The sequence below is a fragment of the Pistacia vera genome, unplaced genomic scaffold (assembly GCF_008641045.1).
Source record: "Pistacia vera cultivar Batoury unplaced genomic scaffold, PisVer_v2 Contig487, whole genome shotgun sequence".
NCBI lineage: Eukaryota > Viridiplantae > Streptophyta > Magnoliopsida > Sapindales > Anacardiaceae > Pistacia > Pistacia vera.
Window position 1 is genome coordinate 711,332 of NW_022196320.1, and position 144,179 is coordinate 855,510.

At 35.8% G+C, this 144,179-nt stretch overlaps 11 protein-coding genes and 2 pseudogenes across 11 annotated transcripts; 5 read left to right on the forward strand and 8 right to left on the reverse strand.

Annotated features, from left to right (window-relative positions):
• Positions 1 to 13,180: 13,180 nt before the first annotated feature.
• Positions 13,181 to 15,468, reverse strand: LOC116104857 (geraniol 8-hydroxylase-like). Its single transcript, XM_031391287.1, has 2 exons — positions 14,547 to 15,468; positions 13,181 to 14,253 (listed from the first exon to the last, which is right to left on the reverse strand). Exons 1-2 carry the CDS (start codon positions 15,441 to 15,443, stop codon positions 13,645 to 13,647), a joined length of 1,506 nt encoding a protein of 501 aa, XP_031247147.1. The 5' UTR covers positions 15,444 to 15,468; the 3' UTR covers positions 13,181 to 13,644.
• A 26,227-nt stretch (positions 15,469 to 41,695) lies between these two features.
• On the forward strand, positions 41,696 to 43,816 carry LOC116104820 (cysteine-rich receptor-like protein kinase 6). Its single transcript, XM_031391252.1, is given in 8 exon segments — positions 41,696 to 41,948; positions 42,219 to 42,326; positions 42,395 to 42,588; positions 42,667 to 42,877; positions 42,964 to 43,051; positions 43,053 to 43,199; positions 43,282 to 43,432; positions 43,514 to 43,816. Coding segments are annotated over 8 exon segments (1,455 nt in total).
• A 4,587-nt stretch (positions 43,817 to 48,403) lies between these two features.
• Positions 48,404 to 51,762, forward strand: LOC116104879. The gene is made up of 2 exons (XM_031391315.1): positions 48,404 to 48,741; positions 51,362 to 51,762. Exon 2 carries the CDS (start codon positions 51,406 to 51,408, stop codon positions 51,706 to 51,708), a length of 303 nt encoding a protein of 100 aa, XP_031247175.1. The 5' UTR covers positions 48,404 to 48,741; positions 51,362 to 51,405; the 3' UTR covers positions 51,709 to 51,762.
• Positions 51,763 to 52,640: 878 nt separating this feature from the next.
• Positions 52,641 to 55,074, forward strand: LOC116104886 (probable arabinosyltransferase ARAD1). The gene is made up of 3 exons (XM_031391326.1): positions 52,641 to 53,312; positions 53,984 to 54,237; positions 54,387 to 55,074. Exons 1-3 carry the CDS (start codon positions 52,697 to 52,699, stop codon positions 54,936 to 54,938), a joined length of 1,422 nt encoding a protein of 473 aa, XP_031247186.1. The 5' UTR covers positions 52,641 to 52,696; the 3' UTR covers positions 54,939 to 55,074.
• Positions 55,075 to 55,297: 223 nt separating this feature from the next.
• Positions 55,298 to 55,939, reverse strand: LOC116104821 (protein DMP2-like). The gene has a single exon (XM_031391253.1). The coding sequence runs from the start codon at positions 55,937 to 55,939 to the stop codon at positions 55,298 to 55,300; it is 642 nt and encodes a 213-aa protein (XP_031247113.1).
• An 806-nt stretch (positions 55,940 to 56,745) lies between these two features.
• LOC116104884 (putative 1-phosphatidylinositol-3-phosphate 5-kinase FAB1D) lies at positions 56,746 to 69,291 on the reverse strand. Its single transcript, XM_031391324.1, has 13 exons — positions 69,092 to 69,291; positions 67,634 to 67,929; positions 67,497 to 67,530; positions 66,718 to 67,407; positions 66,104 to 66,248; positions 65,687 to 66,028; positions 64,089 to 64,961; positions 63,451 to 63,785; positions 62,960 to 63,086; positions 62,667 to 62,822; positions 60,697 to 62,208; positions 60,335 to 60,601; positions 56,746 to 57,368 (listed from the first exon to the last, which is right to left on the reverse strand). The coding sequence occupies exons 2-13, from the start codon at positions 67,872 to 67,874 to the stop codon at positions 57,066 to 57,068; spliced, it is 5,025 nt and encodes a 1,674-aa protein (XP_031247184.1). The 5' UTR covers positions 67,875 to 67,929; positions 69,092 to 69,291; the 3' UTR covers positions 56,746 to 57,065.
• A 12,152-nt stretch (positions 69,292 to 81,443) lies between these two features.
• Positions 81,444 to 83,062, reverse strand: LOC116104822. The gene is made up of 3 exons (XM_031391255.1): positions 82,735 to 83,062; positions 82,478 to 82,570; positions 81,444 to 81,979 (listed from the first exon to the last, which is right to left on the reverse strand). The coding sequence occupies exons 1-3, from the start codon at positions 83,060 to 83,062 to the stop codon at positions 81,444 to 81,446; spliced, it is 957 nt and encodes a 318-aa protein (XP_031247115.1).
• A 7,092-nt stretch (positions 83,063 to 90,154) lies between these two features.
• Positions 90,155 to 91,570, reverse strand: LOC116147004 (protein EPIDERMAL PATTERNING FACTOR 2). The gene is made up of 3 exons (XM_031432430.1): positions 91,368 to 91,570; positions 90,588 to 90,661; positions 90,155 to 90,465 (listed from the first exon to the last, which is right to left on the reverse strand). The coding sequence occupies exons 1-3, from the start codon at positions 91,468 to 91,470 to the stop codon at positions 90,271 to 90,273; spliced, it is 372 nt and encodes a 123-aa protein (XP_031288290.1). The 5' UTR covers positions 91,471 to 91,570; the 3' UTR covers positions 90,155 to 90,270.
• A 2,973-nt stretch (positions 91,571 to 94,543) lies between these two features.
• On the reverse strand, positions 94,544 to 95,401 carry LOC116104823. The gene has a single exon (XM_031391256.1). The coding sequence runs from the start codon at positions 95,399 to 95,401 to the stop codon at positions 94,544 to 94,546; it is 858 nt and encodes a 285-aa protein (XP_031247116.1).
• A 4,719-nt stretch (positions 95,402 to 100,120) lies between these two features.
• LOC116104862 (transcription termination factor MTERF4, chloroplastic) lies at positions 100,121 to 101,930 on the forward strand. The gene has a single exon (XM_031391294.1). The coding sequence runs from the start codon at positions 100,361 to 100,363 to the stop codon at positions 101,861 to 101,863; it is 1,503 nt and encodes a 500-aa protein (XP_031247154.1). The 5' UTR covers positions 100,121 to 100,360; the 3' UTR covers positions 101,864 to 101,930.
• A 1,529-nt stretch (positions 101,931 to 103,459) lies between these two features.
• On the forward strand, positions 103,460 to 104,011 carry LOC116104824 (geraniol 8-hydroxylase-like). The gene is made up of 2 exons (XM_031391257.1): positions 103,460 to 103,526; positions 103,596 to 104,011. The coding sequence occupies exons 1-2, from the start codon at positions 103,460 to 103,462 to the stop codon at positions 104,009 to 104,011; spliced, it is 483 nt and encodes a 160-aa protein (XP_031247117.1).
• Positions 104,012 to 114,383: 10,372 nt separating this feature from the next.
• Positions 114,384 to 117,141, reverse strand: LOC116104825 (annotated as a pseudogene).
• A 6,924-nt stretch (positions 117,142 to 124,065) lies between these two features.
• Positions 124,066 to 127,185, reverse strand: LOC116104826 (annotated as a pseudogene).
• Between the last annotated feature and the right edge of the window lie 16,994 nt (positions 127,186 to 144,179).

The window sequence follows — 144,179 nt, forward strand, 5'->3', positions numbered from 1 at the left end:
ACACAATAATAACCAACAATGGAAATCAGTTTGATAATGAAGATTTCAGAACTTTCTGTGAACGGCTTGATATCAAGAAGAGCTTCATCACTGTTTACTGGCCTTAAGCTAATGGTCAAGTAGAGGCTATGAACGAACTAATCAAGCACACCATTAAGAAGAAGCTCGATGCTCTACAAGGAAGATGGGTCGAGGAATTGCCCAAGGCCTTATGGTTTTATTGAACGACAGTCAGGAGCTCGACAGAAGAAACTTTGTTCTCTCAATCATAGAAGTGTGCAGCAATGGCCCCAGTTGAAGTGGGGATTAGTTTATTCTGGAGAGAAGTCCTCAACGAAGAAACAAACAAAGATCTTCTCCACCTAAGGCTAGATCTAATCGAAGAACATCGAGTCAAGTCTCAACTAAGGCTCGCCTCTTACCAATAGCAAGCCAGATGATACTTTAACTCCAAAGTCAAAAATAAGGACTTTGAAGTGGGTGACCTAGTCCTCAGAAAGTTTATCCAGGGTACACAAAACCCGAATCTGGGGCACTTGGGCCAAAATGAGAAGGACCATTCAGGATCTCCAAAAAGCTCGCACCAAGAACCTTTCACCTGGAATGCCTCAATGGCAAAGCCATACTACGAGCTTGGAACGCCGAGCATCAGCAAAGGTATTACCAATGAGCAGCTCGAGTTCCAATCATGTTTTATTTTCTCGCAAATATTTATTATAAGGTTGTTTATGGCCAAAAGACTCTATCAGTAAAAAGAGGTATTATTCACAAACTTTTCTTTGTTCGTCATTTTTTTTTATTTACTTATTGTTTACCATTTATCATCTATTGCTTCAAAAATCATGACCTACGCGATCGTATCTAAAAACTCATTGTCAATAGTTTGGAAAAAGACAGCTTAACTCGATAAGCCATGCCAAATCAAACTCATTAAGGGTGAAATTTCCCGAATCGACGAAGTTACACTTGGAAAAATTCAAGTAAAACTCGTCAAAGGAAAATTGATCATAAGCCAGCAGCTAAAACTCAAGATGGGCAATTAGTCCAAACTCAAAGTTGTCACACAAGATTTTCTTATATGCATTCGAAAAGTTCCTCAAAAAAGCAAGCTACGTGTAACTTGCAGCAAATTCAAATTGTTCATTATAAGTCTGATTAGGGCGACCAAAGAGATTCTACAGAAACTAAAAATTGCTTGACAGATATATGCAAAAAATGTCTTTCATTAATTAAAAAAGTTTAGTTACAAACTAAACTAAAGGAAAAAAAAAAATAGAGATACAAAAAGAAAAATATTTCTAAGCAGTTTGAGGATCATGAGGCTCGTCGCCAACAGGGACAGATGGTTCCTCGACAACAGGAGTCACGAGATCCTCTTCAGGGGTGGGAGCTGACATATCTTGCGGAGGCTCAGCCAAAGGAAAGTCAACAGCAATAGGCGAAAGCGTAGCAAGATGAGCTGGATCCTCGATTTCCTGCTTCACGCTACATCTTCCTCACCCTCCTCGACTTCCTCTTGGCCTTTGCTGTTAGGCTCATAATCATCTGAGTAAACATAGGTCATCCCTTGAGCCTTGGTCCTCATCTGGTTGACCTCCTTCTGATAAGCCTGCGGAAGGAAGGAGAAATCGATCGAGGGATGAGCTTCCCAAAACTTCTGCACAAGGAAGACCGATGTCTCTCAAGCTCGGTTCGTGATAGCCTCGTTCAGCTCTCCAATTTTAAGCCTAAGCTTCTCAGTTTCAACCTCGGCTTTTTGTCGACCTTCCACCTCCTGGGCAAGATCAAGTGAGATTTGCTTGAACTTTGCCTCCCAATCTGAGGTAGTTTTCTAAGCCGAGGTGAGCTCAGAGTTCAATTTATTATTGACACCTCGCTGCTGTGCCAAACTCATCTCAGCCTCAATTGCTTTGGCCTCAACCTTTGCCTGAGTAGCCTTACTCACCTTAATTTTGCTCCCTTTTATTGACCTCGAAGGTCACCATTTCTTCCTTAAGCCACTCAAGCTCGGCCTGTTTCGAGTCCTTCTCCTTCTCTGCTACCTTGGGCCTAGCCAAGACATCCTCGTTGAGCGTTTCCGCTTCCTACCATCCTTTATGAGTTCTCTCCAATGTAGGGTAGCACTTATCATAGGGAAGCATGCTTGCCGCGTAGGCCTAAAAAAGGAAAAAATAAAAGTCAGCAAGGAATAACGAAAAGCATATATAAAAAAGGGAGAAGGGGCGAACTATTGATAACTTTGTCATATAGCTGCATACCCAAGCTAACAGTTGTGGAGGAGACGAATCCCTAATGCTCGCAAAAGTTTGCAGGGTGATGACATTTCTGGTCGTCGCAGCCCTGACACTGATATGCTTAGGGAGTTGATCGATTATTGCATCGACCACAGCTCGAGCTACCTCATCCGTCACTTTGCCTCCCTGTTGAGGTGAGGCTGATTTACTTCCCATGGGAAGGACAGCTTTACCCATGGGAACAGATTTCTTCTTGGCCATAGACTTCTTTGGGCCGCCAGCCTGCCCTTAGGCCCCCTTGCCCAAGCCATTTTGCTGCTCAGTGACCTTTGTTTTCCCGAGCCACCCTACGGCTCAGTCGAATTTTTCTTACCCGAGCTATCGTGCTCCACAAGCACATTTTGTTTCCCCGAGCCTCCAAATGGCTCGAAAGTCTTCTTTGCCAACCCCTTTTGGGGCTCGAGGGCACATTTCCCACCGACTGCCTTGGAGGCAATCGTGGGCTTCTTCGCACTTGGGTCTTCCCCAAGCTCGCCCCTGCTTTGCTTAAGGGTCGGATGCAAGGCACCCTGCCTAATCGTTCTAGTAGCATCGTAGGTTACTTCTTCGTTGGAGCAACCAGTGCCTTCTTGGCAGCCTCGGAAGCTGCCGCCTTCTTTTTCAAGCCTTTCAATTTCTCGGCCCACATTTCTACGAAAGGAGAAGCAAACAATCAGCAACCTACACAAAGAAAAAAAGCCTTGTGAAGATGAAGGAGTAGCGACTAAATATGTAAAATTTTGCAAAATGTGAAGGCTTTCTGACGAGTTCGCCCGCTTATATAGTGGTTTGCATGAGAGAAGAAATGGCGGGGCTCAATCATAGCCATCAATCTATAGTGAATCTCAACCCTCCATTCGTCAAGCAATCTTGACACTGGACGTGGCCATGTGTCAATCATCCGCGAGGGGTGATCAACTGTCAGACTATAATAATTATAACCGTCTTCGTACATCACCTCAACTTCACGCATGGACAGTTGTACTACTACATTTAATGTGACATGACCGCATGAAATTTACACAAATACCCTTTCTTTTCAAATTTCAAGTTTGTCAACAATGTCACAGAAGAGAAAAGGTTAAGTGTTGAGTACGTCAACTAGGGATGAGTCTGACTCACGAAGCTTGACCGAATCTGCATTCAGTGCCTTATCGGTGAATACCGAGCTTGATATCAAATCGAGCAATAGTCTTTGAAGCTCGAAACAAGCACCGAACACTAGGGGTAGATGTTGTGTGTGATTTTTTTCTTCAAGCTCGAAGAATTACGAGATTATAGCTCGACCCAAAATCAGTTTGACTCTACCAATTGTCCGACCCAGCATAAGCTTGTCGAGTTGTAGCTCAACCAAGCATAAACTAGTCGTGAGCAATCCTTACAGCTGTTCAACCAATTCACAGATAACTTTAGATCTTGAGTATCTTGGAAAAGATCAGATCGATAGTAGTCTTTGCGCAATCATAGTGCCCAATCACGAGAATATCAGAGTTGCATTTTAAACTTATTTGTAATCCCTTTATTTTAGCTCTTTCCTTTGTACAAAATCTGTATATAAACCCCCTCCAACAATAAGAAAGGGGTTAGCAAATTATTCTAGGACTGTCATTGTAAGCTTTTATAGCAATACAAAAACAGTAGACGTAGGCTTAAGAGTGCAACTTGCCGAACCACTTTAAAAACTTTCTTGCCATTTATTTTACTGCATTTTCCATTTACATATTGCTGGTTACCCGTAATCATACACACATCAATTCTGATCCTAACAAAAATTGATCGGATCACTCAAGTTGAAGTATTTTTGCATCAACAGCTATGACATATAGCTTAATATAATTCGTCTTTCAATATTTTTTTGGTATTAATAACATATATTAATAACCTTAATCATTGAAGCTTGATTAATCATGTATGTCTTTATTAATTTAAAAGGCAAACTTCACATTCACATTAAATATTTTCATTTAGATAAACGGAAATTTATATAAACCTAAAATGTTTTATACCTGAAATTCATTTGATAATGATGTGAAGAATTACAAATATTAAAGTAAATATGAACAGTTTGATTCACATTCCCTTCCATTAATATTTTTATAACTAATAAATAAATGTTGCAGTTAATATGCACGTTATATGAAATGTTTTTTTCACCTTCTTGAATAAATTTACTTATTTATTAAACTTGATTGTTCGAATACCAACTGTTAACTTTTCATTGTGGTAAAATTCATTCTTCAACCTGCCAGTGAACAATTCAATAACCTAAAAATTTGTGCAATATATTTAATGCATTCACATACACATAAAAACAAACACTTCACATTCAAATTAAAAATGTGTAAATGTTTATTAACACATTCATATCAATATGTTTCATAAATATATATCAATATTTACATTTAATATATAATTATCACCGTTTACTACACGCTATACGAACGGTTTATTAATTTGATTTGATAACTATGCGTGCCAAACAATTGAATCTGTTTCATTGCACATTATTTGAACAATTATTTTGATCTACTGCCATAACTATTTTTACCAAACCTTTTAATAATAATAATTAAACTACTAAATAAAAATTATTACCATTTCATTGCACAATATTGAACAGTGTTTTGTATCTTCTTTAATCCCTATGATTATTTTTTAACATATGTCTTTTTGTTTTCTATTCATTCAATTTGTATTGCCATTAAAACCGACTCTTGATATTTATCTATTTATAAGGTTAAGAAAATTTGTACTCGTAATGCATTTACAAAGTACTGAATTTTTATTAATGCTTTTTGCTTCTACTGTTTACTTTGCAATGCCAGACAAAACATCAGATTTAAAGAACTTTGAAAGCGGTACCAGATATTTTACTCATTTTGTTATATATTTTTATATACATAAACTCTATAATTGTTTGGTTTTATAAACTATTTTTTCATTTTTTCAACAGTTGAATCAACAATACCTAATAGTCAGTGCGAATTAAGACAGATTATAGAAAATGTTGGCACCAATATAGAGAATATAAATACCGAAAGACAGAAAGCGAAACATCTTATTGACAGGTTGGTGGATATTATGCATTCAACAATCATTATTATTTCTAATATTGGAGTTACAGATTGCTACAAACGAAATGGAACTAGCAAATCATCAGGATAAGAAATGAAGAATCCCAATGTACACATTTCTTTTATAATTAATAGATAATAAATAAAATAACAATATATTGAATTCCAAAGTACAATATCAATAGCTTCTGTTCTCATTAACTTACAATATTCAAATTTTCCAACATCGTCTTAAGTTTTTTACTCTTTTTTGTTAACAACCCATATTCTGAACAATAATATGTTACAAATGTGTCATACAATAATTTTAGTAACACGTTAATAAGTATTAATACGAAATATATAGCAATGAAAAATAACATATACATAACATTAACCCAAAAAAAATCAAAATATATACTTGCTTAATCTTAAAATCATTTTTATAACCTAAAATAAATTACGATAACAAATAACCCAACTATTAATTAATTTTAGGCATGATAAATTATAATTGGACAATGAACAAGAAAAATTCATAATTGTACAAATGTAAATATGATATTCAACACTATATGTTATAAAAAACAAAAGAGTATCACAAAACTAATTACATATAACTTATATATACAATTCCTTTAGCCGGATAGTTGAATTTTTGGGTTTGTGACCATGCTTTTTCCCCGATTTTGATTGACAAGGTATATCTACTGCCTTTTCAACAGATTTTGAAACATTTGAACTCAAAAACATATCCTTCCATTTCTCCACAGATCCAAAATATGATTCAACATGTTTCTCATTCTACAATAAAATCAAATATTTGTAAGTTATTTGTCAAAAAATATAAAAAAATTTATTAGAATAAAATACTTCTATAATATAAACAAACACATATATGTTATGCAAAAGAACATATATTCAAAACACCTTCCAAACAACACTAATTAAAAAACATGAATCCTAAATAAAAACAATTCACTAAATCAGAAAAATATAAAAGCCATAACAAACATGCCACTTCAAGTTTACCAAGCAAATTTTCTAGCTTTAAAGCAAGTTTATGGTTCACGTGAGTTAAAATTTCAATCTGTTTAACAAAACAACACCAAAAAATAAAATAAAAAATCAAACAATTAAATCAATACAACAATTAAAATCAATATAAAAAACAATACTTTTACAACTATGCTGATAATACCTCTTTTTGCGAACTAAAATATAAACTTACGTATTTGAATTGACAGGTACAAGAATTATCATGAGAAGTAAGCTTGCTTTGTTTACTTTTAATTAGTTGAATCAAGTAATCAATTTTTTGTTCCAGAGTTTTCTTTTCCTAATAGATTGAGAACTCCCCGTAATCACATATCCTGGTCGTTGATCTTCTTCTTCGCTTTCACTATAAACAACAAAATCAATCAAACGTTGAATATCTTTATTTCGCTTTTCAAGATCTGTTTCTTGAAAATGAACAGAGCATCTAACATTAACATTAACAAGACTCTTTGCTTTCTTCAACGCTTGATTTGAGGTTGACATGCTATCAACAATATCAGAACAAAAACACAAGCCAAATACATTCACAATCAAATTTGAAAAAACAAACACTTACAAAAAAAAAAAAAAAAATCAAGAAAATTAAAAAAAATACATACCTATGCTCTCACTTCATAAGAAAAAACATAAAAAAAAAAAAATCAATCTTGCAAAACTATAAAAGCCCAAACACATACTTAATCATCACTCTCATGATCCGATGCATATCGAACAAAGGTTCACAATATAATATGAACAATAGTATAATAACTCAAACAATAAAAAAAACCAAATAAAGCTTCACTTACTTCAACCCTTTATTTCAGGTCTCCATGCTACAATCAAATTTCAAAAATCAATCTTGCAAAACTATAAAAGCCCAAACACATACTTAATCCTCACTGTCATTATCTGATGTATACCAAACAAAGCTACACAATATAATATAAACCACAGATAAACAAATCAAACAATGAAAAAAAAAGACTTGCAAACAATAAAAGAAAAAGAGACGAAATAAATATTACTTACATTCTTACAAAATATTGTTTAGATACTGCAGAAACTTTAAACAAACCAAAAGCAGTAGTTGAAGAAACTGGAGAAAAAACAAAAACAGATACAAAACGACGAGGTAGAGACAACGACAATGTACTGAAAAATGCCCTAATTAAATAGTAAACAAATTCGAAATAAAGGCCAAACAATTCATACGGCAGTAACCAATTTGAAATAAAGCCTGGCCCAATAACTGATGGAGCATTAACTATCCGGTCCAAAAAACTAACAAGTTAAAATTAATCCAAAAGTGTCCAATTCAAAAAACACTATAATTAATATTAACATTTTGAATTAAATATATTTGACAATATATATCCACTATAATTAATTTTAGCAAATTGGATTAAATAAGTATTTATAAATGTGTAATAATGAAAAAATTACTATTACTAATTCTTATATCCAAAATACCTGCAATAAATATTGCTTTTTCACTTAAAGCAATTAAAATAAAATATTATTCATTAATGGAATATTAAATTCTTTTATCCAATGTATCAAAAAATACCTGTAATAAAATATGCTTTTTCACATAAAATTAATATGCAATTAATATAAAATATTATTCATTAATGGAACATTAAATAATGTCAAAATAAAATTCATAACTAAATAAACAAGATCCAAAAGATAAACAATATGTCCTAATCCAATTTCAAAAGCAACCCGCGCAACGTGCAGGCCTTAAACTAGTTTATATTATATTCTTTGAAAGTCAAAAAAATTAAAAAGGTTTTACTCAAGGTTTACTTAACACATTTATTCAAAAAATTTCTTCTCATGAATTTATTCAAGTAGGAAAGTATTATGTTATTTTATTCTTTTCTCTTAAGTTTTTGATATTGTATTATTTTCTTTGCTTAAAGTTTTGTGATTTTTTTTAAGTTTTCACTAGTTGTTTGACAAACAATGATGAAACTGCGGAGGCCTCCCCCCTGACAAAAATCCTAGATCTGCCACTGCTTATATAAGCTCTATTATAATAAGTTTTTCTTTCATAAGCTCTACTCAAAGGAGTCATACCGAACCCTAAGTTAAATAAAAAACAAAGTGAATTTTTATTAAATAAATAAAGGATAAATTTGAGCTCTAAGAAGCATGTATAATAAAACTTTATTTTATAAAATTATGACACAGGTGTTCAAAGCAGAATTTTGATTATTATAAAAAGGAACAATTATGGTTGTGTTCGTTTATGAGCTAAGCATTTTGTTTCTATTTTTTGTTCCTTAGAATTTGTATAATATCTGTTAGTTTACTATTCTTAAAGTTTTGATGGAAAAAAAAAATTGAAAAGGGCAGGCAAAGAAAAGGCTATGAACCACCATTTTTATATATATAAAAAAAAAATTAACATTTTAATAAAAAGTTATATATTTTCTTGTTTTTTATTATTTTTTTCCTTCTCTCTTTTAAAACAACAATTTTCGTTTCAAATGAGGATTTTTTTGTACAAATTTGCAAACAGAAATCAACTGTTGACGTATTTAAAACAAACTCTTCAAGCTAAACAAAATAAATAGTATTTTGAATAAGTTTAATCAGTTGTGGAGATGATTAATTTTGCATTTTTCATTCTTTTCTCTGTGACTTCAAATAAACATTCCAAACACATTTTCAAAGAACACGTTTTTATTCTCCCTTTTTCAAGCATTTTCCAAAAAACCGGATACCCAAAATTCCTCGGAAGACACACCCTATATTTTCATGTAATTTCAATCTTCGGAAGGGAAAGAAATTACAGTGAGAGAAAATTTTGTAGTGTATTTAAAAGGTGAACAAATTAAATCCAACTAAAGTGTCTTTAGCCCAAGGATAGGCCCAATAGAGGGTTCATTCTATCTTCACTTATTTCGGCTCATTCTATCCAACTAATTTTTCTACATTCAATTTTAGTTATTAAATTCGTACATGCAAAATGGGATTCAGTATTTACTCAAACAAAGGTATCCTCGAAAATCATTTTTGTATTATTGTACAGATTTTTAAAATGAATCGCTAAATTTTTTTCATAGAAAATTCTTTCTCCTAGAAGTTTACATATAAAACTAAAAAATGTTCACATTATATTTTAATGTCTCGGTATCGATAAATAACTTTTTGTTATTTTTGACACTTTGAAACATTTTTTTTTATTCAATTAAATCTTAAAGAGGGTCGATATCATTATAGTAAAACATCTTTATAGTGATACCTTATATAGAGATAAACTCTACATAGTCATAAAAAATTATAATTCCAATTTAGGATAGTTATAAATAAGAATAAACTTCACATTGTAATAAATTATCATTTTTCAAATTTATGCCTTAAGGAAAGTTATATTTATATAGTAATAATTATCTGCATATTATAAATAAATATATGTTATGTTACATTAAAGGTTTAAGATGAAATAAAATATTTATCTAAAATTGTTTGGGACAATGATTTATGTTTTAGAGTTGTTACCATATCTTTTATCTTATGAGTACGTAATACCTCAATAGATTGGACACCTTCTTATTGAAGCAAAAATATTTTTAGCTTCTCAAGCATGTTTAAAGCTTCATAGTAAGAAACTTTTTGTATTTCCGTACTATAATCCTTAGGATTATTTTATTTTTTTTCTTGTATAATTGCGTAATAATTTCTTCTTTGGTTAAAGTATATATGATTTGTTATTTATTTGGATAATTGAGGAAGACATTAATATTTATTTGATTAGTGTAGTCAGTAGCGGATCCAGAAATTTCTTTTAGGGTGAGCCAAAATAAAAATTTATTATACATTACTATTTTTGTCCATTAATATTTTTATTAGGGTGGGCCAAAATATATAAATTATATATATTAATATTAAAAAAAAAAAATTGAGGGTGGACCAAAAGTGGCTGGATCCACCATTGAGTGTAGTGAAGATGTTAAATCTAATCCATCAATTCTGCAATGATTCTTTTATTCTCCTCATCCACTTTATTAGTAATTTGCAATTCATCGACACTAGGGGTCCTAATTTTGCAGTGCTTAAAACCATTGGTAATTTTCTATGGCTTCACATCAATTGACCATGCATCAACAGCATTTACAGTTTCATCAATGACGCTTATTTTTGCTGGTTCCAAGACACGATCTTTTATCTATTTCAAAAGTAAGCAATTTAAAGATTGAATTGAAATCCTAATACTATTAAAATATGAATTGAAATCTTAATACTATACTACTAAAATATGAATAATAAAATAAGAAATCAAAATAATAATTTTTGTAACTATACCTCCATTAAGTTATAACCTCCTTTAAGTTATAACCTCCTCATAGTAATAAAATTAGTTAGTCCCACCATTATGACTATAGAGGGGTTTTACTGTAATTAACTCTTTGATAATAGTAAAAAAACATAAAAAGGCAGTGATTAGAAACCCGACACTTGCAGTGATCCGGCCAGGCCAACAGGTTACGGGTCGAGTGGTTGGGTCAAACCGATGTCTAAAGGTTTGAAATTTAACAAAACCACCCTTGAAAATTATCTAAGTCCCCATAGGTTTAAAATCTTATAAAAACACCCCAAACACCATCGTTGGCATCGACAAATAGGGCATGTTTCCAGGGACGACAACACTCCCCATCACCACGAGAATACCCCCCTCAGCCTCCTGACCAAAACTCATCTCACATCTCCCCCGTTCGCCTCCTCAATCGCTGACGACAACAGGCTTTATTTTGCGATTTCTGACGATATTGTTTTATGATTTTCGGTCGATTCACTCATCGAAAATCAACGTCGTTACCACTATTCTACTCATCGATCATTCCTCTTCAAAAGCACTAACATTCCAGCTTTTAATTGTTCATAAATTGATGTTCTAATTTTTAGGGTTTTGAATAAATAGAACATTTTAAATTCGACCCAATAAAGGCGGCAAGTCACCGTTGAATCGACCAAGCCGGCCGAGTTCCTAGTCACTGCAAAAAGGTTAATTATTAGCTTATTGATCAAATAGGGCTTGTCATCATTACATTATTAAAAAAATAATTAATAAAAAAAAACCGCAAAAAATCTATAATGCAATGGGGTATAATTACCATCCTCCAAATCCAATGAATTGATGCTACTTATGAATTTCTTTTCTCTTGAATCCTTAAATTAATTGTTATAATAATACCATGTTAGTAATTCTTGTGCTAACATAAACCTGAAGGAGCCCAAAATTTTCCTTAAAAACATGATTAAAAGATAAGGTGCAGGGTTGACTTAGGTGAAAGGGAATGCACATTTTCCTAAATCCTGATAATAATAAAAAAGAAATAAATAAAATCATTCTTTTACCTATTTTAATCCTCATTTTTCAACTCAAAGAAGGCTGGTGGTAGTGGATCACTTAATTAAGGGAGAACAACTTTTTCCCACCCAAAGTTTAGCAAAACAACATTTTATCACCTATCAAGTTTCAAAGTAACACTTTCTCACCCTTTATTAGGTTCTGTTATATTTTTTGTTAATATTTTACTGAAAAGATGAAAATATCCTTAAATATTTGACTTTATAAATTTTTATTATTTTTTAATTAGCCAAAAAGTCAAATATTAAAAAGTCAAAATAGAAAAAATAGTTAACCCCATCTAAAAAGTTAGGAGTAATGCTATAGAATTATTTAAAGTTAAATGATTTTAATATTTATTTATTTATTTATAATGTCATCAATATCCCATCACTATTATTCAATAATCTACTAAATTTATAATGTTTTTCATTTTTATTAATTAACATAGAAAATCAATATTCCTAATTAATTAAATAAACAAAAGAAAAAATGTTATCTTTACACTTGAACTAATAAATAATCGAGTAAACACTTTCACTTAACAAAATTTTAATTTATAATAAACGAATTAAGAAATAAACTTTTTAAGGTTATTTTTGTCTTTTCAGTCAAATATTAATAGAAAATACTAACAGAACCTGATGAAGGGTGAGAAAGTGTCATTTTGAAACTTGTGGGTGGTAAAGTGTTGTTTCGCCAAACCTTGGGTGTTCTCCCCTTAATTAAACATTAAAAAAGTTATTTGTAAATTTGTCTCCATCTTTCTTCCGTGAAGTAATGGAATTTGGGTAAGCAAGTTATGTGAAGTAATAAATTAGAGTAAGAGAGTTGGTGAGGTTTGGTATTTAGATGACCTAGCCCATAAGCTAAACTTCGACGTTCTATCGATATTTTCAATTTCTTAATCACTGCATTTGCTTACCAAAGTTAGTTAGAATACATATCATCTGAAAAAAAGATTTATGCGTTTGTTTAACTGGATGATTAACCTAAATAATACTGCACTAATATTCTAATCTTAAAACCCCACCTACCCAAGGCCAAGTATTACCGGACTCAGGCCCCCACCACCACAAATGTTCTTGAATATGCATTCCTGCTGACTATTCATCTGCATCTGATAATTAATTAAATCGAATTTGTATTATTATGACATATTCTTGATAATTACTACTTCATTGAATCAAATCGTAATCTAAAGGCAAAACAAATGAAATTTGATGTACATATCAATTATATATTGTTGTATTAATGCTCAATATCATATATATTGTACATAACAAGACACATATGCCTATATTTGTTTTTTGTTTGGGTAAACAGGACAAGTATGAAGTATCTCACTCTTTAACAAAATATACATATAAATTTAAGTGGTCGACATCATAAGATGTAGACAATTTGGCTTAATTTATTTGATCAACTTATTATTGGATAGTAAGGAAAGAGACATTCTGAAAGGGACATTTAAATTTAAGTGGGGAGGCTGATTAGCATCACTGATGTAACAAATATGGAATTTTCTTCCAAATCAGCTGATCAGCATCGTTGATGTACCCTTTATGGGATTTGAAATCACTTTATTAAACATTAAAAATATAAAGATAATTCATACACTCACAAGGCAAACTTATTATATTTGCACGCAACTGGGACAGCACGAAGCGGCTGCGTTTTCTGTACTGTGATGCCGAACTTGTCTTCCATGTCCATCCTCTCAAGCGTAACGCCATCTTCAAGGAGTTTACGGAGTGCCAAAAGATCTACTCTTTGTCAAAATATCCTCATTTAAGTGGGATTAGCATCACTGTTGTACCATTTATGGGATTGTATTCCAAATCAAGAAGTTTTGAAATCACTTTATTAAACATTAAAAATATAAAGATAATTCACACGCTGACAAGTCAAACTTGTTCTATTCCCACGCAACTGGGACAGCAAGAAGCGGCTGCGCTTTCTGTACAGTGATGCCGAACTTGTCTTCCATGTCCATCTTCTCAGGCGTAACGCCATCTTCAAGCTTCCAATCAAAGCCGTGAAGAAGCGAACCCAACATCAAATGCATCATTCTCGTCGCCAGTGGCAAACCGGGGCAGATTCGCCGCCCCCCACCAAACGGAATGAGCTCGAAGTTTCTGCCTTTCACATCAACATCCGACCCCAAGAATCTTTCGGGGAGAAAAGTGTTGGGGTTGTTCCATGTGTTTGCGTCTCTGCCAATCGCCCATGCGTTGACTAGAATTTGTGAGTGCTTCGGGATTGTGAAGCCGTTGATTTCCATGTCTGTCGAGGGTTTGCGGGGAAGTAAAAAGGGAACTGGAGGATGCAATCTGAAAGTTTCTTTGATGATTGCTTGTAAGTAAGGTAACTGAGTGATGTTTGATTCCTCAACTAGGTTCCCTTTGCCTATGGTTTGCTCCAGCTCCAATCGGGCTTTTGATAAAGCTTCAGGATTATGGAGGAGTTCCGCCATTGCCCATTCCAGTGTGCTGGAAGTTGTGTCAGTACCGGCAGCAAATAAATCCTGTTACCCATGAAATTTATTAACAAAGAAAGAATATGAAACACCCTTGCCAACTGTGAACATATTGTCTGAATTGTCTCTTACGCACATCAAATAGTAGGATTAAGAATACATTCTCTTGATTTGAACCTTTGATTCATTTTCAAAGATGAAAGTCCTTAATGGTGACGCGTTCTATTGAGTCCCAATATTTGAAGTGAATAAGAGAAAATCCAACCATATCTTCACAGGGAGCTGGGTGTTCAGGATATGTAATTAAGCTTCAACCAATACAAGTTAAAATAAATACAAACCAAAAATAAGTGTTTGATATAATTTCTGTCGATAGCTTCAGTTTTGTCTTCCATAATGTTGAGTAGAATTTCCAGCATGTCATTGGTTTTAACATAACCAGGCTCTTCTCTCAGCTTCAAGCGTTGATCGATCATGCGATCAAAGAGGTCCAACATCTTCCCAAAATGAATCGTCAGGCGGCGCCTTATCCCTTGGGGGTCAATTTTTTTAAGCACAGGAAAATAATCGGCCACGTTAGGCTTTCCAGCTTCCACCATAATACTCCACACGAGCTCCCGAAACTCTCTGGAAAACTCTGATTTGGGATCAGCCAAATCAACGGAGAATATAGTGTTTGATATCAAATTAAGAGTAGCAGTGAAAGCTGCTCGGCCAATATCTATGGCTCTACTGGCATCGCAACTTTCTTGAACATAAGAAATGAGTTGTAGGACTTTCTTGCGCCGGAGGTCTTGATTAGCATCCAGTTTTTGAGTAGTGAAAATATTCGAGTTGCTGATTTTCCTGAGAGTTCTCCACTCAGTGGAGGCTGGTAGCCAAGCCATGCTGAAGTCATCATGCCGGTGGGCGAGGAGGGCGTCGGGGACGGATCGATTACAGAAAGATGAATCGTGGATTTGAAGAACTTGTTTGGCCATGGATTCGGAAGAAATGACTATGGTGGTCACCTGGCCAAGTTTAAGACTCATTATGGAGCCATAAATCTTGGCGAGCTTGGCTAAAGACCTGTGAGGTTTTTCACCAAGAGCTAAGAGGTTCCCGATGATCGGAAATTTTGTCGGTCCGGGAGGAAGCTTTCTGGAAGTTGGATTGCTTCCTCTGAAAATGGAGTTGAAGGCTAATATTGAAACCCATGTGAAGAGAAGCCACAGTATAAAGCTAAATAAGAGATCCATTTTCTTTCTTGTTTAGAGAAATACTAACTCAGGTGTTTCAGGTTTTTCAATTTATTGCAATGAAAAGAAGATGACTATCATGATTGGTAAAAAAAAAAATACTGATAATATATAAAATTGTGTATTGAATTCCTTTTCTTCACGTAATTTTGTTCGTTTAACCTATCACATTAAGGTATATGTTATACATAATTTTAACACCAACGACTCGCACTTGCAAAATACTAAGAGAGTTTTAATACAAGTAATGGATTTATGAGATTTAAATATAGTGTTGAGATTATATATATTTGCAAAAAACATAAATAAAAGATTGGCAAGAGAGATTTTTAAAGTGATTCGGATGCTTAAAGCGAATCCTACATCTACTGTTATTTTACTATTCTTTGGCTATTTTTATGATATTGCCCGTAAGACATATAAAGATGGAGAAAAACCTTGTTTACAGAGAAAGATAATAAAGCTCAAATCTATGTCTAGCTCTCATCTGCCCATCCCCCATTTTTCATGAAGAGGGGTGCCCATTTATACACCTATGAGGTCATGTAATGAGTGTTTTGTAAGTTGCCTTGACACATGGAGAGCTCTCGTTCGTCCATCTCTTAAAATGAGATAGGGTTGGTATAAATATCTTTGAGGCGGTATGGGCTTGGCAGCTAGTACACTTTGTCTTTTAAACACTTGTTGAGCTGACATCAACGTGACTTTCTAGGCATAACAGAACCTTCCCAGTTTTTGGAGTCCGTAATTGCACTTCAAAAACTCATGTCTTAGATTTGAATGGCTGTCGCACTATAGGCTGCAGTCTCGAACTAAAGAGCTTGAACTATGCTTGGCGCGATCGGGTGCTGAGAGCTAGCTAGGATTGTGATCTGAGAGCTTGGAACGATCCGAAGTTGAGCACGATCTGATAACTGACATGAAATGTCCAGTAGATAAATTCCTGGAGGGAGCTAACATCAGAAGCCGAAACGCACGGCTTAGAGGCCTTAAACGAATAAGCCAACTTAAAACAGCCATAACTTTTGATCCGGGAGGAGTTTTGGAGCCCGTAAGATATCCACGGAAAGCTTATTCTAAGCTCTACGTCGTGGCAATGGGGGAACCTTATAGGGGCCATTTTCGGGACCAAAATCCACCGTTTCAGCATGTTTCGGGACTATTTTGAGTTTTCTACGCGTTTTTTCTGACGCTGGCAGCTAGCCGCGATCTGAGAATTGAGAACTAATTGTGATTTAAGAGTTGAGAACACGACCTGAGGTTGTTCGAAATATCAGAGCTAAGAGCTGGTCGCGATTTGAGAGCTATGAATTGATCGTGATCTAAGAGCTAGGAGCTGATCGCGATCTGATAGGAGCTCGACCTGAGAGTTTGAGGCATGCGATCTGAACGATATGATGCACACGATCTCAAGTAAACAAGCGAGCTTATGAGCTCAATTAGAGAACAGAAGGAATTCGATCAGAAAGCGCAAAGCCTGATTTGAGAACAAGAAGTTTGATCAAAAAGCGTAGAGCTTGATCTGAGAACTCGAGATCATCGATCTAAGCACTCGAAAGCATGATCTGGCCGCTCAGAAGCACAATCTAAATTATTTGAACGTGTAATCTCAACGATCTTGAATGCGCGATCTAGATGTTCTGAGCGTGCGATCTAGATGTTCTGAGCGTGCGATCTGAACCCGTGATCTCAACGATCTTGAACATGCGATTCGGATGATCTGAGCGTGCAATCTGCGACCTAGCCACGTGATATGGGTGATCTGAGCATGCGATCTGCAATTTGACCACGCGATCGGAGAACTCTGATGCATGCGATCTGTGATCTAATCACGCGATCTGAGGGTTCTAATGCGTCGGTCTGCGATCTGGCCACGCAATCGAAGAACTCTGATGCGTGCGATCTTTGATCTAGCCACGCGATTTGAGGGCTCTGAAGCTTGCGATCTGCGATCTGGCCACGCAATTGAGAACTAATGCGTGCAATCTGCGATTTGACCACACGATCAGAGAACTCTAATGTGTCCGATTTGCAATCTGAATGCATGATCTCAACTATCTTGAACGCGCGATCTGGATGATCTGAGCGTGCGATTTATAATCTGGCCATGTGATCTGAGGTTGCGATTTGCGATCTGACCACGCGATTAGAGAACTCTGATGCGTGTGATCTGCGATCTGACCATGCGAATTGAGGGCTCTAATGCGTGTGATCTACGATCGGGCCACGCGATCTAAGAGCTCTGATGCATGCGATCTGTGATCTGGCCACGCAATCTGAGGGCTCTAATGCATGCGATCTACGATCTGACCACGTGATCGGAGAACTCTGATGCGTGCGATCTGGCCACGTGATCTGAGGGCTCTATTGCATGCGATCTACGATCTGACCACGTGATCGGAGAACTTTGATGCATGCAATCTGCGATCTGGCCATGTGATCGGAGGGCTCTGATGTGTGCGATCGATAATCTAGCCACGCGATCTGAGGGCTCGATGCGTGCAATTTGGGATATGGCCACGCGATCTGAGGGCTCTAATGTGTGCGATCTGTGATCTAAGGGCTCTGATGCATGCGATCTGGTCACGCGATCTAAGTGCTCTGAAGCGTGCGATCTACAATCTAACCACACGATCGAAAAATTTGGACGCAGGTTCGAGACCTATATGGGCCACCAAACTGTTGATGCTTGATTTTGATACCAATGATTCATACGTGTAAAATGCTAAGAAAGTTTTAAAAATTACATGTGATGGATTATCTTAATTTTTTGCATATATAACAGTAAGTAATGAGTTACCCTTAATTCTTACGAAGGAATCATTTTATATATCCAGTACGTGCATTAATTGCTGTACAAAGTTGAATAGACAGGTTAATTAAATTCGGTGTCCAGAAAGGAGGGTGAATCTGATCAACGAGGTTCTGATAAAGATGAGAATTTGTCAAGAATATTATTTTGAATGGAGAATCTTCCGAACCTTTTGCGGCTTCGACTACTACTGAGCTGGATGGCAGTTCAAACAACCTGGAAAGAACAGCAACTTAATGAGGGTCTGTACTTTGGTCTAGTTGTACCTGAGGCTAATCTATGATATATCAATAATTTGGCTATGGTGTTTGTGAATGGCTAGATAAAACTCATTCATGGTTTAGAGGATAATTGTCAAGTATCTCGTTTTTCTTTTAAACACAGTTCGTTTTCATCTGATCGTCATCTCATAAATTATTTTGAGCTATTCTGAGCTAAAACTCGCTCCAAACTATTACTTGCTTCAAACTGGCTGCACATTATTGCACAACAAATATAAATATATAAAAATGTAATTTCACATATTACAAATATTATATTTATATCGTATAAAGTATATATAGTAACCAAACCACAGAGATTCTTCCATCATTCAATATCATAACTTTATATTGTTTTATGAATAGACGGTATGGTCACTGAAACCAACATGTATTATGGAACTTCAAATATTTGGAATTATATTGAACAGATTAAAGAAACATGCAGATAAAGTTATCCAAATGCAATCCAATTTGAACCAATAAAAGTTGAATGTCGGTTTCTTTCCTTGTTTTCTGCAGCTGGAGGTGCCATTAAGGAAGAAGCTGCCAATTGATTCCCCATGACATTGTTTCTTGGAAATAATGAAGAAATCAAGAAATAAAGAGTGCTTTTGACTGTCAACTGAACGGGCACCCACATGATGTAGTTTCCTGAATCACTCCGAATCTTTGTTTATTGCCTTCAGGTTAAAATTTTGACTTAGCAGAGACAGCCTTCGGTAAATTTCCTGCCAAAAATATAGCATATAGACAAAGGTAGAGTGGTCAAAGTTAAAAAAATAACACAAGTTTAAATTAATATAAGCAGAAGCACGAATTTTGTATTTATAGAATTTTCATTAACTAATATATTTATAATTTATAAAGTAATAAAAATTAAATTAAAATAAATCTTAATATAATATTTTTTTAAATAGATTTTACATTATATATGTTCACTAAAATTGAATTGATATGTATAAAAACTCTATTCAAATAACCAAACATTTGTATAATTAAATTCACTTTTTCATAACACTTGTAAAATAATTAATATTAACACTTTTTTATAACAAATATATAAATGGGTAAAACAATATATTCCTAAGAACCCATCTTCTCCATAATTAAAAAAAAAAAAAAACATAAAATCAGCCAATACATGTTAGTGGTCTCAAGGCCAACTCCAAAATAACTTTAAGGGGGCGTTTGGTTGGAGTGTGTATGAGATTACCAGAGTAATGTTATCTTATATTACTTACATTACCATGTTTGGTTGTCAAGTAATATAACAATCGGGTAATCTTCCAAAACCAATAGTAATTATTGTTGGTTATATAGGTGATAAACTGAATATCACCATTTTCTTAGGTATTTTAAGATTACTTGGTAATCTTAATTTTGTTACAATTTTACACTTAACTATTAAAATTTTTGGACAATAATGCATTTGTTTTGAAAACAATTTACAAAAATATTTATGGACTATTTTGTCCTTATATACAATATTTTTAGGACATAAATACTCTTGAACTTGAAAACAATAACCGCCGGCCACCACCGCCATAACGACGCTTGACCGGCTCAATCTAACCGGTCATGCGTCGATCTAGCAGTGGATGGTCGTGGATTTGGCCGAAAACGGCCAGCTCTATTTTGGCAGTTTTCGGCCAAATCAACACATGGTTGGCCAGATTCGGCCGATCGTGTGCCGTTGGCTAACACTGGTGGTCGGCGACCGACAATGACTTGGGTGGCTAGGGTGTTTTTATTAATTTTTTAACTTTTATTGTAAGGGTGTTTTAGCTAAATTCTCAAATATAAGGGATTAAAAAATAATAATATTATTAAAAAAAGAAGGGCAATTCAGTAATCTATATAACATACCCACCAATTTATTCTTCCCAACCAAACATATCAATATGACATACTCATCAATTTATTCTAGTCTAACCAAACACATTTAATATAACATTTCTAGTCATCTTTAGGGTGTGTTTGATTGAGGGTTATCCCTCATTAATGAGGTAATGACATCTTAAATTACTTATATTACCATATTTGATTTTCAAGCAATATAAGATTTCGGTAATCTTCTAAAACCAATAATAATTACTATTGATTATATAGGTGGTAATATGAATACCACTCTTTTCTTAGGTATTCTGAGATTACTTGGTAATCTTATTTTTGTTACAATTTTACCCCTTATTAATAAAATTTTAGGACAATAATGCCTTTATTTTGAAATTAATTTACATGAACCTACCATTACAATTTTACCCCTAATTAATTAAGTTTTTGGATAATAATATCCTTCTATTTAAAACAAATTGTAGGCAACCTAAGACTGTTGCCGCCCGCCAGCCACTACCGTCATCTATTGGCCACCACCGCCTACCGATGTCTTTGGAATGGTGCAAAACTGGCCAACTGTACACCGATCTGGAAGTTTTCGACCAGATTAATGGTCATAGATCTGGTCGAAAACGGCTAGAACGGCCAAAATGGATGTGGATGTTTCTAGCCATATCCATGGCCGTTAACAACTTTCGATCTAGCCAGAAACAGCCAGATCTATAGCCATCTAACTGTTTCTGACCATGATCTGGCCGAAAACGGCACGATCGATGCATAGTCGGCCATATCCGACTGGGCATGCGCAGTTCTGACCACTGCCAGTGGTGGTGGCTGGTAGTGGCTTGGGGTGGGTGATTTTGTTAGAAATTAAACTTTTATGTAGCTAGTGTGTTTTAGCAAAATCTCAAATGTAGGAGGTTAAAAAAATAAGTCAAAAAATAACATTATCTTAACATTTAAAAATGAAGGCAATTTAGTAATCTATATAACATACCCCACTAATTCATTCCTCCCAACTAAACATATCAGTATAATATACCCACCAATTTATTACAGTCTGACTAAACACATTTCCCTAAACATTCTCAGTAATCTTCAAGGTAATCTATCTTTCCATTAATATAATATTCCTAATAATACAATATTTCCTGAACCAAACGCACCCTTAAGGTAATTTATCTTCCCCTTAGGGTGCGTTTGGATTGGGGGCATATAAGATAACGGGGTAATCTTCGTTTATTTTGCAAGATTCTGGTGTTTGGTTTGCAAGTAATAAAATATTACGGAAATCTTTTATTACAAATAGTGTTTGCTGTTGGTAATGTGGGGGGTAATCGGATACCCTCCCCCACCCTTGGGATTAAAACATTATAGGGGTAATCTGATTTTTATACCCATTTTGCCCCTAATTAAAAACCATTTCAGACAAAATTGCTCTCAAATGTCTACCAATTAACAATTATCTATCCCCCCGCATTTAAGAAATTACTAAAACACCCTAGCCACAAAAAAGTTTAAAAGTTAACAAAATAACCCCTAGCCACCCAAGACCACCGTCGGTCGTTACTCATCACTGTTGGCTGCTGGCGTCAGTTGCCGTAATGGTGCATGACTGGCGGGATCTGGCCAATCATGTGCCGGTAAGGCCTTTTCCCGACCATTTCTACAAAGTTTCACAACCAAAGATGCGGCCGTGAAACAACCACAGATCCAGTCGTTTCACGGCCAAAGATGTGGCCATGAAATGGCCATAGATCTGGCCGTGAAACAACCATGGATTTGTGATCCATGGCCGAAAATGGCTTTGTCGACGCACGGCTGGCCATATACTTCCACTCATCTACCATTTCGTTGATCTCCGACGATGGTCAGTGGTGGTGGTTGGCTGTCGGCAATGGCTTGGGGTGGGTGGGTGTGATTTTACTACAAATTAAAGTTTTATATGGTTGCGATGTTTTAGCAAAATTTCAAATTTAGAGGGTTAAAAGAAACGATTAAAAAAATAATAATGAAAATAACTATAAAAAACAATATTATACTAATATTTAAAAATGAGGGTAATTTAATAATCTACATAACATATCCACACATTTATCCTTCCAACCAAACATATTATTCACCAATTTATTTGAACCAACCAAACACATTTTTTAAACATTTTCAGTAATCTTCAAGATGATCTATCTTTCTGTTAATATAACATCCTTCTATAGTAAAACATTATATGATCCAAACACCCCTTTAATATAACATTCATAATAATTCAACATTCTTTAAACCAAACGCACCCTATAAAAATATCTTCTTACTTCCTCTAGCTTCAATAAAACATCACAAATAAAAAAATAAAAAAATAAAAAAAGAATGGGTACAATTTGTAGTCCTAATGGCAAATTCATCCTCCTAAATCCTAATCTATATTTAGCCTTAAACTTTCAAAGTAAAAAAACACAAATATAAAGTAAAATGTATTAGTATTAGTATTACCTGACAAAATGAAGAAAAAAGGGGTTTGCCAGCTTGATAGGTTGGAGAAAACTATATTTGTGTTGATAAAGAACTAGAAATTAAAAAAAAAAAAAAAAAAAATTGGAACCGAGGTTGTTGAATCAGTTATGGGCAATAGAGAAAAAACAAGTATGGGAAGTAGAGAAAGAGGGATTTAGTTTAGTTTTGACAGCCCAAAAAGAAAAATGAGAGTTTAACTTATTTGATGGATTGAATTTTTTTGTAATTTACTTTTCATTTAGGGGCAAATTTGTAAAATTTGTCAAAAAAAGAAAAAAAAAAAAAAAACTTAATGGAGGGTCACTTAAGAACCCCCTCCCCACATACATTAAGGCATGTCTCTCTTTTGTGGAGAAAGGAGCAGGTAATTTAATATTATTAGGGGTGAAATTTTGTACTACGATATAGGGGTGAGCAGTTCCGGGTATCCTCTATTTTTCGGGGGAACCAGAATTGGAACCACACAGTACAAGTTCTTCAATTCAAGGAACCAAAACCTAAAATACAGGTTCCGGTTCCTTTCCGGGGTACCCTATAAAAAATCAATTACCCCCCTATTAGTTTAAAAAATGACAAAAATACCTTAAAAGTTTACAAATACACCCCTAACAAATATACTATTTGGGTTTAGAGTTTAATTATAATGTAATATTATAATTAATTAAATTTTTAATCATTTAATTAAGTATTGTAATATTGTTTATAATAGAATGTTATAATTAATTAAATAATCATACCATAAATTTATAATATAATGTTATAATTAATAAAATTATAATAATTCGATTAAATATTGTGCAAATTAGTAAATTACTAATGTTTATAATATAATGTCATAATCAATTAAGTAATCATTTAATTATGTAATGTTATATTAATTATATGATCATACTATAATAGTATAATGTAATGTTATAATGAATTAAGTAATCATACTACAAATCTATAATTTAATATTATAATTAATTAAATTTCAAATCATTTAATTAATATACTAATGTTTATAATGGAATGTTATAATTGATTAAGTAATCATATTACAAATATATAAAGTAATGTTATAATTAATTAAATTTTTAATCGTTTAATTAAGTAATGTAATAGTATAGTAAATTACTAATGTTTATAATGTAATGTTATAAATTCATAACTAATTAAGTAATTATGTAATCATTTAACTATATAATGCTATAATTAAGTAAGTGATCATAATATAATGTAATATAATAATATTATAATTTAATTGAGTAATTATTTAACTATAATGTAATGCTTAATTAATGTTTATAAGGTAATGTTATAATTAATTAAATTTCTTATCATTTAATTAAGTATTGTGCTAATGTTTATGTAGTAAATTAGTAATTACTAATGTTTAAAATATAATATCATAACTCATAATCAATTAAGTAATTATTTAATTATGTAATGTTATAATTAATTATATAATCATACTATAATGTAATGTTATAGTGAATTAACTATTAAATAATCATACTATAAATTTTTAATGTAATATTATAATTAATTAAATTTTTAATCATTTAATTAAGTTTGTACTAATGTTTATATAAAAGTCAATTAATTAAGTAGTAATCAATTAATGTAATGCTATAATTAATTATACTATAAATCAATTAAGTAATGTTATAAAATTATAATTAATTAAGTAATCATTTAACTATAATGTAATGTTATAATTGATTAAGTATGATATTTAACTAGTAATTAAATTTATTAATGTTTATCAATTTATCATATATAATTAATTAATTACTAATTTATTATAGATATACTTAGAACTTGATAATTGAAGTAAATAACTAAATATATTATTACTCAATCAAATATACTATTTTATTCAAAAATAATTCTTTTAATAACATTAAAAATGTAAAACACTTTTAATTGGATCATAATTCCAATTATTCACTTAATTAATCAAAACTTTAATATTAATGTATTATAATATATTAAAGCTTTTAATATGGTGTAATTTATATGTAATAAGTATAATTGTATTCGTATATTTATTTAATTAGGTTATTCTAAAAATTTAACTTTTTCTATTTTAAATTTTTTTATATGTAAAATAATAGAAACCTTCCATTATTCACATTTCACAAATATTTCATTGTAGTCCAGGTTCCAAACAGGTTCCAAAACAGGTTTCAAACAGGTTCCAAAAATCGGTTCCAAACTAGGTACCCCCTACAGGTTCCAAACAGGATACCCTTTTTACAGGTTCTGGTTTCGGTTCTGGTTCCTTCATACACAAGAACCGGAACTGGAACTGTACAGTATCGGTTCCAAAAAATTGGAACCGGAACCTACCCGCATAGTACCAGTTCCGGGTAGATTTCGGTTTTAGTTTCGGTTTTATCCCCCGATTCGGGTTTTACCCGCTACCCGTACTCACCCCTACTGCGATAGAGTTAACTGGTTAAGATTGACTGAAAATGAGCTGACGTGATTGTAATATGAAATTATTTATCCTATTTGATGCTTCGGTTTTGAGTCCCTTTTAACTAATAAACTCGATTAATGACGCATTTAATTGACTATATCATTTTATTACTTCATTTAATAATCCAATCCGTATACCAGGTATTTAGTGTAATAATAATAACAATGATAATTACTAATTAGCGCCGACATAGCCTCAGGCTCACTGTTTAGTTTCATCATATATATAAAACAAATGGATTATCAAATGATAATACATAAATATAATTGATGAATGTCATTCATTAACCATTAGTTATTTTATTTGTCAGTAGACACTTCAATCAATTTAAGTGGAATAAAGGATTAATAAGTTCATCAAACTTTAAGGGGTGTGCATGGTATTAGCCTTATGAACTCTTATGAAATTCTTAAAATTTATTATCAACCAGTATATTTTTATATTAAAACAACCCTCTAAGGGAGGTTCTTAATAATTTTTAGGACATTTTTTTATTTTTTTAAATCTGTTTAGAAAAGTCTTTAATAATTTCCCGGAGTATTTGCTCATGGCAAAATTTAAAAATCTCTTGTATGTCAATATAATTGCAATTCTTATTTAAAAGAAAAAAAAAATGAATAAGTGTGTGCATGCGTGCGTGACAGAATTCATGTATACAATATTTTTAATCTTGCATTTATATTTTCAAGTAGAACTTTAAGCATTGAAAGATAATGATCATAAATTAGTGTCACGTATTGAAGACAAATAATTAAGTTGATAATAGTTAGGGCCAAAAATCGTCCTTGGCCCAAATAGAAAAACGGTCCTGACAGTGAAGGAGAAGCCAAGCCCTATCCCGATGTGACCCAATCCGGATTAGGCCCATTTGATACAAGATACAGCCGGCCCAAATCACCTGGGCACGAGCCTCCTAATCCCAGTCCATTCTCTAGGTCCATGGACGAGTCCAGAGCCCACGGCCCCCTTAGAATATTTTCCTATTCCTGAACAATCTCCTATTCGAGGTCACCTTCCTGTTCAAAACACTTTCCTACTCGAAGTTACTTTCCTAATTAGGATCACCTTCCTATTCGGACACTGGTAAGACAGCTTACCACAACCCTAATTCTTCTAGGGTTTGCATCAGAGTCACACTAGGACTCCTACTCCCACCAGGATTGGGAGACCGGACAGTCGCTATATAAACAGAGGCCAACCCTCTCACAAAGGAGACTACATTACACCTTCACACCCGAAGCTCCTACTTGAGAGCTTCACATCACTGCCGTAGTCACAGTCTCCGACTAGACTTCCGGTAACCTCTCTACTCCCTAGCCCTCACTATACTAGCCTCTTTCAGCCTAGCTGACTTGAGCGTCGGAGTGCCTACAGCAAACACCACCTCGGTGTTTCCCATTCGCTTCACGCGTTTGTTTCTCTACGTGTGTAAGTGCAGCGGATCGCTAGTGGCCTCGACCTCACAAGATCAGACCCCCCTTTCGTACAGGTAGATTTTTACGTCTACAGTTTGGCACCCACCGTGGGGCCTCTAGCAATCATTCGACTCGACGAACCTTGCTACGTAGAGGAACTTTCCATGGCTGACAACTCCGACAATGCTAATCCCGGCCTCAAGGCCAAACTGGAGGCTCTGACTGCTCTCATACAACAGAACTCGGACAAGGTAGCCGCACTGGAAGCCGAGAACAATGCAATCCGGACCGAAAACACATCCATCAGGGCAGAAAACCAGTCTCTTAAGGAGAATGTGAGTCAATTCTATGATCTAGAGTTCCTGCCTGGCCAGGCACCCCTCAATCGATTCCGCGCCCCGGTTCCATCCATGCAACCTCTTCATACACTAGAGCACCGAGCCTCGGTCTCCGACAAAAGGCCTCGTCCGTTAAACTCATCGGCGGTAGACGATTCTGTCTTGACACATGGAGGTAAAGATACGCCAACAGAACACCATTCAACCGACCCATCCCAGCCTCAAGATCAAGACAGTCCAGTGACAGAAAGCCCGAACCCGCAAGACCAACCCATTCTTACCGTCCCACCTTACCTCCACTCAACCTTCCCAACACAAACCCCATTCGGCTCAGCTCACCCCCACGGGTTGAACAGCCAAACCCAACAAACCACAGCACTCGAGCCCATCTATCCTGACGGACCGAGTGACTGCCAGATGACTCCACTGACTATTCATGTAGGGCGAAACACTAAAACTATTACCATAGGAGTCATCCAACCAGAAGGAATGAATGAAGATCCAGGCTACCAAGGTGTGCACAAAGCAATGAATCACCAAATCACACCACGCGGGACAGTCCAACGGAATGTGCCGAAGACAATTGCAAAGGCCGACGTGGTCAAGCGGGATGACCTAGTGGCGTCCCCTTCTCCTATGGAACAGGTATTAGCCAAGAGATTGGCCGATGTGGAAGAAGTGATGAGACGCATCCTAGGAATGCCGGTCCCAACCAAGAAGAGCAGACCCCACTATTACGCGGATTCACCCTTTGTGGATTAGATCGCCCTAGCCTACATGCCTCAGAAGTTTACCATCCCAAACATGAAACTGTACGACGGCACAACCGACCTGGACGATCACATAGCCTCGTACAAGCAGCGGATGTTCACCGTCTCAATACCCCGACCGCTGAGGGAAGCCTGCATATGCAAAAGTTTCGATTCGAGCTTATCCGGCTGGGCACTCCAATGGTACACGAATCTCCCGAACGGATCCATCGACTCATTCGCCCAACTCACAGACACCTTTGTGGAACAGTTCGGCAGCAGCAAGAAACTCGAGAAGCTGTTGGCCGACCTATACAGAGTTTACCAGAGAAGAGGTGAGCCACTGAGAGAGTATATCAGCAGGTTCAACAAAGAGAAGATCTTCATCCCTGCATGTAATCCTGAGACAGCCGTGGATGCCTTCAGGAAGAGTCTCCTCTCGGACGGAAAACTATGCAAAGAGCTTACAAAGCTGGGTTGCACCACAATGGAAGACGCCCTGGCCCGGGCAGTGATCCAGATAAGGTGGGAGGAGGATGAGATAAACCGGACGATTCACTCTAGATACGATTCAAGACGGAATGACAGGAAGCCAGAGCACAAGCCAGCGGAGCACCGCTACCAACCCCCAACACATAATTCGAGCAGAGTCAGGAAACCGTATGATCGCCAGCCAACTAGTACTGAGAGCAGACAGTTCGGATCGAACCGGTACAAAATATCGGAATACAGCCTCAATGTCAAACCAACCCAGGTTGTTGCGATTACGAAGGGAATGGGATCCACTGTTAAGTGGCCAGGCAAGCTCAATCCCGAGGCAAAGAGAGACAAGACCAAATGGCGCGAGTTCCACGGCGATCATAGGCACAACACCGCAGACTGCATCACCTTGCGGCTAGAGGTCGCTGCACTTCTAAAGAAGGGACATCTTCAGGATCTGCTAACCGATAAGGGGAAAAACACCATTAGCCATAAAAGTTCAAAAGAACCATCACCACCTCCGCGAGAACCTACACCAAAAGGACTCTGTTCACTCATCTCCGGAGGATCAGAGATCAGTGGGGTAAGTTACTCATTAGCCAAGCGATATGCCAGAGCCAACCACCACCATGAAGTCCAGTCCATCCATCCGGTCTCATGGTCACACACGCATCAGGTAATTCAATTTGAAGATGACGAGCCGGTCACCTTGGCTGCTCCTCATCACGATGCTCTAGTCATCTCCTTGCAAATCGCCAACATCCTAGTGAAAAGAGTATTCGTAGATGGAGGCTCTTCAGCAAACATCCTATTCCTCGAAGCAGTGAAGGCTATGGGACTGGAAAAGGCAAACATCAACGGGCGGCCGACGCTGCTAGTTGGTTTCAGCTCTAAGCAGAAGTATACTATCGGGGAGATCATCCTCCCTATCTACGCTGGCGAAGTGAACAAACAGACCGTTTTTCTGGTAATCGACTACCCCTCACCATACAACGTCATCTTGGACCGACCTTGGATCCATGATATGCGGGCAGTCTCATCTACCTTCCACCAGACGATCAGGTTTCCAACCAAGTGGAGGGTACGAGAGATCAAGGGCAACCCCAAAACTTCCAAAGATTGCTACAAGAATGCCTTCAAAGGCAAGGCTAACTCTTCATAGCAATTACAGTCTCATCTAACCCCACCGACCGAGCCGGATCAACCATCTATGGAAGATTTGGATGAAGTATAGATACATCCGGATGACCCCGAGAGAAAGACACACATAGGGTCCCGCCTCAAGCCCGAGACAAGAGAGAAGCTGATAGAATTCCTCAAACAGAACCAAGACTGTTTCGCCTGGTCCCATGCCGACATGATCGGAGTCAGTCTGGAAGCAATGGTCCACCAGCTCAAGGTAGACCTAGATCACCCACTAGTGAAACAGAAGAGAAGGAAATTCGCACCAGAGCGTAACCGAATTGTCAACGAAGAGGTTGAGAAGCTCCTAAGCAATGGTATGATCAAAGATGTCTACTACCCCGAATGGCTGGCGAATGTCGTGGTCGTAAAGAAAAAGAATGGGAAATAGAGAGTGTGTATCGACTTCACGGATTTAAACAAAGCCTGCCCCAAGGATTCCTTCCCACTCCCACATATCGACATGATGGTCGATGCGACCGCAGGTCACGAGCTCTTTAGTTTCATGGACGCTTTCTTAGGGTACAACCAGATTTTGATACACCCAGATGACCAAGAGAAGACGGCCTTCATCATGGAAAGGGGAACCTATTGCTATAAGGTAATGTCATTCGGCCTGAAGAACGTCGGGGCCACCTATCAGCGGCTGGTAAACAAGATGTTCGTCGAGTACCTCGGAGACACCATAGAGGTATACATCGATGACATGCTCGTCAAGTCACTGATGGTCGAACAGCACCTCGACCACCTCAGCCAAGTATTTGCCGCCCTCAAGAAGTACAACATGAAGCTAAATCCAGCCAAGTGCTCATTTGGGGTCTTGTTAGGTAAGTTCTTGGGCTACATGGTGACTCAGCGAGGGATAGAAGCCAACCCCGACCAAATCAGAGCAATCCTTAGTATACTGTCTCCAACTTGCATCAAAGACATCCAGCGCCTTGTAGGATGGGTAGCCGCCTTGAGCCGCTTCATTTCCAGATTAGCCGACAAGTGCCATCTCTTCTTCCATGCACTTAAGAAGTCCAAGAAGTTCGAGTGGACCGCCTCCTGCGAAGAAGCCTTGCGACAGCTGAAGAGGTACCTAACCTCCCCTCCGCTCCTCTCTAAACCTGTGGACGGGGAGAAGCTCTACTCTTACCTAGCGGTCTCAAAGACAGTCATCTCAGCAGTACTAGTTCGGGAAGAAGAAACGAAGCAGTTGCCGGTCTATTATGTAAGCAAGTCACTCCTTGACGCGGAAACACGGTACAGTCAGTTGGAAAAATTAGCCCTCACCCTCATCCATGCATCCAAGAAGCTTAGGCCGTACTTTCAATGCCACTCAATAGTTGTACTCACCTCCTTCCCACTCAAGAAGATACTACACAAACCAGAGCTATCAAGCTGACTCTTGTAGTGGACAGTAGGGCTCAGTGAGTTCCACATATCATACCAGCCTCGCACCGCCGTCAAGTCCCAGGCCTTAGCTGACTTCATTGCTGATTTCACCTCGAATACCACTACCCAAGCAGAAAGTGAATTGTTATGCATGAACAGCGGATCACCCTCCAAGTGGACTCTCTTAGTGGATGGCTCGAGTAACATAAATGGAAGCAAACTTGGAGTGGTATTAGTTGCACCAGAAGGAGACATCATCCAGCGGGCAATACGATGTGGGTTCAAGTGCACTAACAACGAAGCCGAATATGAGGCCCTCATAGCTGGACTTTCCTTAGCCAAAGAAATTGGAGCAAAGAAACTAGAGGTGAAGTCTGATTCCCAGCTCGTGGTTAATCAACTATAAGGCACGTATCAAGTACGCGACTCAAAGATGACATCCTACTTGAGCATGTTCAAGGAGCTGCAGGCCTAATTCGATGAGTTCTCCATCGTCCAAATCCCCAGAGTGGAGAACTCCCACGTTGATGCCGTTGCCAATCTCGGCTCAGCCCTCAAATGCTCTTCCCAGTCATCCATCCCTCTATTATTCATGCAGTAGCCCGCCAACTGGAAGAGACAACAACCAAACAAGCCGCCCGAGGAAGCCATGGGTGTTGAACTAGCCGACTGTTGGATGACTCTAATAGTGAGATACTTGGAACACGACGAACTCCCAGCTGACAAGAACAAGGCACGACGACTAAAAGCAAGAGCCGCCAGATTCACCATACATGAGGGCCAACTCCTTAGAAAATCATTCTCGGGCCCCTACCTCAAGTGCACAAGCCCAGAGGAGGCTCAACGTGTCCTTGCCGAGCTACATGAAGGCGAATGTGGAAACCATGCTGGGGGACGTAGCCTTGCACACCGGGTGATCACTGCTGGATATTACTAGCCGACCATACGCACCGATTCGGTTGCCTATGTGAAGAAGTGCGACAGTTTTCAGAGGTTTGCTCATGTCTCACACCTCCCACCAGAGCGACTCAATTCCATCCTCACACCCTGACCCTTTATGAAGTAGGGAATAGACATCGTGGGAAAACTACCGACTGCACCCAGATAGCGAGTCTTCATGTTAGCTGTGACAGACTACTTTACCAAGTGGATTGAAGCCGAAGCCTTCGCACAAGTCAGAGACAAAGAGGTAAAAGCCTTCATCTGGAAGAATGTCATCTACAGGTTCGGGATACCAAAAGAGATCGTCACCGACAACGGATCCCAGTTCATCAGTTCAGGCTTCAGGGATTTCTGTGACATGTGGGGAATAAAATTGAGCTTCTCAACCCCCCGCAACCCCCAGTCTAACGGTCAGGCTGAGTCGTCAAACAAGACCATCATTTAGACACTAAAGAAACGGTTACAGAAAGCTAAGGGTGCATGGGCAGATGAGCTACCCAGAGTCCTCTGGTCATACCGAACCACGGCTCGCTCGTCAATGGGTGAGACCCCCTTCTCCTTCACATACGATTCTGAAGCAGTCATCCCAGCCGAAGTATTAGTCCCGTCTACCAAGCTCCAATGGGCGGACGAGGAATCAAACGACCAGAACCTTTGCCAGAACCTTTGCTAGAACCTGGACACCATCGACGAGCTACGCAAACGGGCGAGCATCCGTAACGCAGTCTATCAGCAACAGGCCGCCTAACATTACAACCGCAACGTGAGGATCCAGACTTTCAAGATAGGCGACTGGGTCCTCCGTAGGGTCTTCCAAAACACCAAGGAGATCAACTCTGGCAAACTCGACCCCACCTGGGAAGGCCTCTACAAGATAACCAAAGAAGCAGGGAAGGGTGCCTACAAACTCCAGACCCCCGAGGGCAAAGACATCGGTAACAGTTGGAATGTCGTTCACCTCAAACGCTACTACTTCTAGGTGAACTTATCTTTTTTCTGCTTTCCTTGTTTATTTTAAAAGGGATGAGTGGCCTATCAACCTCCTCTTAGACAGTCGGCCTCATGGCCAAATATTAACGAAGTATTATTCAGAAATTTTTCATCTCCAAATCGACTCCGGTCGATCAATTATTGGTAACACCTTCAGATCGGCCATGCGCGATCCACGAAATCGCACCTTCCAATCGACCCTGCTCGATTCACGATTACACCTTCAAATCGGCCCTGCCAGATTCACGATTTTGCATCGTCAGATCGGCCCTGTCCGATCTATGATTTCATACCTTCAAATCGGCCCTGCTCGATTTGCCAATAACACCTTCGAATCGACCCCACTATATTCATGATAACACCTTCGAATCGACCCTGCTCGATTCACGAAAACACCTTTGAATCGACCCCGCTCGGTTCACGGAATCATCTTCAGTCGGCCCTGCCTGATCCACAAAGTGACGCCATCAAATTGGCTCAGCCCGATCTACGATTCACACCTTCGAGTCGGACCTATCCGACCCAAGAATTCACACCTCCGGATTGACTTCATCTAATCCAAGAGACTTCGTACTCGATCGGCCAGACTGAGTGAATGGTTCTTACACCGGTAATAAGCAAAGCACCAACCTAGCCCAATATAAGGCCTACATGCCTTAGCCACTGGGCCACACTAAAGTAACAAACACAACTTGGTGCATCTACAAGTAAAGAAACAATGAACAACTCACTCATCCATGAAGAAAGCATCAGAAGTTAGAACAACCGAGTATAATACAGATAGCCTCAAACGGCTCAGTTCAGAATACAAAAAAACGGCACACACGCCAAGAAAAAGGACATCGCAGGCCCCAAAATACATAAAGGAAAAACTAAGCTAAGTATCCTCAGTATAAGTCGCCTCCTCCATCTCCGACTCGATCATCATGTCCGTACCACCAGCACCCGTCCTAGCAGCCCAGTCGCTCGCATCCCCAACATCCGACGGCCCTGGCTGACTAGCAAGGTCAGACATCTGCTCCTCATCCTACCCCTCTGGATGACCGTCTCCCTCTTCCAGCAACTCTCACATGAGCTGGATGTCTTCGTTCGGATCCCAGTGAGAGGTCTTCCCTTCCTTGAACTCAAGCATGAGTTCACCACGCGCCTTGATGATATCGTCATCAGCGATGGAAATACACTGCTCCCTAAGAGACTCGATCTCTGCGGTCTTCTCGGCCAACTCACGCCTCAACTTCTCCAACTCACGCTCGCTATCCCTCAGACGCTGCTGAAACTCTTGCTCGGCCTTCCATGCTGCTGCCTCTCTCTAGCGCAAACTAGTGTTCGCCTTGGACACATCTTACATCCTCTTCTCTTGTGCCACCACAGACTTCCTCAGATGAAGACTGCTCGTAAGTGCCTGCACAACAAAGTATTGTCATCAGTACAAAATCAAGGAGCTAAATAAAACAAAAACTCCGGCCAAACCTACAAAGCGCGAGATACTCCCCAGTCAGCCGCAGCAACTACGCCCATCTGGTTCAGACGCAACTTGTCTGCCGGGAATAAGAACAATTCGGCCAGTTTGCTCATGGCAGTCACGTCAGAATAAGTCGACGCGGTAGCCAGAATCTTGAAAGTAATCATCTCGGTCTCCTCATCCATGACCGCAGTTTGGGACGCTCTAGCCCCGGCTGCGGGCTGCTGACTCGGCGACGTTGCCAACACGTCATCCACTCTCTTATCCTCCTTGGCCGAGAACTCCCTCATTCTCTTCTCCTGACGCCAGGCAATGGACTCACTCGCGCTGGAGACGGTCAACTTCTTCATTAGAGTCTCTGCAAGCGCAAACTCTCCAACGGTTAGTGGGTTCAACCTTGACTCACCAAAAATGATATGATTGTAGTACCGAGCCAGAAGCACATCCCAAATCTGCTTCAACGAAGGATAGTGAATACCTCGCTAAATTGCCTCTACTCCGGCCCAAAGATGGCTGGTCTTGAGGTTAGACTCTGCCAACACTACCCGCCAATCCCTCTGATCCTTCGAAATGGCTAGAACCCTCTAGGTCACTACGTTCAAGCCGTCTCCGCTCTGCCCGACTCGATTGTACTCAAGCTCTGCAAGCAAAAAACAGAATCAAGATTTAGTAATCAAAGCACAAAGAAAACAACAAGATCTCACCAAAATCTCGCCAGCTGCTCGGGATGTCTCCCTGTCCTCTCTCTCCAAAGACAGTCTATCCCCTCACAAAAAAGTATCGGTCCTTCTAGTTCTTGTCGCTAGACCGCAGGTCGGTCACCAGGTGAGATCGATCATGCCTCAAGTTAATCAGATATCGACCCTTCTCTTTATCATTCTCCTTCAGAAAATACGAGAACAACAACTCATGCAGCCTAAATATCACCTGGTTCCAGGTACAGTCTACAGAGGTCCTCAAGAGCCATAAGTAACCTCCAACCGTTCAGCATGAGCTGAGAATGAGCAATCATGAAGTGGTTCAACACCTCCTAGACAAGGCGAGGAATAGGCAACCTTAATCCATCATGAAACCACTTCTCATTGACGCTAACCCAACCTGGTGCCTCCCAGTCAACCTGTTCGTATGATCGTGGCATCCGAATATCAACCGAACTCAGAATATGGTACAAAGTTTGGATGCGCCACACATCGCTTTCCTTGAGCACGGGCGAATAATCCCTGGTCAAGATCTCTCTGCCCTGTTGACTCGGCTCTTCCTCAGAGCTGCTATTGGAAGAAGACGGACTACCAGCTCCTTCAGAGTCTTCCCCACTTCTCCCATGCCTGCCTAAACCACTCGGGCCGAGAGTACTCGTACCTAGGGCAGCTAAACTAACTCCAGTCGGTACCCCAATCGGAACGCCCCCTTCGGGCATCATCACTATGGTCGGGGCACGCTCATACTCATCCCTTGGGTCTATCACAATCCCACTCGAACTAGCTGATTCAGAATCTGACATGTTGGCTTGATCGCCCAACCCGACCGACCGACTCAAGCCTTGCTCCTAACTCCCAAAAATTCTAAGTGTCAAGCGACCACTCGGCCTGAGCTACCGACCGAACAAGCCTGCAAACACCGTTATCACTCGCCCCTTAGTACCGGTCGACCCACCCGGAAACAAGTTCACTCCTAAACCCTAGTCGACCCTTCTTGCCGACCGACCCGGTCTTAGATTAAGTCTTCCTTCGCTCACCCCAAGTGACCAACTCACCTTCAAATTCAACACTAAGCCTATTCGCCCTTGCTCACCAATTCACCAACTCAAAATCACCCACTCGGTTTGGACGACTGACCACCTCTTCACTCCACTCCGCACGCCCCCTCACCACTCGGTCGGATGGACCAGACGACCTATCTCCCCCACAACTCCCCAAGCTATCACACTATTCGGTCAGGCAGACCGACCGAACCAAATTGTACCTAACTTGACTTCGTCTTCCCTTTTTCCAGTAAACACTAGAAAACCGGAGAAAAACGCCGGAAACTCACCGAAAACCAAAAATCCAAGCCTATTCTGGAAAACCAAAACACTAACACTTCTAAATGCCTCAAAAAACAATTGAAATTACACAAACTCCACCCTATTCTCCAAAAACTCAGCAAAACTACCACAAACAAAAACAAAAGAAATGAACAGACAGCGCAAAAAGATGTTTACCGTGAAGAAAAACCGAAGCCTGCCGAGAAGAACTGCTACCGCTGAAGAAAAACCAGAACAAAGGCGAAAGAAAAAGAAAAACAAGATTTTTGTAGGAAAAACAATCAAAAAGGCGAATGGGAGACGAACAGTCCGCCCATTCGTTTTTAAAAGAAAAGTCTGACAGACCGAGACACATGGTGGCCTGCGATTGGACGGGAGTCAGCGCGTCTTTTTGTTTTCCCGCCTCGAAAACCAGAAGCGGATCGCCACCGTACACATAGCAAGGATCCAGACAACCTTGGAAAATGCAACAGAAGCCACTCTCCATCGTCTTGCCTTCCCAACTGAGCCAGCACGCGACTGTCAGAATGGACCCAATAGGCCCCATGATTCACAAGCCGGTACGAGCCTCCTGACTAATCGACCAGCTTGGAACGGCCCAACCCGAGCTCTCTGTAAGTAAAAAAGGTGGAGGCCTCGCCCATTCATCCTTCCAGAGCGGACGAACGGACAGCCAATGATGAAGACTTGCACATCTCCATTCGATCGCTCGAGCACCCCGATCGAGCGAACACATTCAATTTAATGCCCTTATTCATTCGGCCTAGCCTACCGAGCGGACACCGCGGTAACAAACACCTCATCTCTCAGTCGACAAGACGTACCGAACGAGCTCGTGAGCCCCCGAAGCCTCGTTGTCTATCCCTTCGGCCCTTCACACCGATCGGGCACACCACTCAAATGATGTTATACTCCGGATCAGTAATGGATACCGAACGACCTCGACCAAAGATCACTTGGAACGATCGGATCAGCCACACCAACAACCGGTCATCCAGAAAGGAAGACCGAGCGCCCCTCGATCACTTCCTACTCTCTGACTTCAGAAACTCTTAACTCAGAGAGTGGGGTGCAAACTGTTAGGGCCAAAAATCGTCCTTGGCCCAAATAGAAAAACGATCCTGACAGTGAAGGAGAAGCCAAGCCTAATCCCGATGCGACCCAATCCGGACCCATTTGATACAAGATACAACCAGCCCAAACCACCTGGGCACGAGCCTCCTAATCCCAGTCCATTCTCTAGGTCCATGAACGAGTCTAGAGCCCACGACCCCCTTAGAATATTTTCCTATTCCTGAACAATCTCTTATTCGAGGTCACCTTCTTGTTCAGAACCATTTCCTACTCGAAGTTACTTTCCTAATCAGGATCACCTTCTTATCCGGACACTGGTAAGACAGCTTACCATGACCCTAATTCTTCTAGGGTTTGCATCAGAGTCACACTAGGACTCCTACTCCCACCAGGATTGGGAGACCGGATAATCGCTATATAAACAAAGGTCAGCCCTCTCACAAAGGAGACTACATTACACCTTCACACCCGAAGCTCCTACTTGAGAGCTTCACATCACTGCCGTAGTCACAGTATCTGACTAGACTTTCGGTAACCTCTCTACTCCCTAGCCCTCACTATACTAGCCTCTTTCAACCTTGCTGACTTGAGCGTCGGAGTGCCTATGGCAAACACTACCTCGGTGTTTCCCGTTCGCTTCACGCGTTTGTTTTTCTACGTGTGCAGGTGCAGCGGATCGCTAGTGGCCTCGACCTCACGGGATCAGACCCCTCTTCCGTACAGGTAGATTTTTACGTCTACAATAACTTTATTTAAAATCTATTTAGTTTGACTTATTTATTGGCCAAAATAACTTATTTAAAGTTTTAAGTGTTTTTAAAACTTTTTTAGATTGTTTGGTTGCATCTCAAAAGTGCTTATTAAATTTTAAATAAGTTATTTTACTATTTATGAAAGAAGAGTGTTAGAAAATCTTAAGAAACATTATGCATAGACATGCATGCTTAAACAAACATCAACAACATAATTCAGGATCTTGAACATATAATTTCTCACAATCCTTGCAATTAAGAAGTGTACCTGTCACCAATTATTCAGTATTGATCTCCTAGATAAATTGATTTCTCTCTCCTGACCTTCATTTGATGTTACACAAACCTTAGATGGAATCAATTTTCTATTTGTATATGTTTAAGCATATATCTTTTTCCATGCATAACCGTAATAGGCAGAGAGATGACCAATTTATATTTATCTTCCCTAAATCTGGTACGTCCATCAAATAGCCGGATGTACGAACAAGATTTATTTGCGATTAACCTAAAATCGGGCCACTTAATTTTGAATAAAATCTTACATTCTCCCACTTGGTTGGATGATTAAAGACACTAAAAGTTTAATAGCATAAACGTTAAGTGCACATAGAGTAAATAAATCTCTTCTATATTGTCCATCATAATTACTATTCCATAATAAATTACAAAATATGGGTTATGACGGTTGTACACTATTTAGATCGTATACTCCCTTCTATACACCATAGTACCTGCAACTTATTGTAGTTGGTCCATAATTAATATATAAATTTCATCATGGTCCAGAATAATGTATCGTAGAGACTTTCCTATTAACATCAACTCAAAGCAAATTATGTGTACATCATTGAGAAACAAGAAATTCATTAATGTATATCAGAAACACATACATTAATGAGCTCAGAGTGTTATTAACATCATAACCACATCATTTATTAGTTATCACCACAACCAAGACCCATTCTGTGTACATGTTCTTTAAATGTCTTGGGTGGCAAACCTTTAGTCAACAGATCTACAATCATGAGATCTATTCTAATATTCTTAATCGACACTCTTTGTCTATAAACCTCCTCCTTAACGACATAATACTTTAATTCCATATGTTTGGTACCTTTAGAATATTTATCGTTCTTGGAGAAGAATACTACTGCAAGAATTATCACATTAAATTTTCACTGACTTGGTAATGGTGTCGACTACCCCAAGTCCTGAAAAAAAGTTCTGCAGCCATAATGCATGAATTGTGGCCTCAAAACACACCACAAACTTTGCTTCCACAATGGATGAAGCAAGGACAATATATTTGATACTTTTCCATGATATTGCTCCTTCAACCAAAAGGAACAGATAATCAAATGTAGACTTTCAACTGTCAAGGCATCCAACAAGAAACCGAATCTGAGTATCCAATCATGTCTAAGTGGTTGGACTTCCTATACATGAGCATTTATTTCTTTGTTCCTTACAAGTACCTTGAAACTTTCTTTAATTACAGCCTTCCAGTGATCAATTTCTAGAATGCTTTGATACATTAAATTGCCCACAATATAAGCATATGAAATTGATTCCATTTCTTTACGTTTTACATCATTCTTTGGAATTGCATGAGACTAAATTCGTCCTCTTCCTATATGGGAACACCTTATGTTGAACATTTGTCCATATTAAATCTCTAGAGAATTCTTTGATATAACATTTCTGAGACAATTCCAACAATTCATGTGATTTATCACGGAATGTTTCAATTCCTATCACATAGGATGCCTCTCCCATATCTTTCATTTCAAAATTCATTGAGAGAAAATATTTCATCTCATGCAACATACTTAAATCATTAGCAGCAAGTAAAATGTCATCAACATATAGATCTAGTAAAATAAACTTATTCCCACTGACCTTTTGTATATACACCAGTCAACGACGTTTTCTATAAAACCAAATAATGTTATGGTATCATTGAACTTAATATACCACTGTCGGGAAGCTTGTTTAAGTCCTTATATTGACTTTTTAAGCTTACACACATCAGCTTGATCCATATAAATTTCCTCCTCAAGTTATTCATTAAGAAAAGGTATTTTCACATCCATATGATCCATTTGGTGTAACTCTAAATCATAATGAGTCACCATGCCATAATAACCCTTAAAGAGTCCTTATTTGAGACAGACAAAACATCTTTTTATAATCAACACCATCTTTCTGACTGTAACCCTTGGCAATAAGTTTAGTTTTATACCGTTCGACATTGTCATTCGAGTCACACTTGGTCTTGAAGACCCATTTATACTCGACTCTTTACATTCTTCTAACAATTCGACGAGGTTCTAGACTCCATTATGTTCCATGAATTTCAACTCATCTTTCATTGCATCGAACCATTTTTCAGACTCAATACTTTATATGGCTTGTGAGGAAAAAAAAAACTGGATCCTTATTGATTCCAATATCAAAATCTGATTCTTACAAATAAACCACATAATCATCCAGAATAGCCAATCTCTATCTGATCTTCTTTATGGCATTCCCTGTGATTCATTTTAATCAAATCTTTGTGAGTTAGTTTCTGTCGGGAGTGTATCCTCATTCAAAAGTTGTTCAACTTTGTAAGGGCGTTCTTCAACAACCAGAACAAAATTTGAAGTAGTTGTGGAAAAGGAAACATTTATGGGTACAAGAAGATATAGCTTAATTTCCTGTATGTTCACAACTTGTCGTTCATCACTCCCATTAACTTCACCATTTTCAAGAAATCTAGTGTTACCAATCTCTGAAATTCTCGGACTATGGTTTGGACAGCAAAACTTATACCCTTTAGATTTCTCTGGGTAACCAATAAAGTAACTTTTGACTATTCGAGAATCTAATTTCTTTTCATGTGGATTGTAAATTCTCGCTCTGCTTGGCAACCTTCAACATGCAAGTGCCCTAAACTAGGTTTCCTTCCAGTCTACAACTCAAAAGGAGTTTTAAGACTACCTTTTTAAGAACCTTATTCATTAAGTATGCAACAGTTTTAAAAGCATGCATCCACAAGATATAGGTAATGAGGAGTAACTCATCATACTCCTAATTATATTGATTAATGTCCGATTACACCTTTCTGCCACACCATTTTATTGAGGTGTGCTTTGTATAGCATATTGTGTGCATATGCCACGATTTTCGAGGAACTTTGCAAATGGACCTAGACATTGTCTTAAATCAGTATGTTTTCCATAGTATTCACCATCTCTATCAGATCTTACTATTTTCACTTTTGTATCTAATTGTCTTTCAACCTTATTTATGTACACCTCAAGCGCATCCACAGATTGAGATTTTTCATTAAGCAAGTAAATATATCAATAACGAGAAAAATCATTAATAAAACTAATGAAATACTTTTCTCCACTAAAAGATGGAGCATCAAAGGTTCGCATATAATGATGTGTGTATAATTTCAAGACGCTAAGAACTTCTTGCCGCACCTTTCTTAGTATGTTTTGTTTGCTTTTCCATACCAAGATTAGTAAAATCTAAATTTGGCAAAATCTCGTTCTTTAGCAATCTTTGTAGCCCTTCTTTGGATATATGACTAAGGGTGTTCAAAAGAACCAATTGGAATCAGAACCGGCGGATGCCCAGAGTTTGGTACAGTTGTTTAATTTCTGCCATAGGAGACTGAATGCGCGCTGTTTAATTTCTGCCATAGGAGATCTGAATGCGTGCTGTAGTCAACTTGAAGGTGGGACTGTTGATAGTTGGAATTGCATTGCGAGAGTCGAGCTTTACCGATTCTACAATTCTTCAAGTCTATCATTAACATACCCTACTTCTTCCAAAGGTGAGGACAGTAAATCATTCGTTATTAGAATGTCAATGAAATACATGTTTAATCACAACAAATATGAAAACATTGATAATTGTTTCTGAAATAATCAATTGATTCGCTGGGAATAGGCTATGTCCTGTTTTGACTAAAAACAGAACAAATAGGGAACCACAATTTCTGCTGATTTTGAAATATTTGCTTACATATGTTTGTTGTGCTAATTTAGATTTTATTAGGCTTTTATCGTGAATTTTAATTGAACACAATCTTTTTTAATTGAAGCTGTTGGAAAAAGGAAGACTGGGATGCTTGTTGCTGTTACATGCATACCATTTGTGCTAATTGTGTCTTGCGTTGTCTACCGGAAGAGGAAAAAAGCAACACAAAAAGGTGAATTTATCTACAGACTGAATGCATATCAAGATCCCCTACAACTAAGACTTTGAAAGGTTTTGCAGATGAGGAAAAAAGCCTGCAGACCTTGCGGCATGAATTGGCAAGAGTAACATCACTCATGCTTACACAAGAATGCGATATAATAAGTTCTGAAACATCCTCCTTCATGTATCAGCTGGCTACAATAAAGGCAGCTACAAATGATTTTTCTGATTCAAATCAGCTCGGAAAAGGTGGATTTGGCAGTGTCTACAAGGTAAACTACACAGAATGGCTCAACAGTTATTTTTGAAGGCCTGGAAAATTTATATCTCTGGCTTTGGCCGCCTTTCAGGGTGTTTTACCATATGGGAAGGAAGTGGCAGTTAAAAGGCTGTCAGGGAGTTCACGACAAGGTTTAGAAAAGTTCAAGAATGAAATCTTTCTGATTGCCAAGCTTCAACACAGAAACCTTGTAAGACTACTGGGATGTAGCATAGAGGTTGAGGAAAAGCTTCTTATATACGAATTCATGCCCAACAAAAGCCTAGATGTCTTAATCTGTGGTATCTTTTTAATACCATTCTGAATAATATGAACTAACTGTCACTTCAATTTATGTTTCCAATCCTTAATTGATACTAAATTTCAGATTCTGAAAGACGACTAGGAATTGATTGGAAGACGTGCTATAATATTGTCAATGGAATTGCCAGAGGACTACTATAGCTTCATGAAGACTCGCCTTAAAATCATTCACCGGCATCTAAAGCCAAGCAATGTATTATTGGACGAAGAGATGGTAGCCAAAATTTCAGATTTTGGCATGGCAAGGAGTTTTTATGAAAATTAGAAAGCCGCTAACACCAAGCGAGTAGTTGGAACATTGTAAGCTTCTTACTTGAATAGCTTTAGTGTTAAGAAATAAACATTAATGTAACATCTTGTATTACAATTGAAATTCAAACAGTGGATACATGGATCCAGAGTATGCAATGAAGGCATTATTCTCTGGGAAATCCGATGTTTTTAGCTTTGGTGTTATACTACCTGAGATCATAAATGGAAAAAGAAACACTGGATTCCATCTTACAGGAAAAGCTCTCACACTCTTGGCATTTGTAAGCTAAATTATATATATGTGCTAGTTTTAAAATTACTGAATAATGTGAGGGAAATTAATGTTGTTTCATTTTTTACAGGCATGGAAACTGTGGAATGAAGGAAAAGAAATGGAATTTGCAGACTCTGATTTGATGGAATCAGGTTCGATATCAGAAGTAAAGAGATGCATACATATTGGACTACTGTGCGTGCAGGAAGATGTAGAAAACAGACCCACAATGTCAAATGTAGTTGCTCTTTTAAGAAGTGAATCGATGGCTCTTCCTCAACCGAGACAACCTCCAATTTCTCTGGGCAGAATTTTTCCCGATCATCATCACCCTTCAACAATACATCCTTCCCTAAATCACATCTCAATTTCCAGTATATCACCACGCTGAATATTTTCGGGAATTGCATTGTTTGAGCTTTTAATTTACTGTTGAGAATTGAAATTGGTGGGTTTATCCATTAGGGATTAAAGGAGCCCTATTTTTCAATAATTTTTATGATGATAAAATTATATTTATTTTAAATTATTAAAATTAATTTTAATTTCCTATTCTTTACGAATACTTTTGGCACCCCATTGTTTTCTCATCAACTCTAAATTAGCATCACAGATCCAACAGGGTCTGTGTCGTAACGCAATTTCTAGCCAGATTCCGGCGGTGGTGGCCGGAATCTGGCACTGCAGTGGTGGGGGTGTTTTTGTCATTTAACAAACTTTTTATATATGGGGGTGTTTAGTTAAATTAGCAAACCTAGGGGGTTTTTTAAAAATTTTTAAATTTATAAAAAACTAAAATATCAAACTTTTAAGGGCATTTTAGTCTTTTTACTATGAACAAACAGAAATCACTAACAGAACATGACGGAAGCTACTTGTTTGTCGTTTCAAAACTTTTTAGGTACCAACTTGTCGTTTCAGTAAATCTTGGGTATGCGTAAGTCGTTCGGCCGTACAACAATTAATAAGACTCGTATGAGACTTATATAAAATCTAACCATTTATAATTAGACAATTCACAATTAATTAATAAGACTTATACGAGACTTATATAAAATCTGTTGTGAACTGATCAATTATAAACTGTCATATTAAGGTTATAAAAAAATATATATATATTTGTAAAAGAATATAGATATAATATTATTCAAGGTTAAATCTTGGTTTTACCTTAATTATTTGCATATGTAATAATGTAACAGTGATTAATGAATTACCATTAATTTTTACGAAGGAATCATTTTATATATGTATAAAGCTAAATAGACATAATTAAAAACATCTTTAAATGATTTTTTATATGATTTAATCTCTTTATTATAAAAAGTTTGTCCATAAAAATAAGAGTCCAATAAATTCTTTATTTTTTAAATATAAATTAAATAGTGAGTTTGACTCTCTATATCTAAAAAGTCAAATCTCACTCTCTATTCTAATTTTATTTAATAAATTATTAATTTTATATAATTATTATTAATTTTCTCTCATATTAAATTTTCTTCTTATTTATTAAATCTAATTTAAATAATTTATAAGATTTGAATATAAATTTTATTTTTTATATACAAAATAAAATTTATATTCACTTGAAATATACTCTTTAAACTAAAGAGCATTATTGAATGAGGTCTAAACAACGACGTTCTGACAATAAGTACTCATGGTGAAGTGATGTCTAATATGAGGATTAAAGGTGTGGACCAGGCTGGGCCACATAGGCTAAGCCTACCTGCAAGCCCACGTGGACCATTTCATAGGCTAGGCTAGGCCTGGGCTAATGACTACTATCTTCATCATTTGTAAGATAATCCAATATATACCCAGGCCCGGCTTAACTGCCCCCCAAAAAAGGGGTTAAAAAAAAAAAAAATCCTAAAATTATTTTTTTAAATATTTTTAATATATTTATAATTTTTTAATTCTCATCAATCCCATCATATATTAGCCTATACCTATCTTTATCCAAAATTATTTTTTTAAGAGTTTTTTAACGTATTAATAATTTCTCAATTCTCATCAATCATATCATATATCTAATCAATCATGTGTATCTTTAAACTTAAAACATAATTGCCAGCTTATTTTTCCTTTGAAAATTGAAACACCTTCGCGCAACTCTTCAACTCTCAAATATCAAATCACATCTCCTCTCTCTCCCAAATCTCTTATATAAATCTCATTTTACTTAAAATTTTCTCATCTTTTGCTCTTATTATTCTCAACTCCGTTTACTCTCTTGTCTCTCCTTTCTCGTCTCTTGTCTCTCACTTCTCATCTTTATTACGAAAATTTATCAAGTGAATATGATTTACATTATTATTATTTTTATGCAAGGTAATATTAAAAGCTTTAAATCATTTTACTCTTACAATTCTCAACTGATTTTACTTTATATTTGATCAAGTGAATAACTGATTTACATTATTATTTTTATGCAGGGTAATAATATAAGATTTTTTAGTATCAGCACAACAAAAAGCAAAATCATGAGTATAAATCAGGTGCTAAAGTTTCTTCTTAATTTTTATAATTATTTTTATTTTAACAAAATAATATTAAGAGCTCTAAATTATTTATTCTTTAAATATAGATGTCTACTAGGAAGTGTGAATCTGGATTTGAAAAACATAAGAAAAAAAAAGAATAGAAGAACTAATTCAATCCCAAAAAGATGCACTTGATAAATTTGTTATTAATACAAAACACCAAATACTAGAAAAACCAAATGAAGATTTAAATGAAAAATCAATTGAAAATTGTGAAGAAATTTTTAAAGATAACAATTCAAATTCATCAAATACTAGTGAAGAGTCTCATGAAAATTTAGAAGAAGAAATTCCATTCGACAAAAATAAAAATATTAATGATAAAGATGAAACAACTATTAAAAATATTTATGACCCGGTACACTGGAATAATTTAGCCACAAACTTATGTGATTTATTAGTTGAGAAAGGTCCAATTAGACAAGTTTTAGATTTTCCAAGAGATGAAAATTCTAGACGTTTTTCTACAATTCATTACATTCGAAAATTACCAAATTGAGAAAAACATGATAGAAAATGACTAATATATTCAAAATAATTAAATAAAGTATTTTGTTTTTCTTGTAAATTATTTAGTTTAAAAGCAAATACAATTCAATTAGCAAATGAAGGGTGTGGAGATTGGAAAAATCTTAGTGCCAAACTTAAAAGTCACAAAACAAGCAATGAACATGCTATAAATATGAACATTTAGGTTGATGTTGAGATGAGATTGCTTAAAAACAAAAGAATTGATAAATATTTACAAGAGAAAATAAATAAAGAGAAAGAGCATTGGAAGAATGTACTATTAAAATTATAGCGGATGTAAAAAATCTTTCAAAAAATAATTTGGCATTTCGTGGTACAAATGAGAAGATTTATCAAGAAAATAATGGAAATTTTTTGAGTTTAATTGAAATGATTGCTGAGTTTGATCCAATAATGCAATGTATTCAAAATTGAGAAATTCATACTCATTATCTTGGTCATAATATATAAAATGAGTTGATAAATATTTTAGCATCAGAAATCAGAAATACCATTATTAAATAAATTAAAGAGTCAAAATATTTTTCAGTTATACTTGATTGTACCCCAGATACAAGTCATCAAGAACAAATGTCACTTATATTAAGATGTGTAGGTATTTCAATAAGTTCAATAAAAATAGAAGAATACTTTATAAATTTTTTAAAAGTGGATGATACTTCTTATCAAGGCCTTTTTAAAAGTGGCAAATGAATATGGAACCAAAATTTCATGAAAAACGTATAATAAAGAAAAAAAAAAAAAATTTGATGAGAATGAAAACGAAGAGATGAAATTGTCTGCTGAAAAATCTTTTAGAATAAATTATTTCATATATTTAGTTGATCATGTCATTTTCTCACTTCAAAGTAGGCTTGAACAATTTGAAATATATAGTAATAATTTTGGTTTCATTTATAATATAGAAAAGTTAAAATTGTTTGATGATGATAGTTTGTAGAAACATTGTTTAAATCTTGAAAACTTTTTAAAACACGACATGGTCTCTGATATTGATAGTTTAGATTTATATTCAGAATTAAAAGTTTTAAAATAAATTATAAACGTGGAAATTAAAACACCACTTGAGATATTAGATTTTATAAAAAAGTTGAATTCTTTTCCAAATGTATGGATAACTTATAGAATACTATTAACTATTCATGTTACTGTAACTTCGACAAAAAGAAGTTTTTAAAAATTAAAGTTAATAAAATCTTATTTGCGTTTAACTATGTCATAAGAAAGATTAGGTAATTTGGCTATATTATTAATTGAAAAAGATTTGGTTTCTAAACTTGAATATAAAAAATTAATTAATGATTTTGCATCTCAAAAGACAAGAAAAATAAATTTGAAATAATTTTTTAATATATGCTTATATTATTAGAAGGCCCTTAAAGTAATTCTTGCATAGGATCACAAATGTTCGGTCTTGCTCCTTCTAAAATTAGAGTAATTTACATTTTTATCTCCTTATTTTTATTTCTCAATTCTCATTCTAACCTCAAACCTTCTAAATTTTTGTTCTTCTACTAAAAACTTGGAAGCTAGTATTTGCTCGCAAGAAGCGGCTGTCCATGTGGGCCTTTTCATAGGCTAGGACGGGCCTGGCCTGATGACTATTATCCTAAATCCATTTTTTATTTTAAATTTTATTTGTAGATGATAAGTGTAAATTTTTAGATATGTACCATACAAAAGTATTTAATATATAGCATAACAGATTTATGTGTATCCGTACAGTTAGTCAGTGAGTCAACTATAATTTGTACGTTCTCCAAATAATAATACCCAAAATTACTTTTATAAAACTGTAAATTATAAACCACACAAAACTATTCTGTATATCCATCCAACGATGTCACGGTCATTGTCCACACTATAATTTGACATGTAAATATATTCATCCCACCAAAAAACACGAGTTTACGGTTTCACTGCTGGACTACCGAGTCCATGTCCAACACCGATTCATTCAACCCGTTAATGTAGGTAAAAACTCACGCTTCATACGAATCTCAATTCCAATTCAAAGCCTAACCCAATTTAGAATACGCACCTAAACTCCCGGTTTAGCGCGTGCGTGTGACCACCAGTACCACTTACCAGTCCTTGTTTGCAGATTCTGATCCCCTCTTTACACTCTTCTTCTCCCACATATATAAGCTTCGGTTGACACTTAGATCCTTCTCTTTTTATTTTCCAAGGAATCGAACCGATAAACGAACCAACCCATCATCACTCTTCTGAGCTAAAGGTTTGTTTTTGACGGATCTCTGTGTCTTTTTGTTGTAAATTTTATGTGGGTTCTTTTGTTTGTTTGTTTTTGCATGTGGGTTTGTGAGGATTTGTGTGGTTGTGTAATTGACTTGGGTAATTTGAGTTATTGAAGAGAATTATTTATTGGGTTCTGGCGATTGTAATTTCAATTTGCATTGGTTTTTGTTTGTTTAATTGCTGAAAATTTGTTGTTTGGAGAGATGGGTTTCTTGTTTTTATGGTGAAATGATTATTAGGGCTTGAGTTTGAAGGTGTCAGTCAATATTAGGGATTACTTGGTTGAGAGTTGCAATTTTTAACACCTAGATGTATTAAAAGTTGAATCTTTTATCACAAGTATAAAACTATGCTTCCTTTTAATGCGTTAGATTTGAGTTTTAGAAAGCAAAAGAACAGTTGATTACTATTGTTATCATCATCATCATCTTTTGTTTTTTGATCTTAAGGGCGGGTAAATTGTCAAGTTTTTTGACATTCCTCTTTGGGGTACCTTTTTTTTTTTCTATTTATTTTTAATTTATTACATTTTTCGCCCCACGTATAAAGATTGGTCTTGTCAAATTTTTCGTGTTGCTTGTGAATATAGCTGGGAAGTTTATCTTGGAATGTTATAGTTTTCAAGCAGTTAGTCCTCCATTTTCTTGATCATGTGCGACGTCTAAAAGTATTTATGTTAAATAAGTCAGTTGATGTGAAACATCAAATGGGGTTGCTGGTTTAAAATTTTTCAAACAATTATATTTGAAGTGGGCTGCCGAGGATTCATTACTCATTAGCTTAGTGTAATGGACAAATATCACTTTCTTTTCATCACGGTATGGCAAAGAGGGTTAGTTCGTTTACTAATATCTAGCAATCTCAAGTTTTAGAAATGGAGGTAGTAGGATCATAAGGATGCTTGGCTTTGAGTGAATAAGATAAATCCCTTCCATTATGATGTTTCTTTTAAGAAATGAGAAATAATATAGCTGTGATTTTAATTTCTTTAAAATAGAGTTTCCTGGATTTCGTGTGTTGCAAGCTTAAGGTTATTCTTAAATATAGATTTCATGGACTGTTTGTTGATATAAGAATATGAGTAGCTAGTTTATTCTGTAGCTCCCACAGAAGATATTCTTCTTGAAACTATGAGGTCAACTTTTCAATAAAGGATAGTTTGGTTTTTATGACATGAAATTGTTTTCACTGTTGATGGAATCAATGTTGTCAAGTTGAGAATCCAGTTTTTCTTGCCCTGTTGGAAGCGAAGATCAGTTCAAAATCTAGTCCATTCCTTTGGTATGATCTTCAAAATCTAGTCCATTCCTTTGGTAAGGTGTAGGTTATTCTTGCTATCCCTCTTGACGAGATAGATTTTTTTTCCCTTCTGTGCGAATGATTACACATTTATATGATCCACTCAAGTGTTTTGGCCCATGGAGTTTATATAATTGGAAGCAGAAAGGGGCCAAAGAAAAGGTTAACAAGCAAGGTGGTGCTGGAGTGCCGGTAACACTGCGTTGTAGTTTCAAACTTAAGAATTAATGAAATCAATGCCTAGCATAAAAATGAGAGGAAAAGTTTGCAGTAATCCTTTCTAAGGCTGATTGTGTATGGAGGTTTGTCTGAAAATTTCAAATGAAGAATGTCCCATTTTATTGAACTTCCTGTTAGAAAATAAAACATTCTCTAGTTTCTGTTCTTAAATTAATGTTGAAAGTCTTGTCGCAGCCTTCATGCATAGATGTTGGCCGAAATTTTTAAAGGAAAATGATATTAAAAAAAAAAAGTAAGATCAAAGTTCAGGTGTATATGGACAAGCAGTCATTATTAACTTAATCTATTCTTGGTTGATTCTCGGATATGGGTTGAGCACTGCAGTGGAAGTCGAAAGCATTGATTTTGTGTGTGTTAGAGAGAAATGGGTTGGCCGAAGTTCCAGAATATGAGTAGCATTAATAACTTTTAACTGTGGTCATGCATGCACTCACTATGCCCATTTAGATTTATCATTTCACCATTTACTTTTGAACTGTATTGTAGTATTGCTTGTAAGAGCCTCAAATTGATAGTTTTGATTGGCATAGCAACATCATGTTTGTTAAGTTTCTCATGATTCCAGTAAAGGCTATAGTGAACTGTGGTAATGCGTGCTTTGCCTAGAACATTTAGATATATCATTTCACCATTTTATTTTGAACTGTGTTATTACATTGCTTGTCAGTCTCAGAAAGATAGTTATATTTGCATTCGGCAGACAAATTCAATTACTATGTTACAAATGATCCCTCTAAGATTTTTTTTGAAATATTTATATAAAAAACAATGAATACAGAAAAATCATGTGATATAAAATGTGAAGTTATTAGTTTTTCTTGAATCACAGTGACTTGAAAAGGCATCAATGAATACAAAAAATCATGTGATATAGACTTGTGGCAAACATTTTCTTAGTTTTTTCGTGTTGCCAAAGTAGTCTAAGTTGTGCACTACAAAACTGTGAACACCACTTTCCATCACAAATCTTTATTGATTTCTTTACATCGGATAATATGCATATATTATCATTCTGGTACTGACGTTAGCCTTTGTTTGATCGTGTCATCTATGTTTTGCAGGAAAAGTTACCTGCTATATTTATTAGACTCCTCGGAGACTAAGAATGAGTCTAGCATGTCTGGTTTGCCATAGCGTCGAAAGTCCATCACACTCATTCAGGAGTTACTCTGTTTCAAGTTCGGAGAACGAAGGGAGATGTTCTGCCATAGCTAACTGCTTAGCCAGGAAAGCTCTTCCAGCGCCAAGATCAGCTTCTTCAATAGGGTCCACATCCAAAGTCACCCCACAACCTTGTTTTCAAGGTGGCATGGGAATGGAAGGCACTCCACGGTTAGTCCGGAGTCGTGCCGTGAGAAGGGACCTTGTTCGAGACTGGAATTTCGATGAGGTGGCAATGGATCGTTAGTTCTTTTCTTTTTCTTTTTACTTTTTTTTTTTTTTTTTGTTTTTTTAAATCCGAGATATAAGAGAAGAGGACTCTCTTCTTTTAATCTTGGGATAGTATTAGAGCTTTTGTATTTGATTTTCTATTTTAGAATTTGTAATGGGTGCAATTGAATTCACTTTTCTTCAAGAAGAGTTTGAGCATTTGTATCTATTTGATAAAATTTGAATGTGAAACAATGTTCATATTGTATCCATTTTTTTGCATCATTTGAATCAACCAAGTGTTGGATTCAGTGGATCGAACTTTAATAACGGTCATTTTTTACAAATTTTAAGAGTAATTCATTAATTTTTATTTTTATTTAAATAATGTAATGATGTACCAAATATCATATTATAGAATATATTAATATATGATATTATTTATTATACTACTATACAGTTATTTGAATGAAAAAGAATAATACTTTCATGCAAAATAACTCATGTAAATTAATAAAATCGGTAAAAACAAAGAACAAATTAAACAAATGAATGACATGATAATTGTATTATGAATTATGATATTGCAACACTAGTTTATATTTTTATTCAGAAAAAAAAAAAGATATATACTATTTTTTTCACTATAGTGTTCTACCATTTAATTCTAACCATAGTTGAATGTTGTAATAATTCAAATTATCAATTATAATGTTATATTTTCATGCCAATATCTTTATTTTATTTTTGAAAAGTGTAATAATTTAATTATTAACAGCAAGACAAAAATTATATCATACTTATATTCAGAAGCTTACTTTCTACAATTTTTGGAACCAAAGTAAAATTGTTAACTATCACATTAAGGCCGAAATTAAATCAATTTTTTTTTTTAAATAAGTGATTTGTGTCGAATTTAAATCTAATCAAGGACAGATACTTCAAAAAATAGTAATAAGTCCTCAACGATGAAGAGCATTAAACACTGAAAACAGAGTCCGGAGCTTGAAGACAAACCAACCAAAATGTTTGCAAAATCACCCCCAAACTTATCGTCTTCCTCAATCCCCTGTATCTTCCTTTCCTTCACTCTCCTCTCAATCCTCTCACTCGCCTTCTTCTTCGTCGCGAACTATCCCAAACCCACTTGCGAACTCTCTCAACTCAACACCTCTCCGCAATCCTCCATCAAAGTCTTCGTCGCCGACCTCCCCAGATCCTTCAACTACGACCTTCTCAACCAATACTGGGCCGCCACGTCACCCGACTCCCGTCTCCCGGTCGACCCAGATCACCAGATCCACCATGACCGCCTCAAGTTCCCGCCTTTTCCCGAAAACCCGTTGATTAAACAGTACAGCGCGGAGTATTGGATCTTTGTCGACCTGGAGAGTCCGGAGAACGTGAGGGGGAACTCGTTTGCGAAGAGGGTTTTGAGGCTTGAGGAGGCTGATGTCGTTTTTGTGCCCTTTTACGCCACGTTGAGTGCGGAGATGGAGCTAGGGAAGGAAAGGAGTTCGTTTAGGAAGAAGAGTGTGGAGAATGAAGATTATAAGAGGCAGAAGGAGGTTGTTGAGATTGTGAAAAAGTCTGAGGCTTGGAGGAGGTCGGGTGGTAGAGATCATGTGTTTGTTCTTACTGGTAAGTTCAATTTTGGTTTTTGATGAAATTTAGATTCTTTTTCGTTGGAATTTTGAAAGTTGTGGGAAAATTTTAGCTGAATCCTCTGTTTAATGCTTGTTATACGGATTTATGGTTGAAATATTGGATTGTAATTTCAGTCTTAGTGAATAAGTAGTTGGGAAGAATCTTTGAGTTTGTAAATTGTTTAGAAAGTTATTGGATTTCTGAAAATGATGGGCAACTTTGAGCTAAATTTGTTGGAGAATTAGTTAGAAACTACAAGATTTTAATGCTTATTAAAGAATTTTATGGATCAAATACACCAGCATAGTTTAATGTTTTACCTAATTGATGAGAAACCTCGAAGACTGTGATTGTTGAGATCGTAACTATAGGGTGATAATTACAAAACCTAGTTAAAATTTGTTAGGAATATCCAGGATTATTGATTTTTTTCTGGGACTTCGTCTGCATGGAGATACTGAAAATTGTTCTTGGACTTTCATAGAATTCACACATAATGGGAGTATACTGAGGGATTTGTAAACTTGTAAATTGTGTCTATGTTTTAGTTAAACTTGAAGGGATTTCAATAGAATTATGGTTATGCTTATGGTTGTGATAATGGTGTGGTGAACAAGGTCGTGCTTTGGTATTCTGCAGCTTATGATTCAAGCATTGTTTGGCAGACCCAGTTGCAATGTGGCATGTTCGAGCTGAGATAGCCCCAGCTATTCTGCTGGTGGTAGATTTTGGTGGTTGGTACAGACTTGACTCAAAGTCATCCAATGGTAGCTCGTCCGAGATGATACAACATACACAAGTTTCTTTGCTTAAAGATGTCATTGTCCCATACACGCATTTGCTTCCTAGATTGCGCTTGTCAGAAAATAAGAAACGCCGTAACTTTCTTTATTTTAAAGGGGCTAAACATAGGCATCGGGTCAGTCTCTACTTCATTCATATATATTTCATATTTTTTCTGATAGCTTATAAAAATAAGTCTTTACTGTTCTAAGATTTAAGATAATATGCAAGAATCTTATTCTGGCTCATGTTCTTAGATCAATCAGATGTGTATTGTATTTACAGGGAGGCTTAGTTCGGGAAAAGCTATGGGACTTGTTGGTTAATGAGCCTGGAGTTGTCATGGAAGAGGGCTTCCCTAATGCCACAGGGAAGGAACAATCAATTAAAGGGATGAGATCATCTGAATTCTGTTTACACCCAGCTGGGGATACCCCCACTTCATGCCGGCTTTTTGATGCCATCCAAAGTCTTTGTATACCTGTCATTGTCAGCGATACCATTGAGCTTCCATTTGAAGGGATGGTGGACTATTCAGAATTCTCTGTTTTTGTGGCAGTTGATGATGCATTGAGACCAAATTGGCTTCTGGGTCATCTTAGAAGTTTTTCCCAGAAGCAGAGAGATAACTTCCGTCACAAAATGGCTGAAATTCAATCAATTTTTGTCTATGATAATGGTCATCCTGGTGGTATTGGGTCAATTCCCCCAGATGGTGCAGTAAATCATATTTGGAAAAAGGTTCACCAAAAGGTGCCCATGATTAAGGAAGCCATTGTTCGAGGTAGGAGAAAACCGCCAGGTGTGTCCAGTCCTTTACGTTGCCACTGTACGTAAATGTATTCATGTTTCACAAGTGGTATGATTGTTTTGACGCCAAAGTACCGTTCGCATTGACCAATTATTCAAGTTGCTGAACCTTATGTGCCGTTACACAGAACAATTTAATTCAATAGTATTTTTTTATGTGCAATTGAAACATTGTTTACTTACATTCCCATGCTTATACAGTTTGAAATAGAATTCAAACTTCTCTTAAAAAAAAAAAAAAATGAAATTCCTTGAATAATTCAGTTTAATTAGTATTGATACTCATTGACTATCCTGTTTCGACAGACAGAGGAAAGCTGGGGTTTTACATTTCATTTAGATAATTTTTCATCTTCAATAAATTGTGTAAAACAACAAAATCCTTCTTACCGTCTACTATACAAAGCCTTTCTTTGCAGCAACAAAGGGTATCCAATTCCCCTTCTCCTGGAAGGGAATACCACAAACAAAACACTAATCACAAACCCAACAATTAAAGGAACACTGTTGGTGATCTTCCTGGGCAATGCTGGATAATAGCATGCCACAACATCACTCTGTGATCCTGCAAAAGTAAGAAATGCAACCAATGAAAGTGAAGCATGGAAGAGATCAGCCCATCTCAGCCTATAATCAGATGGCACAAGTGGTTTCTTCCTGCCTCCATTGAAAGTCCATATCCCTCTGAATGTGGCCACCCCATAGTACAACCTTCCTGTGGCTGTTCGGAAGCTATCGGTGATTGTGAAAAATATGCAAGAGGCAGCCAGAAAAGTGATGAAGTAACCCGTCGACCAGCAGCTGAAACTGGTGCATTTGCCATCATTGGTTAGGAGAGGAGCAAGTATGGTGAAGGCAAGAATGGTAGCTGTGGGTAAGAGAACATTGAGACGTGCAGTCCCACTCAGGATAGCATTCATGACATATATATACTGAGATTCGTCATCATCATCATCATCTTGAAGGCAGTAATAATCATGGTCGCGTTCGCCGCTCTCATTGAGTTCTTGGTTGACGGAGTTATCCATCTCTGAACAAACTTTGTTTGGGGGTGTTAATGCAGTTATCATTTGAATAAAAAGATTGAAAAGTTCATAAAAATTATGAGTACATAAAGGGGGAGGGGATTCTTTGTTTTGGTGAGGAGGACAAGCAACTTATGTTCTGTTCCAATGTTTTACATACCATGTTTCATTGGCATTTGTTTCTGGTTCAAGAAAAGCGTTTCCTTTTACAAATATTCTTTAATCTTTATGGCTAGAGATTGAAAGATGCCCAAATTCAAGACACATTAAGCTTGAAAGATGAGCTCTTCTGGCTATCCTCCAGTTGAAAGCTTTGCTTATATATTCAGACTAAATGTTCAAATGGTATTTTAGAAGTATGACTGAATCTATATCATTAATATGATTGTACTAAAGCTTGACCAAAACTTGGATTTCTGCAGAGAAAAGAAAGTCATGAAACCACAATTAACTAACTTCGATGTTGCAGCAATGTTGCATCATTGTTGCAGAATTGTCCCACGACACTATTTCTCTGAAGAGCTCTTGTAAATTGGAGGACTGCTAATAGCAGCAAATTAAGCCATCTTTTGTAATTGTAATTTTTGTTGCCAAATCTTGAAAATAAAAACGTCTTATATTACTGATCCTGTTTATGCAGTTTTACTCTGTGTGGGATCGAATTTCAACTCTTCCAATTTCAGTTAATATTGAATAAACACCATTCTCCAAACAGAAATCCAAGTTCACAAGTTCATATTTCAAGGGGAAAAATTCCAATAGTAACAGGGAACAAGAATAGCATCGAAAATAACACAAACTAGAAAATCTTCATGGAATATGGCTGCAACTTTTCATTGATTCAAAGTAATCAGTGTCTTTCAAACACACGCGCTCTACATTTTCTCGATGGACTTTACAAAAATAGAAATCTATATTAGGCTGGACATGACAGAACTATAGATATAAGACTAACCCTGGAAATTTGCTAAAAATTGCAGAATGACAGGGTGGGGAATATAAATTTTGACAATAAACTATTTACAGTAATTTACTGGCTGTAAAATCGATGAAGTAAATAAATAAATGTAGAAACATGATACAAAAGATACCGGAAGGAAAATCTTTTTGGCTCCTTTCCTTTTAGGACTTACTGAGGAGAATGATCATCATCGGTGCCGCAGAGTTTACACGGGTCACGTGATTCTTCCGAGCACCAATGGTCTGGTACGCTAAGGAAGTGTGTTGACATGAATTTTCTGAATCTCTTCTTGTACTCTATCGGAGAAATAACAGTAGGCAGCACATTTTTAGGAACAAGAGAAGACTTGACCCACGTTTCTAAGTGCTTGTCCCAGGTATACTGCCTAAGATAATCAATGATACCGCATACAAGCTCTTGGCGCTCGGTATCTACCCCCACAAGTAAAGAATAATCCATCACATCTATCGACTGTAAAACAAAAGCAAATCAGTGAATTACCGGCCTATCTTAACAGGAAAATAATGTGAGATATTGCGGTTGATCAGGACAATATTACCAGTAGCCAATTAATCCCAGGAAATATATAGCAGAAACGATAAAAGACCAAAAAAAAAAACAAGGATCAGGAGAGAGAGAAATGCTTCCTCATTATTTTTTATGACACAAGCATGTGGCAATTATATCATCATAATGTTTACTGTATTTTAAACTAAAATGTCAGATTATATAATGCCTTAATTGAAAGAGTAAGATCCCATGACTAAGGAATTATACCAGATAAAAAGTTGTCATGGTGTATGTTTCATTCATTCAAACTAATTTTTCACTTACATTGAGGAAAGTTGTGTCATTCCATACAGCTCGTTGCAAGATACGCTTCGCTTTATTACTAACATATAATGGGGATGAATTCATGTCATTGACAAAATTCTGATCCAAAAGAACATTCCCTGAACCATCAACAACTGAATTATATCGAGCATGTAAAGCCCCTTTCAGATCATACTGGCGAGTAATGTTTCGACCGAAGGTAAGATTCTCCATAACCATCAGATCATGTCTCAGCTCCTTCCCACTTTTTGTCTGTCTTACAGTTACCTGGAAAGACACCAAGCATTTAGAAGAAGGATCAAAGAAATATAAACATCAAAAGGAACCCGCCCCCAGAGAAAGAAAACATCAATTTGACAAACCTGATAAATACCAAGAACTTTTGCCAGGCAAGTTTGGTTTCCTAAATCAAACGACTCATTCATGTACTTGAAATAGTGCATGGCAAACTTGTCAAATGAATCAAATTCAGTCTTCTTAATTTCCTTAATAATGAACCTGTCATCAAGTGTTTTTGCAAAGAAGGATTTGCTCTTCCCACCTTTGGCATCCCAGTTTTTACAACGGCTGAGGGAATCGATATAATCAAACTCAGATGGGCAGCATCGACTCCGCAGATCACGGAACTGGTTTGCATATAGACACTTGACAGAGTATTTACCCTTTCCAAGTGTTTTTGAAACCCCAAGAGAAACCTCTGGGCTAAGGACTTCAGGAGGAATCAAAGATTCCAACAAATTCAATCCATCAAAACTCGAGAAGCGTGAATCATCAGAAGAAATACTTAGTGCAGAGTGGACTGAATCTGAATCTGTAGACCCATTGATAGACCACTGTGGGCATTTTATGGTGGGAATTCGAGTCAGGCTATGTAAGCGTTCAGTTGTTTTGACAGCCACTTCACTATATTTCCTATTATCTGCATCTATTAACACCGTTGATACAGGTAGATCTTTCAACAAGGACAGTGCACAAGCAATTATGCTAGAGAGTTCACCCTCATAGTCTGACACCATATAATTATCGGTTCCCAGAGGGATGTGCAGCCTTGAGCCTTCCTCAGTTATTAGTTGATGGACAGCAGGCAAGTTTTCAACAGTGTATCTACTGACAGGTTCAAACTTTGGCACATAGCCCTTCTGAAGATCTCTCATGTATATCTGTCGGAGTTCTGAAAATGGCATCCAGAACCATCCATTCACTTTTTCTAAGTCAGATAACCCCTCTGAGATACTATTCTCAGATGTATTTGAATCAATTGTAGAATGGTCATTTGCAGTATCTGCACAATTTCGAATGGTTCCATCCCCTTGCAAGTTTTCAGGCAAAGGAACTTTCTCTGCTTGAAAACCATTATCACCTGAATGATTTTGGGTAGAACCATTATTTCTCACAGTAAAGTCATCACTGGTCAAACTGTTATGTCTTAAACAACCAACAGCTGGTGCCCCAAAAACCTCTGACACAATAGGTGTCTTCTTATACATATCCTCCTGTTCTTCAGATACTGTCACAGGACCATCAATTGGAATTTCCTTGATTACATCTTCGTTTGCTTCAGCTGATAAATCCAATTTATCTTTCAAACTGCCACAACCATTGGAAAACTTGTCACCATTTCCAGCATCGTTTTCTGATTCCTCATTTCCTACAGTAGGTCCCTCCATCTTTGATTTTGATTGCTCTTGTACCACTTTCTCAGTGGCACCAGTAGTAATGACCACTGTAGGATCAGGCAAGATCAGTGAGTGTAGACGCCTATCCCAAATGCATGATTCAAGCAAAATCTCCCACCGTAATCTGTTCAAACTGAGTAGTTTATGGACAGTTTCATCTGGATTCCCATTCTTAGCAACAGCATTTTGAATATCCGCCTGTCATCATTTTTTCCGACAAAAACCAAACCAAAGAGCAAAACCATTTTAGTTTTTGTATTAAGGAAGAAAAGGACAAATTCCTCAAAGTAATCAATCCCCAGGTTTTATCTGCACAGCAGTCCTTTCTTTAATTTTTTTCCTTTTTTGTGAAAATAGATGCATAGAATCAGGATTAATTCCATTACAAGGTTTCTAAATGACCATGTTTGACCCATATTAATATCATGTAATCAAAATGAATCCTACAAAAACAATGCTCATGATAAATGGATCAATAAAATGAAAAGATAAAGGCGCTTTCAAAGACATCTGGCGCTCGGTATCTACCCCCACAAGTAAAGAATAATCCATCACATCTATCGACTGTAAAACAAAAGCAAATCAGTGAATTACCGGCCTATCTTAACAGGAAAATAATGTGAGATATTGCGGTTGATCAGGACAATATTACCAGTAGCCAATTAATCCCAGGAAATATATAGCAGAAACGATAAAAGACCAAAAAAAAAAACAAGGATCAGGAGAGAGAGAAATGCTTCCTCATTATTTTTAATGACACAAGCATGTGGCAATTATATCATCATAATGTTTACTGTATTTTAAACTAAAATGTCAGATTATATAATGCCTTAATTGAAAGAGTAAGATCCCATGACTAAGGAATTATACCAGATAAAAAGTTGTCATGGTGTATGTTTCATTCATTCAAACTAATTTTTCACTTACATTGAGGAAAGTTGTGTCATTCCATACAGCTCGTTGCAAGATACGCTTCGCTTTATTACTAACATATAATGGGGATGAATTCATGTCATTGACAAAATTCTGATCCAAAAGAACATTCCCTGAACCATCAACAACTGAATTATATCGAGCATGTAAAGCCCCTTTCAGATCATACTGGCGAGTAATGTTTCGACCGAAGGTAAGATTCTCCATAACCATCAGATCATGTCTCAGCTCCTTCCCACTTTTTGTCTGTCTTACAGTTACCTGGAAAGACACCAAGCATTTAGAAGAAGGATCAAAGAAATATAAACATCAAAAGGAACCCGCCCCCAGAGAAAGAAAACATCAATTTGACAAACCTGATAAATACCAAGAACTTTTGCCAGGCAAGTTTGGTTTCCTAAATCAAACGACTCATTCATGTACTTGAAATAGTGCATGGCAAACTTGTCAAATGAATCAAATTCAGTCTTCTTAATTTCCTTAATAATGAACCTGTCATCAAGTGTTTTTGCAAAGAAGGATTTGCTCTTCCCACCTTTGGCATCCCAGTTTTTACAACGGCTGAGGGAATCGATATAATCAAACTCAGATGGGCAGCATCGACTCCGCAGATCACGGAACTGGTTTGCATATAGACACTTGACAGAGTATTTACCCTTTCCAAGTGTTTTTGAAACCCCAAGAGAAACCTCTGGGCTAAGGACTTCAGGAGTAATCAAAGATTCCAACAAATTCAATCCATCAAAACTCGAGAAGCGTGAATCATCAGAAGAAATACTTAGTGCAGAGTGGACTGAATCTGAATCTGTAGACCCATTGATAGACCACTGTGGGCATTTTATGGTGGGAATTCGAGTCAGGCTATGTAAGCGTTCAGTTGTTTTGACAGCCACTTCACTACATTTCCTATTATCTGCATCTATTAACACCGTTGATACAGGTAGATCTTTCAACAAGGACAGTGCACAAGCAATTATGCTTGAGAGTTCACCCTCATAGTCTGACACCATATAATTATCGGTTCCCAGAGGGATGTGCAGCCTTGAGCCTTCCTCAGTTATTAGTTGATGGACAGCAGGCAAGTTTTCAACAGTGTATCTACTGACAGGTTCGAACTTTGGCACAAAGCCCTTCTGAAGATCTCTCATGTATATCTGTCGGAGTTCTGAAAATGGCATCCAGAACCATCCATTCACTTTTTCTAAGTCAGATAACCCCTCTGAGATACTATTCTCAGATGTATTTGAATCAATTGTAGAATGGTCATTTGCAGTATCTGCACAATTTCGAATGGTTCCATCCCCTTGCAAGTTTTCAGGCAAAGGAACTTTCTCTGCTTGAAAACCATTATCACCTGAATGATTTTGGGTAGAACCATTATTTCTCACAGTAAAGTCATCACTGGTCAAACTGTTATGTCTTAAACAACCAACAGCTGGTGCCCCAAAAACCTCTGACACAATAGGTGTCTTCTTATACATATCCTCCTGTTCTTCAGATACTGTCACAGGACCATCAATTGGAATTTCCTTGATTACATCTTCGTTTGCTTCAGCTGATAAATCCAATTTATCTTTCAAACTGCCACAACCATTGGAAAACTTGTCACCATTTCCAGCATCGTTTTCTGATTCCTCATTTCCTACAGTAGGTCCCTCCATCTTTGATTTTGATTGCTCTTGTACCACTTTCTCAGTGGCACCAGTAGTAATGACCACTGTAGAATCAGGCAAGATCAGTGAGTGTAGACGCCTATCCCAAATGCATGATTCAAGCAAAATCTCCCACCGTAATCTGTTCAAACTGAGTAGTTTATGGACAGTTTCATCTGGATTCCCATTCTTAGCAACAGCATTTTGAATATCCGCCTGTCATCATTTTTTCCGACAAAAACCAAACCAAAGAGCAAAACCATTTTAGTTTTTGTATTAAGGAAGAAAAGGACAAATTCCTCAAAGTAATCAATCCCCAGGTTTTATCTGCACAGCAGTCCTTTCTTTAATTTTTTTCCTTTTTTGTGAAAATAGATGCATAGAATCGGGATTATTTCTATTACAAGGTTTCTAAATGACCATGTTTGACCCATATTAATATCATGTAATCAAAATGAATCCTACCAAAACAATGCTCATGATAAATGGATCAATAAAATGAAAAGATAAAGGCGCTTTCAAAGACATCTGCTAGTGAATCATTAAGGTCAAAGGTTGAGCTGGCAAGTGTGCAATACATGTAAGTGTAACACTACTAAAAAAGGGAAAAAAAAAAACATGCTATAAAGTTCCTCAGAGCTAGAATTCCATAAACAAGTACCATATAAACTAACCTCAAATGCAGCACATTCCTGCTTCAACATCTCCAATAAAACAGCGAATTCTTTCAACGAGCCTCGAATGTTCAGCTTTGAGCCCATCAACCGAGATCCTATCCGCTTTAAAGAGCTTTCAACTTCTGTGAACAGCAACATCCCTTTGGTGTATAACTGAAAGAAAAAGGTACTCCCAGTTCAAAATTTTACTAGAAAAGAGAAGCAGTTGTGAAGAAAAACAGATGCATGTTCTAAATATTCAGGCATAATCAGAAATCAAGAATCAAGGGAAAATCAGATAAGCCACATACATTCCAAACTTCTTCCTTCAGCCATTCTTTATTGACTGAATTGCTGAACTCCAGCTTCTGAGGCGGGACAGACACAGTATAAGTTATGACTGGAGAGTAACTGAACATCGCAACCATTGGACCTAATCTGGAGTTCAACAAGATACCATGACTTATAAGTAAATCAAAAGTATAATGTAATTCTTTGCAAAATTAATATACAACACACAGCTTCAACAGTGATAAAATGCAAGCACAAGAGAGTCAATACATTTCCCTAACAGTGAATCAATATGACATAGCACCTAATTTCCCCATAGTATTGAACTGTGAAATCCTAATCCATTAGCATTATAGGCAACGATATGTCATAGATTATTTTTTCATTTGGAAAAGTGCAGATGCCATTGGACTAAAGGCCATGTCCAATATGCTGTTTCTTTCAATTGGACAAGAAACCCAAAAGCACAACAGATGTTCCGTTTAATCAAAGCAGACAGAGGAATCCATACCCAAAAAAGTAAAGGAAGTCCCTGCTCAAAGAATGCCCACAGCTTGATGCTCTATCAGATGAAGAGTGGTGAGAAAAGCAGAGTTCCAAAAACTTTCCAAACGACAGACTACAGGCAGCAGTGGAAATCAACACTCTCTTAGTTGATTTCGAAACTCCATTCTTAGTTTTACATTTACCACAGCGACTCCACATCCAAATTTTTCCTTCCACTTCTCCGGGCAAGCGCTTTCTATCAGGAAGCCGCTTCACTTGTATTGTCAGCTGCTTCTTATGATGTGCATAATAGTAAAAGTGAGCTTCGGGCAATTCGCCACATGTGATACACTGGGTTCTCTGCATAATATTGCAGTTTGTATAAGTGCCCAGTACAAGTTAATAGAACCTAAATCTTAAAAACAATTTGGGAACATATACAACCGGCCATGTCACTCAACTGATGTTACTTTTGTGACAGTGCACTAAAAGGCGTAAACTATAAGTTTAACAAATTCAAGGTAGGAACACTCAGACAAAATGAGAATATTGTCTTTCTTGAGTAGCATATTTTTAATGAAACACCAGTAAACTAGATAAATCACATCTAAAATGAAAACTACACATTTATAATATTCCTTAATAAAGAGAGATCTGTATAACCTGATTGAGTAAATTATCTTGAAGAAACTTTCCAAGGGGGATATCAAAATTCTTGTAGAACATGATGTGAGAAAAATGGCTTTGCTCACAAATAGTATCCCTGAAAGCATTCCGGCTGGACACCAAAACCAAAATACTCTGAGAATCCAATGCCCCATTTGCATCCTCCTTACTTTTCACTTGATTTTCATCACTGCCATGATCTTTCCTAGTGTTGACAGACGTTTTCTCTTCATCAGATATGGATGGCAATTGTCCGGGTTCTTCTGATAATTTCTCTTCATCAGACATAGATGGTGATTGTCCATGCTCTTCAGACATACTTTTAGCTTCCGTTTTATACTGGTGTGCATCATCCACTTTTGAAACCGGAACCACTTCGGTGACCTTACCATTGGGAAACTTTCCACTAAAACCAAATAATGAAGACAGGGACTGATATGAAGCAGCATTGGAAAGAGGGAAACTATCCCCTATGACTTTCTTTAGAGAGGCTGAGAGAGATGAGAACCCAGAAAATATGGCTGGGTTGTACGGCTCATAAGATAATACAGAATGTCCTGACCCACTATTTGCAACAGTACTATCTTCGTGTAACCCATTTGAAATGGGAATATCAGTTGTACTTGACCCTTTTTCAACTGTAGTATCTTGGAGACAGGGAACAATAGATTTACCATTTTCTGAAGCAGGGTACTGTTGATGTGTTGGCGAGACATCTGCTACTTCAGCAAAAGGAATGGTAGAAAACATTGCTCTCTGATCAACAAGGAAAGATGTTTCAAGAATTAAATGATATGCCATGACAAAAGCACATTGTACCACATATTTAATCCTCTTCAATTCATCACTGTTGCTTCCTTTCAACAAAACCTGCAACATTATGTCATATATTCAGTGAAGGAAGTACTTCACAAAGAATAAGAGGAAAACAAAACTGTAAATGAAGAAAGCTGGTATAACAAGCTCAAGGCATTTTATATAACTGCGAGGATAAATTACTAAAAGAAAAAACAGCAATTCTTTCAGAGACCAGAAAGGCTATATTGTAGAGATTATAATAAAGTTAGGATGTTATCTAGGTTTGCTTGCTTTCAAGTTTGGTTTCTACAAAAGGATAATTGACTGGGATGCTTACTATTTTTGCATTTGCTTTTCTGAGAGGTCACAATATATTATAATATGTGAAACTAACAACATATTATTATGTGGATGAAATCCTAAGATCTTGTTCTTGTTTATCCACCCTTGAACTAAGAATATAGAGAGATGTCTCTTCATTTCACCCGGTAAGAACAGTTTCTGACCATATAAGATTTTGCCTTATTGTAATGAACAAGCCAATTGATCAAATTTCTTCATAAATTTCAATGTTTGCATTAGCCAGGCACATCTGCTGATCCTAATTGTCACTAATTATTAACACTCATTGCGCACACAACTTCAAAGCATCCTTATGAGTGCCCACATGCATGTGTCATCTATGTACACTTGTTAAACTTTTTCTATAGGCATTAATTGCATGCCTGAACAAGCCAGTGTCTCTTAAACCACCCAGATTAATAACCAATAAACCAAAGAAAAAGTTACAAACTCACCGTACAGCCCAGACGTGTAGGACAGCCCTCAATAAACATCAATGTTTTACTTGGCCGCTTTCCACTCTCAGTAAACGCAGCATGTTCTTCTATGAATTTTTCAATGTGAAAAGAATCACAGTGCTTTAGCTTTTGACTAGTCAATGTCTCAGCTGATACAATCGGTGCACCAGTACAACGAGCAACTCGTTCTAGCCGATGGAGCTTCATGTCTAAGACCAATGTCATTCCTTTCGCAAGAATAGACTCTTGGATATCACGAGAAACTGTTTTTTCAACTAGAACCACATTTGGATTGCAGATTTCTATCATCTCCATAACAGATCTCACTTGGCCCTTTTCCTGCAAGCAAGCAAAATTAGAACAAAATCATATACATCCATCACATTAAGATTGTGGGGATTCTTATGAACTTACCTGCTCCATTGCATGAAATGATGACAACCCACTAGAAGACTGACCAAGCACCCCCCGGACCAGTAACAGCCTAGGCTTCTTGTACTTGGTTGGCATGTGCTTGTGAGCAGCATGCTTTTTAAAAACCAAGCCTTTGATTACTTCACTGTAAAACAAAATATTGACCCAGCGTTCAAAATAAAATCAGACTTATAATATGTAAAGCATACTTGAAGCTATTTGGCATGGCTGTGAACTTATATGCTTCTTCACTACATTGAAAATGATGGGTAATAAATAGCAAAAAAACATTTACAAGAAAAAATGCTTTCACAAATTTCTTTTCCATACTCCTACATAAGGTGAATAAATAAAAATACTCAATGAATACTCATCGGGAGAAAGAAAAAGGAAACATCAGTTTGTCCAAAAGTATTAAGAACTGATAATCTAGGGATGGTACATTTATATAAAATAAAAAATAGAAAAAAAGCATCAATAGATGTCCAATAACCTTTATTAAAATATCAAAAAACAATATAATGAATATCTATAAAAAAAAAAAATTCACCTAAAGATATCCATTAGTTTTTCAAATGAACATCTAGCATATAGAAATTGTTTTGTCATATCACCTTTGGCTCCGAGAACCAGTTGCAATGCATTTTACTTTTATGTAGCGGTTTGGATCCATTGCTTTATCTATAGCATCAGGCTTCAAAGAGGAAGCAGCTTCCCATGATAATGAGGTAACTATATCCACCCAACTTTCTCCATCTTTTTCAGAAGAGGCAACACCAACAGATTTGAGAAGTTGATTCACTATGGCCTTGAACTTACCACTCATCACTGCTTCCATTGCTCTTTGTTTTTTCTCTTTAAACTTGTATTTGCCACTGCCTTCATCTCTGACATCACTCAAAGAACTCGGCTTACCCCACTTAGTGCCATCACCACATTCATCATCATCGTCATCATCATAAGCCACACTACCTTCAAAGTCATCCTCCGAGTCTTCTGCTTCTGGAGGTTCCCAAATATTGGCATCCGGTTCTTGTTCAGATGCATTATTGTGGGATCTACTAATACTTTCCAGACCATTAACCTTTGCTTCTTGATCTTTGCTAGGTGACAATATTTCAACATCTCTCATTATGTCATTATCATTGCTAATACTGCCATCTTTTAAACTGCCACCAGCCATTTTATTTGATCTATCAAGTCCATTCACTAGATCTTCTAAGCGTGAGTTTTGCATCTGGCCATTCAACCTAAAACTGAGATCCTCTTGATTATTGTTCGTCGTAGCTTCCCCTTGTTCACTCCTAACAAAAGTCATACAAACCCTTTAATTATTACATAAGCGCAAAGAAAATGCTATATCAACAGGCAATTGAAAGATGGAGATACCTACCGGTCATACGAGTTTCCATCAACTGACAAATCACCTGAAAGTGAAGAGTATAAAAGAAAGTATTAGGCTACAAAGACATAGTGAAAACCTTTTGACCACATTAATCTATGTTCTGATAAACAAGAATAAAAATTTACTGCAGCTTGAGAAAGTGCGATCACTGCTTGACAAGGAAGTCGTAGGACTGATCATTGGTGTCGAAAACGGACTCGAATTATCCTGCTTCATGTATTCTCTTACTTGCTTCTCCCTACAGATTCTACAGGACCAAACGGGGCCTTCACCATTTAATCTCAAAGAATTTCCATTCTCCTGTTTCCGCTGTTCCTCCCTTGCCTTTCTCAATTCAGCACCACAATTATGGCACATACTACACATATGATGAAAACTTCCTCCAAGTAGTCTACTTTTAAAAAGGTCCAACCTTGATCACCTATTCGGTTAAGTAAAATATTTAAAATTAATACAAAAACATATAAGAACAATGAACTAAAATTGAAAACCATTTACTTGGATGAAATTTCACTAGACAACAGGGATTCACATTGCAAGAACCAGATATTAATTTAAAGGCACTTCCAGTACTTAAATTTTACTAGATAAATATTAAAATCTTACAAATGATAGTTAACAAAGATCATAACAAAGCGAACAAATAGTAAATCACTTATTCAGCAATTCAGAGAACTCTGAAAGTCAGGAAGTCAAATTTTCATAGGGAATCTAGTCTTCACACATTCTCAAAACTCAGTATCAATAGCAAAATCCAAAAGTGAAAGACAGGTAAACTAATCTATGGAAATATATTAGAAAATCCTACAAACGAAAAAAAAGAAAAAAAAAAAAACCCACAAATCCATCCTTTCCCACCACACCAGAAAGCCTGCCCAGCCAAAAAATTAGATAACCGCCATCTAATGTCTGTTATCTAAGATTACACATTCATTAAACAAACTCCACAAGTTCTTCGCGATGATATCTACTTCGAAAAAGTTGATGATAATCCTAATGAAATCTAATGGCATCATAAAAAAATATGTAAAAAAAATAAAAATAAAAATAAAAGATCAGAAGGTAAACAACATAAGTAAATAACTAAGCCCTGAAAAAACATGAATGTGTAAAAGCAGATCATTACCAACTTAACCTATGAATAACAAACGGAAATCCCACTACTAATTCAAACAAACCAGGATCAGAACATGCTTATTCACTAACTATAACCCAGACTAAATATAAATTCAAACAAAATTTTAAAAAAAAAAATAACAAATTACGGTTAAATTATATATATATATATATATATATATATATATAAACTTATTCACAACATAGTAAAAAAATTAAAACCTGTAAAAAGAAAAAAGAGAGAAAGAGAGAAAACACCATCAACCCACTTCGTATTTATACTTAATTGATCTAAAAAGAAACAAAATCTTCAAGTCAATTTTCAGAATCCGAAATGACCACCAAACCAAAATCTTGAAAATCCCTTAAAATTTTCACAAAAATATTAAACTTACCAATTTAAAACCACTAAACAAAAATTATAAATATAAATATAAACACAAAATGGAAAGTAAAGCATGACTTACTGTCAAAGCAATCCAGGGAACAAAGATTTGGGAGCTTGCTCTGTCATCAAGCTCAATCCCAAACATAATGGAAACAATTCAAAAACACTTTTTTTTTCTTTTTCTATTTTCTGAAAACAAGTTGATTTCTCTCTTTCTTTCTTTGTTTTTGAGAAACAAGCAGTCCAAACAAGTGTAGAAACAAAGAGAGAAGAAGAATGGAGAAGACGACTTAAAATCCAAAATTACAAGAAAAGTATTTAAAGTACTTCACTGTTTTTGATTTTTTTTTTTTTAATTAAACTTTTTTTTAAAATAATAAATAGGCTGGCTGTCTTAATGTCCAAATACGAAGGGTAGATTTGCTTGTAATAAATATAGAGTATATTTTTAATTTGCAATTATGCCCCTAAATTTTAATATAATCTTATTGATGACTTCTTATTTTTTTATTACTTTTTTTTTTCACCTAATTATATATTTTAGTTAATTTTTTTTACCATTTGATAAATCATAGTTGATTTTTTTGACTGTTTCAAACTTTAGTCAACTTTTTGTAGTTTTAATATTTTTATTGAATTTAGAGTTAAATAAAATATGTAATGGATTTAAAATAAATCGAGAACATGAAAAGAGATAAGAGAAATCACGTGCATGAATGTTTGTAAATTCTGAGAAATGTATGTTGGTGAACTAGAGTTGAAATTTAGGTTAGGTGCATTTAACTTTATTAATCTGTGACTGATTAAGTAAAGGATTGGATTAAGTTTGACAAGTAATTTACTAATTTTTCTCTTATTTAGGATAAACCACGTTTGTCCCATTCATGTACAGTAAAATCTTTTTATAGTCATAATGGTGGGACTAACTAATTTTATTACTATAATGGGGTTATAACTTAATAGAGGTGTAGTTAAAAAAATTTCTTATTTCATAATTCATGTTTTAGTAGTACAATATTAGGATTTAAATTCATATTTTAATAATATTATGGTTTTAATTCAACGCTTCAATTACCTACTTTTAAAATGGATAGAAGATCATGTTTTGAAACCAACAAAGATAACTGTCCTTAATGGAATTATAAATACAGTTGCTGCATGACAATTGATGTGAAGCCATAAACAATTGCCAATTATTTAAAGTATTACAAAATTAGGACCCTCGATATATGTCAATGAATTGCAAGTTACAAATGAAGTGGATGAGGAGAATCAAAGAGTCATTGTAGAATTGAGTGATCAAATTCGATAACTTCACTACACTAATCGAATGAATATTAATGTCTTCCTTAATCATCCAAATAAGTAACAAGTCATATATGCTTTAACAAAAGAAAAAATCATCTCTACAATTAAACAAGAAGAGAAAGGAAATAATTATAAGGATAATAATATGAAAATACAAAAAGTTTCATGTCAAGAAGCTCTAAACATGCTTGAGAAGCTAGAAATGTTTTTGTTTTATCAAGAAAATACCCATGATAGCGAGTAATGTACCTACAAATTAAAAGATGTGGTAACAACTCTAAAACATAAATTATTGTCTCAAACAACTTTAGATAAATATTTTATTTCATCTTAAACTTTTAATGTAACATACCATATATTTTTTTGCAATATACAAATAATTATTACAAATAATTTTTTTGTAACCGGGTGTTTAGATTGGTTTGCGTACACCTCAACTAATCCTCAAGGTTCATTGAATACCCTACAAGTCCAAAGAACTAAGTAAATCACAATATTATTATAGTAGGCGGCCCCAAGATTTAAAATCAATAACTCAAAGAATGAAGCAAACCTCTTTGACTGTCAGGCTAACCCCTTAAGGTTGAATTATATCATTTATCTCCACAATAGAAGTAATAATTTTTAATGTAATTATATTATTAGTCTGCATTTTTATGAAATCATATGCATATCCATTATTAAATGAATCATATCAAAATTTTCTTTAAATAAACTGACGAATTGCAAATAAATATAAGAATATGTATAAAGAGATAACTCAATATATACTTCAAAAATAATAACATATCAATTGATGTGTAATAGTTTGTAGCAATAGGTTGTAGATAATTTATATGTATAACATCAAGAGTTAATTTCATCCTAGAATAAGCGATTTTTGTAAACTATTGAATAATGGTTGAAATTATCAAAAATCCATTTAAGAACCAAAAAAATCGATGAAAATACCAAAAACCCTTTTATATCAACAAATCCCTTAATTAAGATATTTAATAGTTTGAAAAAATCATTAAAATATTTGATACTTAACGATCTCTCAATGAGACAGATGAAATTAACCTAAACATTAATTATGTTATACTTTCCAACTTCTATATTCAATATTGATATTAAAAGAATAAAGGAGGATTTAACATGGTTCCTTAAATTCGAGTCCTTTTGATGGTAAAAGAATAAAAAAAGAATTTAACATAGTTTCCCAAATTCAGGTCCCCACAATTGTTAATTAGGGTGGTCACTAGAGCTCTTATCTAATCGATAATTCTAAAATTTTAAAAGATTAGTTGAGATACGCACAAGCTAGTTCAGACAATCCCGTTCAAAAAAAAAAAAAAAACTATTTTGATATTTCATCTTATTATTTTATCCCAATAAAATATTTATAAATAAAGATATCTATTGATATTTGAATTACTATATGACAAAAAAGTAATACTTGTGTCACACAACTTTCACCCATTTAATCTAAGTTAAAAAACTTAAGCATTAAGCCTTAATTAAAAACACCTCCTCTAAGCTGCTTTTTTCTAAAGCACTTTTGTTTCTCCCATCTTCTATTCAATGTTTCCTCTTTTGCCAATTGCCACTACGATTCTCCCTTCCTCTTCTTTTTAGTGTTTAGCTTTTGAATCATTTCTTTAATATAAGAATTCTTTTTTATAATCTAACATCTCTTTATTTTCAAGCTTTTATTTAGATAAAAAAATTGAAACAAAACTTTAAAAAATATGTTATATATTACTCTCTCTTATGTGGAATAATATTTCTATTTTATTTATCCCCTTTTAGATTGCTTAATAGAAATAAGGGGTTTTTGATAATTTTTTTAACAGGGTTAATTTTTTTCCTTTTATGTATATATATTTATTAGGAGGTTTTTGATAATCATAGAGGTATATAGAACTTTGCAATAATAACATATACGTTTCATATTAAAGATTTTATGGGAGTGATTAAGTCAATCTTACAAAAAAAGTATAAGTTTTATTTAATTGATTGTAGTTAATGGTTAATCCAGAAATTTCTATTAGAGTATGTCAAAATAAAAACTAATTACATATAACATTTATATTCTATTTTTTTAGTCGAAATTGTCACAAAAAGGGAAAAAAAATTACATATTAATATTTTTTTTTTTTTAATTTGACGGTGGGCCATCATTCTACATCCACCTCGGATGGTTAATTACCGTCGAGTAATGCAAAAAATAAAAAATTTAGACACAATTTTTTCCCTGAAATTGTCTATTTTATTATTAACTATATGGTTATTGTATTTTTTTTTTTTTTTAAGTTTGAAATAAGAAATTTGTGGGCAAATGTAAATAAATAAAAGTAGAAGTCCTTGAAATTCAGAAAAGGAATAAATTGAAACGGTTGAATTGAAAAATTAGGTGAAGTCGGCTTTGTCTTTTGTAGAAAGATGACATTCCAATATAGTGGCTTTTACGAGGCCTATTTCAACTTTAATTGTCTATAATTTCCCCCTTGACTTTTTCACCCCTCCTTTACATTTCCCCATTGTTTTGTCGATTAATTTTTTTTTTCAATATTAAAATTAAAAAATTGTATATCATTTATGTGCATATTATTATAAAAATCAAATCATTTTAAGAAAAATAATAGCTTAAAAACCTACCAAATATTTTCATAAATAAATAAAAATTTGAGTAAAAGACAAATTTTATCAAATGAAGGAGGAACTGAGACCTAAATCATAGATTTTATTATAAATTTATTACCTATATATATTATAATCATGTTTTATTATGAATTCACGTATAGTAGTATTACTATGACATATATTTCACATGTTTCATGATATATATTGTATGATTGTTTTATAATATATATTACAAATCATACAACTTAATCAAATTTATATCAAATAAATCAAACATTTACCTTAAATTCAAAAAACTTATAATATTGTATATATTAATCCACAAAATTATTGGTACTGCTAACCACAAGATGCTGCTACACGGCAAGCTTGATGAGATCACGCCACGTGGTGGAAATATAGTGGCTGGAGTCCTCTATTCTAGGAGGAGCTGATTTGTTTGGACGCTAAATGATTGGAATATCAACAAGCCAGATGTCACGCAACGAAGACACGTGGCAAATCATAGGGATGTTTATGTCAATTACACTACAGTAATTGACCAAGCTACCCTTCTTTCGTGAAGTGAAGGAAATGCCTATCTGGCCATGAAATGGCGGACTCTAATTGGCTGGAGAGTGGACATTCACGAAAAGGAGTCCGTGTATTAAACGGAAAGCAATAATTGTTCTCAATTATATGAGAGTATATAGATAAAATAAAAATTGTTTAAGCTTATCTTATATTATAAAAATATATTTCTAAAGTGAAAATCCAAAAAATTATAAATAATTATATATGATTGCATTTCATGCCCTAAAAAAATAAACGATCGGATCGACTTATATATGATTGCATTTCATGCCTTAAAAAAATACACGATCGGATTGACTCTGTTTTATTTATAATGTAGCATAACATACTTATAATACAAAACTTAATATTCGTAATATTATTAAAAATTATAAGTTAATTGTTATCTTCTTTATTTTGGATTCTGTTTAAATTATTTACTAATAAGTTATAATAAAAAAAAGCTTATATTTAAAATTGAAAAGTTTGAGCCCTCTTTAAAATTTCAAATTTGATAAAGAAATTAAGAGTTCAAATTTGACATTTGAAATTTAGGCTCCTCTTTGGGGGGTTACTATTAAATGGTTGAAAATTATGGTGCCATCTTTTTTTTTGGAAATTGTCCAATCAAGGGCCCATCAAATGTCCCATATGTTTTTTACTTTTATTAATTTACCCCATGAATTTATTTGCCATCTTAATTTTTACTATGAAATGTAAAATTTGACCTAACAACTAACTAAATCAGCCTAAATTATTGACTAATTTTCAACCGATTAATATAATAATTAGACACGAAGTCTTGCTGAGCATTAGAGATTTTACTATTATTGTTATTTTAAATTTTAGTTAATTAAGAATTAAAAAAATATTTTATAATTGTTATTATCAATCTTACGTGTGCATCGATCATATATAAATTAATTTCTGATTACGGGGGACAATACATAATGCCAGTTTTGATACAAGTTGTAATATAGATCTACAGAAATACATTATTATTATTAGTTCTTCAATGTTATGTAACAAATTTAATTAGTTGGATTGCCTGCAACCTTCTCCATGTTTGATTCCAATTTTTTATTCGATAGCCACATATTGAAAATTGGAATTTTGGTCTACAACATATCTCATTGCTTCCTTCTTCATCAAGATCATTTTGGACTCTCTTTATGTGGATACGTGAAATTTCTCGAGGTTTTAACGTTTTAAGTGTGTGCTCAACCATTCTAACGATAATATATATTTATTTTATGCATAATATTAATTATTACCATAAACTAAAACGAAAAAAAAACTATGGAGAATCATTAGATTAAAACTTAATTAAATAAGTTATAGAAAGATTAAAAAACAAGTGAGTTGATTTACTACTTCAAAGATTCCTCCAATTTAGAGTAAAAGACAAATAGATTTAAATTATCTTCTTTTAAATGGCATTTTTTTTTTTATTATTTGAATTCATTTATTTCCGACCCATCTTTTCTGAATTTTAGCCTTCTGTTTGTCTTCTCTTCCAAGATTGAAAATGTTCAGACATATATGATATTAAATGTATATATATTTACAACCTATTTTACAAATTTTCTCTCACATCCCACGTGACAGTTACAATTGGTTAGTTTGCAATTAGATAGGTGAGACCTATTACGAGCTTTCATATCGACTTGAGAGGGTTGTGAGTCAATCTTTATTAATATTCGGATATTATTATGTCTTTTGAAAATTATTAAGATGTCATGATTACAGAATGAAGCTATATATACTTGACTTTATTGTAGCGTAAAAATTTATTCAGGGTGATGTTAACCGATATTATCTGTACAAATTGGATCTTTATTTTTCTTTCTTCAAACAATTTGCATATTGAATTAAAAGCATGTAAGTCAAAAAAAAAAAAAAAAAAGAGTTGGTAATCAGCAAAAGGAGTCAAGGATGGGAATTTCATCATAAAAGGTTTTACTTTTACATTTTTGGGTTTAGAATGTTAGGTTTGATATTCCTATTTCTTTGAAAATAAAATATCTAGAGATTTTCATTTATCATGAAAACAAGTCAAACCAGTTTAATTTCATTTTCAATTTCAATTTCACGATGTGGCAACATTTGGATTTTGGGGGCCTGCAAGAGGGAGACTTTGAAAAGGAACAAGAGTGGGAAGGCTGGTTTGTACGGCAAACAACAAAAAAGGTTAAAAGAAAATTGTTGAGATTGAGAGGTACTCATCAGCCACCAATGTGAAGCATATTTTGTTTTTGATTTTGACACTAATTCTCAACTACTCATAATTTTAATCTTTGAAATAAAAAATATTTTCCATATGTTAAATTTGTACATTGGCGTGGAGAAGCTTGGAGAAATTTAAGTAAAAAAATGTTGAGAAATTTTGGTTTCATAATTGGGTATTCAATGTCTTAGTACATAGACTTTTTTATGGACCTAAAAAAAACTTTACAATAAGAAAAATATGATAAAGTTACTCATGGTAGCATTGCCTCAAGTGTGTATAGCTTATTTAAGAGATCGTAAACATTATTGTCTCTACATGGATTTTTCCTAAAAATTTTAACGGTTGATACGAAAATGTTCTCTTTGAATGCTGTATTTATGATTCGTTGAATCATCTTTAAAAGAGTAATTACATACTGAGGTCGTGTTATCCTGATACCCATTATGACCCTTACATCAATTTTGAAGATTCATATAAGAATATATAGTATTGACATACAAAAATATTGTATTATGACCTTCTCTATGAATCATTTGATTTTTGAAAAACCGTTGATTAAACCACCAATATGGTATCTTACCCTATTGGATCATCCTTAGAAAGGTAAAGAAACCCATAAAAAGTTGATCTAATAATCTAAATAAGAGGTACATTACGGAGAATTAAGTGTTACCCTTCCAATAATTTGAAAATTGGAAATAAAACTTGTTGAAAATTTAAAAATGAAGTAGTGGGAGGCTCCCATTCAGAAAAACAAATATTTATAATATAGCAAATCTTCTAATGGGTAGAGATTATGTAAAAATCATTAGTGATTAGTTGAATGTCAACAACATTAAATATGCTTTTACATTCCAACTTGCATTTAAATACAATTTATTATCCTTTCAACCATGCTCTATATTTATTTATTTTGTCTCTTGTCATTTTCAATAACACTAAGTGGTGGTTAATTTTAAAATGATAGATCTATGAAATTAAGTTAAAATATCACCATATTAAAAGTTTTCATCATTTGAATGATAAACAATTAATTTAGTCAAAAAAAATTGATATCTAATAAGGGTTTTAGATTATACTAACATAAAAATGTTATCTTGGTAGATCTAATGCCTTATTTTATAACATCTGATTTTATATTTTTAATCAAACTTGAGTTGCATAACCAACGGCGTCTTGAATTTGGTATCATAAAATAAAATTACTCTTTTAGATATTTGAAATAACATTATAGCCATTATTTCGTTAGTCTTTATGTCAATGATTACGTTTGAGCTTTATCGATTAAATTAAACAATACAACAACAATACTAACAATAACAATACGGGGTAAATTAAAAAAAAAAAAAAAAAAAAAAGAAAAAGCAAAAAAACACTCAAAGTAACTCTAAAACAACAAAATTAAAGTTCACTTGAAACCCAGAAACAAAACTCAACACTCTACCATTACAACAAACTTTTTGGTGAAATTTCTCATTGGAAATTGAAATAAATGGATGCCATACATGCATGATCAAATGTTGATTCAATTATATTAATTGGAGGGAACATGGTAGTATTTCCCTTTACACTGCATCTGTAAACAATAGGGCAAGATTCTGCAACGGAGCACTTGAAGCTGACCTAACTCTCTTGCATGAAAACAAGGTCCACAGGCATGGGAACAATCTGGCAAGCTTACCCTTTGGGTGCACTTCCATTCCTATTCCCTCTGTCGCTCTTTCCTGAAATCCAAAATACAGCTTATTACTATAGTTGATGCGCCTCATTTAAGAATAATGTTACATTTACAAAGTCAGATACAAAGTTTGTATCTGAACTGTATTAATCGGAAGTTCGAACCTGATGATTTTGTGGGCTTGATGATCTTCATATGTGGAGGCTACAGCCATTTCATGGAGGTGGCAGTAATATCTTGCAAACAAAATAAATTTTGAAGTAATTAAGATTCATTGTAATAACCTACAAAATTATGTCTTTGAAGACATGGCTGGACATTTTTTTTTTTTTTTTTTTAATTGAGAGCAAATAATAAGAATGATGATGGTCATGGAAACTTGATGGTTGGACCCCTAAACCTGTTCCAAGCCCAATTAGCTTGGCTTGGTAAAAGAGATTAGGCCAGACCTAAACTACAAGTCAAAAGTTATAAAAATTTGATATGTGGGCTCATGGTCCATACTAGACTCATACCCGCTTGACCCAAAATGTGAAAAAATAAATTGATTATATAAAATAAAAATAATTTTTTTCTAGTAATTACATAATTGTACTTAAAAGGTATTTAGTAATTTGAAATTAAAAATATTATAACACCCTTAACTCCAGTGGTCTACTAAATGAAAGAAATTTGTAATGATTTTTGTTCTTTTAGAAAAAGGATATATTTGCGTAAGACATTAATGTCACTTCCACAAAAACATATCTCCCACATTAAAAAAAAAAAAAATGAAAACCCGAAACAGGGCTTGAATCTAATTAGGCCGGCCAAGGGCCCATAGTGTTTCTTCATATAAAAATTAAAAAAAAAAAAAAAATAATAATAATGACATATTATACAAACAAAAACATGAAAAAATGAAGTGAATACAATGATGAGGCGACAAACGGAGGCTCCCACCAAGTAAGCAACATGAAGAGCACCACTAGAACCAAAGAACTAGCAGCTCCATTTGGAAAAACTTCATCATCTTTCTAGATAATTGATGTTGCTATAGATATATTATCAAAACTAAAGGGTATGAGAAGTAGGGTTAGTGTTTTGGGGTGAAGGTGAAGACTGAAGAAAGATTGAAAAGTGTATGTATATATAAGAAAGTGAGAGTGAGGGTTAAAATGTAGAAGGAAGGTACAGCTGAAACACGATCACAGATCCACGGCTTTCTTTCAAAGTGTTTCACATGTTTGCCCACTCTTCCTCAAACCCCTACTTTTGGAACTTTAAAACTTAAAAGTGCACTGCATTTTATTTTCTAAATATTTCTCTTCACACTCTCACTGTATACAATACACAAGGGAGATTAACGTTGTAAATTTGAAATGAAAGTTTGAAGAGGAGAGGTTGTATCACGAGTAGAGAGACGGGGAGCGAGAGAATTGAGGAAGGGCTGACATAAACGTGAAGAGTGAGGTTCTTAGGGTTTAGCCTTAAATGAACTTGAACCATCCTTTATTGCATTTGCATGTAGCTTCCAAGCTTTTATGACTACTCTCTTATTTACTACTCTCATGTTGTTTGGTGTTCCAAATTCCAAACAAACAAGTTGCTGTTATTTCTATCACTATTATATATTAGCCCCATCTTTTTTATTAATAAGGGTAAAAATGTAATTAAAAATTATATTATTAAAATTATTCTGTTGCTTACTTGGTTTTTGCAAATGATAATATTACGTTTATATCAACACTTTACACCATTCTTTTCCATCATGATGTGGGCGACTATGTGGAGGCACCCCCTCATATGCCATGTCAGCTAGTTGCCACATCATGAACCCGAAAAATTTTTAAAAAATAAAAATAATTTTACTTGCCCAAAAATTTGAATAAAATTTTTCCTAAATGAGAACCCTTAGTCAATTTCGATTCCCTCAAATTTCCTTTCAATCTTGAAAACCCTAGGCACCACCTTCTCAAATTTCCTTTCAAATTTTAGAAAATCAGAACCTTGGCATCTCTGATTTTCTTTCTTGTTTGTGGTTTGGTTTTGTTGGCTAGTTTGCTCTAGGTTTGTGGAGGTGGCGACGATTGTGTTAGCTAATGCATAATCAATGAGTTCATAGTTTCGTGTAACTCTGTTAAACAAAATAAAATAAAAAGCTTTGGCAATTCGAGGAGTCACCTACCTCCAATACTGGTAACTTTTGAGATGAAAAATCGTATCTGGATTGATAGCAAATACCATTTAAATACAAACTAAAATTAACTGAACCCAAAACTGACTCTTGACCTCTGCTAAATTAAAGGAACATGGTCCCACGTACTCCTCTATCCTAAAGACCAGGCTTTTTACTAATCCTACAACTGACTACCAGGCTTTTGACTAAGACTACAACTGACTAACTTAAATAAAATAATAATTAAAATAGTAAGACCCTACTTAGACAAGACAAGAATTAAAATACTTGTTTAGACAACTGCAACTCATAACACACTACAGCTACAACGACTCATAACACATTCTCCCTCTTCAGAAGACCTTGCCTTCAAGGTTAGGAAAATTTCTCTTTATTTCGTCAAGATCCTCCCATGTAGCATCTTCAGGTTGTGTTCCCTTCCACTGAACTAAAACTTCCACTCTAGCTTGATTCCCCTTTTCCTTCAATCGCCTTTGCAAAACTTTGTCAGGCTTTGGTGCTAAGGTTCCATTTGCGACCAAAAGAGGCAAATTTAGGGATAGTTCAACACTAGGGCCTAGCTTCTTCTTGAGGCATGAAACATGAAAGACTGGATATATTCGGGATTCTTCCGGTAAATTCAGCTTATAAGCAATATTTCCCATTCTTTGTAGCACATAGAATGGTCCATAATAGCGAGGAGAAAGTTTGAGATTTCTTCGCATCACCATTGACATTTGGCGATATGGTCGCAATCGTAGATAAACCCAATCACCCACTGCAAATTCTATTTTAGTTCTCTTTTTATTAGCAAAAACTTTCATTTTGGCTTGGGCATCTTGCAAATTTTCTCGAAGCAGAGTCATAATAAAATCTCGATTCCGTAGTTCCTCTTCAACAGCTTGCACACAAGTAGGTCCTGGTTCAAAAGGAAGCATTTGAGGTGGAGGAAACCCACACATCGCTTCAAAAGGAGTAACGTAGGTCGAAGTATGAACAAAAGTGTTGTAAGAATATTCTACCAAGGGAAGCCAACGTGCCCAATGCTTTGGTCTATCTCCCGAGAAGCAATGAAGGTAACATAGACCCTGGTTCATCACCTCTGTCTGTCCATCAGTTTACAAATGATATGCGGAGCTTAGGAGAAGTTCAGTGGCACAAATTCGAAATAACTCTCTCCAAAATTGACTTGTGAAAACCGGATCTCGGTCGCTGACTATTGATTAAGGTAGTCCATGTAGTTTGAAGATGTGTTCCATGAATACTGTGGCCACAATTGCAGTAGTATAAGGATGCGAAAGAGACATAAAGTGAGCATATTTACTCAACATGTCGATTACAACCATGATAACACTACGGCCTCCAGAGGGGGGAAATCCGTCAATAAAATCCATGCTGATGGGAGTCCAATTCTGAGCAAGAATCGGCAGAGGTTGGAGGAGCCCCATTGGATGGAGTCAGTGGCGGAGCCAGGATTTTTGCCCAAGGGGGGCCTCCACGACTTAGCCATTGTTTACCAAACAACTAGTGAAAACTTTAAAAAAACCACCAAACCTTAAGCAAAAGAGTTTACAGCAACCACAATCCACCAAAAATATTCCACACAAATTTAGAGGTCAATCACAACTATATTACAAGTAAAATACATAAAAGTTTACAAAAAGATAGATTAAAATCACCAGAGAAGCAGTCAAACTTCATGCTGTATAACTCCAAATCTAGACGTTAATATCAAAACTCAACTGTCTAGATTAAAGATCCACACATCCTCTGTGTATTGACCAAAAAATCAAGTTAGAATAGTGTACCTGAAGATTTGAATATATGAATATTGATTGTTTAAATATGAAAGCAAGTTAGAATGGTATACTTGAAGATCTTCAATTTAACATGATTTTTCGCTTCGATATATTCTGAAAGTGTTCAATGATATCTTCATTTTCAATTGTAGCAAAAACTTCATTTTCAATGTAAACTACCAAGCAATTGCTCATCCAGTCGTCTCCCATTCGATTACACAAACTATTTTTCACAAAATTCATTGCAGAGAGCACCCTTTCAACTGTTGCAGTAGCCACAGGCAAAACCAATGCTAATTTAATAAACAAGAAAACTTTGTTGTAAGCAATATCCTTCTCAAACTCAACCATTTCTTTAGCAAGGTCGGCAATCCCTTCGACATGAGTGAAATTGGCATTGGTGCTAACATCCTCATAATAGTTTTCAAGTTGATCATCGAGCAACCAAATATCGTGTTGAGTAAAATTGGTAGGATAGAACTTTGCAAATTCAAGTAATCTATCTTTGTTAAATGCAACAAAAGAGTTACTTGGATCAAGAGATGACATACATTGAAGCAACCTCATATTTACTTCATTAAAACGATTATTGAGTTCTTCTTGAATGTTATCCAAAACTGTATACATCAATTCCGTCTTAAAATGATGTTTATTCGTAATTGGCGCAATCCCCCATTTTGTCCTCCCAAAGTTTTCTTCCATATTCTCCAAGATTGGTATGTCATTATCTTTGCACATATCAGAAGCTTCTTTTAACAATATGTCGAAGCAAGAGTCTTCATTTCTCATTTTATGCAATCGACGCTTCGAAATTTGTATAAATTGTATGGCATTAAAAAGATCCCGATCTTTTCTTTGTAATGCTTGTGACGGTTCATTTGTGATTCCCAATACTCTTTTCATTAAGAATAACAAAAAGACGAATTCAAAATTCTCCATTATTCTTAATAAACTCCTTGCTTGACTTTTGTTTTGCCAATCGTCTCCTTCAATCTCAATCACCCTAAGCACATCAACAATAGAAGAAAATAAATTTATGACACTATGAATTGTCCCTATTTGTGAACCTCAATGTGTATCTCCTGGTCATTTAATAGTGCATTCTTGATTCAAACCTCGTCCCATATGAAGATCACCATTAGAAATCAAAGATATCACATTTTCATATTGTTTATCACGTATAAGATCTCTGCGCTTACAAGATGTCGCTATAGTGTTTGATAACATAGAAAGAGATTAAAAAATTCACCCAATGCCGAATGGTTACTTACAACTTTGACTAGCGCCAGTTGGAATTGATGAGAGAAACAATGAATGTAGAAAGCTGATTTATTTTCTCTCAATATCAAAGTCTTCAAACCATTGAACTCACCTCTCATATTGCTTGCTCCATCGTAACCTTGCCTCTGTAAACTTGTCAAACTCAATCCATGCTTTAAAAAAAAAGCATCTATTGCAATTTTCAAAGACTTTGCTGAAGTATTCTTAACATGCACAACCTCGATAAAACGTTCAATAACACAACCTATTTTGTCCACATAGCGAAAAACAATAGCCATTTGTTCTTTCACTGCCACATCACGAGATTCATCAACTAGTAAAGAGAATGGTTGTTTATCTCTCACAATTTCTATAATAATTTTCTTGGTTGTCAAATGAGCACAAACACTAGTTATTTCCCTTTGGATGTTGGGGGCCATCATTTGACGGTTTTTCGAAGCATTTTCTAGCATAACTTTTTTTATGTCGTCATTATGATTGGATAGAAACTTCAATAGTTTCATAAAGTTACCTTGATTTTCAAGATTCAACCGACTCGTCATGACCACGAAATGCCAATCCTTGATATAAAATAAATCTAATGCAATCAATTGATGCATTCAAACGAATGCGATAGTCCAATTTGGCATTTTTCGAAACACAAGCAAGATTTACATCGATGTGTTGCCTTTGGTTTATCAAATCAACACACTTGGCATGACATTGGTTATGAGTACTAGAATTATCTCTAACATGTTTTTTCACTTTCGCTTTATCTTTCTAATTATTAAATCCCTTACTCACAAAAACTTCACCACCTGCTTGGTCACCATAATCAGTTTTGAAAAGATAACAATTTAAACAAAAGATGCAATCTTTTGCCACACTATATTCCATCTAACTTGGACCTTCTTTGTACCACTCTAGTGTAAACCTACGCTTTTTATCTCTGAAAAGAGTGAAAGGAAAGTTATGATCTTTAGGTTGGTAAAAACCTTTCAACAAGTATGCTCTTCGAACTTCCTTCTTTTGCTTGTCAGTACAACAAATCTCTTTAATTAGTATCCTCAATCCTGGATCAGTTCAAGCTCATCTAAATTGAACATCCAGACCGAAGGTTGAGCTTCTTTTACTTGGTGTTGTTGTTGCTGATGTGGGGCTTCTTCTTCTAATGGGATTTGATTAACCTCAATATCAATAGAGTCTCCATCAACAATTTCTGCTGGAATTTTCTTTAATCTCTTGAAATAATTGGATATCATAGCTATCAAATAAAAAAAAGATAATATGATATATGTAAAGAAAGACCGATGAAACTTTAATTAATAAAATTACAAGGACAAACTTATCACTTTTTTAGATACGCTCTTTCCTGAAATCCAAAATACGAGCTTATTACTATTAGTTGATGCGCCCATTTAAGAATAAGTTACATTTACAAAGTCGAGATACAAAGTTTGTATCTGAATGATATAATCGGAAGTTCGAACTGATGATTTATGGGGCTTGATGACTTCATATGTGGAGGCTACAGCCATTCATGGGAGGTGGCAGTAATATCTTGCAAAACAAACATAAATTTGAAGTAATTAAGAATTCATTGTAATAACCTACAAATTTATGTCTTTGAAGACATGGCTGTGACATTTTTTTTTTTTTTTTTTAATTGAAGAGCAATATAAAGAATGTGATGGTCATGGAAACTTGATGGGTGGACCTACCTGTTCCAAGCCCATAGCTTGGCTTGGTAAAAGAGATTAGGCCAGACCTAAACTACAAGTCAAAAGTATAAAATTTGATATGTGGGCCATGGTCCATACTAGACTCATACCCGGCTGACCCAAAATGTGAAAAAATAAATTATATAAATAAAAATAATTTTTTTTTCTAGTAATTACATAATTTGTACTTAAAAGGGTATTTTAGTAATTTGAAATTAAAAATATTATAACACCCTTAACTCAGTGGTCTACAAAATTGAAAGAAATTTGTATGATTTTTGTTCTTTTAGAAAAAGGATATATTGAGCGTAAAGGACATTAATGTCACTTCCACAAAAAACAATATCTCCCCACATTAAAAAAAAAAAAAAATGAAAACCCGAAACAGGGCTTGAATCTAATTAGGCCGGCCAAGGGCCCATAGTGTTTCTTATATAAAATTAAAAAAAAAAAAAAAAATAATATAAGAAACTTTATACAAACAAAACATGAGAAAAAATGAAGTGAAATTTACAATGATGAGGGCGACAAACGGAGGCTCCCACCAATAGTAAGCAACAGAAGAGCACCACTAGAACCAAAGAACTAGCAGCTCCATGGAAAAAGCTTCATCATCTTTTCTATGATAATTGATGTGCTTAGTATATATTATCAAAACTAAAGGGTATGAGAAGTAGGGTTAGTGTTTGTGGGTGAAGGTGAAGACTGAAGAAGAAGATTGAAAAGTGTATGTATATATAAGAAAGTGGAGTGAGGGTTATAAAGTAGAAGGAAGGTACAGCTGAAACACGATCACATGATCCACGGCTTTCTTTTCAAAGGTTTCACATGTTTTGCCCACTCTTCCTCAAACCCCTACTTTTTTGGAAATTTAAAACTTAAAAGTGCACTGCATTATTATTCTAAATATTTCTTCACACTCTCACTGTATACAATACACAAGGGAGATTAACGTTGTAAAATTTGAAATGAAAGGTTTGAAGAGGAGAGGTTGTATCACGAGTAGAGAGACGGGGAGCGAGAGAATTGAGGAAGGGCTGACATAAACGTGAAGAGTGAGGTTCTTAGGGTTTAGCCTTAAATGAACTTGAAACATCCTTTATTGCATTTGCATGTAGCTTCCAAGCTTTATGAATACTCTCTTATTTACTACTCTCATGTTTGTTTGGTGTTCCAAATTCCAAACAAACAAGTTGCTGTTATTTCTATCACATCTATATATTAGCCCCATCTTTTTTTAATAAGGGTAAAAAATGTAATTAAAAATTATATATTATTAAAAATTATTCTGTTGCTTACTTGGTTTTGCAAATGATAATATTACGTTTATATCAACATCTTACACCATTCTTTTCCATCATGATGTGGCGACTAATGGGGAGGCACCACCTCATACATGCCATGTCAGCTAGTTGCCACATCATGAACCCGAAAAATTTTTAAAAATAAAAATAAATTTTACTTGCCCAAAAATTGAATAAAATTTTTCCTAAATGAGAACCCTTAGTCAATTTCGATTTCCCTCAAATTCTTCTCATCTGAAAACCCTAGGCACCACCTTCTCAAATTCCTTTCAAATTTTAGAAAATGAACCTTGGATCTTGATTTTTCTTTCTTGTTTGTGGTTTGGTTTTGTTGGCTAGTTTGCATCTAGGTTGTGGAGGTGGCGACGATTGTGTAGCTAATGCATAATCAATAGAGTTCATAGTTTCGTGTAACTCTGTTAAACAAAAATAAAAATAAAAGAGCTTTGGCAATTCGAGGAGTCACACCTCCCATACTGGTAACTTTTGAGATGAAAAATCGTGATCTTGGATTGATAGCAATACCATTAAATACAAACTAAAATTAACTGAACCCAAAACGACTCTTGACCTCTTGCTAATTAAAGGAACATGGTCCCACGTACTCCTCTACTAAAGACCAGGCTTTGACTAAGCCTACAACTGATACCAGGCTTTTGACTAAGACTACAACTGACTAACTTAAATAAATAATAATTAAAATAGTAAGACCCTACTTAGACAAGACAAGAATTAAAATACTTGTTTAGACAACTGCAACTCAAAACACACTACAGCTACAACGATCATAACACATTCTCCTCTTCAGAAGACCTTGCCTTCAAGGTTAGGAAAATTTCTCTTTATTCGTCAAGATCTCCCATGTAGCATCTTCAGGTTGTGTTCCTTCCACTGAACTAAAACTTCCACTCTAGCTGATTCCCCTTCCTTCAATGCCTTTGCAAAACTGTCAGGCTTTGGTGCTAAGGTTCCATTTGCGACCAAAAGAGGCAAATTTAGGGATGTTCAACACTAGGGCCTGCTTCTTCTTGAGCATGAAACATGAAAGACTGGATATATTCGGATTCTTCCGGTAAATTCAGCTTATAAGCAATATTCCCATTCTTTGTAGCAAGAATGATGCATAATAGCGAGGAGAAAGTTTGAGATTTCTTCGCATCACCATGACATTTGGCGATTGGTCGCAATCGTAGATAACCCAATCACCACTGCAAATTCTATTTAGTTCTCTTTTTATTAGCAAAAACTTTCATTTTTGCTTGGGCATCTTGCAAATTTCTCGAAGCAGAGTCATAATAAAATCTCCGTTGTCTTCTTCACAGTTGCACACAGTAGGTCTGTTCAAAAGGAAGCATTTGAGGTGGAGGAAACCCACACATCGCTTCAAAAGGAGTAACGTAGGTCGAAGTATGAACAAAAGTGTTATAAGATATTTTACCAAGGGAAGCCAACGTGCCCATCTTTGTCTATCTCCCGAGAAGCAATGAAGGAACATTCTAGACCGGTTCATCACTCTGTATGTCCATCAGTTTCGAATGATATGCGGAGCTTAGGAGAAGTTCAGTGCCACAAATTCGAAAAAACTTCTCAAAATTGACTTGTGAAAACTGGATCTCGGTCACTGACTATTGATTAGGGTAGTCCATGTAGTTTGAAGATGTGTTGCATGAATACTGTGGCCACAATTGCAGTAGTATAAGGATGCAAAAGAGACATAAAGTGAGCATATTGCTCAACTGCAATTACAACCATGATAACATACGGCCTCCCGAGGGGGGAAATCCGTCAATAAAATCCATGTGATGGGAGTCCAATTCTGAGCAAGAATCGGCAGGGGTGGAGGAGCCCCATTGGATGGAGTCAGTGGCGGAGCCAGGATTTTTGCCCAAGGGGGGCCTCCACGACTAGCCATTGTTTACCAACAACTAGTGAAAACTTTAAAAAAACCACCAAACCTTAAGCAAAAGAGTTTACAGCAACCACAATCCACCAAAAATATTCCACACAAATTTAGAGGTCATCAACAACTATATTACAAGTAAAATACATAAAAGTTTACAAAAAGATAGATTAAAATCACCAGAGAAGCAGTCAAACTTCATGCTGTATAACTCCAAATCTAGACGTTAATATCAAAACTCAACTGTCTAGATTAAAGATCCACACCTGTGTATTGACCAAAAAATCAAGTTAGAATAGTGTACCTGAAGATTTGAATATATGAATATTGATTGTTTAAATATGAAAGCAAGTTAGAATGGTATACTTGAAGATCTTCAATTTAACATGATTTTTCGCTTCGATATATTCTGAAAGTGGTCAATATGAGTATGAGTTACTACTTCAAAGATTCCCTCCAATTTAGAGTAAAAGACAAATAGATTTTAAATTATCTTATCTTTTAAATGGCATTTTTTTTTTATTATTTGAATTCATTTTATTTCCGACCCATCTTTTTCTGAATTTTAGCCTTCCATTTGGCTTTTCTTCCAAGATTGAAGAAATGTTCAGACATATATGAATATTAAATGTATATTGGATGGACAATACTACATTTATAACCTAATCTTACAAACTTTCTCTCACAACTCCGACATGATAGTTTACAATCGGTTATCTTGCAATTAGACAGGTGAGACCTATTGCGAACTGCCACATCGACATTATGAGAGAAAATTTGTAAGATTGGGTTGTGAGTAAATCTTTATTAATATTCGGATATTATATATGTCTTTTGAAAATTATTAAGATGTCATGATTACAGAATGAAGCTATATATACTTGACTTTATTTGTAGCGTAAAAAATTTATTCAGGGTGATGATTAACCGATATTATCTGTACAAAATTGGATCTTTTATTTTTCTTCTTTCACACAATTTGCATATTGAAATTAAAGCATGTAAGTCAAAAAAAAAAAAAAAAAAGAGTTGGTAAGTCAGCAAAAGGAGTCAAGGATGGTGATATTTCATCAATAAAATGGTTTTACATTTTTGGGTTTAGAATGTTAGGTTTGATATTCCTATTTCTTTGAAAACAAAAATATCTAGAGATTTTCATTTATCATGAAAACAAGTCAAATCCAGTTTAATTTCAGTTTCAATTTCATGATGTGGCAACATTTGGGGGCCTGCAAGAGAGGAGACTTTGAAAAGGAACAAGAGTGGGAAGGCTGGTTTGTACGGCAAACAACAAAAAAGGTTAAAAAGAAAACTGTAATGAGATTGAGAGGTACTCATCAGCCACCAAATGTGAAGCATATTTTGTTTTTGATTTTGACACTAATTCTCAACTACTCATAATTTTAATCTTTGAAATAAAAAAATATTTTCCATATGTTAAAATTGGTTGACATATCACGTATGGCGGTGGAAGCTTGGAGAAATTTAAGTAAAAAAATGTTGAGAAATTTTGGTTTCATAATTGGGTATTCAATGTCTTAGTACATGACACTTTGATGGACCTAAAAAAAACCTTTACAATAAGAAAAATATGATAAAAGTTACTCATGGTAGCATTGCCTCAAGTGTGTATAGCTTATTTAAGAGATCGTAAACATTATTGTCTCTACCATGGATTTTTCCTAAAAATTTTAACGGTTGATACGAAAATGTTCTCTTTGAATGCTGTATTTATGATTCGTTGAATCATCTTTAAAAGAGTAATTACATACTTGAGGTCGTGTTATCCTGATACCCATTATGACCCTTACATCAATTTTGAAGATTCATATAAGAATAATATAGTATTGACATACAAAAATATTGTATTATGACCTTCTCATATGAATCATTTGATTTTTTGAAAAACCGTTGAATTACCAACCAAAATATTGTATCATTACCCTATTGGATCATCCTTAGAAAGGTAAAGAAACCCATAAAAAGTTGATCTAATAATCTAAATAAGAGGTAGCATTACGGAGAATTAAGTGTTACCCTTACAATAATTTTGAAAATTGGAAATAAAACTTGTTGAAAAATTTAAAAATGAAGTAGTGGGAGGCTCCCATTCAGAAAAACAAATATGTTATAATTATAGCAAATCTTACCTAATGGGTAGAGATTAATGTAAAAAATCATTAGTGATTAGTTGAATGTCAACAACATTAAATATGCTTTTACATTCCAACTTGCATTTAAATACAAATTATTATCCTTTCAACCATGCTCTATATTTATTTATTTTGTCTCTTGTCATTTTCAATAACACTAAGTGGTGGTTAATTTTAAAATGATTAGATCTATGAAATTAAGTTAAAATATCACCATATTAAAAGTTTTCATCATTTGAATGATAAACAATTAATTTAGTCAAAAAAAATTGATATCTAATAATGGGTTTTAGATTATACTAACATAAAAATGTTATCTTGGTAGATCTAATGCCTTATTTTGTAACATTTGATTTGGTATCATAAAATAAAAATTACTCTTTTAGATAGTTGAAATAACTCAAATTCTAGTAACTCTAAAGCAACAAAATTAAAGTTCTACTTGAAACCCAGAAACAAAACTCAACACTCGGCTATATACAACAAACTTTTTGGTGAAATTTCTCATTGGAAATTGAAATAAATGGATGCCCATAAATTCATGATGATCAAAGTGTTGATTCAATTATATTAATTGGAGGGAACATGGTAGTATTTCCCTTTACACATGCATCTGTAAACAATAGGGCAAGATTCTGCAACGGAGCACTTGAAGCTGACCATAACTCTCTTGCATGGAAAACAAGGTCCACAGGCATGGGAACAATCTGGCAAGCTTGACCCTGTTGGGTGCACTTCCATTCCTATTCCCTCTGTCGCTCTTTCCTGAAATCCAAAATACGAGCATAATACTATTAGTTGACGCGCCTCATTTAAGAATAATGTTACATTTACAAAGTTGAGATACAATGTTTGTATCTGAACTGAGATTAATCGGAAGTTCGAACCTGATGGTTTACGTGGGCTTGATGATCATCATATGTGGAGGCTGCAGCCATTTCATGGGAGGTGGCAGTAATATCTTGCAAAACAAACATAAATTTTGAAGTAATTAAGAATTCATTGTAATAACCTAAAAAATTTATGTCTTTGAAGACATGGCTGTGACATTTTTTTTTTTTTTTTTTAATTGAAGAGCAAATAATAAAGAATGATGATGGTCATGGAAACTTGATGGGTTGGACCTAAACCTGTTCCAAGCCCAATTAGCTTGGCTTGGTAAAAGAGATTAGGCCAGACCTAAACTACAAGTCTAAAAGTTATAAAAATTTGATATGTTGGGCTCATGGTCCATACTAGACTCATACCCGGCTTGACCCAAAATGTGAAAAAATAAATTGATTATATAAAATAAAAATAATTTTTTTTTCTAGTAATTACATAATTTGTACTTAAAAGGGTATTTTAGTAATTTGAAATTAAAAATATTATAACACCCTTAACTCAGTGGTCTACTAAAATTGAAAGAAATTTGTAATGATTTTTGTTCTTTTAGAAAAAGGATATATTTGAGCGTAAAGGACATTAATGTCACTTCCACAAAAACATATATCTCCCCACATTAAAAAAAAAAAAAAATGAAAACCCGAAACAGGGCTTGAATCTAATTAGGCCGGGCCAAGGGCCCATAGTGTTTCTTCATATAAAAATTAAAAAAAAAAAAAAAAATAATAATAATGAACATATTATACAAACAAAAACATGAGAAAAAATGAAGTGAAATTTACAATGATGAGGCGACAAACGGAGGCTCCCACCAATAGTAAGCAACATGAAGAGCACCACTAGAACCAAAGAACTAGCAGCTCCATTTGGAAAAAGCTTCATCATCTTTTCTATGATAATTGATGTTGCTATAGATATATATTATCAAAACTAAAGGGTATGAGAAGTAGGGTTAGTGTTTTTTGGGTGAAGGTGATGACTGAAGAAGAAGATTGAAAAGTGTATGTATATATAAAGAAAGTGAGAGTGAGGGTTATAAATGTAGAAGGAAGGTACAGCTGAAACACTATCACATGATCCACGGCTTTCTTTTCAAAGGTTTTCACATGTTTTGCCCACTCTTCCTCAAACCCCTTCTTTTTTGGAACTTTAAAACTTCAAAGTGCACTGCATTTATTATTCTAAATATTTCTCTTCACACTCTCACTGTATACAATACACAAGGGAGATTAACGTTGTAAAATTTGAAATGAAAGGTTTGAAGAGGAGAGGTTGTATCACGAGTAGAGAGACGGGGAGCGAGAGAATTGAGGAAGGGCTGACATAAACGTGAAGAGTGAGGTTCTTAGGGTTTAGCCTTAAATGAACTTGAACCATCCTTTATTGCATTTGCATGTAGCTTCCAAGCTTTTATGACTACTCTCTTAATTTACTACTCTCATGTTTGTTTGGTGTTCCAAATTCCAAACAAACAAGTTGCTGTTATTTCTATCACTATATATATATTAGCCCCCATCTTTTTATTAAATAAGGGTAAAAAATGTAATTAAAAATTATATATTATGATTTATTATTAAAATTATTCTGTTGCTTACTTGGCTTTTGCAAATGAGTAATATTACGTTTACATCAACATCTTACACCATTCTTTTCCATCATGATGTGGCGACTAATGTGGAGGCACCACCTCATATGCCATGTCAGCTAGTTGCCACATCATGAACCCCAAAAAATTTTAAAAAATAAAAATAAATTTTACTTGCCCAAAAATTTGAATACAATTTATCCTAAATGAGAACCCTTAATCAATTTCGATTCCCCTCAATTTTCCTTTCAATCTTGAAAACCCTAGTCACCACCTTCTCAAATTTCCTTTCAAATTTTAGAAAATCAGAACCTTGGTATCTCTGATTTTCTTTTCTTGTTTGTGGTTTGGTTTTGTTGGCTAGTTTGCATCTAGGTTTGTGGAGGTGGCGACAATTGTGCTAGCTAATGCATAATCAATAGAGTTCATAGTTTCGTGTTAACTCTGTTAAACAAAAATAAAAATAAAAGAGCTTTGGCAATTCGAGGAGCCAACCACCTCCAATACTAGTAACTTTTGAGATGAAAAATCGTGATCTGGATTAATAGCAAATACCATTTAAATACAAATTAAAATTAACTGAACCCAAAACTGACTCTTGACCTCTTGCTAAATTAAAGGAACATGGTCCCACGTACTCCTCTACCCTAAAGACCAGGCTTTTGACCAAGCCTACAACTGACTACCAGGCTTTTGACTAAGCCTACAACTGACTAACTTAAATAAAATAATAATTAAAATAGTAAGGCCCTACTTAGACAAGACAAGAATTAAAATACTTGTTTAGACAACTGCAGCTCATAACACACTACAGCTACAACAACTCATAACACATTCTCCCTCTTCAGAAGACCTTGCCTTCAAGGTTAGGAAAATTTCTCTTTATTTCGTCAAGATCCTCCCATGTAGCATCTTTAGGTTGTGTTCCCTTCCACTGAACTAAAACTTCCACTCTAGCTTGATTCCCCTTTTCCTTCAATTGCCTTTGCAAAACTTTGTCAGGCTTTGGTGCTAAGGTTCCATTTGCAGCAAAAAGAGGCAAATTTAGGGATAGTTCAACACTAGGGCCTAGCTTCTTCTTGAGGCATGAAACATGAAAGACTGGATATATTTGAGATTCTTCCGGTAAATTCAGCTTATAAGCAACATTTCCCATTCTTTGTAGCATCTAGAATGGTCTATAATAGCGAGGAGAAAGTTTGAGATTTCTTCGCATCACCACTGACATTTGGCAATATGGTCGCAATCGTAGATAAACCCAATCACCCACTGCAAATTCTATTTTAGTTCTCTTTTTATTAGCAAAAACTTTCATTTTGGCTTGGGCATCTTGCAAATTTTCTCGAAGCAGAGTCATAATAAAATCTCGATTCCGTAGTTCCTCTTCAACAGCTTGCACACAAGTAGGTCCTGGTTCAAAAGGAAGCATTTGAGGTGGAGGAAACCCACACATCGCTTCAAAAGGAGTAACGTAGGTCGAAGTATGAACAAAAGTGTTGTAAGAATATTCTACCAAGGGAAGCCAACGTGCCCAATCCTTTGGTCTATCTCCCGAGAAGCAATGAAGGTAACATTCTAGACCCTGGTTCATCATCTCTGTATGTCCATCAGTTTGCGAATGATATGCGGAGCTTAGGAGAAGTTCAGTGCCACAAATTCGAAAAAACTCTCTCCAAAATTGACTTGTGAAAACTGGATCTCGGTCACTGACTATTGATTAGGGTAGTCCATGTAGTTTGAAGATGTGTTGCATGAATACTGTGGCCACAATTGCAGTAGTATAAGGATGCAAAAGAGACATAAAGTGAGCATATTTGCTCAACTGTCAATTACAACCATGATAACACTACGGCCTCCAGAGGGGGGAAATCCGTCAATAAAATCCATGCTGATGGGAGTCCAATTCTGAGCAAGAATCGGCAGAGGTTGGAGGAGCCCCATTGGATGGAGTCAGTGGCGGAGCCAGGATTTTTGCCCAAGGGGGGCCTCCACGACTTAGCCATTGTTTACCAAACAACTAGTGAAAACTTTAAAAAAACCACCAAACCTTAAGCAAAAGAGTTTACAGCAACCACAATCCACCAAAAATATTCCACACAAATTTAGAGGTCAATCACAACTATATTACAAGTAAAATACATAAAAGTTTACAAAAAGATAGATTAAAATCACCAGAGAAGCAGTCAAACTTCATGCTGTATAACTCCAAATCTAGACGTTAATATCAAAACTCAACTGTCTAGATTAAAGATCCACACATCCTCTGTGTATTGACCAAAAAATCAAGTTAGAATAGTGTACCTGAAGATTTGAATATATGAATATTGATTGTTTAAATATGAAAGCAAGTTAGAATGGTATACTTGAAGATCTTCAATTTAACATGATTTTTCGCTTCGATATATTCTGAAAGTGTTCAATGATATCTTCATTTTCAATTGTAGCAAAAACTTCATTTTCAATGTAAACTACCAAGCAATTGCTCATCCAGTCGTCTCCCATTCGATTACACAAACTATTTTTCACAAAATTCATTGCAGAGAGCACCCTTTCAACTGTTGCAGTAGCCACAGGCAAAACCAATGCTAATTTAATAAACAAGAAAACTTTGTTGTAAGCAATATCCTTCTCAAACTCAACCATTTCTTTAGCAAGGTCGGCAATCCCTTCGACATGAGTGAAATTGGCATTGGTGCTAACATCCTCATAATAGTTTTCAAGTTGATCATCGAGCAACCAAATATCGTGTTGAGGAAAATCGGCAGGATAGAACTTTGCAAATTCAAGTAATCTATCTTTGTTAAATGCAACAAAAGAGTTACTTGGATCAAGAGATGACATACATTGAAGCAACCTCATATTTACTTCATTAAAACGATTATTGAGTTCTTCTTGAATGTTATCCAAAACTGTATACATCAATTCCGTCTTAAAATGATGTTTATTCGTAATTGGCGCAATCCCCCATTTTGTCCTCCCAAAGTTTTCTTCCATATTCTCCAAGATTGGTATGTCATTATCTTTGCACATATCAGAAGCTTCTTTTAACAATATGTCAAAGCCAGTGTCTTCATTTCTCATTTTATGCAATTGACGCTTCGAAATTTGTATAAATTGTATGGCATTAAAAAGATCCCGATCTTTTCTTTGTAATGCTTGTGACGGTTCATTTGTGATTCCCAATACTCTTTTCATTAAGAATAACAAAAAGACGAATTCAAAATTCTCCATAATTCCTAATAAACTCCTTGCTTGACTTTTGTTTTGCCAATCGTCTCCTTCAATCTCAATCACCCTAAGCACATCAACAATAGAAGAAAATAAATTTATGACACTATGAATTGTCCCTATATGTGAACCTCAAGGTGTATCTCCTGGTCATTTAATAGTGCATTCTTGATTCAAACCTCGTCCCATATGAAGATCACCATTAGAAATCAAAGATATCACATTTTCATATTGTTTATCACGTATAAGATCTCTGCGCTTACAAGATGTCGCTATAGTGTTTGATAACATAGAAAGAGATTAAAAAATTCACCCAATGCCGAATGGTTACTTACAACTTTGACTAGCGCCAGTTGGAATTGATGAGAGAAACAATGAATGTAGAAAGCTGATTTATTTTCTCTCAATATCAAAGTCTTCAAACCATTGAACTCACCTCTCATATTGCTTGCTCCATCGTAACCTTGCCTCTGTAAACTTGTCAAACTCAATCCATGCTTTAAAAAAAAAGCATCTATTGCAATTTTCAAAGACTTTGCTGAAGTATTCTTAACATGCACAACCTCGATAAAACGTTCAATAACACAACCTATTTTGTCCACATAGCGAAAAACAATAGCCATTTGTTCTTTCACTGCCACATCACGAGATTCATCAACTAGTAAAGAGAATGGTTGTTTATCTCTCACAATTTCTATAATAATTTTCTTGGTTGTCAAATGAGCACAAACACTAGTTATTTCCCTTTGGATGTTGGGGGCCATCATTTGACGGTTTTTCGAAGCATTTTCTAGCATAACTTTTTTTATGTCGTCATTATGATTGGATAGAAACTTCAATAGTTTCATAAAGTTACCTTGATTTTCAAGATTCAACCGACTCGTCATGACCACGAAATGCCAATCCTTGATATAAAATAAATCTAATGCAATCAATTGATGCATTCAAACGAATGCGATAGTCCAATTTGGCATTTTTCGAAACACAAGCAAGATTTACATCGATGTGTTGCCTTTGGTTTATCAAATCAACACACTTGGCATGACATTGGTTATGAGTACTAGAATAATCTCTAACATGTTTTTTCACTTTCGCTTTATCTTTCAAATTATTAAATCCCTTACTCACAAAAACTTCACCACCTGCTTGGTCACCATAATCAGTTTTGAAAAGATAACAATTTAAACAAAAGATGCAATCTTTTGCCACACTATATTCTATTTAACTTGGACCTTCTTTGTACCACTCTAGTGTAAACCTACGCTTTTTATCTCTGAAAAGAGTGAAAGGAAAGTTATGATCTTTAGGTTGGTAAAAACCTTTCAACAAGTATGCTCTTCGAACTTCCTTCTTTTGCTTGTCAGTACAACAAATCTCTTTAATTAGTATCCTCAATCCTGGATCAGTTCAAGCTCATCTAAATTGAACATCCAGACCGAAGGTTGAGCTTCTTTTACTTGGTGTTGTTGTTGCTGATGTGGGGCTTCTTCTTCTAATGGGATTTGATTAACCTCAATATCAATAGAGTCTCCATCAACAATTTCTGCTGGAATTTTCTTTAATCTCTTGAAATAATTGGATATCATAGCTATCAAATAAAAAAAAGATAATATGATATATGTAAAGAAAGACCGATGAAACTTTAATTAATAAAATTACAAGGACAAACTTATCACTTTTTTAGATGTAACAATTAGATCTAATTAAAAGATTATTTTAGCAATTACTTAATCATTTTATTGTGTTAATTTTCTTATATTTAAAATCATTTTAGTGAAATTTAAAAACTTACATAATTTGCTAATCAATTTTTTGGCTTATTTAAATTATTGGCATAGATCAACTAGATTTAATTCAATTACTATTAGAGCATACTTAGTCAACTAATCACATTATAAAATAATAAAAATATCATTATTAATATATTAAGGATTGGTGCAAATCAAGTAGTCCTCTATTTATATAAAAAATTAATTTTATAAATGTATTTGTAATATCTAAAGTCACAAATTAATAATAATGTTTTCAACCAATTACAAAATCAAACAAATACAAAACAAACTCACAAGATTTATACTTTTTTTCATCAGAATAAAAAACCTCCATAAAAACAAATATGATTTAACCCTAAAATAAAATAAACTAAAATAAGTAATATACATACCTAAAACTGATAAAGCAGAAAATAGTCTTCAAAAGTTGTAACTTCAACCGAGCCAGTAAGACAAAAAGAAAGAGAGGCGCACTCACTTAATAAAATTAGGGATACAAAAGTTGTGGTCCTATAAAGATTGGTCGCATATGGCATATATATTATACATTTATACTAATGAAACTAGTGGGCCAGCGCATAGCCGCAATATTTATGATGGGTGAGCCTGCTGCATTAACATATTATAGCATTTAGTTTGATTGTGGGCCATATATATTTGTACCTTTTTTATATAAAAATCATTAATTATAAATATTTACAATTTTATTTTTCAAAATTTGAGGCCTACCCTCAAGGATGCTGGATCCGCCCCTGGATGGAGTGTCACTGTTTTGTTTCGTTGGCAAACATCGCATTCGCGAAAGTAAGCTCCAACATCTCGTTTTAAACCACGCAGTAGAATTCCCTCTTAATTCTAGAGTATGCTTTTAGAGTTCCCATGTGGCCCCCTAACAGACTGTTGTGAAATTGATGCAGGATCTGTTGATGAAATGGCACCAAAGTTCTAAGATGCAGCTTCCCTTTATAAAAAAGAAGGCCATTGCGGTATTGATAGTTGGCTGGATCCAAGTCCCCTTGTTGGCAATGATGAATCAGCTCTTGTAATTGAGGATCATGCAGATAAGCTTTGTATAGTTCGTCCATCCAAGTGGCTTGTATTCCACTAATTGTTTGAATCTGCATATGGGACCTAGTTGTGGAGCTTTGGTCACCTACACATTGTAGTCGTGAAAGTGCATCTACGACTTTATTTGTCTTGCCACTCTTACACTCCATTTTGAAGTCATAGCCAAGTAGTTTAGAGACCTATTTTTGTTGGACAGGACCGTAGGAGTACCTATCCTTTGCTCTAGTAAGTGTTTCAGAGCTTGCTAATCTGTCTGCACCTTAAACGAGTGTCCAAGCAGATAATGTCTCCACTTACGGATTGCCATGACCAATGCTAAAAGCTCCTTCTCATAGGTGGAAAGGAACAAGTTTTTTCCTTTTAGCCCTTGGCTAAAGTAGGCTAATGGCCTCCCCTCTTGCATAAGAACAGCTCCCAAACCACCTCCAGACGCATCATATTTCAGAATAAATGTTTTGGAGAAATCTGGTAGACCAAGTGTATAAACATAGCCTCAAATTTGGTTGATAAGTCTCAAGGGAAAACTAAAATATTCTATAGTCTAAGTTGTTTTCTCATAATCAAATGGAATTACCAAAATAGTAACTGTAGCTGATTATATATTCTGTATACTTTGAATAAGAAGATAACTTAACATGAATCTTTGTCTCAAAGTACTTAAACTAACCAGAATCCACCTAATTATATTTTGTTGAATCCATTAATTTCTTTCCCTTTCAGAATTCATTAATTTCCAAACATTATGCTAAGAGATTTTATCAGTCTATTAACTCTGTCCATATTCAAGATATCACAAAACTCAATTTAGTGTATCTTATTCAGGAATGCATTATAAGTCGTTAATAGACATAAAAAGGCCATAGCAAAACCAAAAAAAATTAAACAATTTTTAATTAAATTTACAGTCAATGCAATTACGATGATGCAAATTCACAATTGCATCAATCTTGTTTGTTGAATCACCCCCAAACCAAAACAAACCCAAAAAAACTTATAAGACAAACATTTGATTGTTGCTTCACTATCTTCTTCTAAAAACATAATATCATGTCAAAAGCATATAAAGCCATGGAAAAAGTCAATGAATACTGAAACTTACTGTTGAAACTATGAACTCTATTGATTACGCATCAGCTAACACATCCGTCGCCACCCTTAACAAACCTAGATGCAAACTCGCCAACAAAATGAAACCACAAACAAGAAAGAAAATCAAAGATGCTAGGGTTCTGATTTTCAAAAATTTGAAAGGAAATTTGAGAAGGTTGTGGCTAGAGTTTTCAAGATTGAAAGGAAATTTGAGTGAAATTGAAATTGATTTAGAGTTCTCATTTAGGAAAAATTGTATTTGAATTTTTGGGCAAATAATTTATTTTTATTTTTTAAAAATTTTAAAGGTTCATGATGTGGTAACTCACTAACATGACATATAAGGTAACGCTACCACATCAATCGTCACGTCATGATGAAAGAGAATGACATAAGATGTTGATATAAACATAATATTACTCGCAAAAGAGTAAAATAATAAAAATGGTAAACTAAAGCTCATACTATTCTAATGTATAGATAACAGCCGGTGGAAATATGTTTATCGTTGTTTTATAATAAAAAATATTTAATCTATTATTATTTTGTTAAGTTATAACTTTCACGTCTGTGAGAAGAGGACTGATATATTTATACTGTTCTGTTTTACCCTTTACTGTTATTAATTTCGTCACGACAGTAGCCCAAGTTCTTCAGGCCGCTGTCTTGACAGCAGCCCAATCAACCCTGGCTTAGCCTAGAAGGTCCAGGCCCAGCACAGAATTTGCTGGACGCTGTCATCAACCATTAAGCCCGTCACTATCGACCAGCCATCATTTCCCTTCGCTGCTTTCATTTGACAAACCAAAACTCCATTTAAACTCCTTTCGTTTCTCTCTATTAAATGATAACATAAACAATCTTAAAACTTATTATTATTTTAACCCATTTTCTCTGCAGAACTATTGAAGCATCTCTCACATCACCACCGAGGTCAGCCATTTTTGTACTTCTCTTTAGTTTGGTTCCAGTTTCGTTAATTTGATTTGATTTGATTGAAATTTATTTTTTGTGTATCATATAGTAGAATAGAATGAGCTCAACTTTGTTTAATAGAAGAAAACTTTTAACCATATTGAGAAACCCTTATGTATTTTACACTCAAATCAAAACCCCGCAAAACCCATGCCCCCGAAACCCTTTAATCCAAAACCCTTTTAGGGCTGCTCAGGTTTGTTATTTTTCAACCAATTTTCCTGAATATGAGATGCCCTCTGTCACCTGGGGTGTTGTTCAAGGGAAAAAAGAGAAACTTGTTAACCGTGTTAAAATTTGTGATTATCTCAAGAATTTGGGCATAATTCCTGATGAATTAGAGGGTCTTGAGCTGCCCTCTACTGTTGAGGTTATGGAGGAACGTGTCGTGTTCTTGCAGAAATTGGGATTGACTGTCGATGATATTAATGAGTACCCGTTGATGCTAGGTTGTAGCATGCGAAAAAATATGATTCCAGTGTTAGGGTATTTAGAGAAAATCGGTATTCAGAAGTCGAAATTGGGTGAATTTGTTAAGAATTATCCGCAAGTGTTGCACGCGAGTGTGGTTGTTGAGCTTATGCCTGTTGTGAAGTTTCTACGCGGACTTGATGTTGAAAAGCAGGATCTTGGTTATGTTTTGATGAAGTATCCTGAACTATTAGGGTTTAAGCTGGAAGGAACGATGAGTACTTCTGTTGCTTATCTTGTTAGTATTGGTGTTAGTCCTAGAGATATTGGTCCCATGGTGACTCAATATCCATATTTTTTGGGAATGAGAGTTGGGACTGTTATTAAGCCACTTGTTGATTATTTGGTTTCTTTGGGTTTGCCGATTAAGATTTTGGCTAGGATGTTGGAGAAGCGTGCATATATTCTTGGGTATGATCTTGAAGAGACTGTTAAACCAAATGTGGATTGTTTGGTTAGTTTTGGGATCAGGAGGGAATTGCTCGCACTGGTCATAGCACAGTTTCCACAAATTCTTGGTTTGCCTCTGAAAGCTAAGATGTCTTCACAGCAATATTTCTTTAGTCTGAAGCTCAAGATTGATCCAGAAGGGTTTGCACGTGTGGTAGAGAAGATGCCGCAAGTTGTTAGCCTTAACCAACATGTGATTTTGAAGCCTGTTGAGTTTCTTTTGAGGCGGGGAATACCTTCTGCAGATGTGGCAAACATGGTTGTGAAATGTCCACAGTTAGTTGCATGTCGAGTTGAGCTCATGAAGAACAGTTTTTACTTCTATAAGAGTGAGATGGGGAGGCCGCTGAAAGAGCTGGTGGAGTTTCCGGAGTACTTTACTTACAGCTTGGAATCAAGGATCAAACCCAGATATCAAAGATTAAAAAGCAAGGGGATCAGATGTTCGCTGAATTGGTTCCTGAACTGCAGTGACCAGAGATTTGAAGAGAGATTGCAGGGTGATTACATTGAATCTGAGAGTTTGGGTCCATCATTTTGTATGGGTGGGAAATTAGAGCTACCAGGGAGTGAGATTGTGTCAGACGAGGAAGATGAGAGTGATGACGAAGTGCTATACAGACGTACTGTATCTCTTTAGTAAATTTATTCATTTAATCAATGAAAAAAGTTTGATTTCAAATTCTACATGGAATGTGAGGAATTTACTTCGTTAGCATTTTCCTTGTCATATTTTTCTTGAATTCTATTGTGTTTGATATTCAACAAAGCAAGTTCCTCTGTTCACAATTGTCCATAATTACAATTATAAACTTGTTGATGTTCTCTTAAGGCAGTATGTATTTTTTTTTTTTTTTTTTTTTTTTATTTCAAATTTTGAAACAATTAACCAATTTGGTAATCTAATCATCTCCCATTTCACCTCTTCTTGTTTCCTGCTTCTCGTGATGAACTTTTTGCACTTGTTGGTGCTACTTTCCCATTTCACCTCTTCTTGTTTCCTGCTTCTCGTGATGAACTTTTTGCACTTGTTGGTGCTACTTGGTTAATGGATTCTTTGTTCAATGATGTCAATTGTTAAATGTGTTTGTTTTCATTATCTACTTACTTCTATTGTTCTTAAGGTGTCTTTGGGGGACTGTTGATGAATCTCAGTATGGAACTATATAGTTGCTTGCGTAGCTTGTATTAGCATGTTGAGATGCGATGGGCAAGCATCCTTCTTAAAGTTTTAACATGTTTTTTGTGCTTGAAGGCTACATAAATTCCATGAATTAACAGTGCTGTAACCTAAATTTAAATGTAATGCAGAACTTTTTCTCTTTCATGTCTAGTGTGTGTTCTTGTTTATAATCATACTGCCAGAGGAATTATTATTATTATTATTATTATTATTTGCCTGAGTTTTCATCACTCTGTATCTTTCCACTGCAATATACACTCTATGGATTTTGATTGAACGTATGAGATGATAAACACTACATAAGATCCAAGATTGGCTTGATTGAACATCAAATATTAGCTGGCAGTTGGTTTGAACGAGGCAATTGATACTTAATAGGACAGTTGCCATGGTCAGCCAAGTGAAGTCACCCAGATAAGGTAATGGTGACAGACCTGAAATCAGGTATTGTTGTCTCAGTTCTGATCTTTTGCAATATTATAATTGCTACGGTTGTGTTTGATTAATGTTACTGATCCAAAAACTGAGTAGTGAAATGAAGACAACTGCCTTCACATCTGGCTAGGGACCCAAATTGGGAGCAATGCCGGGGGCTTGCAAGGGCCGTTGCCATCACATCAAGCAATTTGTGAAAAATATTGATAAAGAGAAAATACTGGGAAATAGCTTAAGCTTTGTATCATCTGAAAGGTTGATGATGTCCTTTGATTATGATAGGCTAAAAAAAACAAGAATAGGTGAAGGTAGAGCATTCAATCTACAATTTTATATCTTTAACCATTTTGGATCTTTAATGATAGTTGTCTCCTTTTGATGACTATAGATAGTCAAACCTAAAAGTTCGCCAAGGTTCATGGCTCCATAATGAGTCTTAAACTTGGTCAGGTGACCACCATAGTCATTTCTTCCGAATCCGACAATATACAAATCGGACAAATTCTTGATAGTGGATTGGAGTGTTACATATTCTTTCTTCATTAGCAAGTTTTATGCATAATAGGGTTATTATTTGCTGCCGGTACTGACACAACTTCGAACACACTGGAATGGGCAATGACGGAACTACTCCAGAATCCTGAAGCTTTATCAAATGCGCGATTAGAGCTGGAGCAAGCTATAGGTAAAGGGAACCCAGTTGAGGAATCAAACATCACTCAGTTACCTTAGCAATCATTAAAAAAACTTTCAGACCTTGCACCCAACGATTCCCTTTTTACTTCCCCGGAAAGCCTCGACAGACGTGGAAATCAATGGCTTCAAAGTCCGAAGGATGCGCAAGTTTTAGTCAATGCATGGGCGATTAGCAGAGACGCAAACACATGGGAAAATTCAAACAGTTTTGTCCAGGAAAGATTTTTGGGGTCGGATGTTGATGTTAAAGGCAGAAACTTCGAGCTCATTCTGTTTGGTGGGGAACGGCGAATAAGCCCTGGTTTGCCACTGGCAATCAGAATACTGCATTTGATGTTGGGTTCACTTCTTCACGCCTTTGATTGGAAGCTTGGAGATGGTGTTACAATTGAGAAGATGGACAGGGAAGACAAGTTTGGCCTCACTTTACAGAAGGCTCAGCCGCTACGAGCTGTCCCTGTTGCGTGCAAATAGCGAAAAATAACCCTTTCGTCCATGAGGTTTGGCTTAAGTAATACTTTAGTAATGTTTTGGTTCTATTAGTAACGTTTTAGTCTCTATAACTGACTAAAATGTTACTCATGTCGCATAGGAACCAAAACGTTATTAAAAAATTCTAAAAATAGTGTAGTTACTTAAGCCAAATCTTAGGGATGAACCCGTTATTATCATTGAAACAGTGTAGTTTGACTTGCCAGATGAACCCGTTATAATTATATGTTTTTAGTTAGATGTTTTAATATTTGATTAAGTGATAAAAAATCTTCTTTGAGTGATGCTAATCAGCCCCACTGGTTAATTAAATAAACCTTAAACGAGGATTAATATGAAAGAAAAAAAAAAGTTTGTATATGTCAAATTTCGTAGAATAAAGATACCTACATGTTAGAGAAAGAAGTTGACAAATAACTTTTAATGTTTCAATGTTTAATGAATTGATAAAGAAACATCTAGAGTTGAAAAATGAGGATTAGATATGTAAAGAATGTGCAGGCCTCTCTTAGTATTAGATGGAGCTACACGTAATTGATTAGAATCTAAGGCGATGGAGATGAAAATTCCAAAACAATTCAACTACTTATAAGTATGTTACCTTAACACTTTTTTTTTTTTTAGGTTGTTTGGTTACATTTCAAAAGTGTTTATATAATTATAACAAAACTATTTTATGGTTTTTGGGAGAAGCTCAAAATTTGAACTTTTCTCATAAGCTCTTTTTAGATTTTTCTAAAACTTTTCTCATGTCAAATATATCATCGTTGTCAAATATATCATCCAATTATTATTTTTATAATTCCACCACATACCCTTTCTTTGAAATAAAACCTTTTTCTCTGTTATTGTTATTTTTTTAATCTATATCCACCATCTCAACACAATCCTCTCCACTCTCCTACATGATTGAAATTCAACAAATCAATTTCATAGGTGTACAAAGTATTGGTAATATTTTAAAGAGTGAATGACATGTTCCCACCCAAGGTTAAGTGAAATGTAAAGTTCCCACCCCTCGTTTCGTTTCATGTTTCGTAAATTATGGATTCTCACCTTTAAATTAACTCTGTTAATGAATTTTGACTTCTAAAACTGTTGTAGAGTATGCTATTCCTATACTACCGTTAACTTTTGATTTCACTGCCACCATCACCATCCAACCACCACCACCTTTCAACACTATCATGACCGAAACCCCAAATTCACCACCACCACCACCACCACCACCACCATTGCAATCCCTCTAAACCCCAAAGTCAGTCCTGCCGCCACCAAACAACCATCAAATCACTCATAAATTCAACCACAAACCACCACAAACTCAACCACAAAACCACCCAAAACTTAGCCACCATCACCATCACCACCCAACGTCGCACCAACACTCTTATCCAATCGCACCAGCTAGTTGCATTTGTGAAACCCAATCGCGCCGTAGCCCTTCTCCCTCTCCAGTCACCTCAAAAAGCAAAAGTAAATCTCTCGGACTTTTCTCGAACACTTGGGGGACAGTCATAGAAAACTTCAAAAATACCAACTTCAATCCATCAACAACCTAAAAAAACCAATCATCTGTAGCAAAAACAACCAAACACCCTACCAAATCAACCAAAAATCAAAATCCGTCCTCAATCTCCCACAAAAATCGAACAACCAAATTTTTTCCAAAACCTAGCGATGGCGATGACAGTCAAGGAAATGCTCGACTACGGCGAAGCACAATGGCTGGAAGGGCAAAGGTCAGTGGCGGAGTGGTCATAGTAGTAGGTGGAGGCTTTTAGTTTTTGGCTGTCATAAGTCCATCACGCTGTGGCCAAATTTGGCCATAGCATGATGACCTTATGGCAGCCAAATCCAGCGGTTGCGGAGTTATTCCAAGAAGTGAGAAGAGGGAAGAAGAAACTAAGTAGGAGGAAGAGAAGAAGAAAGAGAGGAGGAAAAGAGGAGAAGAAGAAAAAGAAGAGGCGATAGTGGTAGGGTGATGTTAGGTGGTTAACCGAATATGGGAGAGAAAGGAAAGAGGGAAGGAGAGGGGTGAGACGGCTGTGGTGTGGTTTGAAATAGGGTGGGTTCAATAATTATTTTACCTTTTTTACCATTTCATTAAACATTTTTTATGTTAATTTAAGAGCGAGAATATGGAATATATGAAATCAAAGGTGAGAAATTGATCTATCGCTTAACCTTGGGTGAGAACATGTCGTTTGCCCTATTTTAACTAATCTTTCTAGTTTTTATTTTATTATGCAAGTACCAAACATTATTATATTTGAACTATTTATTATCTAAATTATCATTAGAAATTATTATTATTATTATTATTATTATTTCATATTGTATACATATCATTAAAATGAAATAACATTTTGATAGTGTATGATATAAATTGAATAAATTAAATATAGAATATATCCTTATGGTAATTTATTATTAAATAAGTGTTTTCATAATAATACAACCAAACATCAACTGACTAAAAAAAGTTTTTATAATCAACAATCAAACAACCAACAACTTATTAGTAAAAACTCTACTTTCATAAGCTCTTTCGACCATAAGCTCTTCTTGAAGAAGTTCAACCAAAAGGAAATATGATACAACTTGAATTCGATGGTTTTTAACATTCAATATATAAATTTATGCATAATATATGTTTTCTTTTTCAATTATTAGCCTGTTGATTGCATATTTGATGTGTACCTATTCAAAATAAACAATCTAATTGGGAGAAAATCCTTGTAATTTAGTAAACAAATGTATATGATCTATATATTCCTATATAGGTGAGATGCATATTTGTCTTCAAATTGTTTCTTAATCATAATTCCTGGTCTTAATTTTAGAAGTTTCAAAAAAGAGTCATACCACCTTATGTAGTAGTAAATTATGTGCCCACAATGGTTAAATTTTGCAACAAATTTGTCTTGAATGGTTTTGTGGACCCAACAGATTCTAGATTTGACTGCATCGTGATGGCATCAATTACTTAATCGAACGGCTCATAGAGGCCTTGATGAAAAGATTTGGCCTATAAATTCACAGCTTTGATCATCATTCAGAGGACTTGAAATTGAAGATGAAGATGAATTTTTCTCATTCCCTCGTGTTTTTGCTTCTGCTGGCTTCTTCTTTAGGTCCTCTCTCTTTCCTTGCTTGAATATAGTATGAGTTTAATCTTTTTATTAGATGAATTATATGCATAAAAACTAGATTTAAAAACAGAGAAAACTTTCTCTACATGTTTGCCTAACCAATCAAGATATTCATGTTAAATGTGAACACACTTGAAAAAAGAAAAAATACATTAATTTTGCTTAAATTTTTTATTTTGATCAAACCATATTTGTGTTAATGTTTTTAGATTTGAGCTCACTCACATTTTTTGAAGTCCAGAATTCCAGAACTCATTGCCGTGGTAGTGAAGAAACAAAGAAACGTGCCGCGACAGAGAGAAAATATTGTCGCGGCACATTATATTAGCGTATTAAAGATTTTTTTTGCTCTCATTGACACCCATGCTGTAATTATTTCTCAGTAATTGTTTTAGTTGTTATTAGAATGATATGAAAGTGGTGATTTTAAAGTTTATAAAGCTGCATTTTGGGTAAATTTTTTATTTTTTAAATTGTGGATGTAATTTAGATATTGGGTTGAGCTCTGAAGGTGGCAATCTGAATGGGGTTGAGCTTCCAGGAATATGCAAAGATGAATTTGACGTAGATTTGGGTAAAATTAATGCTTGCAGTCAAGAGTATTGCGATGGAGTTTGTGCATCAAAGAATTACAGAAGTCTCCTTTCACAAAGATGTTTGGATATTATCACTTGTGAGTGCACTCACACCTGCATTAATTAACTAATTAAATCGTTATGTCTCCTATTTATACATGTTATGCATAGGATGTAATAATATTATTGTATTTTCAACTGCTTAAATTTATTATGATAAATAAAGCTGGCTTGGGAATCCCATTTTTTAATTTGGATTTTCTTGTGATACGAATCAATTTATCTATTTTTGAACCGTCTTATGACTTGAGATCTATTTGCATGAGACGCATTGACACAATGAGCTATGGATAGATAAAATCATAATTAAGGCTGCGAATGACTTTGATAAACATTTGAATCGACATTGAGCTTTAATGTGTAATTTGAAAGTATATTAACAATATAACTTAAGGTTCATGTTTGCTTCATGGAATTTAAGAGGTAATCCTGAAATGAGAATGAGAATTGGATGCTTTCTTCGTTTCTATTTCAAATTATATAATACATTTGATAAGAAATGAGTATTTCTTAATATTGGGAGAATGAGATTCCTTCCCCTATTCCATTCTTTATTAACATTTAAATTTATTATTTTATCTTTTAATAATAATAATATATATATATATAAAAGCAATCATCTTTTATAATTGAAAGTTTTAAATTTACCAAGTTCTTAAAACTTAAGCGAAATGGGTTTTTAAGTTGATTTTAGTGTTCATTCTTCATCATTACAAAACAAACAACCATGAAACAAAATAAAGAACACTAGGGGTTTTTATAAGATATTAGAAATGAAAAAGGGCTAAAGTGTAATTTTTAGAATATAGCAAGACAATACACTGCTGTTATACCTTTACTAAAAAATGTACAAAAGCAGTGATCTTTCAGTTTAGCTAAGCTAAATGAAAATTTCANAACAAAATAAAGAACACTAGGGGTTTTTACAGATATTAGAAATGAAAAAGGGCTAAAGTGTAATTTTTAGAATATAGCAAGACAATACACTGCTGTTATACCTTTACTAAAAAATGTACAAAAGCAGTGATCTTTCAGTTTAGCTAAGCTAAATGAAAATTTCATTAGCTTAAGAATTCTTGTTTTCCAGAACTCTCTCTTTCTCTTCATACGTTGCACATGGTAACAGAGCCACGACTCATGTCAATGGCAAAGAATTCTAGTTCTTCTTCCTTATAATCTAATAAGATTGAAGAAATGCTAAAAGATTCTTCTAATCAAACTACCTCAGTGTTAGCTTCGCGCTTACAGGTGATTAATCCCAAACTTACACAAAGCAATTACTGATTCTGGAGCTCTCAAGTGCTGTTCACTGTTGGCTCTTATGAGCTTGAGGATCATTTTCTTGGTAAAATTCCCAACCCTTCTCCTTTTCTAGTAATTAGTCTTCAAATTGATGATGAACTAAATCAAATTCAAGGAGAAATTATGGCTATTGTTTTGAAATTAAATCTTGATTATGTTCTATGGAAACGTACCAATAAGTTCCTTGTTAGTTGGCTCTTAGCCTCAATTTCAGAAGAAATGTTTTGGGAATGTCTCGAAGTGTCTTTACTCCATCGAAATTTGGTTTACTTTACAAAATGAGTTTATCACAGACTCTAAAGCTAGAGCTTTGCATCGTAAAAATCTTCTACAAACAACTCAAAAGCGCAATCTTAGTATCAGTGAGTCTATAAAGAAAATGAAAGGAATTTCTGATAGTCTGTCAGCCAGTGGTTTGATTATCTCTGATGAGGATCTATTACAGTATGTCTTAGATGGCTTAGGCCCTGAATATGACGCTATGGTTGTGAGTCTTACCTCTAGGCTTGAATCTAAAATGGACTCCGTAACATTGCAAGTGGCACAGTTTTTGTTACAAAAATACGAAATTAGGCTTGACAAGTTTAATTCCACTGATCTCTAAAACAACTTTTCCAATTTAGTGTCTACTAATAGCTTAGGTCATCATAGTGATGCTAGTATAATTATTCAGAGTGGAACCCAAACTATTCAGAGTGGAATTCACGCACCTAATGCCTGCAATAACTCTGTTCCCATTCCTTCACTAGCTTCACTCGAAAATCCACACGTTCAAGAGCCTTATATCGTAGCAACTGTTCAAAGTAACTCCCTTGGTTCTGAGCTGTTTGGTCAAGCTTATTCAGCCCATGGTGTAAACATGTTCAATCCCATGTATCCTAGTTTTAGACATCCTAACTTTGTACCCTATGGCAGAGGCAGAGGCAGAGGTAGAGGTAATGGCAGAAATAAACTCATCTGTAAGTCTGTACAAAAGTTGGACATTCCGCAGCTTAGTGCTATCATAGGTTCAATACAGCCTATAATGGGATGTCACAATAGTTCTCTGATATGAATACTTCACATCAATTCCATAATAACTATTCCTCAAGTCAGTTACAAAATCAATCACAAAACAAGTCATATTAGTTCACTCCTAGACACACTCAAACACAACAGTTTATTCCTAGTCCTACTTAGTCACAAATACCTCAATCACAACAGTTCATTCCTAGTCCCACTCAGTCACAAATGGCATCCTCTTCAGAACATTGAACTTCTCAACAATCTTATAATTCCCATGACAGCTATAATAGTTCAATCCTACTGAACATGGACCTGCAGTTCCATCATATTTCAGTGTGCCTAGTGATGAACAATTTTACTTCCTCGCAAGTGCACGAATCGCTATCGTAGTATAGTGTGTAAAAGCAAGGGTCGATCCCACAGAGATTTGTAAGTTATCAAGGAATCCTAATAAATATGCCTTAATTAAAACAAATAAATTCAAGCAAATTAAAGAACTAGTGATTAAGACTAAGTGTAAAAAGAAACTAAAAATTAACTACTACTGACTGAGAAAAAATAACACCAATAAAAACCAATTTAAGAACCAATAAACTACAACCTAGGTATCCAATTTCTCCAGTTTTATGCCAACTATCAAACTATTGTTATTACAATCCAATTTCTAGGGTTCGCACTCACATAATTAAGGTAATACCGTAAAGCGTTCGGGATAAACCTAGTATCTTTAACAGGAGACTAGTTAGGGCATATAATATAGCCTAATGATTAAAAACCCATTAAACACAAGAGCACTCGAAATGATGAATAAAGGTGCATCTGTCAAAGCGTATGTACAAATACTAATCATTTAAGAAATCATGAATCAATTAGCATTCTGTCAGGGCGTATGCACAAAATACTAATCATTTATTCACACGAACTATTCAAGATTAGCTCGGGTGTGTGGTTTAACCTTGTCTCACACAATCAATTAATTAACATTAAAGGTGATCAAACAGTAACATCAATTAAAGATTGAATAAAAGATAATGAATAAAACTAAAATTTCAATGGATAGAGAAGACAAATAGAATTAATAAAGACATAAAACCTTCTTATTAGGGTACATTGGGTCCCTAGAAAAGTATTTTTACACATGAGCATAAGGAAATCAAATCTCAAAATCCCGAAAACCATGAAGTATAAGAAGAAAAAGATGAAACCCTAGGTAAGACCTCCTCTCCTTGCCTTTTCCTAATTATATTTGATATTATAAACCCTAGCTCCCTAAAATATTGCTAAGTATATCTATTTATAATATTAAAGTCATGAGGGTATTATGGTAAAAAGTTATACTTCAATTAAAAACGCATAATAGCAAATCTGCACATCTCCAAGCACTAACGTAACTTTTGTCTCCATTGTTAACCATATTCTAGGTCAAACTAGGCTATGATCAACATAAAAATTATAGCTCTGTCTCTTAGCTTTAAAACGCAACAGAACCAAGTCAATCGGAGTTGTGTAGCTCAAGTTATGATCATTTTCGTGTAGCATGTTCTGGTGGAAAAAATTCTGAACATAAATTTCTCGCATTGCACAGCGGCATGAAGTTTCTGTCCATTTTACAACTTTTTTATGCTACGGCATGGGAATAGTTCTGCTCCGGCGAATAATCTTAAAAAATCCATAACTTATTCGTTGAGCTCCGATTCTCAAACCGTTTGTTCCTACACGCTTATATTTTTTCATCTTCAATGTCCATGCCTGAAATCCTCATTTTTCAGGACCTAAACACCTGAAAATTCATAAAACATACTCGTGATTCTAGAAAACAAAAGAGATATAGAAATTAAGTAAAATTAACCAATTAAACCTAATTCCCTCACAAAATACCCTTAAAATCACTAAGTATGAGTGCACTTCCAAGCACTCATCACAACCCCCAACTAGCTTCTTGCTAGTCCCTAGTAACCGAAGCGATCTAAAATCTAGCTCTAACTAACCTAACCTAAACCATTTCTGTAGGTTAACACGATTGCATTTAGCGTATGCAATAAGCCTTTAAACCTATGGGTCCCCCTAGTGGACGAGTTATAGTCTCGTGAGGGTTTACAACGATATTACCCAGTAACATCCAACAAATCTAACTAACACATAAACACTCACACATAAAATAAAAATAAAACAAAAATTTTCCAAACTAATTCATGTAAGTGTCTCAGAAATCGCATACACACATAGAGAATAATCAAACATCACCACAAATCTAGGAACATCCTAAACATCGATTTCACCTTCGTTCTCAACTCTCTAGCATCCATCAATGCACAATCTGTCAATCCTAACATCAGAAATAATTCCATATGCAACATCCATAGATAAAAAATTGATCCCAATAATTATGAAATATGAATAAAATTCTGTAAATACAAACTCCATAGGCCTACTTTTCCAACCACTCTCCACTAATGTAGAACAATCACATAACTTTAGATCATTAGGACTTTATTAAGCTTGTAATGTTTAGGCTAAGGTATTGGGTTATGAAAGAATGGAAAGGAATTAACAAAATAAGAGGATTTACTTATTTTTACCAAAATCGCTCAAAGCATATCACATTCTCTCTAAATTTCCCAAGCCTTTGTTACATCTCTCTTCCCAACTGCATTTGCCTTTACACACTTTCCATACTTCCTTGATTCATTCATTTTTTTTTTTCTTTTCTTTTTCTTCCTTTTTTTAGATTTTTTTTTTTTTTTTTTTTTTGTTTTCAGATTTTTTGAATGAAACTACAGTTAGGAAGCATGGATATTACAATCTTCCCCTTTTTACCAACACACCACAACCCCCAACCCATTCTTTTGAATACCCTCTAGAATTTTTTTTGAGAAAACACTCTAACCCACATAGAAACACTCTCACTTTGAATAATATTTAGATTAAATCCTCTTAAAATCATGGGTAGAGTAGTGTGTTTAAGGCTTAAAAGGGTATGTTATTGTGGGATAATGAAAGAAAATCAAGGCTAATATAAATTCAATATTGACACAAAAGGGTGACAAGAGATAATAAAATATAGAGTTGGCTTGAAAGGCACAAACGATCCAAAGATGGCCTAAGTCATTTCTTCAGTCATGTATTGTATAGGATTTCACATCAAGTGGTCATCAAATAGGTTCTAGAATTTGGGGATCTCAAAAATGTCATAGGAAAATCACACACAAAACATCCCTAAATGCTAGAACTAACCAACCACACAAACCACATTCTTGAGAGTCTCAAACTTAGGCAAAACCAACATTCAGAATTATTCCTAAACTAAAGTAAAATTTGACTATTATCATTGACATATAAATTAATTCAGAAAAACTGAAACATACTCAATTAAAAATAACATAAAAACACACCAAATCTCAAAAAAAATTCACAAAAAAAAAAAAATTCAATTAAGAAAATTCAAGAAAAGGGAACTTCCCCACCCCCAACCTAAAACACTTGTCCTAATGTAACAATTTAAAGAAAACAGAAAAGGAAAGAGAAGTTACACACCAAACCCCCAACCCACCACCCCCCCCCCACACCCACCCCCCCCCCCCCCCCCCCCCCCCCACCCTTTTCCCTGTGTGGCGCCATGATGCCATTTTCATTACGTCGCACCATCAAGTTTCTACCTAAATTGCCTTATGTCTCTTCCTTGCTACGCCACAACATGAATATTTTACGTTACGGCATGAAGCTCTTTTCTTGCAAAACAACTAAACCATAAATAAAACACAACAAAATAACCTAAAACAAAACAACAAAAACACGTGGAAAACAAAAGAAAATAAAACCATAAATTAAATTAAAGAAAAAGTTCAAAGAAAAAGCTTGGGTTGCCTACTAAGAAGCGCTTTATTTAACGTCTAGGCTAGATGGAATATGCGGTCTCTGGTTCAAGGAGTCTTCCTCAACTCAACATCAGACGTCCTTGTTATTGTGCTATCTATGGCCTCTAAATACTCCTTTGCTTCTTCATCAACAAATTCATTACCTCGGCCAGTGCATTTTACTAATTGTTGTCATAAAATATTTGCATTTAACTACCCCTTTTCTTCATTTTATTTGATTAATATGTCCTTTGCATTGAATATGAAATTATTTGAGAAATTCAAATTTAACACCACATGAAGAAAAATAAATTCTGAAGCTTGAAACTTTATAGGAACAACTTCATTAATTACCAATAATAAATAGTTTATCACAAACATGCATGCTTCAATTCAAAACTATCTAACAAACTGTGCTAGAATGAAGAGCGTTTGTGTTATCTATGGCCTCTAAATACTCCTTTGCTTCTTCATCAACATGCATGTTTGTGATACAGTTAACCATCTTGATTTGAATAAGAAACAACTTTGCATTCTTAAGAAGCTTTAAAATATCTGCAATTGAACCAATTGCAGCAACGAGCGTTACAATCAAGGATGACAACCCTAGAATTTGAAACATTACCCATTTAGAGCTTCCTCTTATGATTTTGCTTGCACAATGTACATGCTCATCGGCAAATACACCGTTAGTGGCCAGAAAGAAACTGCTCCCAGAAGCCCAAGAATCGCGTTGAAGAACGGGAACATCATTGTTACTGCGGTTGTAAAAATGACGAAGACTGTTCGCAGCAAAAGCTTGCTCAAGGTGAAGCGGATTGTGTACCTTTTTATGAATGGGAGTTTAACTGTGTAAACAATATTGAAAAATGAAGTTGGCCATCTTGTTACAATCCACTTCTCATGGATGGCAAAAATTGGTTGAGAATATACCTGAAAAATTCACAAACAAAAAAAATCAATAGTACCTCTAGTCATCTATACCTATAGTACTCTTATCGAAACCAGCCGATGGCGTCAAGGCATCATTTCCCCGACCAGGATGCCTTGACTACTTTTTAGTGCATTGCTTTACTTTGGAGAAAGGATACATTGGTGCAGGAATCGGTTATGCCTACGCCAATCTTGGCGTCTTGCATCACCGTATCCGTATTGTATAAACTTAAATTTTGGACTTGTTTCGTTGAAAAACAGTAATAGTGGATACTCTTGATGAAAAAAAGGTCTCATCATACGTCAGATATACAACAACAGACATTTTATTTTTTTAAGTAGATAATCCTTTGAACTTATATATGTCGATGTATGGGTAGACTTGTCCCTTTATTAATAACTTTTAAATGATTAAGAGGAATACCTGATAAGCTCCAATTAAATGTATAAGCACAGCAAGGTTAGCAATGTCAACAAGATAGAATATATTATAAAATCCAGCGAGAACATTTCCGGGAACATCATCTCCATAGGCGGCATAACCCATGCATCCAAGAGAAATGTAAAAATAAGTAAAATAGTGTTGTTGCACCAATTGCATACAAAGTCACTTTCTTCATCACTTTTTTTTTCCGGTGGGGGAGACTTCAAAGTATCCTTAATCAAGTTTAAGGTATTAAAATGTAAATAATAACTATTGCTAAAAAGTATAAAACCAAAATAATTTGGGGTTTATATTGAAAAATTAACTTGGATTTCAAGTAGTATATTGGAGTAGCCGAAGGCAAAAGCAATATTTCCGAGGGCTTGAAAGGCATGCCAAATCTTGGTTGATGACGATAACCCTGTTCCGGAATTAGCTATAGAGTAAATGGAATGAATAAATCATAATCGAAGTTCTTACTCTTAGCTTGTTTCACAAAATCTTCCTCTGCAATATGAACCCTTTTGAAAGTACGACCAGTCTTTTGGTCCCAAAGTGAATCAATTCAAGCTATGATATGATATATGTTTGAGGATGATAAATCACAACTTCATTGCACGTTTTAGGGTCATTTGCCACTTTGATTGTGCATATGACTATATCTTCTTCATAATTTAACATAGTTGCATGTAGATGTTAATGCCAAATTAAGGGTTAGGTATACTTACATAACAAAAAAATTTCCCCCAGTAGTTATTGTAATAACAAAAATCCCCCCCATCGTTAAGTTTTTTGTATTAAAATAAATGACAGAGGGCAATTATGCAAATATTTATTAACCTATCGTGTTATAAATTCTAACGGCACACTAAAGGATGGGAGATTTATGTTATTTTTAAAATTTTAGAGGGAATATTGTTATGTAATTAAACCTTAGGGGTGGAGAAATCCTCTTAATTTACTATCTACTTATAGTGAAATTACGATATAATATTTTGTTGAAATCAATATTACCTTTTGCTTCACCACTTCCGTAGACAAGTATACGGTCTGGTTGGTCATATGGGCGAAGCAAAAAATTACTTGTTTACTTCCGTAGACAAGTAAGCGCCAAAGCAATTAGCTGAAACGAAGGTGTAAGGAATCCCAGCTGCTTCTATTGCCCTTCTGATTCTTCTCTTTTTCTCTAGAAAATTGTCAAATGGAGGTAGAGGTCTCACGCTGTCCTCTTCACATCCAAAATCTGATGGAAGAAACCTCTACCAAAGATAAATAATCTGGTTATTACTAATTAAATAAAAATTCCTAAATAAAAACCTTGAATCTATATAAAATAAACCATATATATATATATATATATATTGTTAACATTACCTTTATATTACCAGCAACTTTGATAGCATCTATGATCTTGAATTGGTCAAGAACCCGAGGATAAGCTAGTGCAGATATCACCACTTCCATTTCCCTAATTAAACTTACAAGTTTCTCATGTTCATCCAGCTCTCCCTGCATTTTCATTTCTCCATTTTTACTCCAAAAAAAAAAAAAAAAAAAAGGTTTGATTCAAGTATAAATTAACTAAACAAAAAGAGTAAGAGAGCTAGAGGGAGTATTAATTAATTACTTGGACAATGGTGACACCAAGGGACTGAAACTCCTTGTGTAGTTGTAGCTTGGAGAGACTGGTTTTCTCTGAGATTGGACGAGCATAAACATATGTTTTATGGCCTAAAGAAACGCTTGCCTTCACCAAATACTTGCCTATGTATCCAGTTCCTCCAAAGATAAGGATCTTATCTTTTGTTGTTGTTCAGTACTACCCATTACTCCTTTTCCACCTTCTCCTTCATCTCCATCTCCTCTCCCATGTTATATTTATACTTGAATGGAACAATACGCATCTTTTCTCATGAATCCATTGCCCAGCTTGTTTTGTCTTATATGCCACCATTTCTTTTATATTTATACTATAAGGCAATATATGCATGCCAAGAAGTTATCAACATCTGATAGCCACGGATCACAATTAATTTAAAGATAGAGGAGAGAAAAAAAAAAAAAAATTAAAAGATATTTAAATTCACTAGAGTGTGACATGTATGATGTGGTACCCTGTTATATTTTAGATTATTTCATCTTAATATCTTATAATTAAAAAATGTGTTATCAAATCAATTGTCATTGGAAACCCAAAATTGAATTCCCAACTTCATAAATATGGTATTATTGATATTAATTTTTTTTTTTTTTTTTTTTTTTTTTTTTTTTTTTTTTTTGAGAATGTTTCTAACTAAGACGACTATTAATTAATTTTAATATTCTAAAATTTACCTATTAAATCCACTTAAATCACTAACTTAAACTTTGTCATACATATTTACTTTTACGAAATTTTCTAATAAGAAAAATATCTATGACCAAATTTTAGGATACAAATTGAGGTATATTTGTGACAAAATCCCAAAATAAAGGGGTTTACATCATATTAACAAAATAAATAAATAAATACAAGGGTTTGGTGATACTATTAATTATGTTATACTAATTGAGATATATTTGTGACAAAATCCCAAACTAAAGGGGTTCACACATATTAACCAAAAAAAAAAAAAAAAAAAAACAAGGTTTGGGTGATAATATTAATTATGTATATTAATTCTTTCCATTTAACTTGTGTATACTTTTTTTTTTTTTTTAATGATCAAAGATATCCAAACCAGTTTAAATACACCTCAACTAATCTTTTAAAATTTTAGAATTATTGACTAAGTAAAAACCCTAATGACTATTGCTGTTAGCATTGAGGATTTGTGTATACTTTTTACAAATAATTTTTATTTAAATGCATAGATATCGTACTCTATGAGAGATCGGTTGAGCAGCTTCGTTTTCTTTTCTTTTTCTCATCCCAAAACAACCTTAGCCATTGGATTTGGAATCTACGGCTCTAGTTGGTCGATCAGTTGCATGATCGATGAAAACGTACGTAGTGGCATTTAGCTCAATAATTATTGCTTACACATGCTTTAATTGTACAAGGCTGCCCAACACATAATTAATACGTAGACTGTCTTCTTGCCTAACCATTATTCGTTCATCTCTCATCTTCATGTCGTCGTCCTTTTTCTTTCTCACCTCTTACCATCTCCTACAAAGGCCAAAATATCTGCCATTGATTCATTCTCTTTATTAATTTACCATTCAATATTTAAGAAATTAAGTTACTGTAATTTAGTTAACGTTATGGAATCGATTTTAATGATAAGATTGATACATAAAAATATACATTTAAGTATTTCTATTCATGTGATGAACTGCTTGCTCCAGTAACAATTAAAGAGAATGAACCACCTATGGATAGTTAGGTGGAACAATGGAAACTCTCGGGTATATTACTTAAAAGGTCTTGAGTTCGATCTTCCTCAGTTGCTAATAGAGGTGGTCGACCACTGGAGAGTTTACCTAGTCATTAATTTTAGAGCTCTGAGAGATTAGTTGAGGTGCACACAGACTGATTTAGACACTCCTAGTTATCAAAAAAAATTAGAGAGAATAACCGGCAATAATTGTAAGACAAATCTTTTTACAGTAGTTAATGCTATTCGTATAAATTATGTATATAAAATCTAATTTCATCTCGAGTATTTTAATCTCATAAAAATAGTGCCCCTTTTCACAAAGCTTAATTGTCTTAGATTTTTAGTTTTTCTTTAGCCAAGTATTTGTAATATTTCAATTATGTGAGTTTATCTTTATTTTAGATTGCTACTTGTTGCATTCAATTGTTATCAGTTTTTGATTCATTTCTTTTTTCAAATTTTTAATAGTTGCATTTTACTCATAAGTGTACTAAAAAAAAAAAAAAAGCACTCAAATCAGTGGCGGAACCAAGAATTCAAGTAAGGAGGGGCAAAATTCAAAAAGTGATATAATAAATTATAAATATTTAAAATTTATTTATTGATAATATTTTTATTCAATACAATTATAATTATCCTTGACGCGTTTTGATGTTTTGAAAGTGATCATTGTCAATGTTGTTAAACACATCAATAAAAGAAATGACACTAACATAAAGATACTCATAAAAAAATCTTTATTTCCTAAAGTAAAACTAAATTAAAAAACCATTTAGTATATAATTCCTAAGATGATGAGGGATTTGTCCAACTTCAAAAACCCATAATTATTAAGTTTAGAGAAAAATATGCGGTTTACAATTTCTTTACATGTAATGAGTTCAATTAAATTTATATAAAACCGGCCTTATTTATTGTAATTTAAATATATTATTTATTTAAGTATTTATGTAATTTATTTAAATATTATTATAAAACATATAAACTATTTTAGGGTATAATTATAAATTTATAAAACTGAAGGGTTTTCATAAAACTCTTAGGGAGGGCACTGGCCCACCTTTGCTTAAAAGTATGGCTACACTACACATGCTAATATTATCAATAATGTTATGCTTACTCACGAACTTACTAACCGTCTTATTCACCTTTGTTAAAATTACATATGGTACCCGTACTATGCTTATGGTACCCGTACTATGTTTTATATTTACAAAGGTTAGTAAGATGGTTAGTAAGTTCGTGAGTAAGCATAACATTATTGTAATATTATACGAGGGTGCCCCATACATGAAAATGTGTGGACACTACATGATATACATGTAATTTGCAGTTTGCTCCTTACCTAACAAGTAAGAACTCACTCATAACTGATTTTCATATCTTGTTAGTTGTGGCCCTCTCAGAATCATTGGTTCTCTTTTCTTCCTTAGCTGTGATTCTTACTCTACAAACTCTAAAATATAATTAAACTTCGATAAATTAATAACCTCAATAAAATAATATTTTTGGTTGGTCCCAACTTTGAACCAATGTAGTAAATTAATAATTCGTTAAATTTATAAGACAGTTAAAACAACACATAAGTACCACTTGATATACAAATTACTAATCTTGTTATACATCAAAATTATACACATATATGACTTAATTAGAAGGCATTTGTAAAATATGACTCAAATGTTACTTGTTTCCTTTTAAAATTGATGTCTTCTTGGACCTCACCTCCAACTTTTCTTAGTGCATTAAGAAACTTTGGTGTCGTGTTCTCGTATTACAAGAGAAAATTACGTAATTTGATTGTTGCTTTTAGTGCATCTAGGTTGATGATATTATTTCCAATAGATATTTTCTATACTACATTAACTATATAGAATATATACATGCATTAAGTTCAATTTTTTGGAAATAGAAAATAAAGAATGTCTCGATAAATTAATAATTTATTAATTTATACGATTAAATAATATATTGATTAATTAATAAATTTTTATAGTCCCAAAGATATTAATTTATCGAGGTTTAACTATAAAACTGTGAAAACGACTCTCAGTCCTTTTATAATTTTACGCTAGTTTTTTTATATGTATTTGTAAAGACTCATTTCTACTAAATGCATTGTCATAAGATATTGCATATCTTGTTTTCAATAACAAATAATTATATTTAAATTTTATATTAAACGGGCCAAAACGCAAAATGATGTTCAAGGATAAAAACTATATTGATATTCAAATATTAAAATCAAATTATTTATGAAATAAATAACATAATTTTGTTTTGTTCTCAAAATTGTAAGGGTGGGCGGGAGTTGGGACTGGGTACTCACCTAATTTCAAAGGAACTAGAACCAGAATCGAAACCGGTCAGTTCTTAGCTTTTGGAACCGGAACCGGAACTGGTCAGTTCTTAGCTTTTGGAATCAGAACCAGAACCGACGGTTTCGAAACCTTAATTCCTAGAACTAGAGCCTGTGTTACGGGTTCCGGTTCCGGTTCCGGGTACCCCACAAATATTACGTAACCCCCCTTCTATTTAAAAAAATGACAAACATACCTTTAAAAATTACAATACATCCCTAGAATTAAAATTACATATAATTGTTTTCTCTCTCATCCCTCGTTATTTCCTCTTATTCTCCTCATCAGCTCTTCTCTCACTTGGACTCTACCACATGATTGCACCACTCGCAAGTTTGATTTTGGTACCTTGGTAGGATGCAATCTGAAGCTCCAAATTAATGGAAAGTTCTCAAGCAGGTGTTGAGAAAATGAGAACAATACTACTTTTATAGAAAGACCTCAAAAGTAGATAGAAGGAGCTAGCCATTAACCAAAGGAAAAGTGTCCTCCAAATAGATGATACTTATAATCGTCGGGCTCACTAGCAATAAAAAGCGAAACACATACTCCAGTACTCAATAGTAACTGTAGCCATTTACTGAGCAACAGCAAGAAATACAACATGTGATTAATAAGTGGAGGTGAAGCTATCAACCCAATCTCTTTTTAAGTAACTATTAATTAGCATTCATATTTAATTTTTGAATGAATTCCTTTAGCTCTTTACCATCTTTGTCCAAACATGTACCATCCCTTACCTTTACCTCACCACCACCGTCTCAAACACCTCAACGCTTCCTCCTCATTCTCTGTCTCCTCAAACACCTAGATCGGCCGTCTCCCTCTCTCTTCACTTCCTTTTCCCCAAAATTAAAATTACATTTAATACTTTTTTTTCTCAGGTTGTATGGTTGATTTTGCCGGTTTGGATGTATTTGGGTGCATATGTTTGCAAGCTGATTTTTCCTGGTTTGAATGTATTTGGGTGTATTTGTCTGCAGGTTGTATGCTTGAATTGATTTTTTTCTTTTTGATTTGGTTTGTGATTAAGAGATCTGGATTTTTGGTACTGTGAGTGTGATTTTGTGATGTTTGATTTCATTTTCAGTCAATCTTTCATGCTTGGTCCCGGTAGTGCTTTCTTTTCCATCTCTTCTTCTTCTCTTTGTTTTGGTTCTGGTTCCAGTTCTCGGTTCCTACGAGGATGGAACTAGAATCGTACAGTGTTGGTTCCAGGTTTTTGGAACCGAAACCTGGGTATCCGTCAGTTTCGGTTCTATCCTATTTTTTTGCCGACCCCTACAAAATTGTATACATAGGAAAATACATAATGTTTCAACCAAAACTTTAAAATTTTCTAGTGAAAACTTGATCCCAAAGTTTGAAAATGTTGATGCAAGAAATCGCAACCACGGGAGAACTAATTAGATTTGGATTCTATACATTAATGGAAGGAAAAAAATGAGAACAAAATTACAATAAAATCTTAAGAGACTTGTTTGATATAAAATTTAAATAGTTTTTTCTTTATAAAAACAAGCTATACAAAAAAATCTTATAAAAGAGTGTTCGGTAGAACCAAGTCAAAATGTTTTCGCAATCAGTTTTCAGAATCCTAAAATTTAGTGTAAAATTAAAAAATTATTAAAAATTGTTTTTTTCTTTTGCAGTTTTTAATATGAAAACAACATTTGAATATATATCAAAATTTATTTTCAAATATTAAGATAAAACTCAAAAATTTGAATCTTATTTTAGTTCTTGAAAATTATTTTCAGATCACAATCGAACGGACTATAGCTAAAGTTTTTGAAAGATTGGAAGGATTCGAAACTTTAATTAATCTTTCTTTTAAAAAACAATAGAAGGAAATATAGATCTTACTCCCTTTAAATCCAACCCAAATAAATTTGGACTGAGCCTGTTTGGGCCTTTTATCTTATTTAGCCTAGCTTTTGACCTTTTTCTTAGTTGGTCTTGCACTTCTTTATATGTGCAGCCCAGACCCATTCTCTTTGTGACTTGGGGTTATAATTACGACAAAATAGCACAAAAAAATAATCACCGAAAAAGCTAATCTTTAAATGCACCAAAAATGCATAAACGCAATTAATACATAAAAAGGAAACAATAAATAACAAATTATGCAAAATAATAATAATAATTAGACTCCTTTCCTAATATAATTACTAATGAATTAACGAATTTTATTATGGTCTTCATCTTTGCTTGGTATCTTCATTGAAAGGCTTTTGTGTTTGGAAGATACAAAATGTCTTTGAACTCTTCTTTTGAAGGAACTTGCTGTCTAGAGTTCTATCTTTCTATGTCACCTTCTTCTTCATGGGGTCGAGTCCAAGCGGAAGAGTTTTGAGATTGGGTAATATTAATGCATGGATGATTTTCAAGGCTCATAACCGAAATGGAATGTGAAGATATGGTGCTCATACCATTAAGTCTTTTGTGTTAAAATAACGGTAGAGAGACAATTAAGTAAATATTCATTAATTCATCAGGTTAAGTTTTAATGATTTATTAATGGTTCACTACCACTAAGGTATCTGTGTTATTTCTAAAATATAGAAGAATTTTGTTATTTTATCATACCACATTGGATTGAATAAATTTTAAAGTATAGTAAAATATGAATAAATAAGTAGAAAAAAAAAAAAAAAAGGTTCAGCCAGTGCATTTTACTAATTGTCATCATTAAAATTGCATTTAACTAGCCTTTTCTTCATTTTATTTGATAATATGTCCTTTGCATGAATATGAAATTATTTGATGACATGGTTTCAAATCATTTAAACACTCGGCAATTGTCTTGAAATTATTGGAAATTCAAAATTAATACCACACAAAGAAAAAAAAATTTGAAGCTTGAAACTTTATAGGAACAACTTCATTAATACAATATAGTTTATCACAAACATGCATATGCTTCAATTCAAAACTATCAACAAAGTAACAAATTGCTGGAATGAAGAAGAGCGTTTTACAAATTCTGATGTGATACAATACCATCTAGAGTTGAATAGAAACAGTTGCATTCTTAAGAAGCTCTAAAATATCTGCAATTGAACCAATTGCAGCAACAGAGTTACAATCAAGCAGACAAACCCAGAATTTGAAACATATCCATTTAGAGCTTCCTCTTTTGATCTTGCTTGACAATGTACATGCTCATCGGCAAATACACTGTTAGTGGCCAGAAAGAAACTGCTCCTAGAAGCCCAAGAATCGCGTTGAAGAACGGGAACATCATTGCTAGCGTTGTGAAAATGACAAAGACTGTTCGCAACAGAAGCTTGCTCAAGGTGAAGCGGATTGTGTACTTTTTTATGAATGGGAGTTTAACTGTGTAAACAGTATTGAAAAATGAAGTTGGCCATCTTGTTCAATCACTTCTCAGTGATGGCAAAAATTGGTTGAGAATATACCTGAACAATTCACAAACAAAAAAATCAATACTACGTCTAGTCATCTATACCTATAGTACTCTTATCGACACCACCGATGGCGTCAAGGCATCATTCCCCGACTAGGATGCCTTGACGACTTTTAGTGCATTGCTTTACTTTGGAGAAGGGTACGTTGGTGCAAGAATCAGTTATGTCTATGCCAATCTTGGCGATTAGTCTTGCATCACCGTACCATATGTATAACTTAAATTTTGGACTTGTTTCATTGAAAAACATAATAGTGGATACTCTTGTGGAAAAAAAAAGGTCTCATCATACGTCAAATATACAATAACAGACATTTTATTTTTTTAAATAGATAATCCTTTAACATTATATGTCGATGATGGTAGACTTTCCCTTTATAATAAACTTTTAAATGATTAAGAGGGATACCTGATAAGCTCCAATAAATGTATAATACAGCAAGGTTGGCAATGTCAACGAGCCAGAATATTATAAAATCCGGCGAGAACATTTCCGGGAACATCATTTCCATGGCCACATAACCCATGCATCCAAGAGAAATGTAAAACATGTGTGTTGCACCAATTGCATACAAAGTCACCTTTCATCACTTTATTTTCCGGTGGGGGAGACTTCAGTGTATCCTTAATAAGTTTAAGGAATTAAAATGTAATATATACTACTGTTAAAAAGCATAAAAGAAAATAATTGGGGTTATATTGAAAAAAATAACCTGGATTTCAAGTAGAATATGGAGTAGCCGAAGGCAAAGCAATGTTTCCGAGGGCTTGAAAGGATGCCAAATCTGGTCGATGAGGTAACCCTGTTTCGGAATTAGCCCCTGAGATTCTTGAACTCAAGATGTGAGAAAATTTTGCGATGATAGGAAAAGGCAATAGCAAATATAGAAGTGATGTAACAGCAGCGATGACTGAAAGGAATGTTATTTTCTCTAAGTTTGGACATTGAGATAAATAATTTCAGTTGCTCCAAAGGTTAGCATGTATAGATTTCCTGATACTCCACATGTTGCATTTTGTCCCTTCATGGAAACAAGTTGATCTCTTCAAAGTCTGTTACATTGAAAAAGTGACAGACATATGAGAGGAACGGACCACTAAGGACTGTGGGAAATTCAATTAATTCCCTTCAATTCTGTATTTTAATTTGCCCCACTGAAAGAAATTGTTGGCTTCGTCACTACATATGATATAATATGTGAATGAACTTACGCGACACTAATGGTAGTTGTAATCGTGTAGCCAATCATCGTTCCCCATAATATTGTATATTGCAATATACTACAAAGCAGTACTCAGTCGGACCTGCAACAAAGGATTGAGAAAATTAAACTTCATTCTTTTGTCATATGTAATTAACTTGTAGTTATGTTTCAATAGGGATCGAAATAAAAATAATTTACCTAAGAGGTTCTCACAGCATCTCCGTAAGTATGGTTTCTTCTTCCAGTGACAGGGGCAGGAGTTCGATAGCAATCAGAGAAAATGATGGATGTGTAATAAGTAACGATTGCAAATGTAACGAGAACAAGGGGTCCCAAAATCCAACCAAGTTGAGCCACGCTCCATGGCAAAGCCAAAATACCTGAACCAACTATTGCAGTAAAAGCATGGGCTGTACCCGTCCACAAAGTTCCTATTATCAAAACAAAACAACATCTTTACACATGACTGTAACTATAGAGCCCTGTACGAAGGCTCGTGTAAAAACATGAGAATGTAGCCCATGTACATGGTTGATCTCTTCTTTTCCACATATATTTATTAAATTAATGTGACCCTCTGCATCTGATAGCACTTCATTTATCATTTATTAATTTGAATAATCATATATAAGCGATCTTCACAGAAGACGTTGAGATTCACTTACAAAATAGGCCCAATTTTTCTTCAGTTTTCTTAAACAAAATAAAAAAGAATAATTCTTTGAGAGTTTTGGACATCCAATTCTTGAGCTTAACAAATAATCCTATAAAGAATGTTTTCACATTTTTTACAAAGAATATGTATATAGAATTGGATATCAATTTTGAATGGTTAAAATCCTAATTTTCGTGGATGGATCAAGTGTACAGAGTGGGGCCTGATGACTCCACTCAAAATTTTATTTTTAATTTTTTTTTAGGTTTGTTTTATTTTTCAATTTTAATAAATTACTTTATAAAGACCCACATATAAAAATAAAACCATTTTTTTTTCTATTGTTTATTTAACAAATAAAATTTTGTTGTTTACGAAGATAAGTGTTTTATTAATCGATATTTTTCTTTTTATATTGGCTTTAAGTCTTTAACAATTAGAAGTCAATTGAAGAGTAAAACTAAAAATAATAAATATTATTGCCTAAAGTCATTTTTATCACAAATTTTTATTATTATTTTAAACTTGCCCCTCTAACGTAATCTGTATCCATCCCTGCCATTTATAAGTCATATTACTCTAAAATATATTGCATTAATTCATGAGGCTCAAAAATGAAAAGTCAATGGTTTTGAACTTAAAAAACACATAAAACATCCCATTAAAATACAAAAATAAGCACATTTATTTTTCTTTTTTCCTTCTTATATATATCAACAAACAGCATACCAAAAGCAGTGTACAATCCATGCATGTGAAAACTATTACGCTAGTGATTAAAAGATGAATATTTGAAGCTTACCAGTTCGAATGCGTCCTTCTTCTGTTGCCTCCATTTCACTTCCTAGCTTGAAGAGAGAGAGAGAGAGAGAGAGAGAGAGATTCAGAAGCAAAAAACTGTGGTGATTTTTAAGTAAGAGTGAAAATATATTGGAGGTTTAAAAGTTAAAACAACTTTCAAAGAGAGAGAGAGGTGAGTGAGGGAGTGCCACAGAGATACATGCAATGCAATGCACGTGTTTTGAGACTGCAAAAACAGCAAACTCACCAATCCTCGCATTCGAGTGCAGCAGGCTTTTTCCAATTTTAAAGAAGTTGTGAAGCATTACAGTTCAACCCATACTGTAATTGGAACAATAACACCAAATAAAAAATTACCGTTTCACTCATCTATTACAAATGACAACATCACCAAGTAAGGGCAAAGGAGTTCCATAATATAATTTTGAAACTTTGAGGGTCTATTAATAAAAATGTGAAAGTTCTATCTGAATGAAATTTTGAAACCTTAAAGTAGTATGTGATAATCTCCTAAAAAATATATATGGTAACTACTCGGATATCTTTAACATAATTTAAGAGAGCAAAAGAACCTGCCTTAATTTATTATTATTAATTGGAGAATTTATGATCACATTACCTAACCTTAGATTTTATGATAACTAATAATATTTTAAAAAGAACATACAAGCGTTTCGAGCACGCTTGCATTTTAACGACAAAATTCAGGAATCATGAATAAAACTGAAAGGGTTCAAATTCGTTAAATAATGGGCTTAAAAAAAATTAAACTTAAGTTTAATTTAATTTGTAAAATTTGTTACTGATATGCATGACCAATCGTTTTTCAAAGATTAGTGCACCTAACGTATTTAAATATATGTTTTCTAAATTATAGATTTTAAAGTAGAGGTTAATGCATAAATTTTCTAATTTCCGTTTTATGAGCATATTTATCTCTAATTTATCAACTTGGGATCTTTCTTTAAGTGCATAATTATGAACAGTTTTCTTTATATTTGGTAAACTATTTAAGAAAGGGTGTCACTTGCACTTGAGGCGAAGCTGGTTGCTCTCTTGTGATACTTGAGGTGGTGTGCTAAATTCCTGAACTTGAACAGTTGTGAATCTAAAAGGTTTGATTTACCTCTGAAGTCAATTAGGGTATGTTTGTTTGTAGGGATTGTATTTAAAGGTTTTTTTTTGATAACTAGGGTGTTCGAGTACGTACTCAACTAATCATTGGAGCCCATTAAATATCCTACAAGTGATGGTCTAAGTAAACCACAAATATGATATGTGGTTTCAAGGTGATTTGAATTCAGAAAGTCAAAAGGGAGTAATTTTTTTTACCACTAAGTCAACCCTTGGGGTTTTAAAGGTTTATTTTATTTTCTCTTTAGAGATCGCTTAGAATGGATTCACTTTTTCATTCATAAAGTATTAACATCCTTATTAGGGATTTTGATAATTTTGTAAACAAGGTGTTTGATTTTTTAAGAGTTTTTTTTTTTTTGGTTAAAAAAATAGATACAAGTGTTTTTAATACTTTTTGAACAAATTAGATGAGTTTAATAGTAAACGATCTCAGGGAAAATAAAAACAAACCCTTGCACTAATAAAAATGTAGGATTGGATTATTATGATACGATCCCATGTCGGGCTTACATTATGTTTGGAATGGACAGTACAATAAGAAGGTACTATAGCGCACTAATAGGCGTGAAGTAAAGCTGCACATGGAGAAAATAGGTTTAGCTACCCAAGAACTGCTGCAAACCAAATGCATTTATTATTTAACTAAATATTTAATAAAAAATAAAGTATTTAGAAATTTAACCAAAAATTAATTATTAATTGAACATATCAAAACTATTTTTTTCAGTTCATATACAAAAATTAAGCATCAAATTAATGTTTTACTAAATAACTAACCATTAATTAAATAAAAATAAATTTAATTATATGATTAATGGATATTTACATATACCTATGACATAAAAGTTTCTTATTAAGATTAAAGTGAAGTCATATAACTTACTTTTATAAATAAGTAATTAATTGATAAATAAAATAATGACAAATATTAATAAAAAATTTAGTAAAGAAATTTGGTTTTTTTAATCTAATAATTTTGGTTAGTGGAAGCTACACCAAAAATAATATAGAGTATATAAAATAATTTAAAGACGTCCTTATCAGAATATGAGGTTCGACTTCATCAACGATGGGTGTAACTTCCTTAAATAGCAAACAATTTCATGTTAACTTTCTCGGTCCCAAGAACTTTAGGTTTCATCGCTTTACCGTCATTGCTCCTGTAGATAGCCTCAACACCGATGGAATCCATATCAAAAGATTTACTGGAATGACATTACGTATGGATTCCAAAAACAAAACAGGTGATGATTGTATCTCCATCGATGGTGGCAACAAAAATACATCAATTACTAAGGTTAATTGCGGATGTAGTCACGACATCAGTGTTGGAAGCCTAGGAAAGTACGATAGAGAGGAACCCGTAGATGGAATCAATGTCAGGGGTTGTACCCTCAGCAATACTGATAATGGTGTGAGAATAAGAACTTGGCCAACTTCCTATGCAGGCATCGCTTCTAACATGCGTTTTGAGTACATTACCATAGTTAATGCCATTAATCCTATCATCATTAATTGATCAAGTCTACTGCCCGCATAACGATTGCAATGCAAAAGTATAATTTCTTTTTTATTTTTGTTTTGTCTTCACCAACTCTCATGATATTGGTCACATCGTATCCTCATTGTTTTCTTTTATTTCTTTAGCTTTCGTTACGCATAAAGATTAGCAACGTTAGCTTCTCGAATTAATATTTGAGGCACTTCTGCAACTCCGATTGTTGTTGTAGATGTAAAAATCTTTCTGTACAGAAAGAGGGTCTGATCCCGTAAAGTTGAGACCACTAGCGATCTGCTGTACCTGCACACATAAGAAAACAAACGTGAAGCGACGGAAAACACCAGGATGGTGTTTGCCGTAGGCACTACGACGCTCAAGTCAGCAAGGTCGAATAAGGCAAGTTTAGTAAGGGCTAGGGAGAAGAAAGGTTACCAGAAGTCTGGTCGGAAACTGTGACTATGGCTGTAATGTGAAGTTCTCAAGAGTAGGAACTTCAAGGTCTGAGGGTGTAATGGAATCTGCCTTGTGAGAGGGCTGACCTATGTTTAAATAGTGACTGTATGGTTTCCCAATCTTGGTGGGATTGGGAGTCCTCGTAGTAATCGTTCCTCTTAAGGGTGTATCCTTTGGTCCCCTTATCCTAGCGTGAAAGGGAGTTCGAGCATGACTCGGATACGGACCTTGGAGGAATTGGGATAGTAGTCGATTTCCTTATCAGAGTTCAAGTAGGAGTGTAATCCGTAGGTGACTGTGGGCTCCGAATTTGACCATAAGCCTAGAGGGGGTGCTAGGATGAGGAGGCTCGGGTCCAGATGGTATGGACCGACTGCACTTCATACCGAATGAGCCTCATCTAGGGAATTCTGCCTTAGGCCGCATTGGGACTGGGCCTAGGCTTTCCTCTTTGTCAGAAGTGTTACCCTATTTGGGTCAAGGACATTTTTTGACCTTAACAGTTGTAAAGCTTGCTTGTAGTAGCGGTATACCATGCAAAGGTGTGGAGCTTGCTAATATTGATCTCAAATACATTGGAAAGGAATGACCTATTACATCTTAATGTAGCAATACTAAAGGTTTGATTTACCTCTTGAAGTCAATTAGGGTATGTTTGTTAGTAGGGATTGTACTTAAAGGTTTATTTTTTGATAATGAGGGTGTTCAAGTGCGTATCTCAACTAATCATCAGAACCCATTGAATACCCTACAAGTCTGATGGTCTAAGTAAGTCACAAATGTGGTAAATAGCCTCAAGGTGATTTGAACTCAAGAAGTCAATGAAAGGAGCAAATTTTCTTCACCACCAAGTCAACCCCTAGGAGTTTTAAAGGTTTATTTTATTTTTCTCTTTATGAGATCGCTAAGAATTAATTCATCTTTTTCATTCATAAAGTATTAAGTATCCCTTACTTGTAAAGCTTAAATGTATTTCAAACATGTTTACCGCAAAGACTGCCAACTCATCAAACTTTTGATGCCAAGTTGTATGCATGATTCGATCAGTCAATGAAATGTATTCTTTCGTTTACGGGAATTGTAAAATTTTACCGTTCCACTCAGTCAAACGATTGTTGTGAGACTTTCTTAGTGCAATTCAACTAAAATCAAAAGCCCCTTACTTGCCTCAAGCTCGCCCTCTCCACATTTTCTACTAATCTTTTCCAAAATTATTAAGTAACTAATCAACTAATACGGAAAATGGAGTACACCAAATCAGTTAAATTTTTTTTTTTTTGCTCGCATACTACAAGGTCCCGGTATCCTTATAATATCACTGACATTAAATTGAATTTTTTATACACATATGTTTTATATATATTTTGTCGATCCTTTAGCATTTTCAAAATAATGCTTCATAGAGTTATCCTTTACGTTAATTTTGGTTTATTTTCAAATACTAATTTTTATTCTTCTTTTATGTGTTTTTTTTTTTAATTATATATCAAATTATCAAAACAGTTAATCAAACCTAGCAGAACTGATTTAATTTTGTTCGATTTAATTTGGATTTATGAAATCAATAGGTTGGTTTTGGTTTAACTTTGTCAAACTGAAATTATTTCATTCGGTCTTGTTTGGGAAAGCTTGAACTAAACCGAACCATGCACAACTCTAATCTACACTTTACTTTTGGATTAAAACACAAAATAATTTAGAATCATTACCCAAGTGCTTCAACACCAAATGATCTTACAAGCTATTCTTTGACACTCAATGACATGTTTACTTTGGTGGAATGGACAGTGGACTCCCATTCCACCATTTACTTAAGCAAAATTTTGGGGGAATGGGCATTCCAAGGCAATGCTCCCCAGGGAATCCCATTCCTCGAAAATTTATGAGGAATGGGTAAGGCAAGGGTAGGAATAATGGAGAAATTCCTGTTTCCTTACTACCCCCTCTGTGTGGAAAGGCCCACAATCCAAATCTAAACTTATTGGCCCAAAAGCATCAATATCTTGGCCCAATCAATTCAATTTTTTTTCTCAAAAATACAAAGCTGATAAAGTGTGATACAATCCAAGTCTAAGCCCAGAGGCTCAAAAGCTTCAATATCCCGGCCCAATCAATTCAATCCTTTTTCCTAAAAATACAAAGCCCAAAAGGCCCAAAAACTTCAATATCTTGGTCCAATTAATTCATTGATTTGGAAAGGTGTTTAAGCTAGGATTACCAAGGCATAATGGCTAGATCAAGGGGGAACAATAATACAAACTTATTAAGATTGGTAGAGGAGAGAGCATTGTCAAAGAAGGTTGAGGAAGAACAAAAGAAACAAGAAATTGGAGTCCCTTATTTTCATAAAGACTGCATCTCAAATATCCTTATTCGACTTCCTCTTCAGTCACTTTCAAGTACAAGGTTCGTTTGTAAACGGTGGTACGGTATCATAAACAATGACAAGAAAGATGGTTGCACTTCCTGTAGGTACCTTATGTCCTCCCCATGATGAATCCTATGGATTTGCGCTCAGTGAAGCTACTGGTGAATACAAAGTGGTGCACTTGTTTCGGGATAGTTTGGGATATTGTGAGATTTTAAAACTTGGGACACGGTTTTGGAGAGAGGTGAATGGACCTTCTTTCGGACTCTTTGGTTGGTTTGGATACAAACCTATTTTAGCTATAGGGGCTTTGCATTGGATTCCTGAAATTGATGCTAGTGATTAAATAGCGTCTATGGAAGTAGACAATGAAAGGTTCCAGACAATACCCCTCCTAAGGGCATGTAGAACTTATGATTGGATCATTGAGAAGGGTGGTTTCCTCTGTTTTGTTACAGATGAAGGATTGAACATAGATATTTGGGTCTTGAAGAGTTTATCTGGAGATGTCTGGGCAAAACACCATAGTATCACAAAAGGAGGTATAATTGATATGGTTCTACTTGTTAGTTTAAGAATGAGTGGGGATATGATTTTCACCAGAGATGAAGATGGCTCGTTTTACACTTATGACTTCATACTCGAAGTGATGACGAAGGTTGAGACTGAAAAAGAGTGCTTCAGGTCATCCGATTCCTTCTTTCCTCATGTCAACAGTCTTATCTCTTGGGAAAAAAGTCTGGGTGTTTGCAATCAAGTATGCCTCAGTCACTCCTTGTGAATTCTCTTTGCAGTTCTTTGTTTGCGAGTCTTCTATATAAGTTTGTTTGTTAAATCATCGGTGATAATATTGAACAAGGGTTTGTGAAATTTAGTGTCAAGCGAATTATTAACTCATACTGTTAGTATTATGACGCTCATGTGTAGGCGACATTGGAATAAGTGAAGACTTTATGCACATGAGAGTCAGAAAATACATAAATTTGACTAACAGATATGGTATCTTTGATTGCGTTTTACACATTGTTCCTACTCATATTCCCAATTCTATTCTCCAAATATTATTTACTTTATTATTTGAGACGCATTAATATATTTTCTAAATTATTTTAGACCCCTTAAGTTTATTAATTTTATTAAATATCTCAGAAAAAAGTTTAAAAATTAATAAAAACACCCCCATCTACCCATACTTGTCAAATTCTCGCAACCACCGTCAGTAGTTGCCAGAATCTGTTACAACGACCTACAAATTATCAGAACTGACCGATAATTCATCGATTTGGCCGTCAGCGATGGCCAAAGAAATGGTCGTCATTGACCGACAATGACGGCCATATCCACTGGCCATCGCTGACCGCCAGATCTGGACTTTTTCGATTGTCGACGGCCAGATCTGGCCGTAGATATGGCCGAAAAAGGCCTTATCGATGCCCTACCCGCCAGATCCGACCGTTTTGCGTCGTAACGTCATTTTTCGGTCAGATTTCGTCGGTGGTGATCGGAATCTGGCACTGTGGGTGGTGGGGGTGTTTTTGTCATTTTATAAAAATTTTATATATTGGGGTGTTTAGTTAAATTAGCAAACCTATAAGGTTTTTTTTGTAAATTTTTAAATTTTACCTCGTAATACTCCCCTATTCAACTACGCAATATTATTTCCAAAATCCTATCCAAAATAATAAAACAAACGGACCCTTTAATTTTTATTTTTCCTGTATTTTCTCTTTATAATTGGCCTTCTATAATTTTATTTGCTCATTTATCTTTTTTGTCTCCTAAAGAGTTGAGTGGGGTCACCAGACCCCAAGCAATATGCATCAATAATTGGGTCACTCCATGATGATACGTGTTGCTATATTTGATTATGTGACTCTAGCGAGATTCATAAATGATAAATCCTGAAATAATGTAACACAATCAAAATGTTTTAATATATTTCATATGGTTTTAAATTAGAGTCTGAGAAAACAATATTATTCTCAATTACAGATTACAGGAATAAAACAAATTGATCCTAATTTTATAAGATTTTTAGGATGAAATAGAAGTTTTGATAATTTGAAGTTGGAGTCTATTTGTTAAACAATTCCAAATTTTTTGGACTTCATGTATATAAAAAAAAAAAAATCAGTTAAGTTGATTCGGTTACATGTATCAATTTCTAATTAATCATGTATATGAATAACATTGAAGGATGCAAACTAAGGTCTAAGTCTAACCAATTGTTAGGGTCAAAAATCGTCCTTGGCCCAAATAGGCAAACGGGCCCGACACTGAAGGAGAAACTAGGCCCAATCCCGATATGACCCAACCAGATTAGGCCCATTCGGTACAAGATATAGCCGGCCCAAACCACGTGGGCACGAGCCTCCTAATCCCAGTCCATTTCCTAGGTCCATGGGCGAATCCAGAGCCCACGACCCCCTCAGAATACTTTCCTACTCCTGATCAATCTCCCATTCAAGGTCACCTTTCTATTCCTGATCACTTTCCTACTCGGAGTCACTTTCCTGATCAGAATCACTTTCCTATCCGGACACTGGAAAGACAGTTTACCACGACCCTAATTCTGCTAGGGTTTGCATCAGAGTCATGCTAGGACTCCTACTTCTACCAGGATTGGGAGACCAGACAATCACTATATAAGCAGAGGCTAGCCCTCTCACAAGGGAGATCACATTACACCTTCACACCCGAAGCTCCTACTTGAGAGCTTTACATCACCGCCGTAGTCACGGTCCCCGACTAGACTTCTGGTAATCTCTATTCTCTAGCCCTCACTATATTAGCCTTTCTTAGTCTTGCTGACTTGAGCGTCGGAATGCCTACAACTAACACCACCCCGATGTTTCCCGTTCGCTTTACGCGTGTGTTTCTCTACATGTGCAGGTGCAACGGATCGCTGGTGGCCTCAACCTCACGGGATCAGACCCCCCTTTCCATACAGGTAGATTTTTACGTCTACAGTTTGGCGCCCACCGTGAGGCCTCTAGCAATCATTCGGCTCAACGAACCTTACTATGTGGAAGAACATTCCATGGCTGACAATCCCGACAACGTTAACCCCAGCCTCGAGGCCAGACTGGAGGTTTTGACCTCTCTCATGCAACAAAATTCAGACAAGGTGGCCGCACTGGAAGCCGAGAACAATGCAATCCGGACCGAAAACGCGTCCATTAGGGCTGAAAACCAGTCTCTAAAAGAGAAGGTGAGTCAATTCTATGATCTCGAGTTCTTGCCCAACCAAGTACCCCCCAATCGGTTCCGCGCCCCTATCCCATCCATGCAACCACTCTCCACACCAGAGCATCAGCCCTCGATCTCCGGTAAAGGGTCGCATCCGTTAAGCGCGTTGGCGCTGGACGACTCCGTTTTGACTAATGGAGACAAAGATATGCCAGTAGAACACCATCTAGCCGACCCATCCCAGCCTCGTAACCAAGATAATCCAATAACGGAAAGCCCACATCCACAATACCAGCCCACCCTCACCGTCCCGCTCCACCTCCAGTCTACAACCCAAACACAAACCCCATTCGGCTCGGCTCACCCTCGTGGGTTGAATGGCCAAACCAAACCAACTCCAGCACTCGAGCTCATCCATCCTAACAGACCGAGCGACTACCAGTCGACTCCACTGACCATTCATGTAGGGCGGAACAATAGAACAGTGACAATGGGAGTCACCCAACCGGAAGGGATGAACGAAGATCCATGCTACCAAGGAATGCACGACAGAACGATCTATCAGACTACCCCCCGAGGGATGACCCAACGGAATGTGATGAGAACGAATGCAGCAGTAAACCCAGTAAGACAGAATGACCCGGTAGTATCCCCCTCCCCTATGGAACAAGTACTGGCCAAAAGACTGGCCGACGTCGAGGCAGTGATGAGACGTATTCTAGGTTTGCCGGTCCCAACCAAGAAGAGTAGGCCCCACTGTTACGCTGATTCACCCTTTGTGGATAAGATCGCCCTGGCCGACATGCCCCAGAAATTCACCATCCCCAACATGAAACCGTACGATGGTAGCACCAACCCGGATGACCACATAGCCTCGTACAAGCAGCGGATGTTTACAGTCTCAATACCCCGACCGCTTAGGGAAGCCTGCATGTGCAAGAGTTTCGGTTCTAGTCTATCTGGCCCGGCACTCCGATGGTACACGAACCTTTCGAACGGATCCATCGACTCATTCGCCCAGCTTACCAACACCTTCGTGAAACAATTCGCCAGCAGCAAGAAACTAGAGAAACTATCGGCCAACCTATACCGAATATACTAGAGAAGGGGAGAACCATTGAGAGAATATGTCAGCAGATTCAATAGAGAAAAGATCTCTATCCCCTCATGTAACCCTGAGACTGCTGCGGACGCTTTCAGAAAAGGCCTCCTCCCGGACGGAGAACTGTACAAAGAACTTACGAAGCTGGGTTGCACCATAATGGAAGATGCTCTAGCCCGGACGGTTATCCAGATAAGATGGTAGGAAGATGAGATGAACCAAGCTGCCCATTCTAGATATGAATCAAGGCGGAGCGACAAGAAGCCAGAGCCTAGACCGGTAGAGCACCGCTACCAACCTCCAGCACGCAATATGAGTAGAGTCAGGAAGCTTTATGATCGCCAACCTACGAGAAATGATAACAGGCAGTTCGGATTGAACCGATACAAAATACCAGAGTATAACCTCAATGTCGAACCAACCCAGGTCGTAGCAATAATGAAAGGACTGGGATCCACCGTCAAGTGGCCTGGCAAGCTCAATCCCGAGGCAAGGAGAGACACAACCTAGTGGTACGAGTTCCATAGCGACCATGGGCACAACATCGGAGACTGTATTGCCTTACGGCTTGAGGTTGCTGCACTTCTGAAAAGGGGACATCTCCGTGATCTGCTTACTGACAAGGGGAAGAACACCAATACACCATTAGCCAGCAAAGCTCCAAAGAACCGTCACCCCCTCTGCGAGAACCCACACCGAAAGGTTTCTGTTCGCTCATCTCCGGAGGATCAGAGGTCAGTAGAGTAAGTTACTCATCGGCCAAGCGATATGCTAGAGCCAGCCACCACCATGAAGTACAGTCCATCCATCTGGTCTCGCGATCACACTCTCATCAGGTAATTTAGTTTGAAGATGACGAACCGATCACCCTGGCCGCTTCTCATCACGACGCTTTAGTCGTCTCCCTGCAGATTGCCAACATCCTAGTGAAAAGGGTGTTCGTAGATGGAGGTTCGTCAGCAAACATCCTGTTCCTCGAAGCAGTCAAGGCAATGGGACTAGAAGAAGCAAACATCAACAGGCGGCCGACACTGCTGGTTGGGTTCAGCTCGGAGCAGAAATACTCTGTCGAAGAGATCATCCTTCCCATCTACACTGGTGGCATAAACAAACAGACCATCTTCCTGGTGATCGACTGCCTATCTCCCTACAATGTCATTTTGGGCCGCCCCTAGATCCATGACATACGGGCAGTCCCATCTACCTTCCACCAGATGATCAGGTTTCCAACCAAGTGGGGAGTACGAGAGATCAAGGGTGACCCCAAAGTTTCCAGGGACTGCTACAAGAACGCCTTCAAGGGCAAAGGAAACTCTTCATAGCAATTATAGTCTCATCCAACCCCTCGGATCGAGCCTGACCAACTGACTATTGAGGAGTTGGGATGAAGTGCAGATACATCCGGACGACCCAGAGAGAAAGACACATATAGGCTCTCGCCTTAAACCCGAGACAAGAGAGAAGCTGATAGAATTTCTCAAACAGAACGAAGACTACTTCGTCTGGTCCCACGTCGACATGACCGGAATCAGTCTAGACGCAATAGTCCACCAGCTCAAGGCAGATCCGGATCACCCACCAGTCAAGCAGAGGAGGAGGAAATTCGCACCTGAGCGAAACCGGATCGTCAATGAAGAGACTGAAAAGCTCCTAAGCAACGACATGATCAGAGAGGTCCACTACCCCGAATGGCTAGCAAACATTGTGGTCGTAAAGAAAAAGAACGGGAAGTGGAGAGTCTGCATCGACTTCACTGACTTGAACAAAACCTGCCCCAAGGATTCTTTCCCACTCCCACATATCGACATGATGGTAGATGCGATCGCAGGGCACGAACTCCTTAGTTTCATGGACGCCTTCTCGGGATATAACCAGATTCTGATGCATCTGGACGACCAAGAGAAGACAGCCTTCATCACAAAGAGAGGAACCTACTACTACAAAGTAATGCCATTTGGATTGAAGAACGCCGGGGCCACCTACCAACGTCTAGTCAACAAAATGTTCTCTGACCACTTAGGGAAGACCATGGAGGTTTACATCGATGACATGCTCGTCAAGTCCTTGATTGCCGAACAACACCTTGACCACCTTAGCCAGGCATTTGTCGTCCTCCGGAAGTACAACATGAAGTTGAACCCAGCCAAGTGCTCATTCGGCGTCTCATCAGGTAAATTCTTAGGCTATATGGTTACTCATCGAGGGATAGAAGCAAACCCCGACCAGATCAGAGCGATCCTCAACATACCATCCCCGACTTGCATCAGAGATGTCCAACGCCTTGTAGGACGAGTGGCCGCCCTGAGCTGCTTCATCTCCAGATCAGCTGATAAATGCCACCTATTCTTCCATGCCCTCAAGAAGTCCAAGAAGTTCGACTGGAACCCTTTCTGCGAAGAAGCCCTACAACAGCTGAAGAGGTATCTGACCACACCCCCACTTCTTTCCAAACCTGTGGACGGGGAGAAGCTCTACTCTTACCTAGCGGTCTCAGAGACAGCCATCTCAGCAGTGCTAGTTCGAGAAGAAGAATCAAAGCAGTTATCGGTCTACTATGTGAGCAAGTCGCTCCTCGACGCAGAAACTCGGTATAGTCAACTGGAGAAACTGGCCCTCGCCCTCGTCCATGCATCCAGGAAGCTCAGGCCGTACTTTCAGTGCCACTGCATTGTTGTAATCACCTCCTTCCCACTCAAGAAGATACTGCACAAACTAGAACTATCAGACCGACTCATGCAATGGACAGTAGAGCTTAGTGAGTTCGATATAGCCTACCAATCCCGCACTGCCGTCAAGTCCCAGGCACTGGCAGACTTCATTGCTGACTTCACACCAAGCGCCACCACCAAGGCTGAAAGAGAGTTACTATGCATGAACGGCGCACCACCCTCAAAGTGGACTCTCCTAGTAGACGGATCGAGTAATGTCAATGGAAGTGGACTCAGACTAGTACTGATCGCACCAGAGGGAGACATCATCCAGCGAGCAATCCGATGTGGGTTCAAGTGCACGAATAACGGGTCAAATATGAAGCCCTCCTAGCTGGACTTTCCTTGGCTAGAGAAATTAGAGCCAAGAGACTAGAAATGAAGTCCGATTCCCAACTCGTAGTCAATCAACTACAAGGATCGTATCAAGCACGCGATTCAAAGATGACATCCTATTTAAGCATGGTCAAAGAGCTGCAGGCCAAATTCGAAGAGTTCTCAATCGTACAGATCCCCAGAGCTGAGAACTACCATGCTGATGCCCTCGCCAACCTTGGCTCGACACTCCCATGTTCTTCCCAATCATCCATTCCCTTTTTATTCATGCAGTGGCCAGCCAACTGGAAGGAACCACCACCGAAAAAGTCTCCCGTAGAAGCCATGGGGGTCGAAAAAGTTGACTACTGGATGACCCCGATAATAAGATACTTGGAAGACGATGAGCTCCCGACTGACAAGAACAAAGCACGCCGACTGAAAGCAAGAGCCGCCAAATTCACCATACATGAGGGCCAACTCCTCAGAAAGTCATTCTCGGGCCCTTATCTCAAATGCATAAGCCTAGAAGAAGCCCAAAGTGTTCTAGCCGAACTCTATGAAGGCGAATGCGGCAACCATGCAGGGGGGCGCAGTCTTGCACATTGGGTGATCATCGCTGGATACTACTGGCCGACCATACGCACCGATTCGACCGCTTACGTGAAGAAGTGCGACAGCTGTCAAAGGTTTGCCCATGTCTCACACCTCCCACCAGAACGACTCCATTCCATTCTCACACCTTGGCCATTTATGAAGTGGGGAATGGACATCGTGGGAAAGCTACCTACTACACCGGGGCAATGAGTCTTCATGTTGGCTGTGATAGACTACTTCACCAAGTGGATCGAAGCCGAAGCCTTCGCACAATCAGAGATCGAGAGGTAAAAGCCTTCATCTGGAAGAATGTAATCTATAGGTTCGGAATACCGAAGGAGATTGTCACCGATAATGGATCCCAGTTCATTAGTTCAGGCTTCAGGGATTTCTGTGACATGTGGGGAATAAAGTTGAGTTTCTCAACACCCCGTAACCCCTATTATAACGGCCAGGCCGAGTTATCAAACAAGACCATCATATAGACATTGAAGAAGCGATTGCAGAAAGCTAAGGGCGTATGGGCAAACGAGCTACCCGGAGTCCTCTGGTCATACTGAACCAGGGCTCGATCATCAACTGGTGAAACCCCGTTCTCCCTGACATACGGTTCCGAAGTAGTCATTCCAGCTGAAGTATCAGTTCCGTCCACCAGGCTCCAATGGGCGGACGAGGAATCAAACAGTCACAACCTTTGCCAGAACCTAGACATTGTGGATGATCTACGGGAACGGGCGAGCATCCGCAACATAGTTTACCAGCAACAGGCCGCTCGACATTATAATCGCAACGTGAGGATCTGTACTTTCAAGATAGGCGACTGGGTCCTTCGCAGGGTCTTCCAAAACACCAAGGAGATCAACTCTGGCAAACTTGGCCCCACCTGGGAAGGTCTCTACAAGATAATCAAAGTAGCAGGGAAGGGTGCCTACAAACTCCAGACCCCCGAGGGCAAAGACATCAACAACAGTTGGAATGCCATTCACCTCAAACGCTACTACCACTAGGTGAACTTTGTTTTTCTTTTTTCATTTAAAAAAAGGATGAGTGGGTTTGTCCACCTCCTCTTAGACAGTCGGCTTCATGGCCAAATATTTAATGAAGTACTATTCAGAAGTTTTCGTCTCCAAACCGACCCCGATCGATGAATTACGGACACCTTCAAATCGGCTTGGCCGATAAACATACGTACACCTTCAGATCGGCCATGCCGATAAATGTACGGACACTTTCAAATCGGCTTGCCCGATAAACGTACGTACACCTTCGGATCAGCCATGCTGATAAACGTACGGACACCTTCAAATCGGCCTGCCTGATAAACGTACGTACACGTTCAAATCGGCCTGCATGATAAACGTACGTACACCTTTAAATCGGCCTGCCTGATAAACGTACGTACACCTTCAAATCAGCTTGCCCGATAAACGTACATACACCTTCGGATCGGCCATGTCGATAAACGTACAGACACCTTCAAATCGGCCTGCCCGATAAACGTACAGACACCTTCAAATCGGCCTGCCTGATAAACATACGTACACCTTCGGATCGGCCATGCCGATAAACGTATGGACACCTTCAAATCGGCCTGCCTGATAAACGTACGTACACCTTCGAATCGGCCCTACCCGATAAACATACTGACACCTTCAAATCGGCCCTTGCCTGATAAACGTACTGACACCTTCAAATCGGTCCTGCCCGATAAATGTACGTACACCTTCGAATTGACCCTGATCGATTTACAATGACATCCTAGGATCGACCCTTCCCGATTCGCGAGTTGCACCTTCTATTGGCCCCACTCGATCTACAAAACTCAGCACGACTTATGATTCACACCACCCAGTCGGCCTGATCTGACCCAAGAAATCAACTCCAGTTTGACTTCATTCATCCACGGGAATGTACACTCGGTCGACCACACCGAATGAATGGTCTTCACACCAGTGACAAGTAAAGCACTAATCCAGCCCAATAGAAGGCCTACATGCCTTAGCCACTGGGCCACTCTAAAGTAACATACACGACGTAGTACACCTACAAGTAAAGAAACAACAGTTCATTCATCCAAGGAGACAGCATCAGAAGTCAAAATGGTCAAATGTTACATATATAACATCAAACGGCCCAGTTCAGAATACAAAAAATGGCACACACGCCAGACAAAAGGGCATCGCAGGCCCCAAAACACATAAATAAAGAAAAAAGCTAAGTATCCTTAGCACGAGCTTCATCCCCCATCGCCGAATCGGTCACCATGTCCGCACTGCCAGCGCTTGGCCCCAACACCCTGACCGCCCGTATCATCAACACCCGATAGCCTCGGCTGGCTGAGGTCAGGCATCTGCTCGTCGTCCTGCCCCCCCGGATGACTACCTCCTTCGTCCAGTAACTCCTGCATGAGCAAGATGTCTTCATCCGGATCCCAATGAGAGGTCCGTCCTTCTTTGAACTCCAGCATGAGCTCACCTCGGGCCTTAATGATAGCATCATCAGCAATGGAGATGCACTGCTCCCTTAGAGACTTGATCTCTGTGGTTCTCTTGTCCAACTCACGCCTCATTCTCTCGATCTCATGCTCTTTATCTCTCATTCGATGCTGAAACTCTTGCTCGGCCTTCCGGGCCGCCATCTCCTTCTGGCGCAGGCTGGTGTTGGCCTTGGACACATCCTGTATACGTTTCTCCTCTGCCACGACAGACTTCCTCAGGTGAAGACTGTTAGTGAGTACCTGTACAACAAAACATTGCAATCAGAACAAGATTCAGAAACAAAAATCATCAAACACTACTGTAATACCTGAACGATGCGGGCTACCCCCCAATCAGCCGCAGCAACTGCACCCATCTGGTTAAGCCGCGCCTCGTCCGCCGGGAACAAAGATGAGTCGGCCAACTTACTCATGGTAGTTGCATCAGAGTAAGTCGACGCATTAGCTGGAATCGTGATGGTAATCGTTCTAGCCTCTTCATCCACAACTGTGGTCTGGGACAACCCGGCTCTAGCTGCAGGCTGCTGACTTGATGACTGCTGACTCGGTGGCATCGCTAGCACATCATCTGCTCCTCTGTCTTCCCTGGCTAAAGTCTCCCTCCCCCTCTTCTCGCAGTGTCGGGTGATAGATTTGCTCGTGCTCGTGCTCGGGACGGTCAACTTCTTCATCAGCGACTCTATAAGTGTAAACTCTCCAACGGTTAGTGGGTTCAGCTCGGACTCACCAAAAATGATATGGTTACAGTATCGACTCAGAAGCACATCCCAAGTCTGCTTCAGCGAAGGGAAGGAAGTACCTTTCTGTATCGCCTCTACTCCGGCCCAAAGAATGCTGGTCCTCAGGTTGGACTCTGCTAGCACTACTCGCCAATCCCTCTGCTCTAACGGGATGGCTAACACTCTCTGGGTCACTACGTCCAAGCCGTCTCCGCTCTGCCCAGCTCAATTGAACTCAAGCTCTGCAAACAAAAAACACAATCAAGATTTAGTAATCAAAAGTACGAAAGAAACAACTAAGCTCTCACCAGTAGCTCGCCAGCCGATCGGGATCTCGCCCTGTCCTCTCTCTCCAAATACAGCTTGACCCCTCAGGTAGAAATATCGGTCTTTCTAGTTCTTATCACTGGACCGTAGGTCGGTCACCAAGTGAGACCGATCAT

What these genes read in the sequence shown, in the direction of transcription:
- LOC116104857 (XM_031391287.1), bottom strand. Translation starts at nt 15,443, where the DNA reads ATGGATCTCTTATTTAGCTTTATACTGTGGCTTCTCTTCACATGGGTT. An exon ending in ATATCAAACACTTATTTTTG is followed by an intron (nt 14,254 to 14,546) that starts GTTTGTATTTAT and finishes CATGGGTAACAG; the next exon opens with GATTTATTTGCTGCCGGTAC.
- LOC116104884 (XM_031391324.1), bottom strand. Translation starts at nt 67,874, where the DNA reads ATGTGTAGTATGTGCCATAATTGTGGTGCTGAATTGAGAAAGGCAAGG. An exon ending in TCGCACTTTCTCAAGCTGCA is followed by an intron (nt 67,531 to 67,633) that starts GTAAATTTTTAT and finishes CTTCACTTTCAG; the next exon opens with GTGATTTGTCAGTTGATGGA. An exon ending in AGGAATGTGCTGCATTTGAG is followed by an intron (nt 62,209 to 62,666) that starts GTTAGTTTATAT and finishes AAATGATGACAG; the next exon opens with GCGGATATTCAAAATGCTGT.
- LOC116104879 (XM_031391315.1), top strand. Translation starts at nt 51,406, where the DNA reads ATGAGTCTAGCATGTCTGGTTTGCCATAGCGTCGAAAGTCCATCACAC.
- LOC116104822 (XM_031391255.1), bottom strand. Translation starts at nt 83,062, where the DNA reads ATGGCCCCCAACATCCAAAGGGAAATAACTAGTGTTTGTGCTCATTTG. An exon ending in TGGAGCAAGCAATATGAGAG is followed by an intron (nt 82,571 to 82,734) that starts GTGAGTTCAATG and finishes CAAACACTATAG; the next exon opens with CGACATCTTGTAAGCGCAGA. An exon ending in TGATCTTCATATGGGACGAG is followed by an intron (nt 81,980 to 82,477) that starts GTTTGAATCAAG and finishes TGATGTATACAG; the next exon opens with TTTTGGATAACATTCAAGAA.
- LOC116104824 (XM_031391257.1), top strand. Translation starts at nt 103,460, where the DNA reads ATGACGGAACTACTCCAGAATCCTGAAGCTTTATCAAATGCGCGATTA. An exon ending in AGAGCTGGAGCAAGCTATAG is followed by an intron (nt 103,527 to 103,595) that starts GTAAAGGGAACC and finishes AAAAACTTTCAG; the next exon opens with ACCTTGCACCCAACGATTCC.
- LOC116147004 (XM_031432430.1), bottom strand. Translation starts at nt 91,470, where the DNA reads ATGATGAAGCTTTTTCCAAATGGAGCTGCTAGTTCTTTGGTTCTAGTG. An exon ending in CCGTTTGTCGCCTCATCATT is followed by an intron (nt 90,662 to 91,367) that starts GTAAATTTCACT and finishes TTGTTTTGCAAG; the next exon opens with ATATTACTGCCACCTCCCAT. An exon ending in AAGCCCACGTAAACCATCAG is followed by an intron (nt 90,466 to 90,587) that starts GTTCGAACTTCC and finishes TTTGGATTTCAG; the next exon opens with GAAAGAGCGACAGAGGGAAT.
- LOC116104823 (XM_031391256.1), bottom strand. Translation starts at nt 95,401, where the DNA reads ATGGAGAATTTTGAATTCGTCTTTTTGTTATTCTTAATGAAAAGAGTA.
- LOC116104886 (XM_031391326.1), top strand. Translation starts at nt 52,697, where the DNA reads ATGTTTGCAAAATCACCCCCAAACTTATCGTCTTCCTCAATCCCCTGT. An exon ending in TCATGTGTTTGTTCTTACTG is followed by an intron (nt 53,313 to 53,983) that starts GTAAGTTCAATT and finishes ATTGTTTGGCAG; the next exon opens with ACCCAGTTGCAATGTGGCAT. An exon ending in GGGCTAAACATAGGCATCGG is followed by an intron (nt 54,238 to 54,386) that starts GTCAGTCTCTAC and finishes TTGTATTTACAG; the next exon opens with GGAGGCTTAGTTCGGGAAAA.
- LOC116104821 (XM_031391253.1), bottom strand. Translation starts at nt 55,939, where the DNA reads ATGGATAACTCCGTCAACCAAGAACTCAATGAGAGCGGCGAACGCGAC.
- LOC116104862 (XM_031391294.1), top strand. Translation starts at nt 100,361, where the DNA reads ATGAGCTCAACTTTGTTTAATAGAAGAAAACTTTTAACCATATTGAGA.